The 131,589-nt window shown below is 45.2% G+C and overlaps 1 pseudogene; it reads right to left on the bottom strand.

Annotated features, from left to right (window-relative positions):
• Positions 1–53,443: 53,443 nt before the first annotated feature.
• LOC124044287 lies at positions 53,444–104,894 on the bottom strand (annotated as a pseudogene).
• Positions 104,895–131,589: the final 26,695 nt, after the last annotated feature.

The following is a 131,589-nucleotide window of genomic DNA, read 5'->3' as shown; positions in this document are numbered from 1 at the left end:
GGACAGAGTCACTGGGATCTGGACAGAGTCACTGAGTTCTGGACAGAGTCACTGGGTTCTGGACAGAGTCACTGGATTCTGGACAGGGCTACTGGGTTCTGGACAGAGTCACTGGGTTCTGGACAGAGTCACTGAGTTCTGGATAGAGTACCTGAGTTCTGGACAGAGTCACTGGGTTCTGGACAGAGTCACTGAGTTCTGGACAGAGCTACTGGGTTCTGGACAGAGTCACTGAGTTCTGGACAGAGTCACTGGGTTCTGGACAGAGTCACTGACTTCTGGACAGAGTCACTGGGTTCTGGACAGAGTCACTGGATTCTGGACAGGGCTGCTGGGTTCTGGACAGAGTCACTGGGATCTGGACAGAGTCACTGAGTTCTGGACAGAGTCACTGGGTTCTGGACAGAGTCACTGGATTCTGGACAGGGCTACTGGGTTCTGGACAGAGTCACTGGGTTCTGGACAGAGTCACTGAGTTCAGAGTCACTGAGTTCTGGACAGAGTCACTGGGTTCTGGACAGGGCTACTGGGTTCTGGACAGAGTCACTGGGTTCTGGACAGAGTCACTGAGTTCTGGACAGAGTCACTGGGTTCTGGACAGAGTCACTGAGTTCTGGACAGAGTCACTGAGTTCTGGACAGAGTCACTGACTTCTGGACAGAAACACTGGGTTCTGGACAGAGTCACTGGATTCTGGACAGGGCTACTGGGTTCTGGACAGAGTCACTGGGATCTGGACAGAGTCACTGAGTTCTGGACAGAGTCACTGGGTTCTGGACAGAGTCACTGGATTCTGGACAGGGCTACTGGGTTCTGGACAGAGTCACTGGGTTCTGGACAGAGTCACTGAGTTCTGGATAGAGTACCTGAGTTCTGGACAGAGTCACTGGGTTCTGGACAGAGTCACTGGGTTCTGGACAGAGTCACTGACTTCTGGACAGAGTCACTGGGTTCTGGACAGAGTCACTGAGTTCTGGACAGAGCTACTGGGTTCTGGACAGAGTCACTGGGTTCTGGACAGTCACTGAGTTCTGGACAGAGCTACTGGGTTCTGGACAGAGTCACTGGGTTCTGGACAGAGTCACTGGGTTCTGGACAGAGTCACTGGGTTCTGGACAGTCACTGAGTTCTGGACAGAGCTACTGGGTTCTGGACAGTGTCACTGGGTTCTGGACAGTCACTGAGTTCTGGACAGAGCTACTGGGTTCTGGACAGAGCTACTGGGTTCTGGACAGAGTCACTGGGTTCTGGACAGAGTCACTGAGTTCTGGATAGAGTACCTGAGTTCTGGACAGAGTCACTGGGTTCTGGACAGATTCACTGAGTTCTGGACAGAGATACTGGGTTCTGGACAGAGTCACTGAGTTCTGGACAGAGTCACTGGGTTCTGGACAGAGTCACTGGGTTCTGGACAGAGTCACTGACTTCTGGACAGAGTCACTGGGTTCTGGACAGAGTCACCGGATTATGGACAGGGCTACTGGGTTCTGGACATAGTCACTGGGATCTGGACAGAGTCACTGAGTTCTGGACAGAGTCACTGGGTTCTGGACAGAGTCACTGGATTCTGGACAGGGCTACTGGGTTCTGGACAGAGTCACTGGGTTCTGGACAGAGTCACTGAGTTCTGGATAGAGTACCTGAGTTCTGGACAGAGTCACTGGGTTCTGGACAGAGTCACTGAGTTCTGGACAGAGCTACTGGGTTCTGGACAGAGTCACTGAGTTCTGGACAGAGTCACTGGGTTCTGGACAGAGTCACTGACTTCTGGACAGAGTCACTGGGTTCTGGACAGGGCTGCTGGGTTCTGGACAGAGTCACTGGGATCTGGACAGAGTCACTGAGTTCTGGACAGAGTCACTGGGTTCTGGACAGAGTCACTGGATTCTGGACAGGGCTACTGGGTTCTGGACAGAGTCACTGGGTTCTGGACAGAGTCACTGAGTTCTGGACAGAGTCACTGGGTTCTGGACAGGGCTACTGGGTTCTGGACAGAGTCACTGGGTTCTGGACAGAGTCACTGAGTTCTGGACAGAGTCACTGGGTTCTGGACAGAGTCACTGAGTTCTGGACAGAGTCACTGAGTTCTGGACAGAAACATTGGGTTCTGGACAGAGTCACTGAGTTCTGGACAGAGTCACTGGGTTCTGGACAGAGTCACTGGGTTCTGGACAGAGTCACTGGATTCTGGACAGAGTCACTGAGTTCTGGACAGAGTCACTGGGTTCTGGACAGGGCTACTGGGTTCTGGACAGAGTCACTGGGTTATGGACAGAGTCACTGACTTCTGGACAGAAACACTGGGTTCTGGACAGAGTCACTGAGTTCTGGACAGAGTCACTGAGTTCTGGACAGAAACATTGGGTTCTGGACAGAGTCACTGAGGTCTGGACAGAGTCACTGGGTTCTGGACAGAGTCACTGGGTTCTGGACAGAGTCACTGAGTTCTGGACAGAGTCACTGGGTTCTGGACAGGGCTACTGGGTTCTGGACAGAGTCACTGGGTTATGGACAGAGTCACTGACTTCTGGACAGAAACACTGGGTTCTGGACAGAGTCACTGAGTTCTGGACAGAGTCACTGAGTTCTGGACAGAAACATTGGGTTCTGGACAGAGTCACTGAGTTCTGGACAGAGTCACTGGGTTCTGGACAGAGTCACTGGATTCTGGACAGGGCTACTGGGTTCTGGACAGAGTCACTGGGTTCTGGACAGAGTCACTGAGTTCTGGATAGAGTACCTGAGTTCTGGACAGAGTCACTGGGTTCTGGACAGAGTCACTGAGTTCTGGACAGAGCTACTGGGTTCTGGACAGAGTCACTGAGTTCTGGACAGAGTCACTGAGTTCTGGACAGAGTCACTGGGTTCTGGACAGAGTCACTGACTTCTGGACAGAGTCACTGGGTTCTGGACAGGGCTGCTGGGTTCTGGACAGAGTCACTGGGATCTGGACAGAGTCACTGAGTTCTGGACAGAGTCACTGGGTTCTGGACAGAGTCACTGTCACTGGATTCTGGACAGGGCTACTGGGTTCTGGACAGAGTCACTGGGTTCTGGACAGAGTCACTGAGTTCTGGACAGAGTCACTGGGTTCTGGACAGGGCTACTGGGTTCTGGACAGAGTCACTGGGTTCTGGACAGAGTCACTGAGTTCTGGACAGAGTCACTGGGTTCTGGACAGAGTCACTGAGTTCTGGACAGAGTCACTGAGTTCTGGACAGAAACATTGGGTTCTGGACAGAGTCACTGAGTTCTGGACAGAGTCACTGGGTTCTGGACAGAGTCACTGGGTTCTGGACAGAGTCACTGGATTCTGGACAGAGTCACTGAGTTCTGGACAGAGTCACTGGGTTCTGGACAGGGCTACTGGGTTCTGGACAGAGTCACTGGGTTCTGGACAGAGTCACTGACTTCTGGACAGAAACACTGGGTTCTGGACAGAGTCACTGAGTTCTGGACAGAGTCACTGAGTTCTGGACAGAAACATTGGGTTCTGGACAGAGTCACTGAGGTCTGGACAGAGTCACTGGGTTCTGGACAGAGTCACTGGGTTCTGGACAGAGTCACTGAGTTCTGGACAGAGTCACTGGGTTCTGGACAGGGCTACTGGGTTCTGGACAGAGTCACTGGGTTATGGACAGAGTCACTGACTTCTGGACAGAAACACTGGGTTCTGGACAGAGTCACTGAGTTCTGGACAGAGTCACTGAGTTCTGGACAGAAACATTGGGTTCTGGACAGAGTCACTGAGTTCTGGACAGAGTCACTGGGTTCTGGACAGAGTCACTGAGTTCTGGACAGAGTCACTGAGTTCTGGACAGAAACATTGGGTTCTGGACAGAGTCACTGAGTTCTGGACAGAGTCACTGGGTTCTGGACAGAGTCACTGGGTTCTGGACAGGGCTACTGGGTTCTGGACAGAGTCACTGAGTTCTGGACAGAGTCACTGGGTTCTGGACAGAGTCACTGAGTTCTGGACAGAGCCACTGGGTTCTGGACAGAGTCACTGAGTTCTGGACAGAGTCACTGAGTTCTGGACAGAGTCACTGGGTTCTGGACAGAGTCACTGGGTTCTGGACAGAGCCACTGAGTTCTGGACAGAGTCACTGGGTTCTGGACAGGGCTACTGGGTTCTGGACAGAGTCACTGGGATCTGGACAGAGTCACTGAGTTCTGGACAGGGCTACTGGGTTCTGGACAGAGTCACTGGGATCTGGACAGAGTCAATGAGTTCTGGACAGAGTCACTGGGTTCTGGACAGAGTCACTGGATTCTGGACAGGGCTACTGGGTTCTGGACAGAGTCACTGGGTTCTGGACAGAGTCACTGAGTTCTGGACAGAGTCACTGGGTTCTGGACAGAGTCACTGGGTTCTGGACAGAGTCACTGACTTCTGGACAGAAACACTGGGTTCTGGACAGAGTCACTGGATTCTGGACAGAGTCACTGGGTTCTGGACAGAGTCACTGAGTTCTGGACAGAGTCACTGGGTTCTGGACAGGGTTCTGACAGAGTCACTGGTTCTACTAGGTTCTGGACAGAGTCACTGGGTTCTGGACAGAGTCACTGAGTTCTGGACAGAGTCACTGGGTTCTGGACAGAGTCACTGAGTTCTGGACAGAGTCACTGACTTCTGGACAGAAACACTGGGTTCTGGACAGAGTCACTGAGTTCTGGACAGAGTCACTGGGTTCTGGACAGAGTCACTGGGTTCTGGACAGAGTCACTGGGTTCTGGACAGAGTCACTGAGTTCTGGACAGAGTCACTGAGTTCTGGACAGAGTCACTGGGTTCTGGACAGAGTCACTGGGTTCTGGACAGAGTCACTGAGTTCTAGACAGAGCCACTGAGTTCTGGACAGAGTCACTGGGTTTTGGACAGAGTCACTGAGTTCTGGACAGAGTCAATGAGTTCTGGACAGATTCACTGGGTTCTGGACAGAGTCACTGAGTTCTGGACAGAGTCACTGAGTTCTGGACAGAGTCACTGAGTTCTGGACAAAGTCACTGAGTTCTGGACAGAGTCACTGGGTTCTGGTCAGAGTCACTGAGTTCTGGACAGAGTCACTGGGTTCTGGACAGGGCTACTGGGTTCTGGACAGAGTCACTGGGTTCTGGACAGAGTCACTGATTTCTGGACAGAGTCACTGGGTTCTGGACAGGGCTACTGGGTTCTGGACAGAGTCACTGGGTTCTGGACAGAGTCACCGAGTTCTGGACAGAGTCACTGGGTTCTGGACAGAGTCACTGAGTTCTGGACAGAGTCAATGGGTTCTGGACAGGGCTACTGGGTTCTGGACAGAGTCACTGAGTTCTGGACAGAGTCACTGGGTTCTGGACAGGGCTACTGGGTTCTGGACAGAGTCAATGGGTTCTGGACAGAGTCTCTGAGTTCTGGACAGAGTCACTGAGTTCTGGACAGAGTCACTGAGTTCTGGACAGAGTCACTGGGTTCTGGACAGAGTCACTGGGTTCTGGACAGAGTCACTGGGTTCTGGACAGAGTCACTGAGTTCTGGACAGAGTCACTGGGTTCTGGACAGTGCTACTGGGTTCTGGACAGAGTAACTGAGTTCTGGACAGAGTCACTGGGTTCTGGACAGAGTCACTGGGTTCTGGACAGTGCTACTGGGTTCTGGACAGAGCCAAGTCCTGGCGCTGGTTTGGCATTTGGAACTTAGATATCCAACTGGAGTTGAATATTGCAAAATGGTATCATGGCATAGATGTCACAGGCGTCATTTTGCTCTGTTAGTCAATTATGTAGGTACTGTATCTTGTCACAATCACAATCCATCTAGATTATTCCAATTGACAGAGGTCAGGGGTCAAGCTAAAGCCTAGTACTGCTCAATCTGTTGTTCTGCCCCCTTGCAAGGCAGTTGACCCGCTGTTCCCCGCTGTTTATTACGGCAGCCCCCCCCCCTCCCCGAACCTCTCTGATTCAGAGGGGTTGGGTTAAATGCAGAAGACACATTTCAGTTGAATACATTCAATTGTCCAACTGACTCGGTATCCCTCTTTACCCTTTAAGAGGTATAATTATTAATACTGCATGCATTTTGGTATTTGGATAGCACTCTTTCCCACACATACACACCTCTTTAATTCTGGTGGGTTGGTCAATTTCACCCCGGAAGACAGCATTGTTAGGATACATAGTGAACTTATACTAAACATATAATGTTATATTTCATGCAATATGTCTGTCGACAGCATACATTTTGTCCACTGCACTGAATTGTACAGAATATAAACGTGTCTTTGATCTACAAAGTAGTGGAGTCTCTGCTTACTGATCCTCTCTGCGTGTTTAACGTATCGGAATTAAGAATGTATTTTGTCATTCTTTCCCGGGAAACATATTTCCAAACATTCTAAGAGAACACTGTATCAGTAATAGAATTCCTTTTGAAGGAACGACATAATGTTGACCCCCTATAAATGGCGTCTAAGTCCAGTCAAAAACAATACACCCGTTTTCTCTTTACATTGACATGTGCACATACCCCATGCATTAGCACTTGCTCTGGTGTGTTGGTAATTATGGAGATTTTTATCTGCTTCACCCTGTACAATTGAACACATCGTATAATGAAAACTTGGTGGAAGTAATGGGCTGTGTTGAGTTTCAAATAATGTAAACATTCCTCAAAATGTTGGACATTTAGCCTAGTGGTTAGAGCGTTGGACGAGTAACCTGAAAGGTTGCAAAATCAAATCCCTGAGCTGACAAGGTACAAATCTGTGATTCTGCCCCCGGAACAAGACAGTTAAACCCACTGTTCCTTAGGCCATCATTGCAAATAAGAATGTGTTCTTAAACTGAATTACAGAGTTAAATAAACGAAGGTGGTAAGCCCATATCACACTAAAGCTACGAGGCTTCTATTTGGAGTCAGTGTTTTCCATGTTGTGATGCGTTTCTTCATTTGGAGAGCGGAGTTCACGGTCACACAGGTAGAGTGGGAGGAGCAGTGTCTGCCAAAATACAATCAGTGGTGTTGTCATCGCTCATGGAAAAGTGGCGAAACTCTAATTTTACCCAAGAAGTCCCAATCGGCCTGCCTGGGGAATGAAAGGTGCCCTGTCGGCCTGCCTGGGGAATGAAAGGTGCCCTGTCGGCCTGCCTGGGGAATGAAAGGTGCCCTGTCGGCCTGCCTGGGGAATGAAAGGTGCCCTGGGGAATGAAAGGTGCCCTGGGGAATGAAAGGTGCCCTGTCGGCCTGCCTGGGGAATGAAAGGTGCCCTGTCGGCCTGCCTGGGGAATGAAAGGTGCCCTGGGGAATGAAAGGTGCCCTGGGGAATGAAAGGTGCCCTGTCGGCCTGCCTGGGGAATGAAAGGTGCCCTGGGGAATGAAAGGTGCCCTGGGGAATGAAAGGTGCCCTGTCGGCCTGCCTGGGGAATGAAAGGTGCCCTGGGGAATGAAAGGTGCCCTGGGGAATGAAAGGTGCCCTGGGGAATGAAAGGTGCCCTGTCGGCCTGCCTGGGGAATGAAAGGTGCCCTGGGGAATGAAAGGTGCCCTGTCGGCCTGCGCTCACACTTTTCAAACCCATACTGACAAATATGTATCGTGATTTGTGTTTGTGTAGGCTACCCTGTGCATGATTTCTCTAATGTACTGCCAAACTGATACGGAATATGATACATATCCCTCCACTACATCACTATGATACGTATCCCTCCACTACACTACTACACTACTATGATATGTATCCCTCCACTACACCACTATGATACATATCCCTCCACTACACTACTACACTACTATGATATGTATCCCTCCACTACACCACTATGATACGTATCCCTCCACTACACTACTACACTACTATGATACGTATCCCTCCACTACACTACTACACTACTATGATACATATCCCTCCACTACACTACTACACTACTATGATACGTATCCCTCCACTACACTACTACACTACTATGATACATATCCCTCCACTACACTACTACACTACTATGATACATATCCCTCCACTACACCACTGTGATACGTATCCCTCCACTACACTACTACACTACTATTATATGTATCCCTCCACTACACAACTATGATACGTATCCCTCCACTACACTACTACACTACTAGGGCTACTGGGTTCTGGACAGAGTCACTGGGTTCTGGACAGAGTCACTGAGTTCTGGACAGAGTCACTGGGTTCTGGACAGAGTCACTGGTTTCTGGACAGAGTCACTAGTGGACAGGGCTCTGGACAGAGTCACTGGGTTCTGGACAGAGTCACTGAGTTCTGGACAGAGTCACTGGGTTCTGGACAGAGTAACTGACTTCTGGACAGAAACACTGGGTTCTGGAGAAACTGGACAGAGTCACTGGGTTCTGGACAGAGTCACTGGATTCTGGACAGAGTCACTGACTTCTGGACAGAAACACTGGGTCTGGACAGAGTCACTGGATTCTGGACAGAGTCACTGGGTTCTGGACAGAGTCACTGGTTCTGGACAGAGTCACTTTCTGACAGGGCTACTAGGTTCTGGACAGAGTCACTGGGTTCTGGACAGAGTCACTGAGTTCTGGACAGAGTCACTGGGTTCTGGACAGAGTCACTGAGTTCTGGACAGAGTCACTGACTTCTGGACAGAAACACTCGGTTCTGGACAGAGTCACTGAGTTCTGGACAGAGTCGCTGAGTTCTGGACAGAAACATTGGGTTCTGGACAGAGTCACTGAGTTCTGGACAGAGTCACTGGGTTCTGGACAGAGTCACTGGGTTCTGGACAGAGTCACTGGATTCAGGACAGAGTCACTGGGTTCTGGACAGAGTCACTGAGTTCTGGACAGAGTCACTGGGTTCTGGACAGGGCTACTGGGTTCTGGACAGAGTCACTGGGTTATGGACAGAGTGACTGAGTTCTGGACAGAGTCACTGGGTTCTGGACAGAAACACTCGGTTCTGGACAGAGTCACTGAGTTCTGGACAGAGTCACTGAGTTCTGGACAGAAACATTGGGTTCTGGACAGAGTCACTGAGTTCTGGACAGAGTCACTGGGTTCTGGACAGAGTCACTGAGTTCTGGACAGAGTCACTGGGTTCTGGACAGAGTAACTGACTTCTGGACAGAAACACTGGGTTCTGAACAGAGTAACTGACTTCTGGACAGAAACACTGGGTTCTGGACAGAGTCACTGAGTTCTGGACAGAGTCACTGGGTTCTGGACAGAGTCACTGGGTTCTGGACAGAGTCACTGACTTCTGGACAGAAACACTGGGTTCTGGACAGAGTCACTGGATTCTGGACAGAGTCACTGGGTTATGGACAGAGTCACTGAGTTCTGGACAGAGTCACTGGGTTCTGGACAGAAACACTCGGTTCTGGACAGAGTCACTGAGTTCTGGACAGAGTCACTGAGTTCTGGACAGAAACATTGGGTTCTGGACAGAGTCACTGAGTTCTGGACAGAGTCACTGGGTTCTGGACAGAGTCACTGAGTTCTGGACAGAGTCACTGGGTTCTGGACAGAGTAACTGACTTCTGGACAGAAACACTGGGTTCTGGACAGAGTCACTGAGTTCTGGACAGAGTCACTGGGTTCTGGACAGAATCACTGGGTTCTGGACAGAGTCACTGACTTCTGGACAGAAACACTGGGTTCTGGACAGAGTCACTGGATTCTGGACAGAGTCACTGGGTTCTGGACAGAGTCACTGAGTTCTGGACAGAGTCACTGGGTTCTGGACAGGGCTACTAGGTTCTGGACAGAGTCACTGGGCTCTGGACAGAGTCACTGAGTTCTGGACAGAGTCACTGGGTTCTGGACAGAGTCACTGAGTTCTGGACAGAGTCACTGACTTCTGGACAGAAACACTCGGTTCTGGACAGAGTCACTGAGTTCTGGACAGAGTCACTGAGTTCTGGACAGAAACATTGGGTTCTGGACAGAGTCACTGAGTTCTGGACAGAGTCACTGGGTTCTGGACAGAGTCACTGGGTTCTGGACAGAGTCACTGGATTCAGGACAGAGTCACTGGGTTCTGGACAGAGTCACTGAGTTCTGGACAGAGTCACTGGGTTCTGGACAGGGCTACTGGGTTCTGGACAGAGTCACTGAGTTCTGGACAGAAACATTGGGTTCTGGACAGAGTCACTGAGTTCTGGACAGAGTCACTGGGTTCTGGACAGAGTCACTGGGTTCTGGACAGAGTCACTGGATTCAGGACAGAGTCACTGGGTTCTGGACAGAGTCACTGAGTTCTGGACAGAGTCACTGGGTTCTGGACAGGGCTACTGGGTTCTGGACAGAGTCACTGGGTTCTGGACAGAGTCACTGAGTTCTGGACAGAGTCACTGACTTCTGGACAGAAACACTCGGTTCTGGACAGAGTCACTGAGTTCTGGACAGAGTCACTGAGTTCTGGACAGAAACATTGGGTTCTGGACAGAGTCACTGAGTTCTGGACAGAGTCACTGGGTTCTGGACAGAGTCACTGGGTTCTGGACAGAGTCACTGGATTCAGGACAGAGTCACTGGGTTCTGGACAGAGTCACTGAGTTCTGGACAGAGTCACTGGGTTCTGGACAGGGCTACTGGGTTCTGGACAGAGTCACTGGGTTATGGACAGAGTCACTGAGTTCTGGACAGAGTCACTGGGTTCTGGACAGAGTCACTGAGTTCTGGACGAGTCACTGAGTTCTGGACAGAGCCACTGGGTTCTGGACAGAGTCACTGAGTTCTGGACAGAGTCACTGAGTTCTGGACAGAGTCACTGGGTTCTGGACAGAGTCACTGGGTTCTGGACAGAGTCACTGAGTTCTGGACAGAGCCACTGAGTTCTGGACAGAGTCACTGGGTTCTGGACAGGGCTACTGGGTTCTGGACAGAGTCACTGGGATCTGGACAGAGTCACTGAGTTCTGGACAGGGCTACTGGGTTCTGGACAGAGTCACTGGGATCTGGACAGAGTCAATGAGTTCTGGACAGAGTCACTGGGTTCTGGTCAGAGTCACTGGATTCTGGACAGGGCTACTGGGTTCTGGACAGAGTCACTGGGTTCTGGACAGAGTCACTGAGTTCTGGACAGAGTCACTGGGTTCTGGACAGAGTCACTGGTTTCTGGACAGAGTCACTAGGTTCTGGACAGGGCTACTGGGTTCTGGACAGAGTCACTGGGTTCTGGACAGAGTCACTGAGTTCTGGACAGAGTCACTGGGTTCTGGACAGAGTAACTGACTTCTGGACAGAAACACTGGGTTCTGGACAGAGTCACTGAGTTCTGGACAGAGTCACTGGGTTCTGGACAGAGTCACTGGGTTCTGGACAGAGTCACTGACTTCTGGACAGAAACACTGGGTTCTGGACAGAGTCACTGGATTCTGGACAGAGTCACTGGGTTCTGGACAGAGTCACTGAGTTCTGGACAGAGTCACTGGGTTCTGGACAGGGCTACTAGGTTCTGGACAGAGTCACTGGGTTCTGGACAGAGTCACTGAGTTCTGGACAGAGTCACTGGGTTCTGGACAGAGTCACTGAGTTCTGGACAGAGTCACTGACTTCTGGACAGAAACACTGGGTTCTGGACAGAGTCACTGAGTTCTGGACAGAGTCACTGGGTTCTGGACAGAGTCACTGAGTTCTGGACAGAGTCACTGAGTTCTGGACAGAGTCACTGGGTTCTGGACAGAGTCACTGGGTTCTGGACAGAGTCACTGAGTTCTGGACAGAGCCACTGAGTTCTGGACAGAGTCACTGGGTTCTGGACAGGGCTACTGGGTTCTGGACAGAGTCACTGGGATCTGGACAGAGTCACTGAGTTCTGGACAGGGCTACTGGGTTCTGGACAGAGTCACTGGGATCTGGACAGAGTCAATGAGTTCTGGACAGAGTCACTGGGTTCTGGACAGGGCTACTAGGTTCTGGACAGAGTCACTGGGTTCTGGACAGAGTCACTGAGTTCTGGACAGAGTCACTGGGTTCTGGACAGAGTCACTGAGTTCTGGACAGAGTCACTGACTTCTGGACAGAAACACTCGGTTCTGGACAGAGTCACTGAGTTCTGGACAGAGTCACTGAGTTCTGGACAGAAACATTGGGTTCTGGACAGAGTCACTGAGTTCTGGACAGAGTCACTGGGTTCTGGACAGAGTCACTGGGTTCTGGACAGAGTCACTGGATTCAGGACAGAGTCACTGGATTCAGAACAGAGTCACTGGGTTCTGGACAGAGTCACTGAGTTCTGGACAGAGTCACTGGGTTCTGGACAGGGCTACTGAGTTCTGGACAGAGTCACTGAGTTCTGGACAGGGCTACTGGGTTCTGGACAGAGTCACTGGGATCTGGACAGAGTCAATGAGTTCTGGACAGAGTCACTGGGTTCTGGTCAGAGTCACTGGATTCTGGACAGGGCTACTGGGTTCTGGACAGAGTCACTGGGTTCTGGACAGAGTCACTGAGTTCTGGACAGAGTCACTGGGTTCTGGACAGAGTCACTGGTTTCTGGACAGAGTCACTAGGTTCTGGACAGGGCTACTGGGTTCTGGACAGAGTCACTGGGTTCTGGACAGAGTCACTGAGTTCTGGACAGAGTCACTGTGTTCTGGACAGAGTAACTGACTTCTGGACAGAAACACTGGGTTCTGGACAGAGTCACTGAGTTCTGGACAGAGTCACTGGGTTCTGGACAGAGTCACTGGGTTCTGGACAGAGTCACTGACTTCTGGACAGAAACACTGGGTTCTGGACAGAGTCACTGGATTCTGGACAGAGTCACTGGGTTCTGGACAGAGTCACTGAGTTCTGGACAGAGTCACTGGGTTCTGGACAGGGCTACTAGGTTCTGGACAGAGTCACTGGGTTCTGGACAGAGTCACTGAGTTCTGGACAGAGTCACTGGGTTCTGGACAGAGTCACTGAGTTCTGGACAGAGTCACTGACTTCTGGACAGAAACACTGGGTTCTGGACAGAGTCACTGAGTTCTGGACAGAGTCACTGGGTTCTGGACAGAGTCACTGAGTTCTGGACAGAGTCACTGAGTTCTGGACAGAGTCACTGGGTTCTGGACAGAGTCACTGGGTTCTGGACAGAGTCACTGAGTTCTGGACAGAGCCACTCTGGACAGAGTCACTGGGTTCTGGACAGGGCTACTGGGTTCTGGACAGAGTCACTGGGATCTGGACAGAGTCACTGAGTTCTGGACAGGGCTACTGGGTTCTGGACAGAGTCACTGGGATCTGGACAGAGTCAATGAGTTCTGGACAGAGTCACTGGGTTCTGGACAGGGCTACTAGGTTCTGGACAGAGTCACTGGGTTCTGGACAGAGTCACTGAGTTCTGGACAGAGTCACTGGGTTCTGGACAGAGTCACTGAGTTCTGGACAGAGTCACTGACTTCTGGACAGAAACACTCGGTTCTGGACAGAGTCACTGAGTTCTGGACAGAGTCACTGAGTTCTGGACAGAAACATTGGGTTCTGGACAGAGTCACTGAGTTCTGGACAGAGTCACTGGGTTCTGGACAGAGTCACTGGGTTCTGGACAGAGTCACTGGATTCAGGACAGAGTCACTGGGTTCTGGACAGAGTCACTGAGTTCTGGACAGAGTCACTGGGTTCTGGACAGGGCTACTGAGTTCTGGACAGAGTCACTGAGTTCTGGACAGGGCTACTGGGTTCTGGACAGAGTCACTGGGATCTGGACAGAGTCAATGAGTTCTGGACAGAGTCACTGGGTTCTGGTCAGAGTCACTGGATTCTGGACAGAGTCACTGGGTTCTGGTCAGAGTCACTGGATTCTGGACAGGGCTACTGGGTTCTGGACAGAGTCACTGGGTTCTGGACAGAGTCACTGAGTTCTGGACAGAGTCACTGGGTTCTGGACAGAGTCACTGAGTTCTGGACAGAGTCACTGGGTTCTGGACAGAGTCACTGGGTTCTGGACAGTGCTACTGGGTTCTGGACAGAGCCAAGTCCTGGCGCTGGTTTGGCATTTGGAACTTAGATATCCAACTGGAGTTGAATATTGCAAAATGGTATCATGGCATAGATGTCACAGACGTCATTTTGCTCTGTTAGTCAATTATGTAGGTACTGTATCTTGTCACAATCACAATCCATCTAGATTATTCCAATTGACAGAGGTCAGGGGTCAAGCTAAAGCCTAGTACTGCTCAATCTGTTGTTCTGCCCCCTTGCAAGGCAGTTGACCCGCTGTTCCCCGCTGTTTATTACGGCAGCCCCCCCCCCTCCGCGCACCTCTCTGATTCAGAGGGGTTGGGTTAAATGCAGAAGACACATTTCAGTTGAATACATTCAATTGTCCAACTGACTCGGTATCCCTCTTTACCCTTTAAGAGGTATAATTATTAATACTGCATGCATTTTGGTATTTGGATAGCACTCTTTCCCACACATACACACCTCTTTAATTTTGGTGGGTTGGTCAATTTCACCCCGGAAGACAGCATTGTTAGGATACATAGTGAACTTATACTAAACATATAATGTTATATTTCATGCAATATGTCTGTCGACAGCATACATTTTGTCCACTGCACTGAATTGTACAGAATATAAACGTGTCTTTGATCTACAAAGTAGTGGAGTCTCTGCTTACTGATCCTCTCTGCGTGTTTAACGTATCGGAATTAAGAATGTATTTTGTCATTCTTTCCCGGGAAACATATTTCCAAACATTCTAAGAGAACACTGTATCAGTAATAGAATTCCTTTTGAAGGGAACGACATAATGTTGACCCCCTATAAATGGCGTCTAAGTCCAGTCAAAAACAATACACCCGTTTTCTCTTTACATTGACATGTGCACATACCCCATGCATTAGCACTATGCTCTGGTGTGTTGGTAATTATGGAGATTTTTATCTGCTTCACCCTGTACAATTGAACACATCGTATAATGAAAACTTGGTGGAAGTAATGGGCTGTGTTGAGTTTCAAATAATGTAAACATTCCTCAAAATGTTGGACATCTAGCCTAGTGGTTAGAGCGTTGGACGAGTAACCTGAAAGGTTGCAAAATCAAATCCCTGAGCTGACAAGGTACAAATCTGTGATTCTGCCCCCTGAACAAGACAGTTAAACCCACTGTTCCTTAGGCCATCATTGCAAAAAAGAATGTGTTCTTAAACTGAATTACAGAGTTAAATAAACGAAGGTGGTAAGCCCATATCACACTAAAGCTACGAGGCTTCTATTTGGAGTCAGTGTTTTCCATGTTGTGACGCGTTTCTTCATTTGGAGAGCGGAGTTCACGGTCACACAGGTACAGTGGGAGGAGCAGTGTCTGCCAAAATACAATCAGTGGTGTTGTCATCGCTCATGGAAAAGTGGCAAAACTCTAATTTTACCCAAGAAGTCCCAATCGGCCTGCCTGGGGAATGAAAGGTGCCCTGTCGGCCTGCCTGGGGAATGAAAGGTGCCCTGGGGAATGAAAGGTGCCCTGGGGAATGAAAGGTGCCCTGTCGGCCTGCGCTCACACTTTTCAAACCCATACTGACAAATATGTATCGTGATTTGTGTTTGTGTAGGCTACCCTGTGCATGATTTCTCTAATGTACTGCCAAACTGATATGGAATATCCCTCCACGACACTACTATGATACATATCCCTCCACTAAACCACTATGATACGTATCCCTCCACTACACCACTATGATACGTATCCCTCCACTACACCACTATGATACGTATCCCTCCACTACACTACTACACTACTATGATACATATCCCTCCACTACACTACTATGATACATATCCCTCCACTACACTACTATGATACGTATCCCTGCACTACACTACTACACTACTATGATACGTATCCCTCCACTACACTACTATGATACGTATCCCTCCCCTACACTACTACACTACTATGATACATATCCCTCCACTACACTACTACACTACTATGATATGTATCCCTCCACTACACAACTATGATACGTATCCCTCCACTACACTACTACACTACTATGATACATATCCCTCCACTACACTACTATGATACGTATCCCTCCACTACACTACTACACTACTATGATACATATCCCTCCACTACACTACTATGATACATATCCCTCCACTACACTACTATGATACGTATCCCTCCACTACACTACTACACTACTATGATACATATCCCTCCACTACACTACTACACTACTATGATACATATCCCTCCACTACACTACTACACTACTATGATACGTATCCCTCCACTACACTACTATGATACGTATCCCTCCACTACACTACTATGATACGTATCCCTCCACTACACTACTATGATACGTATCCCTCCACTACACCACTATGATATGTATCCCTCCACTACACTACTATGATACGTATCCCTCCACTACACTACTACACTACTATGATACATATCCCTCCACTACACTACTACACTACTATGATACGTATCCCTCCACTACACTACTACACTACTATGATACGTATCCCTCCACTACACCACTGTGATACGTATCCCTCCACTACACTACTACACTACTATGATACATATCCCTCCACTACACTACTATGATACATATCCCTCCACTACACTACTATGATACGTATCCCTCCACTACACTACTACACTACTATGATACGTATCCCTCCACTACACTACTACACTACTATGATACGTATCCCTCCACTACACTACTATGATACGTATCCCTCCACTACACTACTACACTACTATGATACATATCCCTCCACTACACTACTACACTACTATGATACATATCCCTCCACTACACTACTATGATACGTATCCCTCCACTACACTACTACACTACTATGATACGTATCCTTCCACTACACTACTATGATACATATCCCTCCACTACACTACTATGATACGTATCCCTCCAATACACTACTATGATACGTATCCCTGTACTACACTACTACACTACTATGATACGTATCCCTCCACTACACTACTATGATACATATCCCTCCACTACACTACTATGATACGTATCCCTCCACTACACTACTACACTACTATGATACATATCCCTCCACTACACTGCTATGATACATATCCCTCCACTACACTACTATGATACGTATCCCTCCACTACACTACTATGATACGTATCCCTCCACTACACTACGATGATACGTATCCCTGCACTACACTACTATGATACGTATCCCTCCACTACACTACTACACTACTATGATACGTATCCCTCCACTACACTACTATGATACGTATCCCTGCACTACACTACTATGATACGTATCCCTCCACTACACTACTATGATACGTATCCCTGCACTACACTACTATGATACGTATCCCTGCACTACACTACTACACTACTATGATACGTATCCCTCCACTACACTACTATGATATGTATCCCTCCACTACACTACTATGATACGTATCCCTCCACTACACTACTATGATACGTATCCCTCCACTACACTACTATGATACGTATCCCTCCACTACACTACTATGGTATGTATCCCTCCACTACACTACTATGATACGTATCCCTCCACTACACTACTATGATACGTATCCCTCCACTACACTAAGATGATACGTATCCCTGCACTACACTACTATGATACGTATCCTTCCACTACACTACTACACTACTATCATACGTATCCCTCCACTACACTACTATGATACGTATCCCTCCACTCCACTACACTACTATGATACGTATCCTCCACTACACTACTATGATACGTATCCCCACTACACTACTATGATACGTATCCCTCCACTACACTACTATGATATGTATCCCTCCACTACACTACTATGATACGTATCCTCCACTACACTACTATGATACGTATCCCTCCACTACACTACTACACTACTATGATACATATCCCTCCACTACACTACTACACTACTATGATACATATCCCTCCACTACACTACTATGATACGTATCCCTCCACTACACTACTACACTACTATGATACGTATCCCTCCACCACTACACTACTATGATACATATCCCTCCACTACACTACTATGATACGTATCCCTCCACTACACTACTATGATACGTATCCTGTACTACACTACTACACTACTATGATACGTATCCCTCCACTACACTACTATGATACATATCCCTCCACTACACTACTATGATACGTATCCCTCCACTACACTACTACACTATGATACGTATCCCTCCACTACTACACTACTATGATACATATCCCTCCACTACACTACTATGATACGTATCCCTCCACTCCACTACACTACTATGATACGTATCCCTCCACTACACTACTACTGCACTACACTACTATGATACGTATCCCTCCACTCACTACTACACTACTATGATACGTATCCTCCACTACACTACTATGATACGTATCCCTCCACTACACTACTATGATACGTATCCCTCCACTACACTACTATGATACGTATCCTCCACTACACTACTATGATACGTATCCCTCCACTACACTACTACACTACTATGATACGTATCCCTCCACTACACTACTATGATACGTATCCCTCCACTACACTACTATGATACATATCCGTATCCCTCCACTACACTACTATGATACGTATCCCTCCACTACACTACTATGGTACGTATCCCTCCACTACAATACTATGGTATGTATCCCTCCACTACACTACTATGATACGTATCCCTCCACTACACTACTACGATACGTATCCCTCCACTACACTAAGATGATACGTATCCCTGCACTACACTACTATGATACGTATCCTTCCACTACACTACTACACTACTATCATACGTATCCCTCCACTACACTACTATGATACGTATCCCTCCACTACACTACGATGATACGTATCCCTCCACTACACTACTATGATACGTATCCCCCACTACACTACTATGATACGTATCCCTCCACTACACTACTATGATATGTATCCCTCCACTACACTACTATGATACGTATCCCTCCACTACACTACTACACTACTATGATACGTATCCCTCCACTACACTACTATGATACGTATCCCTCCACTACACTACTATGATACGTATCCCTGCACTACACTACTATGATACGTATCCCTCCACTACACTACTACACTACTATGATACATATCCCTCCACCACACTACTATGATACGTATCCCTGCACTACACTACTATGATACGTATCCCTCCACTACACTACTACACTACTATGATACGTATCCCTCCACTACACTACTACACTACTATGATACGTATCCCTCCACTACACCACTATGATACGTATCCCTCCACTACACTACTATGATACGTATCCCTCCACTACACTACTATGATACGTATCCCTGCACTACACTACTATGATACGTATCCTCCACTACACTACTACACTACTATGATACGTATCCTTCCACTACACTACTACACTACTATGATACGTATCCCTCCACTACACTACTATGATATGTATCCCTCCACTACACTACTATCATACGTATCCTCCACTACACTACTATGATACGTATCCTCCACTACACTACTATGATACGTATCCCTCCACTACACCACTATGATATGTATCCCTCCACTACACTACTATGATACGTATCCCTCCACTACACTACTACACTACTATGATACATATCCCTCCACTACACTACTACACTACTATGATACGTATCCCTCCACTACACTACTACACTACTATGATACGTATCCCTCCACTACACCACTGTGATACGTATCCCTCCACTACACTACTACACTGATACATATCCCTCCACTACACTACTATGATACATATCCCTCCACTACACTACTATGATACGTATCCCTCCACTACACTACTACACTACTATGATACGTATCCCTCCACTACACTACTACACTACTATGATACGTATCCCTCCACTACACTACTATGATACGTATCCCTCCACTACACTACTACACTACTATGATACATATCCCTCCACTACACTACTATGATACATATCCCTCCACTACACTACTATGATACGTATCCCTCCACTACACTACTACACTACTATGATACGTATCCTTCCACTACACTACTATGATACATATCCCTCCACTACACTACTATGATACGTATCCCTCCACTACACTACTATGATATGTATCCCTCCACTACACTACTATGATACGTATCCCTCCACTACACTACTACACTACTATGATACGTATCCCTCCACTACACTACTATGGTACGTATCCCTCCACCACACTACTATGATACGTATCCCTGCACTACACTACTATGATACGTATCCCTCCACTACACTACTACACTACTATGATACGTATCCCTCCACTACACTACTACACTACTATGATACGTATCCCTCCACTACACCACTATGATACATATCCCTCCACTACACTACTATGATACGTATCCCTCCACTACACTACTACACTACTATGATACGTATCCCTCCACTACACTACTACACTACTATGATACGTATCCCTCCACTACACTACTATGATACGTATCCCTCCACTACACTACTACACTACTATGATACATATCCCTCCACTACACTACTATGATACATATCCCTCCACTACACTACTATGATACGTATCCCTCCACTACACTACTACACTACTATGATACGTATCCTTCCACTACACTACTATGATACATATCCCTCCACTACACTACTATGATACGTATCCCTCCACTACACTACTATGATATGTATCCTCCACTACACTACTATGATACGTATCCCTCCACTACACTACTACACTACTATGATACGTATCCCTCCACTCCACTACACTACTATGGTACGTATCCCTCCACTACACTACTATGATACGTATCCCTCCACTACACTACTATGATACGTATCCCTCCACTACACTACTACACTACTATGATACATATCCCTCCACCACACTACTATGATACGTATCCCTGCACTACACTACTATGATACGTATCCCTCCACTACACTACTACACTACTATGATACGTATCCCCACTCCACTACACTACTACACTACTATGATACGTATCCCTCCACTACACCACTATGATACGTATCCCTCCACTACACTACTATGATACATATCCCTCCACTACACTACTATGATACGTATCCCTCCACTACACTACTATGATACGTATCCCTCCACTACACTACTACACTACTATGATACGTATCCCTCCACGACACTACTATGGTACGTATCCCTCCACTACACTACTATGATACGTATCCCTGCACTACACTACTATGATACGTATCCCTCCACTACACTACTACACTACTATGATACATATCCCTCCACCACACTACTATGATACGTATCCCTGCACTACACTACTATGATACGTATCCCTCCACTACACTACTACACTACTATGATACGTATCCCTCCACTACACTACTACACTACTATGATACGTATCCCTCCACTACACCACTATGATACATATCCCTCCACTACACTACTATGATACATATCCCTCCACTACACTACTATGATACGTATCCCTGCACTACACTACTATGATACGTATCCCTCCACTACACTACTACACTACTATGATACGTATCCCTCCACTACACTACTACACTACTATGATACGTATCCCTCCACTACACCACTATGATACGTATCCCTCCACTACACTACTATGATACATATCCCTCCACTACACTACTATGATACGTATCCCTCCACTACACTACTACACTACTATGATACGTATCCTTCCACTACACTACTACACTACTATGATACGTATCCCTCCACTACACCACTGTGATACGTATCCCTCCACTACACTACTACACTACTATGATACATATCCCTCCACTACACTACTATGATACATATCCCTCCACTACACTACTATGATACGTATCCCTCCACTACACTACTACACTACTATGATACGTATCCCTCCACTACACTACTACACTACTATGATACGTATCCCTCCACTACACTACTATGATACGTATCCCTCCACTACACTACTACACTACTATGATACATATCCCTCCACTACACTACTATGATACATATCCCTCCACTACACTACTATGATACGTATCCCTCCACTACACTACTACACTACTATGATACGTATCCTTCCACTACACTACTATGATACATATCCCTCCACTACACTACTATGATACGTATCCCTCCACTACACTACTATGATATGTATCCCTCCACTACACTACTATGATACGTATCCCTCCACTACACTACTACACTACTATGATACGTATCCCTCCACTACACTACTATGGTACGTATCCCTCCACTACACTACTATGATACGTATCCCTGCACTACACTACTATGATACGTATCCCTCCACTACACTACTACACTACTATGATACATATCCCTCCACCACACTACTATGATACGTATCCCTGCACTACACTACTATGATACGTATCCCTCCACTACACTACTACACTACTATGATACGTATCCCTCCACTACACTACTACACTACTATGATACGTATCCCTCCACTACACCACTATGATACGTATCCCTCCACTACACTACTATGATACATATCCCTCCACTACACTACTATGATACGTATCCCTCCACTACACTACTACACTACTATGATACGTATCCTTCCACTACACTACTACACTACTATGATACGTATCCCTCCACTACACTACTATGATACGTATCCCTCCACTACACTACTATCATACGTATCCCTCCACTACACTACTATGATACGTATCCCTCCACTACACTACTATGATACGTATCCCTCCACTACACCACTATGATATGTATCCCTCCACTACACTACTATGATACGTATCCCTCCACTACACTACTACACTACTATGATACATATCCCTCCACTACACTACTACACTACTATGATACGTATCCCTCCACTACACTACTACACTACTATGATACGTATCCCTCCACTACACCACTGTGATACGTATCCCTCCACTACACTACTATCATACGTATCCCTCCACTACACTACTATGATACGTATCCCTCCACTACACTACTATGATACGTATCCCTCCACTACACCACTATGATATGTATCCCTCCACTACACTACTATGATACGTATCCCTCCTCACACTACACTACTACACTACTATGATACATATCCTCCACTACACTACTACACTACTATGATACGTATCCCTCCACTACACTACTACACTACTATGATACGTATCCCTCCACTACACCACTGTGATACGTATCCCTCCACTACACTACTACACTACTATGATACATATCCCTCCACTACACTACTATGATACATATCCCTCCACTACACTACTATGATACGTATCCCTCCACTACACTACTACACTACTATGATACGTATCCCTCCACTACACTACTACACTGATGATATATCCCTCCACTACACTACTATGATACGTATCCCTCCACTACACTACTACACTACTATGATACATATCCCTCCACTACACTACTATGATACATATCCCTCCACTACACTACTATGATACGTATCCCTCCACTACACTACTACACTACTATGATACGTATCCTTCCACTACACTACTATGATACATATCCCTCCACTACACTACTATGATACGTATCCCTCCAATACACTACTACACTACTATGATACGTATCCTTCCACTACACTACTATGATACGTATCCCTGCACTACACTACTATGATACGTATCCCTGCACTACACTACACTACTACACTACTATGATACGTATCCCTCCACTACACTACTATGATACATATCCCTCCACTACACTACTATGATACGTATCCCTGCACTACACTACTACACTACTATGATACGTATCCCTCCACTACACTACTATGATACATATCCCTCCACTACACTACTATGATACATATCCCTCCACTACACTACTATGATACGTATCCCTCCACTACACTACTACACTACTATGATACATATCCTCCACTACACTGCTATGATACATATCCCTCCACTACACTACTATGATACGTATCCCTCCATACACTATCCCTATCCACCCTCCACACTACTACTACACTACTATGATACGTATCCCTCCACTACACTACTATGATACGTATCCCTCCACTACACTACTACACTACTATGATACATATCCCTCCACTACACTACTATGATACATATCCCTCCACTACACTACTATGATACGTATCCCTCCACTACACTACTACACTACTATGATACATATCCCTCCACTACACTGCTATGATACATATCCCTCCACTACACTACTATGATACGTATCCCTCCACTACACTACTATGATACGTATCCCTCCACTACACTACGATGATACGTATCCCTGCACTACACTACTATGATACGTATCCCTCCACTACACTACTACACTACTATGATACGTATCCCTCCACTACACTACTATGATACGTATCCCTGCACTACACTACTATGATACGTATCCTTGCACTACACTACTACACTACTATGATACGTATCCCTCCACTACACTACTATGATATGTATCTCTCCACTACACTACTATGATACATATCCCTCCACTACACTACTATGATACGTATCCCTCCACTACACTACTATGGTACGTATCCCTCCACTACACTACTATGGTATGTATCCCTCCACTACACTACTATGATACGTATCCCTCCACTACACTACTATGATACGTATCCCTCCACTACACTACGATGATACGTATCCCTGCACTACACTACTATGATACGTATCCTTCCACTACACTACTACACTACTATCATACGTATCCCTCCACTACACTACTATGATACGTATCCCTCCACTACACTACGATGATACGTATCCCTCCACTACACTACTATGATACGTATCCCCCACTACACTACTATGATACGTATCCCTCCACTACACTACTATGATATGTATCCCTCCACTACACTACTATGATACGTATCCCTCCACTACACTACTATGATACGTATCCCTGCACTACACTACTATGATACGTATCCCTCCACTACACTACTACTACTATGATACATATCCCTCCACCACACTACTATGATACGTATCCCTGCACTACACTACTATGATACGTATCCTCCACTACACTACTACACTACTATGATACGTATCCTCCACTACACTACTACACTACTATGATACGTATCCCTCCACTACACCACTATGATACGTATCCCTCCACTACACTACTATGATACATATCCCTCCACTACACTACTATGATACGTATCCCTCCACTACACTACTATGATACACTACACTACTATGATACGTATCCTCCACTACACTACTACACTACTATGATACGTATCCTCCACTACACTACTATGATACGTATCCCTCCACTACACTACTATCATACGTATCCCTCCACTACATTACTATGGTACGTATCCCTCCACTACACTACTATCATACGTATCCCTCCACTACATTACTATGATACGTATCCCTCCACTACACTACTACACTACTATGGTACGTATCCCTCCACTACACTACTATGATACGTATCCCTCCACTACACTACTATGATACGTATCCCTCCACTACACTACTATCATACGTATCCCTCCACTACATTACTATGGTACGTATCCCTCCACTACACTACTATGGTATGTATCCCTCCACTACACCACTATGATACGTATCTCTCCACTACATTACTATGGTACGTATCCCTCCACTACACTACTATGATACGTATCCCTCCACTACACTACTACACTACTATGATATGTATCCCTCCACTACACTACTATGATACATATCCCTCCACTACACTACTATGATACGTATCCCTGCACTACACTACTATGATACGTATCCCTCCACTACACTACTACACTACTATGATACGTATCCTTCCACTACACTACTACACTACTATGATACGTATCCCTCCACTACACTACTATGATACGTATCCCTCCACTACACTACTATCATACGTATCCCTCCACTACATTACTATGGTACGTATCCCTCCACTACACTACTATGGTATGTATCCCTCCACTACACCACTATGATACGTATCTCTCCACTACATTACTATGATACGTATCCTCCACTACACTACTATGATACGTATCCCTCCACTACACTACTACACTACTATGATATGATGTATCCCTCCACTACACTACTATGATACATATCCCTCCACTACACTACTATGATACGTATCCCTGCACTACACTACTATGATACGTATCCCTCCACTACACTACTATGATACATATCCCTCCACTACACTACTATGATACGTATCTCTCCACTACATTACTATGGTACGTATCCCTCCACTACACTACTATGATACGTATCCCTCCACTACACTACTACACTACTATGATATGTATCCCTCCACTACACTACTATGATACATATCCCTCCACTACACTACTATGATACGTATCCCTGCACTACACTACTATGATACGTATCCCTCCACTACACTACTACACTACTATGATACGTATCCTTCCACTACACTACTACACTACTATGATACGTATCCCTCCACTACATTACTATGGTACGTATCCCTCCACTACACTACTATGGTATGTATCCCTCCACTACACCACTATGATACGTATCTCTCCACTACATTACTATGGTACGTATCCCTCCACTACACTACTATGATACGTATCCCTCCACTACACTACTATGATACGTATCCCTCCACTACACTACTACACTACTATGATATGTATCCCTCCACTACACTACTATGATACATATCCCTCCACTACACTACTATGATACGTATCCCTGCACTACACTACTATGATACGTATCCCTCCACTACACTACTACACTACTATGATACGTATCCTTCCACTACACTACTACACTACTATGATACGTATCCTTCCACTACACTACTACACTACTATGATACGTATCCCTCCACTACATTACTATGGTACGTATCCCTCCACTACACTACTATGGTATGTATCCCTCCACTACACCACTATGATACGTATCTCTCCACTACATTACTATGATACGTATCCCTCCACTACACTACTATCATACGTATCCCTCCACTACATTACTATGGTACGTATCCCTCCACTACACTACTATGGTATGTATCCCTCCACTACACCACTATGATACGTATCTCTCCACTACATTACTATGGTACGTATCCCTCCACTACACTACTATGATACGTATCCCTCCACTACACTACTACACTACTATGATATGTATCCCTCCACTACACTACTATGATACATATCCCTCCACTACACTACTATGATACGTATCCCTGCACTACACTACTATGATACGTATCCCTCCACTACACTACTATGATACATATCCCTCCACTACACTACTATGATACGTATCTCTCCACTACATTACTATGGTACGTATCCCTCCACTACACTACTATGATACGTATCCCTCCACTACACTACTACACTACTATGATATGTATCCCTCCACTACACTACTATGATACATATCCCTCCACTACACTACTATGATACGTATCCCTGCACTACACTACTATGATACGTATCCCTCCACTACACTACTACACTACTATGATACGTATCCTTCCACTAAACTACTACACTACTATGATACGTATCCCTCCACTACATTACTATGGTACGTATCCCTCCACTACACTACTATGGTATGTATCCCTCCACTACACCACTATGATACGTATCTCTCCACTACATTACTATGGTACGTATCCCTCCACTACACTACTATGATACGTATCCCTCCACTACACTACTATGATACGTATCCCTCCACTACACTACTACACTACTATGATATGTATCCCTCCACTACACTACTATGATACATATCCCTCCACTACACTACTATGATACGTATCCCTGCACTACACTACTATGATACGTATCCCTCCACTACACTACTACACTACTATGATACGTATCCTTCCACTACACTACTACACTACTATGATACGTATCCCTCCACTACACTACTATGATACGTATCCCTCCACTACACTACTATCATACGTATCCCTCCACTACATTACTATGGTACGTATCCCTCCACTACACTACTATCATACGTATCCCTCCACTACATTACTATGATACGTATCCCTCCACTACACTACTACACTACTATGATACGTATCCTTCCACTACACTACTACACTACTATGATACGTATCCCTCCACTACACTACTATGATACGTATCCCTCCACTACACTACTATGGTATGTATCCCTCCACTACACCACTATGATACGTATCTCTCCACTACATTACTATGGTACGTATCCCTCCACTACACTACTATGATACGTATCCCTCCACTACACTACTATGATACGTATCCCTCCACTACACTACTATGATACGTATCCCTCCACTACACTACTATGATACGTATCCCTCCACTACACTACTATGATATGTATCCCTCCACTACACTACTATGATACGTATCCCTCCACTACACTACTACACTACTATGATACGTATCCCTCCACTACACTACTATGATACGTATCCCTCCACTACACTACTATGATATGTATCCCTCCACTACACTACTATGATACGTATCCCTCCACTACACTACTACACTACTATGATACGTATCCCTCCACTACACTACTATGATACGTATCCCTCCACTACACTACTATGATACGTATCCCTGCACTACACTACTATGATACGTATCCCTCCACTACACTACTACACTACTATGATACATATCCCTCCACCACACTACTATGATACGTATCCCTGCACTACACTACTATGATATGTATCCCTCCACTACACTACTACACTACTATGATACGTATCCCTCCACTACACTACTACACTACTATGATACGTATCCCTCCACTACACCACTATGATACGTATCCCTCCACTACACTACTATGATACATATCCCTCCACTACACTACTATGATACGTATCCCTGCACTACACTACTATGATACGTATCCCTCCACTACACTACTACACTACTATGATACGTATCCTTCCACTACACTACTACACTACTATGATACGTATCCCTCCACTACACTACTATGATACGTATCCCTCCACTACACTACTATGATACGTATCCCTGCACTACACTACTATGATACGTATCCCTCCACTACACTACTACACTACTATGATACGTATCCTTCCACTACACTACTACACTACTATGATACGTATCCCTCCACTACACTACTATGATACGTATCCCTCCACTACACTACTATCATACGTATCCCTCCACTACATTACTATGGTACGTATCCCTCCACTACACTACTATCATACGTATCCCTCCACTACATTACTATGATACGTATCCCTCCACTACACTACTACACTACTATGATACGTATCCTTCCACTACACTACTACACTACTATGATACGTATCCTTCCACTACACTACTACACTACTATGATACGTATCCCTCCACTACACTACTATGATACGTATCCCTCCACTACACTACTATGATACGTATCCCTGCACTACACTACTATGATACGTATCCCTCCACTACACTACTACACTACTATGATACGTATCCTTCCACTACACTACTACACTACTATGATACGTATCCCTCCACTACACTACTATGATACGTATCCCTCCACTACACTACTATCATACGTATCCCTCCACTACATTACTATGGTACGTATCCCTCCACTACACTACTATCATACGTATCCCTCCACTACACTTCTATGATACGTATCCCTCCACTACACTACTATGATACGTATCCCTCCACTACACTACTATGATACGTATCCCTCCACTACACTACTATGATACGTATCCCTCCACTACACTACTATCATACGTATCCCTCCACTACATTACTATGGTACGTATCCCTCCACTACACTACTATGGTATGTATCCCTCCACTACACCACTATGATACGTATCTCTCCACTACATTACTATGGTACGTATCCCTCCACTACACTACTATGATACGTATCCCTCCACTACACTACTACACTACTATGATATGTATCCCTCCACTACACTTCTATGATACGTATCCCTCCACTACACTACTATGATACGTATCCCTCCACTACACTACTATGATACGTATCCCTCCACTACACTACTATGATACGTATCCCTCCACTACACTACTATGATACGTATCCCTCCACTACACTACTATGATATGTATCCCTCCACTACACTACTATGATACGTATCCCTCCACTACACTACTACACTACTATGATACGTATCCCTCCACTACACTACTATGATACGTATCCCTCCACTACACTACTATGATATGTATCCCTCCACTACACTACTATGATACGTATCCCTCCACTACACTACTACACTACTATGATACGTATCCCTCCACTACACTACTATGATACGTATCCCTCCACTACACTACTATGATACGTATCCCTGCACTACACTACTATGATACGTATCCCTCCACTACACTACTACACTACTATGATACATATCCCTCCACCACACTACTATGATACGTATCCCTGCACTACACTACTATGATACGTATCCCTCCACTACACTACTACACTACTATGATACATATCCCTCCACTACACTACTACACTACTATGATACGTATCCCTCCACTACACCACTATGATACGTATCCCTCCACTACACTACTATGATACATATCCCTCCACTACACTACTATGATACGTATCCCTGCACTACACTACTATGATACGTATCCCTCCACTACACTACTACACTACTATGATACGTATCCTTCCACTACACTACTACACTACTATGATACGTATCCCTCCACTACACTACTATGATACGTATCCCTCCACTACACTACTATCATACGTATCCCTCCACTACATTACTATGGTACGTATCCCTCCACTACACTACTATCATACGTATCCCTCCACTACATTACTATGATACGTATCCCTCCACTACACTACTACACTACTATGATACGTATCCTTCCACTACACTACTACACTACTATGATACGTATCCCTCCACTACACTACTATGATACGTATCCCTCCACTACACTACTATCATACGTATCCCTCCACTACATTACTATGGTACGTATCCCTCCACTACACTACTATGGTATGTATCCCTCCACTACACCACTATGATACGTATCTCTCCACTACATTACTATGGTACGTATCCCTCCACTACACTACTATGATACGTATCCCTCCACTACACTACTACACTACTATGATATGTATCCCTCCACTACACTTCTATGATACGTATCCCTCCACTACACTACTATGATACGTATCCCTCCACTACACTACTATGATACGTATCCCTCCACTACACTACTATGATACGTATCCCTCCACTACACTACTACACTACTATGATACGTATCCCTCCACTACACTACTATGATACGCATCACTGGGGATTCATTCATTTAAAATCATTTGGGATAGGGTCCTTCTTTCTGAATTTCCACTTGACTGACGTGCTCAAAGTAAACTGCCTGTTACTCAGGCCCAGAAACCAGGATATGCATATAATTGGTACCATTGGATAGAAAACACATTGACATTTATTGAAATGTTAAATAATGTATGAAACTCTAACATAATTTATCTGGTAGGAGAAAATCCAAAGAAAAACCAACCAGAAATGTTATTTTTGAGATCCCATGCTCTTACAATGGAAAGCTATGGGTCATATGCAATTCCAGCTCCCAGATTGCAATTCCTACGGCTTCCACTAGATGTCACTGGTCTTTTTTCAAGGTTTCAGGCTTGTTTCTTTCCAAATGAGGAACAATTTTGGGTTTTAGTACTGGGAGTCATAGTTGGCAACCAGTCTGTGCGTGCCTGACGAAGTGGATGCGCCACTGCTAATGTTGCTTTCATATTGAACATACTTTTTCCCATATGAAATATTATAGTTTAATTACATTTTAGGGTACCTGTGGATTAAATAGAAACATAGTTTGACATAGTTTGACTCGTTTTATCAAAGTTTAGTGGTAGATTTTTGGGATTCCTTTCTATCACGTTGAATGAGTCGATTGCACAAATCGATGGCGCCACCTAAACTGACTTTTTGGGATTCAAAGAAGGATTTTATCTCACAAAACGGCCATGCATGTTGTAGCTGGGACCCTTTGGATTGCAAATCAGAGGACGATTTTCAAAAAGTGATTTAATATTTAATCGCTATTTGTGATTTTACGAAGCCTGTGCCGGTTGAAAAATATTTTGATGTAGGGCGCCATCCTCAAAAAATAGCATGGCATGCTTTTGCTATACAGCCTATTGTAAATCTGAAAATGCAGTTAGATTAACAAGAATTGAAGCTTTTAACCAATATAATATACTAGATGTATTATATACATTATTTTAATGATTATTTATTGAATTGCGCGCCCTGCTGGCAGGACACCTAGCCCTAAGAAGTTTTAAGAAGAGAGTATACCAATGCCCAATTTTAAAAAGAGAGAGTAAGAAATAGAAAGAAACAGAGAGTGAGAAAGAAAGAGAGAGTGAAAGAGAGAGAGAGGGGGATGAGAGAGAGAGAGTGAAAGGGAGAGAAAGAGAGAGAGAAAGAGAGAGAGAAAGAGAGAGAGAGTGTGAGGGGGAAGAGAGAGAGAGGGGAATAGAGAGAGAGAGGGGAAGAGAGAGAGAGAGGGGAAGAGAGAGAGAGAGAGAGAGAGAGAGAGAGAGAGAGAGAGAGAGAGAGAGAGAGAGAGAGAGAGAGAGAGAGAGAGAGGGGGACAGAGAGAGAGAGAGAGAGAGAGAGAGAGAGAGAGAGAAGAGAGAGAGAGAGAGAGAGAGAGAGAGAGAGAGTGAGAGAGAGAGTGAAAGAGAGAGAGAGAGAGAGAGAGAAAAGAGAGAGAGAGAGAGAGAGAGAGAGAGAGAGAGAGAGAGAAGAGAGAGAGAGTGTGGGAAGAGAGAGAGAGAAATGTTAGAGAGAGAGAGAGAGAGAGAGAGAGAGAGAGAGAGAGAGAGAGAGAGAGAGAGAGAGAGAGAGAGAGAGAGAGAGAGAGAGAGAGAGAGAGAGAGTGCAGTAGCGGAAAAGTGCTGTGATATAATGGGAAGGATTCTACTGTCACAAAATATGGATAATGGATGTGTTCAGTGTTCAGTCTGACAGTCCAAACTCATGAAATAATCAACATCAAAGGAGCGAATTACAGTACAGACACGATAAGGTGGCTCCGATGGATGGCATCTCACCTCGAGCTCATACATGACATTGCCTGTTTCTACTGTTTTTTCTATTGTTTTTCCCAAATGTTCTTCTTCGGTTTGTTTCGTGAAAGTCTTCATACACCCGGACAGAACTATTGGAATATCAATTGCTGACTACTCACAGTCCACCCGGAACAATGGACCTCTTCAGTGAGACCTCGGGTTGCCTGGGAGTCGTACCGGAGAGAAGGAAGCAGAGACGCAGACATAGAGGCAGACATAGCAGGGTCTTAGTAAGATTAAGACACCGGTCCAAGCGTCCTCCATGACCGAGCATATTACTCGACAATGTTCAATCATTAATGAATACACCTGACAAAGTTCGAGTGAAGATTTCCTTACAGATTCTGCAATATTCCATTTTTTTTGTAGACTCTGCTCTCCTCCGATATCCAAATGAGCTGATAGGAACAGGGATCTCTCTGGCAAGGACAATGATGGTGGGCTTTACTTTATGACCCACAACATATGGTTTGATGGGGGAAACTTACAGGAAATTACAAACCTCTGCTGTCCAAACTGCTGTCCAAACTGTACAGCATTGGTCCAACCAATCAGAACCCATGCTTCAAGACTGTTTTGATCACGTAGACTGGAATATGTACATCGATGAATATGTTGACTCAGACACGGTATTCATAAACAAATAAATAGATGGTGTGATAACGATAAGTGTCGAAACCAACCCGTGGATTGATGGCAGGATTGTAGGGAAACTAAAAGAGAGAGATGCTGCTTATAAACAGGACCACGTGGACTGGGAACAAAAGTTAAACTAAGAGAGATGCTGCTTATAAACAGGGCCAAGTGGACTGGGAACAATAGTTAAACTAAGAGAGATGCTGCTTATAAACAGGGCCAAGTGGACTGGGAACAATAGTTAAACTAAGAGAGATGCTGCTTATAAACAGGGCCTTACATACGTCCTTACTGGAGACCTCAGGATGTTAAAGAAATGTGTCTCACTGTCAGGCTGCATCACAGCCTGGAACGGCATGTCCACCTCCGCCAGACCGTAAGGCGCTATAGAGGGTTGTACGCCCAGCCGAACGCACCGTTGGGTACACACTCCCTGCCCTCCAGGACACCTACAACACCAGGTGCCTCATGAAGGCCAAGATGATACCTGCTCCTCCCCCTATGGACCCCCCCCCCCCCCAACGGACATCTTACGCTGCCCCCACCCCAATCGACACATGATCATGCTGAATAGCCACCACTAATTAGCTACCGTTGTTACAGTGTGTTAATATGTATATATTTACCATTACTACAGTATTAATATGTAATATTTACCATTACTACAGTATTAATATGTATATATTTACCATTACTACAGTGTGTTAATATGTATATATTTACCATTACTACAGTGTTAATATGTATATATTTACCATTACTACAGTGTTAATATGTAATATTTACCATTACTACAGTATTAATATGTATATATTTACCATTACTACAGTGTGTTAATATGTATATATATATTTACCATTACTACAGTGTTAATATGTATATATTTACCATTACTACAGTGTTAATATGTAATATTTACCATTACTACAGTATTAATATGTATATATTTACCATTACTACAGTGTGTTAATATGTATATATATATTTACCATTACTACAGTGTTAATATGTATATATTTACCATTACTACAGTGTTAATATGTAATATTTACCATTACTACAGTATTAATATGTATATATTTACCATTACTACAGTGTTTATATGCATATATTTACCATTACTACAGTGTGTTAATATGTATATATTTACCATTACTACAGTGTGTTAATATGTATATATATATTTACCATTACTACAGTGTGTTAATATGTATGTATATATTTACCATTACTACAGTGTTAATATGTATATATATACCATTACTACAGTGTTAATATGTATATATTTACCATTACTACAGTGTTAATATGTATATATTTACCATTACTACAGTGTGTTAATATGTATATATTTACCATTACTACAGTGTTAATATGTATATATATACCATTACTACAGTGTGTTAATATGTATATATTTACCATTACTACAGTGTGTTAATATGTATATATATATTTACCATTACTACAGTGTGTTAATATGTATATATTTACCATTACTACAGTGTTAATATGTATATATATACCATTACTACAGTGTTAATATGTATATATTTACCATTACTACAGTGTTAATATGTATATATTTACCATTACTACAGTGTGTTAATATGTATATATTTACCATTACTACAGTGTTAATATGTATATATATACCATTACTACAGTGTGTTAATATGTATATATTTACCATTACTACAGTGTTAATATGTATATATTTACCATTACTACAGTGTTAATATGTATATATATACCATTACTACAGTGTGTTAATATGTATATATTTACCATTACTACAGTGTTAATATGTATATATTTACCATTACTACAGTGTGTTAATATGTATATATTTACCATTACTACAGTGTTAATATGTATATATATACCATTACTACAGTGTTAATATGTATATATATACCATTACTACAGTGTTAATATGTATATATTTACCATTACTACAGTGTTAATATGTATATATATACCATTACTACAGTGTTAATATGTATATATTTACCATTACTACAGTGTTAATATGTATATATATACCATTACTACAGTGTGTTAATATGTATATATTTACCATTACTACAGTGTGTTAATATGTATATATTTACCATTACTACAGTGTTAATATGTATATATTTACCATTACTACAGTGTGTTAATATGTATATATATACCATTACTACAGTGTTAATATGTATATATTTACCATTACTACAGTGTGTTAATATGTATATATTTACCATTACTACAGTGTTAATATGTATATATTTACCATTACTACAGTGTGTTAATATGTATATATTTACCATTACTACAGTGTGTTAATATGTATATATTTACCATTACTACAGTGTGTTAATATGTATATATTTACCATTACTACAGTGTGTTAATATGTATATATTTACCATTACTACAGTGTTAATATGTATATATTTACCATTACTACAGTGTGTTAATATGTATATATTTACCATTACTACAGTGTGTTAATATGTATATATATATTTACCATTACTACAGTGTGTTAATATGTATATATTTACCATTACTACAGTGTTAATATGTATATATTTACCATTACTACAGTATTAATATGTATATATTTACCATTACTACAGTGTGTTAATATGTATATATTTACCATTACTACAGTGTGTTAATATGTATATATTTACCATTACTACAGTGTGTTAATATGTATATATATACCATTACTACAGTGTTAATATGTATATATCTACCATTACTACAGTGTTAATATGTATATATTTACCATTACTACAGTATTAATATGTATATATTTACCATTACTACAGTGTGTTAATATGTATATATTTACCATTACTACAGTGTGTTAATATGTATATATTTACCATTACTACAGTGTGTTAATATGTATATATATACCATTACTACAGTGTTAATATGTATATATCTACCATTACTACAGTGTTAATATGTATATATTTACCATTACTACAGTGTGTTAATATGTATATATATACCATTACTACAGTGTTAATATGTATATATCTACCATTACTACAGTGTTAATATGTATATATATACCATTACTACAGTGTGTTAATATGTATATATTTACCATTACTACAGTGTTAATATGTATATATATACCATTACTACAGTGTTAATATGTATATATATACCATTACTACAGTGTTAATATGTATATATATACCATTACTACAGTGTTAATATGTATATATCTACCATTACTACAGTGTTAATATGTATATATATACCATTACTACAGTGTGTTAATATGTATATATTTACCATTACTACAGTGTTAATATGTATATATATACCATTACTACAGTGTTAATATGTATATATTTACCATTACTACAGTGTTAATATGCATATATTTACCATTACTACAGTGTTAATATGTATATATTTACCATTACTACAGTGTTTATATGTATATATATATTTACCATTACTACAGTGTTAATATGTATATATTTACCATTACTACAGTGTTAATATGTATATATATATACCATTACTACAGTGTTTATATGTATATATTTACCATTACTACAGTGTTAATATGTATATATTTACCATTACTACAGTATTAATATGTATATATTTACCATTACTACAGTGTTAATATGTATATATATACCATTACTACAGTGTTTATATGTATATATATATTTACCATTACTACAGTGATTATATGTATATATTTTATTTATTTTTAATTCTGTTCTTTTTAATTACTTGTACTGTTTTTATTTCTCTCTGCATTTGTTGGAATTTGGACTTTCAGATTTTTACTGTACCATGTAATTACATCACCAACTCTGTACATGTGACTGTTAAACTTGTAATCTAATCTAGAGACAATAGGTGGATTCAGGACCATGGTTAGCGCATCGGCCGGACACCAGCTCGGCACTGGACTGGAATATGCACAAACAAGTATTACCCTTATCTCAGCTCGCTGGTCACCATAGCATCTCCCACCTGTAGCACACGCTCTAGCAGGTATATCTCTCTAGTCACCCCCAAAACCAATTCTTTCTTTGGCCGCCTCTCCTTCCAGTTCTCTGCTGCCAATGACTGGAACGAACTACAAAAATCTCTGAAACTGGAAACACTTATCTCCCTCACTAGCTTTAAGCACCAACTGTCAGAGCATCTTACAGATTACTGCACCTGTACATAGCCCACCTATAATTTAGCCCAAACAACTACCTCTTTCCCAACTGTATTTAATTTATTTATTTATTTTGCTCCTTTGCACCCCATTATTTTTATTTCTACTTTGCACATTCTTCCATTGCAAAACTACCATTCCAGTGTTTTACTTGCTATATTGTATTTACTTTGCCACCATGGCCTTTTTGCCTTTACCTCCCTTCTCACCTGATTTGCTCACATTGTATATAGACTTGTTTATACTGTATTATTGACTGTATGTTTGTTTTACTCCATGTGTAACTCTGTGTTGTTGTATGTGTCGAACTGCTTTGCTTTATCTTGGCCAGGTCGCAATTGTAAATGAGAACTTGTTCTCAACTTGCCTACCTGGTTAAATAAAGGTGAAAACAAGTATTCAGGCTTACCTTTCTTGTGTGTTTCACGTTTTACAGTACAAGGCGTAGACGCCTAGGCTCGGTGTTGAAGAACGAGACTGTTTCTTCATCGTCCAAAGAGTCACTGAGGTCGCTTTCAAAGGACAACAGGGTGAAATCGTTGAGACGGTGTCGTCAACATGCAACACCTGATGGATGTTTTCCATATGGCCTGCAGTGGAGAAGAGTCTATCAACACAACGTGAAGACATAGGAAGGGTGATGATGGACGTTAGCAGTCTGTTGATGTTAGGAACAATGTCAGGGCTACAGCTGTCCCAAAACATCAATAAGGGACGGGAATTCCTGACCCCCCCCCCCCCCCCCCGCAAGGGTGCTTCCAATCTTAACCTCCCTCTATAACAAATTAGCATTCCATAGCGGCCTCTGGGAAATGTGTTTTTTTTTGTTTGTTGAGAAAACACAAAATACAAATGATTCTTATCCAGTGAAATTTAAGGTTTAAGTGCCTTGCCCAAGGGCACATCGGCAGATTTTCTGCCTAGTCAACTGGGGGATTCAAACCTGCAACCTTTTGATTAAGTGGGCCAGTGTTTAATGTGGCAGGGCCTCTGCCCAGTTTGGCCCTGCCATAGCTTCGGCTTTGCCAAAACCTCATTACACACAATCTACACTCAACCTCTCTCTGTTGTGAAAATGTATTGGTCGTGAGTTACGGGTTTTATGGGCTACTTCTAAAGTGCATCGTGTCCTTCATGGTGTTTAAAAAAAACCGGATTCATTACTTCACTGTGACCTGCTGCTGCTGACTACCAGGCGGTGAGGCCAGCGACAGGCTGTTGCTGTGTGACTGAGTGAGTGAGGAGTGAGCAGGAGGGAGCAGGTGGGCCTGGAGCGGTATGTGTGTGTTGAGAGAGAGCTGCAGGCGGGCCTGGAGCGGTATGTGTGTGTTGAGAGAGAGCTGCAGGAGGGCCGGAGGGGTATGTGTGTGTTGAGAGAGAGCTGCAGGCGGGCCTGGAGCGGTATGTGTGTGTTGAGAGAGAGCTGCAGGCGGGCCTGGAGCGGTATGTGTGTGTTGAGAGAGAGCTGCAGGAGGGCCGGAGGGGTATGTGTGTGTTGAGAGAGAGCTGCAGGAGGGCCGGAGCGGTATGTGTGTGTTGAGAGAGAACTGCAGGAGGGCCGGAGGGGTATGTGTGTGTTGAGAGAGCTGCAGGAGGGCCGGAGGGGTATGTGTGTGTTGAGAGAGCTGCAGGAGGGCCGGAGGGGTATGTGTGTGTTGAGAGAGCTGCAGGAGGGCAGGAGCGGTATGTGTGTGTTGAGAGAGCTGCAGGAGGGCAGGAGCGGTATGTGTGTGTTGAGAGAGCTGCAGGAGGGCCGGAGGGGTATGTGTGTGTTGAGAGAGCTGCAGGAGGGCCGGAGGGGTATGTGTGTGTTGAGAGAGAGCTGCAGGAGGGCCGGAGGGGTATGTGTGTGTTGAGAGAGAGCTGCAGGAGGGCCGGAGGGGTATGTGTGTGTTGAGAGAGCTGCAGGAGGGCCGGAGGGGTATGTGTGTGTTGAGAGAGCTGCAGGAGGGCCGGAGGGGTATGTGTGTGTTGAGAGAGCTGCAGGAGGGCCGGAGGGGTATGTGTGTGTTGAGAGAGCTGCAGGAGGGCCGGAGGGGTATGTGTGTGTTGAGAGAGCTGCAGGAGGGCCGGAGCGGTATGTGTGTGTTGAGAGAGCTGCAGGAGGGCCGGAGGGGTATGTGTGTGTTGAGAGAGCTGCAGGAGGGCCGGAGCGGTATGTGTGTGTTGAGAGAGCTGCAGGAGGGCCGGAGGGGTATGTGTGTGTTGAGAGAGCTGCAGGAGGGCCGGAGGGGTATGTGTGTGTTGAGAGAGCTGCAGGAGGGCCGGAGGGGTATGTGTGTGTTGAGAGAGCTGCAGGAGGGCCGGAGGGGTATGTGTGTGTTGAGAGAGCTGCAGGAGGGCCGGAGGGGTATGTGTGTGTTGAGAGAGCTGCAGGAGGGCCGGAGGGGTATGTGTGTGTTGAGAGAGCTGCAGGAGGGCCGGAGCAGTATGTGTGTGTTGAGAGAGCTGCAGGAGGGCCGGAGGGGTATGTGTGTGTTGAGAGAGCTGCAGGAGGGCCGGAGCGGTATGTGTGTGTTGAGAGAGCTGCAGGAGGGCCGGAGGGGTATGTGTGTGTTGAGAGAGAGCTGCAGGAGGGCCGGAGGGGTATGTGTGTGTTGAGAGAGCTGCAGGAGGGCCGGAGGGGTATGTGTGTGTTGAGAGAGAGCTGCAGGAGGGCCGGAGGGGTATGTGTGTGTTGAGAGAGCTGCAGGAGGGCCGGAGGGGTATGTGTGTGTTGAGAGAGCTGCAGGAGGGCCGGAGGGGTATGTGTGTGTTGAGAGAGCTGCAGGAGGGCCGGAGGGGTATGTGTGTGTTGAGAGAGCTGCAGGAGGGCCGGAGGGGTATGTGTGTGTTGAGAGAGCTGCAGGAGGGCCGGAGGGGTATGTGTGTGTTGAGAGAGAGCTGCAGGAGGGCCGGAGGGGTATGTGTGTGTTGAGAGAGAGCTGCAGGAGGGCCGGAGGGGTATGTGTGTGTTGAGAGAGAGCTGCAGGAGGGCCGGAGGGGTATGTGTGTGTTGAGAGAGAGCTGCAGGAGGGCCGGAGGGGTATGTGTGTGTTGAGAGAGAGCTGCAGGAGGGCCGGAGGGGTATGTGTGTGTTGAGAGAGAGCTGCAGGAGGGCCGGAGGGGTATGTGTGTGTTGAGAGAGCTGCAGGAGGGCCGGAGGGGTATGTGTGTGTTGAGAGAGCTGCAGGAGGGCCGGAGGGGTATGTGTGTGTTGAGAGAGCTGCAGGAGGGCCGGAGCGGTATGTGTGTGTTGAGAGAGCTGCAGGAGGGCCGGAGCGGTATGTGTGTGTTGAGAGAGAGCTGCAGGAGGGCCGGAGGGGTATGTGTGTGTTGAGAGAGCTGCAGGAGGGCCGGAGCGGTATGTGTGTGTTGAGAGAGCTGCAGGAGGGCCGGAGGGGTATGTGTGTGTTGAGAGAGAACTGCAGGAGGGCCGGAGCGGTATGTGTGTGTTGAGAGAGCTGCAGGAGGGCCGGAGGGGTATGTGTGTGTTGAGAGAGCTGCAGGAGGGCCGGAGGGGTATGTGTGTGTTGAGAGAGAGGTGTAGAATGCAGCTAACGGCTGAGTTTATAACAGCCAACACAGGAAGGGAGAGAAACTCATTCAACAGTTTCAGAGAGAGCGATAGAGGATCCAACAATATGCTTTCTTTCTGGGTGTACTATACAGCCAGGGCGTCCTGTAGTCCCAGGGATATGTCTGGGACCGTTGAAACAGATTCTGGGACATATCAGACTCTGGGACAGTTCTGGGATGACATATCACTCTGGGACAGTTCTGGGATGACATATCATACTCTGGGACAGTTCTGGGATGACATATCACTCTGGGACAGTTCTGGAATGACATCACTCTGGGACAGTTCTGGGATGACATATCAGACTGGGACAGTTCTGGGATGACATATGACTCTGGGACAGTTCTGGAATGACATCACTCTGGGACAGTTCTGGGATGACATATCAGACTGGGACAGTTCTGGGATGACATATCACTCTGGGACAGTTCTGGGATGACCGATCAGACTCTGGGACAGTTCTGGGATGACATATCAGACTCTGGGACAGTTCTGGGATGACATAACACTCTGGGACAGTTCTGGGATGACATATCAGACTCTGGGACAGTTATAGGATTATATAACACTCTGGGACAGTTCTGGGATGACATATCAGACTCTGGGACAGTTCTGGGATGATATAACACAGTGGGACAGTTCTGGGATGACCGATCAGACTCTGGGACAGTTCTGGGATGACCGATCAGACTCTGGGACAGTTCTGGGATGACATATCAGACACTGGGACAGTTCTGGGATGACATAGCAGTCTGGGACAGTTATGTGATGACCGATAAGAGTCTGGGACAGTTCTGGGATGTCATAACAGTCTGGGACAGCTCTGGGATGACATATCAGACTCTGGGACAGTTCTGGGATGACATAACACTCTGGGACAGTTCTGGGATGACCGATCAGACTCTGGGACAGTTATGGGATGACATATCAGACTCTGGGACAGTTCTAGGATGACATAACACTCAGGGACAATTCTGGGATGATATATAACACTCTGGGACAGTTATGGGATGACATATCTGACTCTGGGACAGTTCTGGGATGACATATCAGACTCTGGGACAGTTATGGGATGACATATCAGACTCTGGACAGTTCTGGGATGACATAACAGACTCTGGGACAATTATGGGATGACATAACAGACTCTGGGACAGTTCTGGGATGACATATCAGACTCTTGGACAGTTCTGGGATGAGATATCAGACTCTGGGACAGTTATGGGATGACATATCAGACTCTGGGACAGTTATGGGATGGCATATCAGGCTCTGGGACAGTTCTGGGATGACATATCAGAATCTGGGACAGTTCTGGGATGACATATCACTCTTGGACAGTTATGGGATGACATATCTGACTCTGGGACAGTTCTGGGATGACATAACACTCTGAGACAGTTCTGGGTTGACCGATCAGACTCTGGGACAGTTCTGGGATGAAATATCAGACTCTGGGACAGTTCTGGGATGACATAACACTCTGGGACAGTTCTGGGATGACATATCAGACACTGGGACAGTTCTGGGATGACGTATCAGACTCTGGGACGGTTCTGGGATGACATATCAGACTCCGGGACAGTTCTAGGCTGACATAACACTCAGGGACAGTTCTGGGATGACATATAACACTCTGGGACAGGTATGGAATTATATAACAGTCTGGGACAGTTCTGGGATGACCGATCAGACTCTGGGACAGTTCTGGGATGACATATCAGACTCTGGGCCGGTTCTGGGATGATATATCAGACTCTGGGACAGTTCTGGGATGACATAACAGACTCTGGGACAGTTCTAGGATGACATAACACTAAGGGACAGTTCTGGGATGACATATCTGACTCTGGGACAGTTCTGGGATGACATATCACTCTGGGACAGTTCTGGGATGACATAACACTCTGGGACAGTTCTGGGATGACATATCACTCTGGGACAGTTCTGCAATGACAAAATAGTCTGGGACAGTTCTGGGATGACATATAACACTCTGGGACAGTTATGGGATGACATAACACTCTGGGACAGTTCTAGGATGCCATATCAGACTCTGGGACAGTTATGGGATGACATATCAGACTTTGGGACAGTTCTGGGATGACATATCAGACTCTGGGACAGTTCTGGGATGACATAACACTCTGGGACAGTTCTGGGATGACATATCACTCTGGGACAGTTATAGGATTATATAACACTCTGGGATAGTTACATGACATATCAGAATCTGGGACAGTTCTGGGATGACATAACAGACTCTGGGACAGTTATGGGATGACATGACATAACACATAACACTGGGACAGTTCTGGGATGACATATCACTCTGGGACAGTTCTGGGATAGTTATGACATAACAGTCTGGGACAGTTATGGGATGACTGGGATGACATATAACACTCTGGGACAGTTCTGGGATGACATATCACTCTGGGACAGTTCTGGGATGACATATAATTCTGGGACAGTTCTGGGATGACATAACACTCTGGGACAGTTCTGGGATGACATATCACTCTGGGACAGTTCTGGGATGACATATAACACCCTGGGACAGTTATGGGATGACATAACACTCTGGGACAGTTCTGGGATGACAATACACTCTGGGACAGTTCTGGGATGACATATCAGACACTGGGACAGTTCTGGGATGACATATCAGACTCTGGGACGGTTCTGGGATGACATATCAGACTATGGGACAGTTCTAGGATGACTTAACACTCAGGGACAGTTCTGGGATGACATATAACAGTCTGGGACAGTTCTGGGATGACCGATCAGACTCTGGGACAGTTCTGGGATGACATGTCAGACTCTGGGACAGTTCTGGGATGACATAACACTCTGGGACAGTTCTGGGATGACATATCAGACACTGGGACAGTTCTGGGATGACATATCAGACTCTGAGACGGTTCTGGGATGATATATCAGACTCTGGGACAGTTCTAGGATGACCGATCAGACTCTGGGACAGTTCTGAGATGAAATATCAGACTCTGGGACAGTTCTGGGATGACAATACACTCTGGGACAGTTCTGGGATGACATATCAGACACTGGGACAGTTCTGGGATGACATATCAGACTCTTGGACCGTTCTGGGATGACATATCAGACTATGGGACAGTTCTAGGATGACATAACACTCAGAGACAGTTCTGGGATGACATATAACACTCTGGGACAGTTATGGGATGACCAATCAGACTCTGGGACAGTTCTAGGATGACATATAACACTCTGGGACAGTTATAGGATTATATAACACTCAGGGACAGTTCTGGGATGACATATAACACTCTGGGACAGTTATAGGATTATATAACACTCTGGGACAGTTATTGGATGACATATCAGAATCTGGGACAGTTCTGGCATGACATAACAGACTCTGTGACAGTTATGGGATGACATAACACTCTGGGACAGTTCTGGGATGACATATCACTCTGGGACAGTTCTGGGATGACATAACAGTCTGGGACAGTTCTGGGATGACATATCACTCTGGAACAGTTCTGGGATGATATGTCAGAATCTGGGACAGTTCTGGGATGACATATCACTCTGGGACAGTTCTGGGATGACATAACACTCTGGGACAGTTCTGGGATGACATATCACTCTGGGACAGTTCTGGGATGACATATATGACTCTGGGACAGTTCTGGGATGACATAACACTCTGGGACAGTTATGGGATGACCGATCAGACTCTGGGACAGTTCTGGGATGACATATCAGACTCTGGGACAGTTCTGGGATGACTTAACACTCTGGGACAGTTCTGGGACGACATATCAGACACTGGGACAGTTCTGGGATGACATATCAGACTCTGGGATGGTTCTGGGATGACATATCAGACGACTCTGGGACAGTTATAGGATGACATAACACTCAGGGACAGTTCTGGGATGACATATAACACTCTGGGACAGTTTGGGGTTATATAACACTCTGGGACAGTTATGGGATGACATATCAGACTCTGGGACAGTTCTGGGATGACATATCAGACTCTGGGACAGTTCTGGGATGACATATCACTCAGGGACAGTTCTGGGATGATATATCAGAATCTGGGACAGTTCTGGGATGACATATCACTCTGGGACAGTTCTGGGATGACATAACACTCTGGGACAGTTCTGGGATGACATATCACTCTGGGACAGTTATGGGATGACATATCTGACTCTGGGACAGTTCTGGGATGACATAACAGTTTGGGACAGTTATGGGATGATATATCACTCTGGGACAGTTCTGGGATGACATATCAGACTCTGGGACAGTTCTGGGATGACCGATCAGACTCTGGGACAGTTCTGGGATGACATATTCAAAATGAATACAACTAGGCCTACTGCAACAGATCATAACTTTTAGCTTAAAATGTTGACAAACTATTATTTCCTCAAATTATAAACTCAGCAATGTGCACATGGTAGGAAAGCCAATGTGCAAATGTTCCCAAATTAAATTAGCTGGAAAACACTTTTAAAAAGCGTAAGTCACATGAAAGAGGTTTCATGTGATGAACCAGAGGAGGATGTAGAGATGCAATCAGCAACACTTCTGGGCGGCAGGGTAGCCTAGTGGTTAGAGTGTAGAGGCGGCAGGGTAGCCTAGTGGTTAGAGTGTAGAGGCGGCAGGGTAGCCTAGTGGTTAGAGTGTAGAGGCGGCAGGGTAGCCTAGTGGTTAGAGTGTAGAGGCGGCAGGGTAGCCTAGTGGTTAGAGTGTTGGACTAGTAACCAGAAGGTTGCAAATTCAAACCCCCGAGCTGACAAGGTACAAATCTGTTGTTCTGCCCCTGAACAGGCAGTTAACCCACTGTTCCTTGTCATTGAAAATAAGAATTTGTTCTTGACTGACTTGCCTGGTTAAATAAAGGTAAAATAAATATCACGGGTTATTAATTTGACCTGGATGTGAATTGTGATTTGCTTAGATTGTGACGGTGTGTGGGACCTGGCCTTGATCTGAAACAACTGTGAATATCTACAGAATCAAAACTTTAGACCTTAATGTTAATTATCTTACATTATAACTGTCAAACATGACGGCCGTTTAGCTTACAAAAAAAAAAGAAAAGGGCATTAAAGTTTTGGCTACATTTTCTGGAGCGTCCTTCATGTCAGCATCGGTGTGGACTGAGAGGCTGTAGCCAATAAGCATTTCACTTAGGCTACACTTTTAGACTTAGGCTAATTAGGTATGTATATTTATGCAAAACATATTTAAATATTATTCCAATATTGACCTTTTTATTTGAATGTCTGACAGCCTCATTTATCTATTTCAGGCTACTCTAATTAGCCTTTTAAATCACTGTGAAAGACCTAGAATCCTAGAGTAGACACATGTTGGCAAGTATTTTAATTTCGGACAATTTATCTTCAGTTTGGGAGGATTTAAATTGCACTACTCGGGGTGATTCAGGTACTTTGGGGTGATTCAGGTACTTCAGACTGGGATTCAGGTACTTTGGGGTGATTCAGGTACTTCAGGGTGATTCAGGTACTTCTGGGATGACATGATTCAGGTACTTGGGTGATTCAGGTACTTCAGGGTGATTCAGGTACTTCAGGTAGGGTGATTCAGGTACTTCTGGGACATTCAGTTCTGGGTACTTTGAGGTGATTCAGGTACAGTTCTGGGATGATTCAGGTACTTTGGGGTGATTCAGGTACTTCAGGGTGATTCAGGTACTTCTGAGGTGATTCAGGTACTTCAGGGTGATTCAGGTACTTCAGGGTGATTCAGGTACTCTGGTGATTCAGGTACTTCGGGGTGATTCAGGTACTTCAGGGTGATTCAGGTACAGTTCAGGGTGATTCAGGTACTTCACTCTGGGATTCAGGTACTTCAGGGATGATTCAGGACAGGTTCGGGGTGATTCAGGTACTTCGGGGATTCAGGTACTTCGAGGTGATTCAGGTACTTCAGGGTGATTCAGGTAACACTCAGGGTGATTCAGGTACTTTGAGGTGATTCAGGTACAGATTCAGGGGTGATTCAGGTACTTCAGGGTGATTCAGGTACTTCAGGGTGATTCAGGTACTTCAGGGTGATTCAGGTACTTCATGACAGGGTGATTCAGGTACTTCTGGGTGATTCAGGTACTTCAGTGTGAATCAGGTACTTTGGGGTGATTCAGGTACTTCAGGGTGATTCAGGTACTTCAGGGTGATTCAGGTGCAGGTGATGATTTTGTTTTGGTCTGGAGCCTTATATGAGCAAGCTAGCATTCTGGGAAAGTTTGAAGGATTGATTGTGGTCCTTCTGTAGCTCAGTTGGTAGAGCATGGCGGTTGTAATGCCAGGGTATGGGTTCAGACTCCCGGGACCACCCATACGACATAGAATGTATGACACATGACTGGGATGATAAAAGCGTCTGGGACAGTTCTAAATGGCATATATTATTATTATTATATTTCTGGAGGATTCATGATGGACTCATGATAGACTGGGATGATTCATGATGGACTCATGGGACATTCTGGGATGACATGATGGACTCTGGGAGGATTCATGATGACTCTCTGGATTCATGATGGACTCATGGGATGACATGGATCAGACTCATGGGACAGTTCTGGGATGACATAACACTCATGGGACAGTTCTGGGATGACTCATAGGATTCATGATGGACTCATGGAGGATTCATGATGGACTCATGGTGGATTCATGATGAAGGATTCATGATGGACTCATGATGGACTCATGGAGGATTTATGATGGACTCATGGAGGATTCATGATGGACTCATGATGGATCTCCTCTCTCTCCAGCTTGCTCCAGAGGGATGGATGACTCAGGCTGTCTGCAGCCACACATGGACATTTTTTCATTAAATAAAAAAGAAGCCTAAAAGCAAAACGTTTTTTATTTTTTTATTTATATACTCCAGTTGAAAATATGATTATTTGTAAAGCAATATGACTTACATTAACACCCTGTCTGAAAAACCATACCTTTTAACAATCACTATCAATCACTTATATAAAACTCAGCAAAAAAGAAACGTCCTCTAACTGTCACCTGCGTTCATTTTCAGCAAACTTAACATGTGTAAATATTTGTAAGAACATAACAAGATTCAACAACTGAGACATAAACTGAACAAGTTCCACAGACATGCTGACTAACAGAAATTGAATAATGTGTCCCTGAACAAAGGAGGGGGGGGTCAAAATCAAAAGTAACAGTCAGTGCATCTCCTCCTCATGGACTGCACCAGATTTGCCAGTTCTAAACTGTTTTTCTGTTTTTCTGATCAATTTGAAATTATTTTAATGGACAACATTTTTTTGCTTTTATATTTGCTTTTAAATATTTCTAAGTGACCAAAAACGTTTTAACTGTAGTGTGTATACATATACAAAAGTATGTGGACACCCCATCAAATTGGTAGATTTGTCTACTTGTGTGCAGCCCTACACCACAGGGTACCAGTGGTTAGATTTGTCTACTAGCCACACCCGCTGCTGGCATATGTATACATTTAAGCACACAGCCATGCAATCTCTATAGACAAACAATGACAGTAGAATGGCCTTGAAGAGTTCAGTGACTTTCAACCTTTCCAACAAGTCAGTTTGTTAAATTTCTGTTAGAGCTGACCCGATCAAATGTAAGTGCTGTTATTGTGAAGTGGATACTTCTCGGAGCAACAACGGCTCAGCTGCTAAGTCATCTGTCATCGGTTGCAACACTCACTACTGAGTTCAAAACTGCCTCTGGAATCAACATCAGCACAATAACTGTTCGTCAGGAGATTCAAGAAATGGGTTTCCATGACCGTAGCAGCCGCACACAAGCCTGAGATCACCATGCGCAGGCCTCCCGAGTGGTGCAGCGATCTAAGACACTGTTTTGCAGTGCTAGAGAAATCACTACAGACCCGGGTTTGATTTCAGGCTGTGCCACGCCCGGGAGACCCATGAGGCGGCGCACAATTGTTCCAGCGTCGTCCGAGTTAGCAGGGTTTGGCCGACCGGGATGTCCTTGGTCTGTAGAGCATAAGTCACTCCTTGTTGCGGCCCGGGCACATGCACGATGACTTTGTTTGCTAGTTGTACGGTGTTTCTCAAACACATTTGTGCTGCACATTTGTGCTTCTGGGTTATGCAAGCATTGTGTCAAGAAGCAGTGAGGCTTGACACAGGGTCGTGTTTTCAGAGGACGCAAGGCTCTCGACCTTTGTCTCTCCTGAGTCTGTACGAAAGTTGTTTGTCTTCCAAATGGACGATGACCCCAAGCATACTTCCAAAGTTCTGGCAAAATGGTACTTGACAACAAGGTCAAAGTATTGGAGTGGCCATCACAAAGCCCTGACCTCTTGTGGGAAGAACTGAAAAAGGGTGAGCAAGGAGGCATACAAACCTGACTCAGTTACACCAGCTCTGTCAGGGAATGGTAAAATTCACCCAACTTCAGGAAGCTTGTGGAAGGCTACCAGGTAACGTTTGACCAAAGTTAAACAACTTAAAGGCAATGCTAACAAATACTAATTGAGTGTATGTAAACTTCTGATTCACTGGGAATGTGATGAAATAAATAAAAGCTGAAATAAATCATTCTCTCTACTATTATTCTGACATTTCACACTCTTAAAATAAAGTGGTGATCCTAACTGACCTAAGACAGGGACTTTTTTTACTTGGATGAAATGTCAGGATTTGTGAAAACTGAGTTTAAATGTATTTGGCTAAGGTGATTCAACTTCCGACTTCAACTGTATATACAGGGGATACCGGTACCGAGTCAGTGTGTGGGGGTCAGGTTAGAGGTCATTTGTATATGTAGGTAGGGGTGAAGTGACATGGACAGATAATACACAGCAAGTAGCAGCAGTGTACAGAACAAATGGGGAGGAGGTGGTTACTGTAATAGCCATTCGATTGGTCATTTGATGAATCTCTTGTCTTTTTATTTAGGTATTTCCTTAAAACTGCAATGTTTTAAGGGCTTGTATGTTAGCATTTCACTGTAAGGTCTACTACACCTGTTGTATTCAGCATTTCACTTGAGGTCTACTACACCTGTTGTATTCAGCATTTCACTGTAAGGTCTACTACACCTGTTGTATTCAGCATTTCACTGTAAGGTAATATAATAATATAATAATATAATATAATAATAATATAATAATAATAATATAAAAATATATGCCATTTAGCAGACGCTTTTATCCAAAGCGACTTACAGTCATGTGTGCATACATTCTACGTATGGGTGGTCCCAGGGATCGAACCCACTACCCTGGCGTTACAAGCGCCATGCTCTACCAACTGAGCTACAGAAGGACCAGGACCAAGGTCTACTACACCTGTTGTATTCAGCATTTCACTGTGAGGTCTACTACACCTGTTGTATTCAGCATTTCACTGTGAGGTCTACTACACCTGTTGTATTCAGCATTTCACTGTGAGGTCTACTACACCTGTTGTATTCAGCATTTCACTGTAAGGTCTACTACACCTGTTGTATTCAGCATTTCACTGTGAGGTCTACTACACCTGTTGTATTCAGCTTTTCACTGTAAGGTCTACTACACCTGTTGTATTCAGCATTTCACTGTAAGGTCTACCTACACCTGTTGTATTCAGCATTTCACTGTGAGGTCTACTACACCTGTTGTATTCAGCATTTCACTGTAAGGTCTACTACACCTGTGTATTCAGCATTTCACTGTAAGGTCTACTACACCTGTTGTATTCAGCATTTCACTGTAAGGTCTACTACACCTGTTGTATTCAGCATTTCACTGTAAGGTCTACAACACCTGTTGTATTCAGCATTTCACTGTGATTCAGGTCTACTACACCTGTTGTATTCAGCATTTCACTGTAAGGTCTACTACACCTGTTGTATTCAGCATTTCACTGTGAGGTCTACTACACCTGTTCTTTCAGCATTTCACTGTAAGGTATACTACACCTGTTGTATTCAGCATTTCACTGTGAGGTCTACTACACCTGTTCTTTCAGCATTTCACTGTAAGGTCTACTACACCTGTTGTATTCAGCATTTCACTGTGAGGTCTACTACACCTGTTCTTTCAGCATTTCACTGTAAGGTCTACTACACCTGTTCTTTCAGCATTTCACTGTAAGGTCTACTACACCTGTTGTATTCAGCATTTCACTGTAAGGTCTACTACACCTGTTCTTTCAGCATTTCACTGTAAGGTCTACTACACCTGTTGCATTCAGCATTTCACTGTGAGGTCTACTACACCTGTTGTATTCAGCATTTCACTGTAAGGTATACTACACCTGTTGTATTCAGCATTTCACTGTGAGGTATACTACACCTGTTGTATTCAGCATTTCACTGTGAGGTCTACTACACCTGTTGTATTCAGCATTTCACTGTGAGGTCTACTACACCTGTTGTATTCGGAGCATGTGACAAAAAAAATAAGATTTATATAGTTCTGATCCCAGAGCCATATAAGTCTTTGGGGTTCTCTTTTTAGTATAGTGAGAGGGGACACAGATATGTATAGTATGAAACACTAATGGTTATTGGAACTGTATAATATTGTATGTGTATTGGGAGAGTGACTGTAATATTCATTGGGAAGACATGGACACAATAAAAGCAGAAGTATTATCTGTGAAATACTATTCATTCATGTCAGACAGACAACAGCTGGACTTAACATTAGAAGAAGGAGGGATATGAGGTAGGATCATTCTTCCTGGTTGCAAATATAAATACTGACATTACATACTCAATGAAAACGCTGAACACACTTTGGGACATTTGTTCAGAAACGGTCTCGTCAGTCCTGACTGAACCTAATCGATGCCTCATTAAATCATCAGGATAAATCCAAACTTGAGATTCACATGAATGACTAGTTTAAATACCAAACTCTCAGTGACCTTAAACTGTTACTGCAGTGGGTTAAATCAGGGGTCACACAGAGGGATTCTGGGTAGTCTTAAACAAATCTACTTTGAAACAAAAGTATCCACCTCACGCACATGGTTATGGGCTTAAATACATTACATAAGACACCTGTTCCATGTCAGATAAAAGTTGAAATGTATTCCACCTTGAGTTTGCATCCCAATATTACACTTTATATACCCCACAGAAGACTGAATCAGAGCTAAACCGTTTGACTGTTAATGAAGTGTTCTGTTCTCTGGTTGGCTGTTCTCTGGTTGGCTGTTCTCTGGTTGGCTGTTCTCTGGTTGGCTGTTCTCTGGTTGGCTGTTGTCTGATCAATGTTCTCTGGTTGGCTGTTCTCTGGTTGGCTGTTCTCTTTATATACACCACAGAAGACTGAATCAGAAAAAAACCGTTTGACATAGAAACACCAGATTTTGCACATATTTTTTAAATTATTTTTATTATTTATATAATAATGGAGAAAACAAGATTAACGCTCCACCCATTAGGCCACTAGGTCATTTGACTGCTGGAAAGGGCTACTGAATGAATAACGCTCCACCCATGAGGCCACTAGGTAATTTGACTGCTGGAAAGGGCTACTGAATGAATAAGGCAAAAGTCAGAGTTAAAAGCATGGATCTGAAGTTAGAGAATTTGGGGCCCATGGTGTCCACAGCCAATCATCTCCAGCGATATCTTGTGTGACTGACTAATTTAAGCCCACGGTGTCCACAGCCAAACATCTCCAGCGATATCTTGTGTGACTGACTAATGTTCGTCCCACGGTGTCCACAGCCAAACATCTCCAGCGATATCTTGTGTGACTGACTAATGTTCGTCCCACGGTGTCCACAGCCAAACATCTCCAGCGATATCTTGTGTGACTGACTTAACGTTCATTAGTTTAGATTCGTGCTTCAACGCTCTTAGTTGTTGAAGAGATCTACTGCTATGTATTTTCTTGCTGAGTCTTTAATAACAACCGTACATAATGTCTGGTCAACTTTAAGATGTCAGCTGTGTTTAAAATCTCTGTTCAGCTGCCCCCCCCCCCCTGGACTCACTGAAGTTGGGGCACTTCATGAAGAAGTCTTTTGGGGTACTTCCCCATCACACTTCCGGACCAAGGGTGGAACTTGGTGAACTGGTGTCCATGGAAACAGTAGTAGTGATCCGACCAGCGAAGGGCCGAGGTGAAGTTGGGGAGGTGGGTCCACTGGCTAGCCTTTACCTTCTTAGTGTAGGTGTCAAAGTCGAACACGTCATGCCCTGGGGAGGAAGCAGGGTTGGTGTCAATTCAGATATCAATAATATATAATTAGCATTATATATATATACAGTTTTATCCAAAGTCGTTTACAGTCATGTGTGCATAAATGTTTTACTTATGAGTGGTCCCAGAAATCAAAATTCCCTTTGCTGACATTACAAGAGCCTTACCGACTGAGCTACAGAGGACAGGTATTTAAATGGTTTTAATTGAAAATGCTACATTTGCGCATTGTTGATTTATAAGAGATTGATTGCTGATTTGATAGAGATATGGGACATTTATTAGCTTACCCTTGAAGAATATGACAGAGTCTCAGCGACAATCTCCCTTGGAACACACCACAGCAGCGTCCAGGTGGTCAGGGAAACCAGGGAACACCTCAGAGATGTCCTTGGGGAAGCCCTCCACCAGGACATGGCTACGCTGGTGGTAGCTGAATACCTTGTTGTCCTAGAGTGGAGAGAGGAGAGGAATCTTTATGACCTATCAGAGGGCAAGGTTGCGCTACTACCATATTGTTTAGAACCTTGTTGTCCTAGAGTGGAGAGAGGAGGAGATGCAGGAGAGGAGGGTGGAGCTACTACCATTTTGTTTAGACCAATCCAGTCTTTTTAATATCTGGGTATAGAGGGTGTTTCTGGACAGGACCAATGTCCAGATTTGGGGAGGAACTGATGTAATCTGTTACATGTCAAATGAAATCAAATTGTATTTGTCACATACACGTGTTCAGCAGATGTTATAAATCAAATCCAAATCAAATCTAATTGTATTTGTCACATACACGTGTTCAGCAGATGTTATAGCGGATGTAGCAAAATGTTTGTGAATGTATTTTAGGTCGGGTGAACAAAAGGACTTGAATTCCTGTATGTTATCACAATCACACCATGAGTCGTTAATTATGACACATACACCCCATGTCACGGTCGTGTGTAGAGACGGACCAAGGCGCAGCGTGATTGGAGTTCTTTATTTTAGAAAAACAACGACCGTGCAATACTGAGGTGCTACATGCACTCACTCAAAACAGTAACAGGGAACCCTTAAGTATGATCCCCACTGAGAGACAACGATAATCAGCTGCCTCCAATTGGGAACCATACTCAATCCCAAAACATAGAAACAAAATGACTAGAACACCCCCCTAGTCACGCTCTGACCTAAACATCATGGAGAACCAAAAGCTCTCCATGGTCAGGGCGTGACAACCCCACCCTTCTTCTTCTTTCCGGAGAGATGTTATCTGATTACAAACAAAAAATAAAGTGTAAATGTAATCGGTTACGTTACCAGCAAATATTACAGATACTTTTGAAAAAACTAGATGTTTACTTCTTGGATTACTTTTAAATTCAGAAAGGACGTTTGACAAAACAAATTACATTATTACATGTTTCTGTTTTTAATTCAGGTGCAAAAGGTGCAATCTGACCACCAATCAGAGACCACTACGATGACGCACCAAACGATGACCACCAATCAGAGACCACTACGATGACACACCAATCAGAGACCACTACGATGACGCACCAAACGATGACCGCCAATCAGAGACCACTACGATGACACACCAAACGATGACCACCAATCAGAGACCACTACGATGACACACCAATCAGAGACCACTACGATGACACACCAAACGATGACCACCAATCAGAGACCACTACGATGACACACCAAACGATGACCACCAATCAGAGACCACTACGATGACACACCAATCAGAGACCACTACGATGACACACCAAACGATGACCGCCAATCAGAGACCACTACGATGACACACCAAACGATGACCACCAATCAGAGACCACTACGATGACACACCAATCAGAGACCACTACGATGACACACCAAACGATGACCACCAATCAGAGACCACTACGATGACACACCAAACGATGACCACCAATCAGAGACCACTACGATGACACACCAATCAGAGACCACTACGATGACACACCAAAAGATGATCGCCAATCAGAGACCACTACGATGACACACCAAATGATGATCACCAATCAGAGACCACTACGATGACACACCAATCAGAGACCACTACGATGACACACCAAATGATGACCACCAATCAGAGACCATTACGATGACACACCAAATGATGACCACCAATCAGAGACCACTACGATGACACACCAAATGATGACCACCAATCAGAGACCACTACGATAACACACCAATCAGAGACCACTACAATGACACACAAACGATGACCACCAATCAGAGACCACTACGATGACACACCAATCAGAGACCACTATGATGACACACCAAACGATGACCACCAATCAGAGACCACTACGATGACACACCAATCAGAGACCACTACGATGACACACCAAACGATGACCACCAATCAGAGACCACTACGATGACACACCAAATGATGACCAGCAATCAGAGACCACTACGATGACACACCAAACGATGACCACCAATCAGAGACCACTACACCTGTGACACACCAAACGATGACCACGAATCAGAGACCACTACGATGACACCCAAATGATGACCACCAATCAGAGACCATTACGATGACACACCAAATGATGACCACCAATCAGAGACCACTATGATGACACACCAAATGATGACCACCAATCAGAGACCACTACGATAACACACCAATCAGAGACCACTACAATGACACACCAAACGATGACCACCAATCAGAGACCACTACGATGACACACCAATCAGAGACCACTATGATGACTACACCAAACGATGACCACCAATCAGAGACCACTACGATGACACACCAAACGATGACCACCAATCAGAGACCACTCTGACACACCAAATGATGACCACCAATCAGAGACCACTACGATGACACACCAAACGATGACCACCAATCAGAGACCACTACGATGACGCACCAAACGATGACCACCAATCAGAGACCACTACGATGACACACCAAACGATGACCACCAATCAGAGACCACTGATGACACACCAAATGATGACCACCAATCAGAGACCACTACGATGACACACCAATCAGAGACCACTACGATGACACACCAAACGATGACCACCAATCAGAGACCACTACGATGACACACCAAACGATGACCACCAATCAGAGACCACTACGATGACACACCAATCAGAGACCACTACGATGACACACCAAACGATGATCGCCAATCAGAGACCACTACGATGACACACCAAATGATGATCACCAATCAGAGACCACTACGATGACACACCAAATGATGACCACCAATCAGAGACCATTACGATGACACACCAAATGATGACCACCAATCAGAGACCACTACGATGACACACCAAATGATGACCACCAATCAGAGACCACTACGATAACACACCAATCAGAGACCACTACAATGACACACCAAACGATGACCACCAATCAGAGACCACGACGATGACACACCAATCAGAGACCACTATGATGACACACCAAACGATGACCACCAATCAGAGACCACTACGATGACACACCAATCAGAGACCACTACGATGACACACCAAACGATGACCACCAATCAGAGACCACTACGATGACACACCAAATGATGACCACCAATCAGAGACCACTACGATGACACACCAAACGATGACCACCAATCAGAGACCACTACGATGACACACCAAACGATGACCACCAATCAGAGACCACTACGATGACACACCAAATGATGACCACCAATCAGAGACCATTACGATGACACACCAAATGATGACCACCAATCAGAGACCACTACGATGACACACCAATGATGACCACCAATCAGAGACCACTACGATAACACACCAATCAGAGACCACTACAATGACACACCAAACGATGACCACCAATCAGAGACCACTACGATGACACACCAATCAGAGACCACTATGATGACACACCAAACGATGACCACCAATCAGAGACCACTACGATGACACACCAAACGATGACCACCAATCAGAGACCACTACGATGACACACCAAATGATGACCACCAATCAGAGACCACTACGATGACACACCAAACGATGACCACCAATCAGAGACCACTACGATGACACACCAAACGATGACCACCAATCAGAGACCACTACAATGACACACCAAATGATGACCACCAATCAGAGACCACTACGATAACACACCAATCAGAGACCACTACAATGACACACCAAACGATGACCACCAATCAGAGACCACTACGATGACACACCAATCAGAGACCACTATGATGACACACCAAACGATGACCACCAATCAGAGACCACTACGATGACACACCAATCAGAGACCACTACGATGACACACCAAACGATGACCACCAATCAGAGACCACTACAATGACACACCAAATGATGACCACCAATCAGAGACCACTACGATAACACACCAATCAGAGACCACTACAATGACACACCAAACGATGACCACCAATCAGAGACCACTACGATGACACACCAAACGATGACCGCCAATCAGAGACCACTACGATGACACACCAAACGATGACCACCAATCAGAGACCACTACGATGACACACCAAACGATGACCACCAATCAGAGACCACTACGATGACACACCAATCAGAGACCACTACGATGACACACCAAACGATGATCGCCAATCAGAGACCACTACGATGACACACCAAATGATGATCACCAATCAGAGACCACTACGATGACACACCAAATGATGACCACCAATCAGAGACCATTACGATGACACACCAAATGATGACCACCAATCAGAGACCACTACGATGACACACCAAATGATGACCACCAATCAGAGACCACTACGATAACACACCAATCAGAGACCACTACAATGACACACCAAACGATGACCACCAATCAGAGACCACGGCGATGACACACCAATCAGAGACCACTATGATGACACACCAAACGATGACCACCAATCAGAGACCACTACGATGACACACCAATCAGAGACCACTACGATGACACACCAAACGATGACCACCAATCAGAGACCACTACGATGACACACCAAATGATGACCACCAATCAGAGACCACTACGATGACACACCAAACGATGACCACCAATCAGAGACCACTACGATGACACACCAAACGATGACCACCAATCAGAGACCACTACGATGACACACCAAATGATGACCACCAATCAGAGACCATTACGATGACACACCAAATGATGACCACCAATCAGAGACCACTACGATGACACACCAAATGATGACCACCAATCAGAGACCACTACGATAACACACCAATCAGAGACCACTACAATGACACACCAAACGATGACCACCAATCAGAGACCACTACGATGACACACCAATCAGAGACCACTATGATGACACACCAAACGATGACCACCAATCAGAGACCACTACGATGACACACCAAACGATGACCACCAATCAGAGACCACTACGATGACACACCAAATGATGACCACCAATCAGAGACCACTACGATGACACACCAAACGATGACCACCAATCAGAGACCACTACGATGACACACCAAACGATGACCACCAATCAGAGACCACTACAATGACACACCAAATGATGACCACCAATCAGAGACCACTACGATAACACACCAATCAGAGACCACTACAATGACACACCAAACGATGACCACCAATCAGAGACCACTACGATGACACACCAATCAGAGACCACTATGATGACACACCAAACGATGACCACCAATCAGAGACCACTACGATGACACACCAATCAGAGACCACTACGATGACACACCAAACGATGACCACCAATCAGAGACCACTACGATGACACACCAAATGATGACCACCAATCAGAGACCACTACGATGACACACCAAACGATGACCACCAATCAGAGACCACTACGATGACGCACCAAACGATGACCACCAATCAGAGACCACTACGATGACACACCAAACGATGACCACCAATCAGAGACCACTACGATGACACACCAAATGATGACCACCAATCAGAGACCACTACGATGACACACCAATCAGAGACCACTACGATGACACACCAAACGATGACCACCAATCAGAGACCACTACGATGACACACCAAACGATGACCACCAATCAGAGACCACTACGATGACACACCAATCAGAGACCACTACGATGACACACCAAACGATGATCGCCAATCAGAGACCACTACGATGACACACCAAATGATGATCACCAATCAGAGACCACTACGATGACACACCAAATGATGACCACCAATCAGAGACCATTACGATGACACACCAAATGATGACCACCAATCAGAGACCACTACGATGACACACCAAATGATGACCACCAATCAGAGACCACTACGATAACACACCAATCAGAGACCACTACAATGACACACCAAACGATGACCACCAATCAGAGACCACGACGATGACACACCAATCAGAGACCACTATGATGACACACCAAACGATGACCACCAATCAGAGACCACTACGATGACACACCAATCAGAGACCACTACGATGACACACCAAACGATGACCACCAATCAGAGACCACTACGATGACACACCAAATGATGACCACCAATCAGAGACCACTACGATGACACACCAAACGATGACCACCAATCAGAGACCACTACGATGACACACCAAACGATGACCACCAATCAGAGACCACTACGATGACACACCAAATGATGACCACCAATCAGAGACCATTACGATGACACACCAAATGATGACCACCAATCAGAGACCACTACGATGACACACCAAATGATGACCACCAATCAGAGACCACTACGATAACACACCAATCAGAGACCACTACAATGACACACCAAACGATGACCACCAATCAGAGACCACTACGATGACACACCAATCAGAGACCACTATGATGACACACCAAACGATGACCACCAATCAGAGACCACTACGATGACACACCAAACGATGACCACCAATCAGAGACCACTACGATGACACACCAAATGATGACCACCAATCAGAGACCACTACGATGACACACCAAACGATGACCACCAATCAGAGACCACTACGATGACACACCAAACGATGACCACCAATCAGAGACCACTACAATGACACACCAAATGATGACCACCAATCAGAGACCACTACGATAACACACCAATCAGAGACCACTACAATGACACACCAAACGATGACCACCAATCAGAGACCACTACGATGACACACCAATCAGAGACCACTATGATGACACACCAAACGATGACCACCAATCAGAGACCACTACGATGACACACCAATCAGAGACCACTACGATGACACACCAAACGATGACCACCAATCAGAGACCACTACAATGACACACCAAATGATGACCACCAATCAGAGACCACTACGATAACACACCAATCAGAGACCACTACAATGACACACCAAACGATGACCACCAATCAGAGACCACTACGATGACACACCAAACGATGACCGCCAATCAGAGACCACTACGATGACACACCAAACGATGACCACCAATCAGAGACCACTACGATGACACACCAAACGATGACCACCAATCAGAGACCACTACGATGACACACCAATCAGAGACCACTACGATGACACACCAAACGATGATCGCCAATCAGAGACCACTACGATGACACACCAAATGATGATCACCAATCAGAGACCACTACGATGACACACCAAATGATGACCACCAATCAGAGACCATTACGATGACACACCAAATGATGACCACCAATCAGAGACCACTACGATGACACACCAAATGATGACCACCAATCAGAGACCACTACGATAACACACCAATCAGAGACCACTACAATGACACACCAAACGATGACCACCAATCAGAGACCACGATATGACACACCAATCAGAGACCACTATGATGACACACCAAACGATGACCACCAATCAGAGACCACTGATGACACACCAATCAGAGACCACTACGATGACACACCAAACGATGACCACCAATCAGAGACCACTACGATGACACACCAAATGATGACCACCAATCAGAGACCACTACGATGACACACCAAACGATGACCACCAATCAGAGACCACTACGATGACACACCAAACGATGACCACCAATCAGAGACCACTACGATGACACACCAAATGATGACCACCAATCAGAGACCATTACGATGACACACCAAATGATGACCACCAATCAGAGACCACTACGATGACACACCAAATGATGACCACCAATCAGAGACCACTACGATAACACACCAATCAGACCACACAATGACAAAAACGATGACCACCAATCAGAGACCACTACGATGACACACCAATCAGAGACCACTATGATGACACACCAAAAGATGACCACCAATCAGAGACCACTACGATGACACACCAAATGATGACCACCAATCAGAGACCACTACGATGACACACCAAATGATGACCACCAATCAGAGACCACTACGATGACACACCAAATGATGACCACCAATCAGAGACCACTACGATGACACACCAAATGATGACCACCAATCAGAGACCACTACAATGACACACCAAATGATGACCACCAATCAGAGACCACTACGATAACACACCAATCAGAGACCACTACAATGACACACCAAACGATGACCACCAATCAGAGACCACTACGATGACACACCAATCAGAGACCACTATGATGACACACCAAACGATGACCACCAATCAGAGACCACTACGATGACACACCAATCAGAGACCACTACGATGACACACCAAACGATGACCACCAATCAGAGACCACTACAATGACACACCAAATGATGACCACCAATCAGAGACCACTACGATAACACACCAATCAGATGACCACTAATCAAGACCACCAAACGATGACCACCAATCAGAGACCACTACGATGACACACCAAACGATGACCACCAATCAGAGACCACTACGATGACACACCAAACGATGACCACCAATCAGAGACCACTACGATGACACACCAAACGATGACCACCAATCAGAGACCACTACAATGACACACCAAATGATGACCACCAATCAGAGACCACTACGATGACACATCGAATGCGTTTGATGGATCGTTTTTTGTCTCCTTCTAAATGCCTATCACTGAAAGTAATCCAAAAGTAACTGAAAGTAATCCAAAAGTTACGTTACTGATTACAATGTTGTACAGGTAACTAGTAACTGTAATGGATTACATTTAAAAAGGAACCTACACAACCCTGCCAATGTTTCAGTAGATATCCCTAGGAGTTGAAAATCAATTTGGGGATTTAAAGGACGTCGTTCGGCACATTTTGCTCACTGGAATGGTAAAAACAGGAAGTGAAATGTTAATACCAGGAAGACGTAGGTATGCACATGGTCTTCACCGTTAGGCTGGTGGAGACAAAAAAGCGGCGTCGTTGTGACCCAGGTGAGGATGCTCGTCCAGCTCCTTGTAGGAACCGTTGATCAGCTCAGAGGGACCGTGGAAGCCGGCCCACATGCGGCAGAACCAAATCCACACAGTCGGTCAACTCAGATTAATAAAGATTGTCCACTAGGCAACAACTTTCTATCACTGTTTTCTAGAGAGGCCTGGGATGCATCTAAACATACTGATCAATAACAGTTGTCACGTTGGCACAAATGATTCGGGAGACAGATGCAGTAAAAAGGGTCTTTAATTAAGTCCAAATTACGGGGACAAAGACCAAACAAACACGTAACAAAACACAGGGCAGAAACCCAAAACCAAAGAGGAGAGTACCTCAGATAAATAACACACGCGCACGATGATTAACACACGGGACGAGACCAGTAATCATCTGCGCAATTCACAAGGGCACGAAAGTCCAAAACAACACAGCACAGGTAGTCAACACGCACCAACGGACAGGTAGTCAACACGCACCAACGGACATTGTAACAATAATGGAACAGCCCAATGGAAACCAAAGGGCATACTTATACAAATACTAATCAGTGGATTATAGGCGACAGGTGAGTGTAATGAAAGTTTGTGAGGGATCCGTGACAATAGTAGCAATAATACTGATCAATAATAATAATACTGATCAATAATAATACTGATCAATAATAATACTGATCAATAATAATCCTGATCGATAATAATACTGAACAATAATGATAATACTGATCAATAATAATAATACTGATCAATAATAATCCTGATCGATAATAATACTGATCAATAATGATAATACTGATCAATAATAATAATACTGATCAATAATAATCCTGATCGATAATAATACTGAACAATAATGATAATACTGATCAATAATAATAATACTGATCAATAATAATCCTGATCGATAATAATACTGATCAATAATAACAAAACTGATCAATAATAATAATACTGATCAATAATAATACTGATCAATAATAGACAATAGTCGAATTATGACGCATCAATCCTGTGGCTGATGATTGTCTGATTTTTATTTGAAAGCTTTTAAAAATTCAGTACATAGACACACAATACATACATGTCAGGGATATTACAATAAAGTCACCAACCTCGTTTCCATCCACAGTTTTTATGCCAGTAAAGTCATAACGTATATAAAAAAGTAAAGTTGAAAAAAGTTTCAGCACAGATCGTTTGTTCATTTGACACGGTGGGATCATTTTTGTGTCTGTAAAATTAATTATGCGAGAAATGGCGGCGGAAACGCCTTTATGCACAAATATTGATACAACTAAATGTCAATAATTTTTGTGACATGTTTTGTGCTGCTACCATGTTGTTCTGTTGCCATGTTGTGTTGCTACCATGTTGTTCTGTTGCCATGTTGTGTTGCTACCATGTTGTTGTCATGTTGTGTTGCTACTATGTTGTTGTCATGTTGTGTTGCTACCATGTTGTTGTCATGTTGTGTTGCTACCATGCTGTGTTGTCATGTTGTGATGCTACCATGTTGTTCTGTTGCCATGTTGTGTTGCTACCATGTTGTTCTGTTGCCATGTTGTGTTGCTACCATGTTGTTGCCATGTTGTGTTGCTACCATGTTGTTGTCATGTTGTGTTGCTACCATGTAGTTATCATGTTGTGTTGCTACCATGTTGTTGTCATGTTGTGTTGCTACCATGTTGTTGTCATGTTGTGATGCTACCATGTTGTTGTCATGTTGTGTTGCTACTATGTTGTTGTCATGTTGTGTTGCTACCATGCTGTTGTCATGTTGTGCTGCTACCATGTCGTTGTCATGTTGTGTTGCTACCATGTTGTTGTCATGTTGTGTTGCTACTATGTTGTTGTCATGTTGTGTTGCTACCATGTTGTTGTCATGTTGTGATGCTACCATGTTGTTGTCATGTTGTGATGCTACCATGCTGTTGTCATGTTGTGTTGCTACCATGTTGTTGTCATGTTGTGATGCTACCATGATGTTGTCATGTTGTGTTGCTACCATGTTGTTGTCATGTTGTGATGCTACCATGTTGTTGTCATGTTGTGTTGCTACCATGTTGTTGTCATGTTGTGTTGCTACCATGTTGTTGTCATGTTGTGTTGCTACTATGTTGTTGTCATGTTGTGTTGCTACCATGTTGTTGTCATGTTGTGATGCTACCATGTTGTTGTCATGTTGTGTTGCTACCATGCTGTTGTCATGTTGTGTTGCTACCATGCTGTGTTGTCATGTTGTGATGCTACCATGTTGTTCTGTTGCCATGTTGTGTTGCTACCATGTTGTTCTGTTGCCATGTTGTGTTGCTACCATGTTGTTGTCATGTTGTGTTGCTACCATGTTGTTGTCATGTTGTGATGCTACCATGTTGTTGTCATGTTGTGTTGCTACCATGCTGTTGTCATGTTGTGATGCTACCATGTTGTTGCCATGTTGTGATGCTACCATGTTGTTGTCATGTTGTGCTGCTACCATGTTGTTCTGTTGCCATGTTGTGTTGCTACCATGGTGCTCTGTTGCCATGTTGTGATGCTACCATGTTGTTGTCATGTTGTGTTGCTACCATGTTGCTCTGTTGCCATGTTGTGTTGCTACCATGTTGTGTTGCTACCATGTTGTTGTCATGTTGTGTTGCTACCATGTTGCTCTGTTGCCATGTTGTGTTGCTACCATGTTGTGTTGCTACCATGTTGTTGTCATGTTGTGTTGCTACCATGTTGCTCTGTTGCCATGTTGTGCTGCTACCATGTTGTTGTTATGTTGTGTTGCTACCATGTTGTTGTCATGTTGTGTTGCTACCATGTTGTGTTGCTACCATGTTGTTGTCATGTTGTGTTGCTACCATGTTGTTGTCATGTTGTGTTGCTACCATGTCAAATAAAATAAAATAAAATGTATTTGTCACATACACATGGTTAGCAGATGTTAATGCGAGAGTAGCGAAATGCTTGTGCTTCTAGTTCCGACAATTCAGTAATAACCAACAAGTAATCTAACTAACAATTCCAAAACTACTACCTTATACACACAAGTGTAAAGGGATAAAGAATATGTACATAAAGATATATGAATGAGTGATGGTACAGAGCGGAATGGGCAAGATGCAGTAGATGGTATCGAGTACAGTATATACATATGAGATGAGTAATGTAGGGTATGTAAACAAAGTGGCATAGTTTAAAGTGGCTAGTGATACATGTATTACATAAAGATGTAGTAGATGATATAGAGTACAGTATATACGTATACATATGAGATGAATAATGTAGGGTATGTAAACATTATATTAAGTAGCATTGTTTAAAGTGGCTAGTGATATATTTTACATCAATTCCCATCAATTCCCATTATTAAAGTGGCTGGAGTTGAGTCAGTGTGTTGGCAGCAGCCACTCAATGTTAGTGGTGGCTGTTTAACAGTCTGATGGCCTTGAGATAGAAGCTGTTTTTCAGTCTCTCGGTCCCAGCTTTGATGCACCTGTACTGACCTTGCCTTCTGGATGATAACGGGGTGAACAGGCAGTGGCTCGGGTGGTTGTTGTCCTTGATGATCTTTATGGCCTTCCTGTGACATCGGGTGGTGTAGGTGTCCTGGAGGGCAGGTAGTTTGCCCCCGGTGATGCGTTGTGCAGACCTCACTACCCTCTGGAGAGCCTTACGGTTGTGGGCGGAGCAGTTGCTGTACCAGGCGGTGATACAGCCCAACAGGATGCTCTCGATTGTGCATCTGTAGAAGTTTGTGAGTGCTTTTGGTAACAAGCCGAATTTCTTCAGCCTCCTGAGGTAGAAGAGGCGCTGCTGCGCCATATTCGCCTTCTTCACGATGCTGTCTGTGTGGGTGGACCAATTCAGTTTGTCTGTGATGTGTACGCCGAGGAACTTAAAACTTACTACCCTTTCCACTACTGTTGTTCTGTTGTCATGTGGTGCTGCTATTGTAAAGTGGCTGTTCCACTGGATGTCATAAGGTGAATGCACCAATTTGTAAGTCGCTCTGGATAAGAGCGTCTGCTAAATGACTTAAATGTAAATGTAAGGTTTCCTGAGCTACAGCATTGTTTGTCAGACTATGAGACATCCTAAATTGTTCTTCTCACAAAAACGTCTGTAGCGTCCGGAAGTGTTTGTCCTAGAAATGATTCTGACCACTCTATGGAAAGGAGACTCTCATGAACAAGACTCTCTACAAGTCTCTCTACAAGACTCTACAAGACTCTACAAGACTCTACAAGTCTCTCTCTACAAGACTCTACAAGACTCTCTACAAGACTCTACAAGACTCTCTACAAGACTCTACAAGACTCTCTACAAGACTCTCTACAAGACTCTCTACAATACTCTCTAGAAGACTCTCTACCAGACTCTACAAGACTCTCTACAAGACTCTCTACAAGACTCTCTAGAAGACTCTCTACAAGACTCTCTACAAGACTCTCTACAAGACTCTACAAGACTACCAGACTCTCTACAAGACTCTCTACCAGACTCTCTAGAAGACTCTCTACCAGACTCTACAAGACTCTCTACCAGACTCTCTACCAGACTCTCTACCAGACTCTCTACAAGACTCTCTACAAGACTCTCTACCAGACTCTCTACCAGACTCTCTACAATACTCTACCAGACTCTCTACCAGACTCTCTACAAGACTCTCTACCAGACTCTCTACCAGACTCTCTACCAGACTCTCTACCAGACTCTCTAGAAGACTCTCTACTCTCTACAGACTCTCTACCAGACTCTCTACCAGACTCTCTACCAGACTCTCTACCAGACTCTACCAGACTCTCTACCAGACTCTCTAGACTCTCTACTCTCTACCAGACTCTCTACCAGACTCTCTACCAGACTCTCTACCAGACTCTCTACCAGACTCTCTAGACAGACTCTCTACCAGACTCTCTACCAAGACTCTCTACCAGACTCTCTACCAGACTCTACCAGACTCTCTACCAGACTCTCTACCAGACTCTCTACCAGACTCTCTACCAGACTCTCTACCAGACTCTCTACCAGACTCTCTACCAGACTCTCTACCAGACTCTCTACCAGACTCTCTACCAGACTCTCTACCAGACTCTCTAGAAGACTCTCTACCAGACTCTACCAGACTCTACCAGACTCTCTACTCTACCAGACTCTCTACCAGTCTCTAGAAGACTCTCTACCAGACTCTCTACCAGACTCTCTACCAGACTCTCTACCAGACTCTCTACCAGTCTCTCTAGAGACTCTACTCTCTACCTCTAGACTCTCTACCAGACTCTCTACCAGACTCTACCAGACTCTCTACCAGACTCTCTAGAAGACTCTCTACCAGACTCTCTACCAGACTCTCTAGAGACTCTCTACCAGACTCTCTACCAGACTCTCTAGAAGACTCTCTACCAGACTCTCTACCAGACTCTCTAGACTCTCTACCAGACTCTCTACCAGACTCTCTACCAGACTCTCTACCAGACTCTCTACCAGACTCTCTACCTCTCTAGACTCTCTACCAGACTCTCTACCAGACTCTACCAGACTCTCTACCAGACTCTCTACCAGACTCTCTACCAGACTCTCTAGACTCTCTACCAGACTCTCTACCAGACTCTCTACCAGACTCTCTACCAGACTCTCTACCAGACTCTCTACCAGACTCTCTACCAGACTCTCTACCAGACTCTAGACTCTCTACCAGACTCTCCAGACTCTCTACCAGTCTCTCTAGAAGACTCTCTACCAGACTCTCTACCAGACTCTCTACCAGACTCTCTACCAGACTCTCTACCAGACTCTCTACCAGACTCTCTCTAGAAGACTCTCTACCAGACTCTCTACCAGACTCTCTACCAGACTCTCTACCAGACTCTCTACCAGACTCTCTAGAAGACTCAGACTCTCCTCTACCAGACTCTCTACCAGACTCTCTACCAGAAGACTCTCTACCAGACTCTCTACCAGACTCTCCAGACTCTACCAGACTCTCTACCAGACTCTCTAGAAGACTCTCTACCAGACTCTCTAGACTCTCTACCAGACTCTCTACCAGACTCTCTAGACTCTCTACCAGACTCTCTACCAGACTCTCTACCAGACTCTCTAGAAGACTCTACCAGACTCTCTACCAGACTCTCTACCAGACTCTCTACCTTACAGACTCTCTAGAAGACTCTCCACCAGACTCTCTACCAGACTCTCTACCAGACTCTCTACCAGACTCTAGAAGACTCTCTACCAGACTCTCTACCAGACTCTCTACCAGACTCTCTACTCTACCAGACTCTCTAGAAGACTCTCTACCAGACTCTCTACCAGACTACCAGACTCTCTACCAGACTCTCTACCAGACTCTCTCTAGAAGACTCTCTACCAGACTCTCTACCAGACTCTCTACCAGACTCTCTACCAGACTCTCTACCAGACTCTCTACCAGACTCTCTACCAGACTCTCTAGAAGACTCTCTACCAGACTCTCTACCAGACTCTCTACCAGACTCTCTACCAGACTCTCTACCAGACTCTCTACCAGACTCTCTACCAGACTCTCTACCAGACTCTCTACCTCTAGACTCTCTACCAGACTCTCTACCAGACTCTCTACCAGACTCTCTACCAGACAGACTCACCAGACTACCAGACTCTCTACCAGACTCTCTACCAGACTCTCTACCAGACTCTCTACCAGACTCTCTACCAGACTCTCTACCAGACTCTCTACCAGACTCTCTACCAGACTCTCTACCAGACTCTCTACCAGACTCTCTACCAGACTCTCTACCAGACTCTCTACCAGACTCTCTAGAAGACTCTCTACCAGACTCTCTACCAGACTCTCTACCAGACTCTCTACCAGACTCTCTAGAAGACTCTCTACCAGACTCTCTACCAGACTCTCTACCAGACTCTCTACCAGACTCTCTACCAGACTCTCTACCAGACTCTCTACCAGACTCTCTACCAGACTCTTACCAGACTCTCTACCAGACTCTCTAGACTCTCTACCAGACTCTACCAGACTCTCTACCAGACTCTCTACCAGACTCTCTACCAGACTCTCTACCAGACTCTCTACCAGACTCTCTCTACCAGACTCTCTACCAGACTCTCTAGACTCTCTAGACTCTCTACCAGACTCTCTACCAGACTCTCTACCAGACTCTCTACCAGACTCTCTACCAGACTCTCTACCAGACTCTACCAGACTCTCTACCAGACTCTCTACCAGACTCTCTACCAGACTCTACCAGACTCTCTACCAGACTCTCTACCAGACTCTCTACCAGACTCTCTACCAGACTCTCTACCAGACTCTCTAGACCAGACTCTCTCTACCAGACTCTCTACCAGACTCTCTACCAGACTCTCTACCAGACTCTCTACCAGACTCTCTACCAGACTCTCTACCAGACTCTCTACCAGACTCTCTACCAGACTCTCTACCAGACTCTCTACCAGACTCTCTAGAGACTCTCTACCAGACTCTCTACCAGACTCTCTACCAGACTCTCTAGAAGACTCTCTACCAGACTCTCTACCAGACTCTACCAGACTCTCTACAGACTCTCTAGAAGACTCTCTACCAGACTCTCTACCAGACTCTCTACCAGACTCTCTAGACTCTCTACCAGACTCTCTACCAGACTCTCTACCAGACTCTCTACCAGACTCTCTACCAGACTCTCTACCAGACTCTCTACCAGACTCTCTACCAGACTCTCTAGAAGACTCTCTACCAGACTCTCTACCAGACTCTCTACCAGACTCTCTACCAGACTCTCTACCAGACTCTCTAGAAGACTCTCTACCAGACTCTCTACCAGACTCTCTAGACTCTCTACCAGACTCTCTACCAGACTCTCTACCAGACTCTCTACCAGACTCTCTACCAGACTCTCTACCAGACTCTCTACCAGACTCTCTACCAGACTCTCTACCAGACTCTCTACCAGACTCTCTACCAGACTCTCTACCAGACTCTCTACCAGACTCTCTACCAGACTCTCTCCAGACTCTCTACCAGACTCTCTACCAGACTCTCTACCAGACTCTCTAGAAGACTCTCTACCAGACTCTCTACCAGACTCTCTACCAGACTCTCTACCAGACTCTCTACCAGACTCTACCAGACTCTCTACCAGACTCTCTACCAGACTCTCTACCAGACTCTCTACCAGACTCTACCAGACTCTCTACCAGACTCTCTACCAGACTCTCTACCAGACTCTACTCTCTACCAGACTCTCTACCAGACTCTCTACCAGACTCTCTACCAGACTCTCTACCAGACTCTCTAGACTCTACCAGACTCTCTACCAGACTCTCTAGAAGACTCTCCACCAGACTCTCTACCAGACTCTCTACCAGACTCTCTACCAGACTCTCTAGACTCTCTAGACTCTCTACCAGACTCTCTACCAGACTCTACCAGACTCTCTACCAGACTCTCTACCAGACTCTCTACCAGACTCTCTACCAGACTCTCTACCAGACTCTCTACCAGACTCTCTACCAGACTCTCTACCAGACTCTCTAGAAGACTCTCTACCAGACTCTCTACCAGACTCTCTACCAGACTCTCTACCAGACTCTCTACTCTCTACCAGACTCTCTAGACTCTCTACCAGACTCTCTACCAGACTCTCTAGACTCTCTACCAGACTCTCTACCAGACTCTCTACCAGTCTCTCTAGACTCTCTACCAGACTCTCTACCAGACTCTCTACCAGACTCTCTACCAGACTCTCTACCAGACTCTCTACCAGACTCTCTACCAGACTCTCTACCAGACTCTACTCTACCAGACTCTCCACCAGACTCTCTAGAAGACTCTCTACCAGACTCTCTACCAGACTCTCTACCAGACTCTCTACCAGACTCTCTAGAAGACTCTCTACCAGACTCTCTACCAGACTCTCTACCAGACTCTCTACTCTCTAGACTCTCTACCAGACTCTCTACCAGACTCTCTACCAGACTCTCTACCAGACTCTCTACCAGACTCTCTACCAGACTCTCTACCTCTAGACTCTCTACCAGTCTCTCTAGAAGACTCTCTACCAGACTCTACCAGACTCTCTACCAGACTCTACCAGACTCTCCACCAGTCTCTCTAGAAGACTCTCTACCAGACTCTACCAGACTCTCTACCAGACTCTCTACCAGACTCTCTACCAGTCTCTCTAGAAGACTCTCTACCAGACTCTCTACCAGACTCTACCAGACTCTCTACCAGAGACTCTCTACCAGACTCTACCAGACTCTCTACCAGTCTCTCTAGAAGACTCTCTACCAGACTCTCTACCAGACTCTCTACCAGACTCTCTACCAGACTCTACCAGACTCTCTACCAGACTCTCTACCAGACTCTCTACCAGACTCTCTACCAGACTCTCTACCAGACTCTCTACTCTCAGACTCTCTACCAGACTCTCTACCAGACTCTAAGACTACCAGACTCTCTACCAGACTCTCTAGAAGACTCTCTACCAGACTCTCTACCAGACTCTCTAGACTCTCTACCAGACTCTCTACCAGACTCTCTACCAGACTCTCTCTCTAGAAGACTCTCTACCAGACTCTCTACCAGACTCTCTACCAGACTCTCCAGACTCTACCAGACTCTCTAGAAGACTCTCTACCAGACTCTCTACCAGACTCTCTACCAGACTCTCTACCAGACTCTCCAGAAGACTCTCTACCAGACTCTCTACCAGACTCTCTACCAGACTCTCTACCAGACTCTCTACTCTCTACCAGACTCTCTACCAGACTCTCTACCAGTCTCTCTACCAGACTCTCTACCAGACTCTACCAGACTCTCTACCAGACTCTCTACCAGACTCTCTTCAGACTCTACCAGACTCTCTACCAGACTCTCTAGAAGACTCTCTACCAGTCTCTCTACCAGACTCTCTACCAGACTACCAGACTCTCTACCAGACTCTCTATCAGACTCTCTACCAGACTCTCTACCAGACTCTCTACCAGACTCTCTAGACTCTCTACCAGACTCTCTAGAAGACTCTCTACCAGTCTCTCCAGAAGACTCTCTACCAGACTCTCTACCAGACTCTCTACCAGACTCTACCAGACTCTCTACCAGACTCTCTAGACTCTCTACCAGACTCTCTACCAGACTCTCTACCAGACTCTCTACTCTCTAGACTCTCTACCAGACTCTCTACCAGACTCTCTACCAGACTCTCTACCAGACTCTCTACCAGACTCTCTACCAGACTCTCTACCAGACTCTAGACTCTCTACCAGACTCTCTACCAGACTCTACCAGACTCTCTAGAAGACTCTCTACCAGACTCTCTACCAGACTCTCTACCAGACTCTCTACCAGACTCTCTACCAGACTCTCTACCAGACTCTAGACTCTCTACCAGACTCTCTACCAGACTCTCTACCAGACTCTCTACCAGACTCTACTACAGACTCTCTAGAAGACTCTCTACCAGACTCTCTACCAGACTCTCTACAGTCTCTCTAGAAGACTCTCTACCAGTCTCTCTACTCTCTAGACTCTCTACCAGACTCTCTACCAGACTCTCTACCAGACTCTACCAAGACTCTCTACCAGACTCTCTACCAGACTCTCTACCAGACTCTCTCTCTACCAGACTCTCTAGAAGACTCTCTACCAGACTCTCTACCAGACTCTCTACCAGAGAAGACTCTCTAGTCTCTCTAGAGACTCTCTATCAGACTCTCTACCAGACTCTCTACCAGACTCTCTACCAGACTCTCTACCAGACTCTAGAAGACTCTCTACCAGACTCTCTACCAGACTCTCTACCAGACTCTACCAGACTCTCTACCAGACTCTCTAGAAGACTCTCTACCAGACTCGCTACCAGACTCTCTACCAGACTCTCTACCAGACTCTCTAGAAGACTCTCTACCAGACTCTCTACAAGACTCTCTACCAGACTCTCTACCAGACTCTCTACCAGACTCTCTACCAGACTCTCTACCAGACTCTAGAAGACTCTCTACCAGACTCTCTAGACTCTCTACCAGACTCTCTACCAGACTCTCTACCAGACTCTCCAGACTCTCTACCAGACTCTCTACCAGACTCTCTACCAGACTCTCTACCAGACTCTCTACCAGACTCTCTACCAGACTCTCTACCAGACTCTCTACCAGACTCTCTAGACTCTCTAGACTCTCTACCAGACTCTCTACCAGACTCTCTACCAGACTCTCTACCAGACTCTCTACCAGACTCTCTACTCTCTACCAGACTCTCTAGACTCTCTACCAGACTCTCTACCAGACTCTCTACCAGACTCTCTACCAGACTCTACTACCAGACTCTCTACCAGACTCTCTACCAGACTCTCTAGAAGACTCTCTACCAGACTCTCTACCAGACTCTCTACCAGACTCTCTACCAGACTCTCTACCAGACTCTCTACCAGACTCTCTACCAGACTCTCTACCAGACTCTCTACCAGACTCTCTACCAGACTCTCTACCAGACTCTCTACCAGACTCTCTAGAAGACTCAGACTCTCTACCAGACTCTCTACCAGACTCTCTACCAGACTCTCTACCAGACTCTCTAGAAGACTCTCTACCAGACTCTCTACCAGACTCTCTACCAGACTCTCTACCAGACTCTCTCTCTACCAGACTCTCTACCTCTCTACCAGACTCTCTACCAGACTCTCTACCAGACTCTCTACCAGACTCTCTACCAGACTCTAGAAGACTCTACCAGACTCTCTACCAGACTCTCTACCAGACTCTCTACCAGACTCTCTAAGACTCTCTAGACTCTCTACCAGACTCTCTACCAGACTCTCTACCAGACTCTCTACCAGACTCTCTACCAGACTCTCTACCAGACTCTCTACCAGACTCTCTACCAGACTCTCTACCAGACTCTCTACCAGACTCTCTACTCTCTACCAGACTCTCTACCAGACTCTCTACCAGACTCTCTACCAGACTCTCTACCAGACTCTCTACCAGACTCTCTACCAGAAGACTCTCTACCAGACTCTCTACCAGACTCTCTACCAGACTCTACCAGACTCTCTACCAGACTCTCTACCAGACTCTCTAGACTCCAGACTCTCTACCAGACTCTCTACCAGACTCTCTACCAGACTCTCTACCAGACTCTCTACCAGACTCTCTACCTCTCTAGACTCTCTACCAGACTCTCTAGAAGACTCTCTAGAAGACTACCAGACTCTCTACCAGACTCTCTACTCTCTACAGACTCTCTACCAGACTCTCTACCAGACTCTCTAGAAGACTCTCTACCAGACTCTCTACCAGACTCTCTACCAGACTCTACCAGACTCTCTACCAGACTCTCTACCAGACTCTCTACCAGACTCTCTACTCTCTACCAGACTCTCTACCAGACTCTCTACCAGACTCTCTAGACTCTAGACTCTCTACCAGACTCTCTACCAGACTCTCTACCAGACTCTCTACCAGACTCTCTACAAGACTCTCTACCAGACTCTCTACCAGACTCTCTACCAGACTCTCTACCAGACTCTCTACCAGACTCTCTACCAGACTCTCTAGACTCTACCAGACTCTCTACCAGACTCTCTACCAGACTCTCTACCAGACTCTACCAGACTCTCTACCAGACTCTCTAGACTCTCTACCAGACTCTCTACCAGACTCTCTACCAGACTCTCTACCAGACTCTACCAGACTCTCTACCAGACTCTCTACCAGACTCTCTACCAGACTCTCTACCAGACTCTCTACCAGACTCTCTACCAGACTCTCTACCAGACTCTCTACCAGACTCTCTACCAGACTCTCTACCAGACTCTCTACCAGACTCTCTAGAAGACTCTCTACCAGACTCTCTACCAGACTCTCTACCAGACTCTCTACCAGACTCTCTACCAGACTCTCTACCAGACTCTCTACCAGACTCTCTAGAAGACTCTCTACCAGACTCTCTACCAGACTCTCTACCAGACTCTCTACCAGACTCTCTACCAGACTCTCTACCAGACTCTCTAGAAGACTCTCTACCAGACTCTCTACCAGACTCTCTACCAGACTCTCTACCAGACTCTCTAGAAGACTCTCTACCAGACTCTCTACCAGACTCTCTACCAGACTCTCTACCAGACTCTCTAGACTCTCTACCAGACTCTCTACCAGACTCTCTAGACTCTCTACCAGACTCTCTACCAGACTCTCTAGAAGACTCTCTACCAGACTCTCTACCAGACTCTCTACCAGACTCTCTACCAGACTCTCTACCAGACTCTCTACCAGACTCTCTACCAGACTCTACCAGACTCTCTACCAGACTCTCTACCAGACTCTCTAGAAGACTCTCTACCAGACTCTCTACCAGACTCTCTACAGACTCTCTACCAGACTCTCTAGACTCTCTACCAGACTCTCTACCAGACTCTCTACCAGACTCTCTAGACTCTCTACCAGTCTCTCTAGAAGACTCTCTACCAGACTCTCTACCAGACTCTCTACCAGACTCTCTAGAAGACTCTCTACCAGACTCTCTACCAGACTCTCTACCAGACTCTCTCTCTCTACCAGACTCTCTACCAGACTCTCTACCAGACTCTCTACCAGACTCTCTACCAGACTCTCTACCAGACTCTCTAGACTCTCTACCAGACTCTCTACCAGACTCTCTACCAGACTCTCTACCAGACTCTCTACCAGACTCTCTACCAGACTCTCTACCAGACTCTCTACCAGACTCTCTACCAGACTCTCTACCAGACTCTCTACCAGACTCTCTACCAGACTCTACCAGACTCTCTACCAGACTCTAGAAGACTCTCTAGACTCTACCAGACTCTCTACCAGACTCTCTAGAAGACTCTCTACCAGAGAAGACTCTCTACCAGACTCTCTACCAGACTCTCTACCAGACTCTCTACCAGACTCTCTACCAGACTCTCTACCAGACTCTCTACCAGACTCTCTACCAGACTCTCTACCAGACTCTCTACCAGACTCTCTACCAGACTCTCTACAAGACTCTCTACCAGACTCTCTACCAGACTCTCTACCAGACTCTCTACCAGACTCTCTACCAGACTCTCTAGAAGACTCTCCACCAGACTCTCTACCAGACTCTACCAGACTCTCTACCAGAGAAGACTCTCTACCAGACTCTCTCTCTACCAGTCTCTCTAGAAGACTCTCTACCAGACTCTCTACCAGACTCTCTAGAGACTCTCTACCAGACTCTACCAGACTCTCTACCAGACTCTACCAGACTCTCTACCAGACTCTCTACCAGACTCTCTACCAGACTCTACCAGAAGACTCTCTACCAGACTCTCTACCAGACTCTCTACCAGACTCTCTACCAGACTCTAGAAGACTCTCCAGACTCTCTACCAGACTCTCTACCAGACTCTACCAGACTCTCTACCAGACTCTCTACCAGACTCTCTACCAGACTCTCTACCAGACTCTCTAGAAGACTCTCTACCAGACTCTCTACCAGACTCTCTACCAGACTCTCTACCAGACTCTCTACCAGACTCTCTACCAGACTCTCTACCAGACTCTCTACCAGACTCTCTACCAGACTCTCTACCAGACTCTCTACCAGACTCTCTCTCTACCAGACTCTCTACCAGACTCTCTACCAGACTCTCTACCAGACTCTAGACTCTCTACCAGACTCTCTAGAAGACTCAGACTCTCTACCAGACTCTCTAGAAGACTCTCTACCAGACTCTCTACCAGACTCTCTCCAGACTCTACCAGACTCTCTAGACCAGACTCTCTACCAGACTCTCTACCAGACTCTCTACCAGACTCTCTACCAGACTCTCTACCAGACTCTCTACCAGACTCTCTACCAGACTCTACCAGACTCTCTACCAGACTCTCTACCAGACTCTCTACCAGACTCTCTACCAGACTCTCTACCAGACTCTCTACCAGACTCTCTACCAGACTCTCTACCAGACTCTCTACCAGACTCTCTACCAGACTCTACTCTACCAGACTCTCTACCAGACTCTCTACCCAGACTCTCTACCAGACTAGACTCTCTAGACTCTCTACCAGACTCTCTACCAGACTCTCTAGAAGACTCTCTACCAGACTCTCTACCAGACTCTCTACCAGACTCTACCAGACTCTCTACCAGACTCTCTAGAAGACTCTCTACCAGACTCTACCAGACTCTCTACCAGACTCTCTAGAAGACTCTCTACCAGACTCTCTAGAAGACTCTCTACCAGACTCTCTACCAGACTCTCTACCAGACTCTCTACCAGACTCTACCAGACTCTCTACCAGACTCTACCAGACTCTCTACCAGTCTCTCTAGAAGACTCTCTACCAGACTCTCTACCAGACTCTAGAAGACTCTCTACCAGACTCTCTACCAGACTCTACCAGACTCTCTACCAGACTCTCTAGAAGACTCTCTACCAGACTCTCTACCAGACTCTCTACCAGACTCTCTACCAGACTCTCTAGAAGACTCTCTACCAGACTCTCTACCAGACTCTCTACCAGTCTCTCTACCAGTCTCTCTACCAGACTCTCTACCAGACTCTCTACCAGACTCTCTACCAGACTCTACCAGACTCTCTACCAGACTCTCTACTAGAAGACTCTCTACTCTCTACCAGACTCTCTACCAGACTCAGACTCTCTACCAGACTCTCCAGACTCTACCAGACTCTCCAGACTCTACCAGACTCTCTACCAGACTCTCTACCAGACTCTCTACCAGACTCTCTACCAGACTCTCTAGACTCTCTACCAGACTCTCTACCAGACTCTCTACCAGACTCTCTACCAGACTCTCTACCAGACTCTCTACCAGACTCTCTACCAGACTCTCTACCAGACTCTCTACCAGTCTCTCTAGACTCTCTACCAGTCTCTACCAGACTCTCTACCAGACTCTCTACCAGACTCTCTACCAGACTCTCTACCAGACTCTCTACCAGACTCTCTACCAGACTCTCTACCAGACTCTCTACCAGACTCTCTACCAGACTCTCTACTCTCTACCAGACTCTCCAGACTCTCTACCAGACTCTCTACCAGACTCTCTACCAGACTCTCTACCAGACTCTACCAGACTCTCTACCAGACTCTCTACTCTCTAGACTCTCTACCAGACTCTCTACCAGACTCTCTACCAGACTCTCTAGAAGACCAGACTCTACCAGACTCTCTACCAGACTCTACCAGACTCTCTACCAGACTCTCTAGAAGACTCTCTACCAGACTCTCTACCAGACTCTCTAGACCAGACTCTCTAGAGACTCTCTACCAGACTCTCTACCAGACTCTCTACCAGACTCTCTACCAGACTCTAGAAGACTCTAGACTCTCTACCAGACTCTCTACCAGACTCTCTACCAGACTCTCTACCAGACTCTACCAGACTCTCTACCAGACTCTCTAGAAGACTCTCTACCAGACTCTCTACCAGACTCTCTACCAGACTCTCTACCAGACTCTCTACCAGACTCTCTAGAAGAACCAGACTCTCTACCAGACTCTCTACCAGACTCTCTACCAGACTCTCTACCAGACTCTCTACCAGAACCAGACTCTCTCTACCAGACTCTCTACCAGACTCTCTACCAGACTCTCTACCAGACTCTACCAGACTCTCTACCAGACTCTCTACCAGACTCTCTACCAGACTCTACCAGACTCTCTACCAGACTCTCTACTCAGTCTCTCTAGAAGACTCTCTACCAGACTCTCCAGACCAGACTCTCTACCAGACTCTACCAGACTCTCTACCAGACTCTCTCTACCAGACTCTCTACCAGACTCTCTAGAAGACTCTCTACCAGACTCTCTAGAAGACTCTCTACCAGACTCTCTAGACTCTCTACCAGACTCTCTACCAGACTCTCTACCAGACTCTCTAGAGACTCTCTACCAGACTCTCTACCAGAAGACTCTCTAGAAGACTCTCTACCAGACTCTCTACCAGACTCTCTACCAGACTCTCTACCAGACTCTCTACCAGACTCTCTAGACTCTCTACCAGACTCTCTACCAGACTCTCTACCAGACTCTCTACCAGACTCTCTACCAGACTCTCTACCAGACTCTCTACCAGACTCTCTACCAGACTCTCTACCAGACTCTCTAGAAGACTCTCTACCAGACTCTCTACCAGACTCTCTACCAGACTCTCTACCAGACTCTCTACCAGACTCTCTACCAGACTCTCTAGAAGACTCTCTACCAGACTCTACCAGACTCTCTACCAGACTCTCTACCAGACTCTCTACCAGACTCTCTACCAGACTCTCTACCAGACTCTCTACCAGACTCTAGAAGACTCTCTACCAGACTCTCTAGAGACTCTCTACCAGACTCTCTACCAGACTCTACTCTACCAGACTCTACCAGACTCTCTACCAGACTCTCTACCAGACTCTCTACCAGACTCTCTACCAGACTCTCTACCAGACTCTCTCTCTACCAGACTCTCTACCAGACTCTCTACCAGACTCTCTACCAGACTCTCTCTCTACCAGACTCTCTAGAGACTCTCTACCAGACTCTCTACCAGACTCTCTACCAGACTCTCTACCAGACTCTCTACCAGACTCTCTACCAGACTCTCTACCAGACTCTCTACCAGACTCTCTAGAAGACTCTCTACCAGACTCTCTACCAGACTCTCTACCAGACTCTCTACCAGACTCTCTACCAGACTCTCTACCAGACTCTCTACAGACTCTACCAGACTCTCTAGAAGACTCTCTACCAGACTCTCTACCAGACTCTCTACCAGACTCTCTACCAGACTCTCTACCAGACTCTCTACCAGACTCTACCAGACTCTCTACCAGACTCTACCAGACTCTACCAGACTCTCTACCAGACTCTCTACCAGACTCTCTAGCAGACTCTCTACCAGACTCTCTACCAGACTCTCTACCAGACTCTCTACCAGACTCTCTACCAGACTCTCTACCAGAAGACTCTCTACCAGACTCTACCAGACTCTCTACCAGAAGACTCTCTACCAGACTCTACCAGACTCTCTACCAGACTCTCTACCAGACTCTCTACCAGACTCTCTACCAGACTCTCTACCAGACTCTCTACCAGACTCTCTACCAGACTCTACCAGACTCTCTACCAGACTCTCTACCAGACTCTCTAGAAGACTCTCTACCAGACTCTACCAGACTCTCTACCAGACTCTCTACCAGACTCTCTACCAGACTCTCTAGAAGACTCTCTACCAGACTCTCTACCAGACTCTCTACTCTCTACCAGACTCTCTACCAGACTCTCTACCAGACTCTCTACCAGACTCTCTACCAGACTCTCTACCAGACTCTCTCTACCAGACTCTCTACCAGACTCTCTACCAGACTCTCTACCAGACTCTCTACCAGACTCTCTACCAGACTCTCTACCAGACTCTCTACCAGACTCTCTACCAGACTCTCTAGAAGACTCTCTACCAGACTCTACCAGACTCTCTACCAGACTCTCTACCAGACTCTCTACCAGACTCTCTACCAGAAGACTCTCTACCAGACTCTCTACCAGACTCTCTACCAGACTCTCTACCAGACTCTACCAGACTCTCTACCAGACTCTCTACCAGACTCTCTACCAGACTCTCTACCAGACTCTCTACCAGACTCTCTACCAGACTCTACCAGACTCTCTACCAGTCTCTCTAGAAGACTCTCTACCAGACTCTCTACCAGACTCTACCAGACTCTCTACCAGACTCTCTACCAGACTCTACCAGACTCTCTACCAGACTCTCTAGAAGACTCTCTACCAGACTCTCTACCAGACTCTCTACCAGACTCTCTACCAGACTCTCTACCAGACTCTCTACCAGACTCTCTACCAGACTCTCTACCAGACTCTCTACCAGACTCTACCAGACTCTAGACTCTCTACCAGACTCTCTAGAAGACTCTCTACCAGACTCTCTACCAGACTCTCTAGACTCTCTACCAGACTCTCTACCAGACTCTCTACCAGACTCTACCAGACTCTCTACCACCAGACTCTCTACCAGACTCTCTACTCAGACTCTCTACCAGACTCTCTACCAGACTCTCTACCAGACTCTCTACCAGACTCTACCAGACTCTCTACCAGACTCTCTACCAGACTCTCTACCAGACTCTACCAGACTCTCTACCAGACTCTCTACCAGACTCTCTACCAGACTCTCTACCAGACTCTCTACCAGACTCTACCAGACTCTCTACCAGACTCTCTACCAGACTCTCTAGAAGACTCTCTACCAGACTCTCTACCAGACTCTCTACCAGACTCTCTACCAGACTCTCTCTAGACTCTAGACTCTCTCTCTACCAGACTCTCTACCAGACTCTACCAGAAGACTCTCTACCAGACTCTCTACCAGACTCTACCAGACTCTCTACCAGACTCTCTAGAAGACTCAGACTCTCTACCAGACTCTCTACCAGACTCTCTAGACTCTCTACCAGACTCTAGAAGACTCTACCAGACTCTCTACCAGACTCTCTACCAGTCTCTCTAGAAGACTCTCTACCAGACTCTCTACCAGACTCTCTACCAGACTCTCTACCAGACTCTAGACTCTCTACCAGACTCTCTAGAAGACTCTCTACCAGACTCTCTACCAGACTCTCTACCAGACTCTCTAGAAGACTCTCTACCAGACTCTCTACCAGACTCTCTACCAGACTCTCTACCAGACTCTCTAGAAGACTCTCTACCAGACTCTCTACCAGACTCTCTACCAGACTCTACCAGACTCTACCAGACTCTCTAGAAGACTCTCTACCAGACTCTCTACTCTAGACTCTCTACCAGACTCTCTACCAGACCAGACTCTCTACCAGACTCTACCAGACTCTCTACCAGACTCTCTACCAGACTCTCTACCAGACTCTCTAGACCAGACTCTCTACCAGACTCTCTACCAGACTCTCTACCAGACTCTCTCTCTACCAGACTCTCTCTCTAGACTCTCTACCAGACTCTCTACCAGACTCTACCAGACTCTCTACCAGACTCTCTACCAGACTCTCTAGAAGACTCTCTACCAGACTCTACCAGACTCTAGACTCTCTACCAGACTCTCTACCAGACTCTCTACCAGACTCTCTACCAGACTCTCTAGACTCTCTACCAGACTCTCTACTCTCTACCAGACTCTCTACCAGACTCTCTAGAACCAGACTCTCTAGAAGACTCTCTACCAGACTCTCTACCAGACTCTCTACCAGACTCTCTACCAGACTCTCTAGACTCTCTACCAGACTCTCTACCAGACTCTCTACCAGACTCTCTACCAGACTCTCTCTCTACCAGACTCTCTACCAGACTCTCTACCAGACTCTACCAGACTCTCTACCAGACTCTCTACCAGACTCTCTAGAGACTCTCTAGACTCTCTACCAGACTCTCTACCAGACTCTCTACCAGACTCTCTACCAGACTCTCTACCAGACTCTCTACCAGACTCTCTAGACTCTCTACCAGACTCTCTACCAGACTCTACCAGACTCTCTACCAGACTCTCTACCAGACTCTCTACCAGACTCTCTAGAAGACTCTCTACCAGACTCTCTACCAGACTCTCTACCAGACTCTCTACCAGACTCTCTAGACTCTCTACCAGACTCTCTACCAGACTCTCTAGACTCTCTACCAGACTCTCTACCAGACTCTCTCTCTACCAGACTCTCTACCAGACTCTCTAGAAGACTCTCTACCAGACTCTCTACCAGACTCTCTACCAGACTCTCTACCAGACTCTAGAAGACTCTCTACCAGACTCTCTACCAGACTCTCTAGACCAGACTCTCTACTCTAGAAGACTCTCTACCAGACTCTCTACCAGACTCTCTACCAGACTCTACCAGTCTCTCTAGACTCTCTACCAGACTCTCTACCAGACTCTCTAGAAGACTCTCTACCAGACTCTCTACCAGACTCTCTACCAGACTCTCTACCAGACTCTCTACCAGACTCTCTACCAGACTCTCTACCAGACTCTCTACCAGACTCTCTACCAGACTCTCTACCAGACTCTCTACCAGACTCTCTCTAGACTCTCTACCAGACTCTCTAGAAGACTCTCCACCAGACTCTCTACCAGACTCTCTACCAGACTCTACCAGACTCTCTACCAGACTCTCTACCAGACTCTCTACCAGACTCTCTCTACCAGACTCTCTACCAGACTCTAGAAGACTCTCTACTCTCTAGACTCTCTACCAGACTCTCTACCAGACTCTAGACTCTCTACCAGACTCTACCAGACTCTCTACCAGACTCTCTAGAGACTCTCTCTACCAGACTCTCTAGACTCTCTACCAGACTCTCTACCAGACTCTCTACCAGACTCTCTACCAGACTCTACCAGACTCTCTACCAGACTCTCTAGAAGACTCTCTACCAGACTCTCTACCAGACTCTCTACTCTCTACCAGACTCTCTAGAAGACTCTCTACCAGACTCTCTACCAGACTCTCTAGAAGACTCTCTACCAGACTCTCTACTAGACTCAGACTCTCTACCAGACTCTCTACCAGACTCTCTACCAGACTCTCTACCAGACTCTCTACCAGACTCTCTACCAGACTCTCTAGAAGACTCTCCCAGACTCTCTACCAGACTCTACCAGACTCTCTACCACCAGACTCTCTACCAGACTCTCTACCAGACTCTACCAGACTCTCTACCAGACTCTCTACCAGACTCTCTACCAGACTCTCTACCAGACTCTCTACCAGACTCTCTACCAGACTCTCTACCAGAGTCTCTCTAGACTCTCTACCAGACTCTCTACCAGACTCTCTACCAGACTCTCTACCAGACTCTCTACCAGACTCTCTACCAGACTCTCTACCAGACTCTCTACCAGACTCTCTAGAAGACTCTCTACCAGACTCTACAAGACTCTCTACAAGACTCTCTAGAAGACTCTCTACCAGACTCTCTACCAGACTCTCTACAAGACTCTCTACAAGACTCTCTACCAGACTCTCTACCAGACTCTACCAGACTCTCTCTCTACCAGACTCTCTAGACTCTCTAGATGACTCTCTACCAGACTCTCTACCAGACTCTCTACCAGACTCTCTACCAGACTCTCTAGAAGACTCTCTACCAGACTCTCTAGAAGACTCTCTACCAGACTCTCTAGAAGACTCTCTACCAGACTCTCTACCAGACTCTCTACCAGACTCTCTACCAGACTCTCTACCAGACTCTCTACCAGACTGTCTACCAGACTCTCTACCAGACTCTCTACCAGACTCTCTAGAAGACTCTCTACCAGACTCTCTACCAGACTCTCTACCAGACTCTCTACCAGACTCTCTACCAGACTCTCTACCAGACTCTCTACCTCTCTAGACTCTCTACAAGACTCTCTACCAGACTCTCTTACCAGACTCTCTAGAAGACTCTCTACCAGACTCTTTACCAGACTCTCTACCAGACTCTCTACCAGACTCTCTACCAGACTCTCTACCAGACTCTCTACCAGTCTCTCTAGACGACTCTCTACCAGACACTCTACCAGACTCTCTACCAGTCTCTCTACCAGACTCTCTACCAGACTCTCTACCAGACTCTCTACCAGACTCTCTACCAGACTCTCTAGAAGACTCTCTACCAGACTCTCTACCAGACTCTACCAGACTCTCTACCAGACTCTACCAGACTCTCCACCAGTCTCTCTAGAAGAATCTCTACCAGACTCTACCAGACTCTCTACCAGACTCTCTACCAGACTCTCTACCAGTCTCTCTACCAGACTCTCTACCAGACTCTCTACCAGACTCTACCAGACTCTCTACCAGACTCTACCAGACTCTCTACCAGTCTCTCTACTCTCTACCAGACTCTCTACCAGACTCTCTACCAGACTCTCTACCAGACTCTACCAGACTCTCTACCAGACTCTACCAGACTCTCTACCAGTCTCTCTAGACTCTCTACCAGACTCTACCAGACTCTCTACCAGACTCTCTACCAGACTCTCTAGAAGACTCTCTACCAGTCTCTCTAGAAGACTCTCTACCAGACTCTCTACCAGACTCTCTACCAGACTCTCTACCAGACTCTCTACCAGACTCTAGAAGACTCTCTACCAGACTCTCTACCAGACTCTCTACCAGACTCTACCAGACTCTCTACCAGACTCTCTACCAGACTCTCTACCAGACTCTCTACCAGACACTCTACAAGACTCTCTACCAGACTCTATACCAGACTCTCTACCAGACTCTACCAGACTCTCTACCAGACTCTCTAGAAGACTCTCTACCAGACTCTCTACCAGACTCTCTACCAGACTCTCTACCAGACTCTCTAGAAGACTCTCTACCAGACTCTACCAGACTCTCCACCAGTCTCTCTAGAAGACTCTCTACCAGACTCTACCAGACTCTCTACCAGACTCTCTACCAGACTCTCTACCAGTCTCTCTAGAAGACTCTCTACCAGACTCTCTACCAGACTCTACCAGACTCTCTACCAGACTCTACCAGACTCTCTACCAGACTCTACCAGACTCTCTACCAGTCTCTCTAGAAGACTCTCTACCAGACTCTCTACCAGACTCTCTACCAGACTCTCTACCAGACTCTCTACCAGACTCTAGAAGACTCTCTACCAGACTCTCTACCAGACTCTCTACCAGACTCTACCAGACTCTCTACCAGACTCTCTACCAGACTCTCTACCAGACTCTCTACCAGACACTCTACAAGACTCTCTACCAGACTCTATACCAGACTCTCTACCAGACTCTACCAGACTCTCTACCAGACTCTCTAGAAGACTCTCTACCAGACTCTCTACCAGACTCTCTACCAGACTCTCTACCAGACTCTCTAGAAGACTCTCTACCAGACTCTCTACCAGACTCTCTACCAGACTCTCTACCAGACTCTCTACCAGTCTCTCTAGACGACTCTACCAGACTCTCTACCAGACTCTCTACCAGACTCTCTACCAGACTCTCTACCAGTCTCTCTAGAAGACTCTCTACCAGACTCTACCAGACTCTCTACCAGACTCTACCAGACTCTCCACCAGTCTCTCTAGAAGACTCTCTACCAGACTCTACCAGACTCTCTACCAGACTCTCTACCAGACTCTCTACCAGTCTCTCTAGAAGACTCTCTACCAGACTCTCTACCAGACTCTACCAGACTCTCTACCAGACTCTACCAGACTCTCTACCAGACTCTACCAGACTCTCTACCAGTCTCTCTAGAAGACTCTCTACCAGACTCTCTACCAGACTCTCTACCAGACTCTCTACCAGACTCTACCAGACTCTCTACCAGACTCTACCAGACTCTCTACCAGTCTCTCTAGAAGACTCTCTACCAGACTCTACCAGACTCTCTACCAGACTCTCTACCAGACTCTCTACCAGTCTCTCTAGAAGACTCTCTACCAGACTCTCTACCAGACTCTCTACCAGTCTCTCTAGAAGACTCTCTACCAGTCTCTCTAGAAGACTCTCTACCAGACTCTCTACCAGACTCTCTACCAGACTCTCTACCAGACTCTAGAAGACTCTCTACCAGACTCTCTACCAGACTCTCTACCAGACTCTACCAGACTCTCTACCAGACTCTCTAGAAGACTCTCTACCAGACTCTCTACCAGACTCTCTACCAGACTCTCTACCAGACTATCTAGAAGACTCTCTACCAGACTCTCTACCAGACTCTCTACCAGACTCTCTACCAGACTCTACCAGACTCTCTACCAGACTCTCTACCAGACTCTACCAGACTCTCTAGAAGACTCTCTACCAGACTCTCTACCAGACTCTCTACCAGTCTCTCTACCAGTCTCTCTACCAGACTCTCTACCAGACTCTCTACCAGACTCTACCAGACTATCTACCTGTCTCTCTAGAAGACTCTCTACCAGACTCTCTTCCAGACTCTACCAGACTCTCTACCAGACTCTACCAGACTCTCTACCAGTCTCTCTAGAAGACTCTCTACCAAACTCTACCAGACTCTCTACCAGACTCTCTATCAGACTCTCTACCAGTCTCTCTAGAAGACTCTCTACCAGACTCTCTACCAGACTCTCTACCAGTCTCTCTAGAAGACTCTCTACCAGTCTCTCCAGAAGTCTCTCTACCAGACTCTCTACCAGACTCTCTACCAGACTCTACCAGACTCTCTACCAGACTCTCTAGAAGACTCTCTACCAGACTCTCTACCAGACTCTCTACCAGACTCTCTAGAAGACTCTCTACCAGACTCTCTACCAGACTCTCTACCAGACTCTCTACCAGACTATCTACCAGACTCTCTACCAGACTCTCTACCAGACTCTCTACCAGACTCTACCAGACTCTCTACCAGACTCTCTACCAGACTCTACCAGACTCTCTAGAAGACTCTCTACCAGACTATCTACCAGACTCTCTACCAGTCTCTCTACCAGTCTCTCTACCAGACTCTCTACCAGACTCTACCAGACTCTCTACCAGACTCTCTACCAGACTCTCTACCAGACTCTCTACCAGACTCTACCAGACTCTCTACCAGTCTCTCTAGAAGACTCTCTACCAGACTCTCTACCAGACTCTCTACCAGTCTCTCTAGAAGAATCTCTACCAGTCTCTCTAGAATACTCTCTACCAGACTCTCTACCAGACTCTCTACCAGACTCTAGAAGACTCTCTACCAGACTCTCTACCAGACTCTCTACCAGACTCTACCAGACTCTCTACCAGACTCTCTAGAAGACTCTCTACCAGACTCGCTACCAGACTCTCTACCAGTCTCTCTAGAAGACTCTCTACCAGTCTCTCTAGACGACTCTCTATCAGACTCTACCAGAATCTCTACCAGACTCTCTACCAGACTCTCTACCAGACTCTCTACCAGACTCTAGAAGACTCTCTACCAGACTCTCTACCAGACTCTCTACCAGACTCTACCAGACTCTCTACCAGACTCTCTAGAAGACTCTCTACCAGACTCGCTACCAGACTCTCTACCAGACTCTCTACCAGACTCTCTACTAGACTCTCTACCAGACTCTCTACCAGACTCTCTACCAGACTCTCTACAAGACTCTCTACCAGACTCTCTATCAGACTATCTACCAGACTCTCTACCAGACTCTAGAAGACTCTCTAGAAGACTCTCTACCAGTCTCTCTAGACGACTCTCTACCAGACTCTCTACCAGACTCTCTAGAAGACTCTCTACCAGACTCTCTACCAGACTCTCTACCAGACTCTCTACCAGTCTCTCTAGAAGACTCTCTACCAGACTCTCTACCAGACTCTCTACCAGACTCTCTACCAGACTCTCTACCAGACTCTACCAGACTCTCCACCAGTCTCTCTAGAAGACTCTCTACCAGACTCTACCAGACTCTCTACCAGACTCTCTACCAGACTCTCTACCAGTCTCTCTAGAAGACTCTCTACCAGACTCTACCAGACTCTCTACCAGACTCTACCAGACTCTCTACCAGTCTCTCTAGAAGACTCTCTACCAGACTCTCTACCAGACTCTCTACCAGACTCTCTACCAGACTCTACCAGACTCTCTACCAGACTCTACCAGACTCTCTACCAGTCTCTCTAGAAGACTCTCTACCAGACTCTACCAGACTCTCTACCAGACTCTCTAGAAGACTCTTTACCAGTCTCTCTAGAAGACTCTCCACCAGACTCTCTACCAGACTCTCTACCAGACTCTCTACCAGACTCTAGAAGACTCTCTACCAGACTCTCTACAAGACTCTCTACCAGACTCTCTACCAGACTCTCTACCAGACTCTCTACCAGACTCTCTAGAAGACTCTCTACCAGACTCTCTACCAGACTGTCTACCAGACTCTCTACCAGACTCTCTACCAGACTCTCTAGAAGACTCTCTACCAGACTCTCTACCAGACTCTCTACCAGACTCTCTACCAGACTCTCTACCAGACTCTCTACCAGTCTCTCTAGAAGACTCTCCACCAGACTCTCTACCAGACTCTACCAGACTCTCTACCAGTCTCTCTAGAAGACTCTCTACCAGACTCTACCAGACTCTCTACCAGACTCTCTACCAGTCTCTCTAGAAGACTCTCTACCAGACTCTCTACCAGACTCTCTACCAGACTCTCTACCAGACTCTATACCAGACTCTACAAGTCTCTCTACAAGTCTCTCTACCAGACTCTCTACCAGACTCTCTACCAGACTCTCTACAAGACTCTCTACCAGACTCTCTACCAGACTCTCTACCAGACTCTCTACCAGACTCTCTAGAAGACTCTCTACCAGACTCTACAAGACTCTCTACAAGACTCTCTAGAAGACTCTCTACCAGACTCTCTACCAGACTCTCTACAAGACTCTCTACAAGACTCTCTACCAGACTCTCTACCAGACTCTCTACCAGACTCTCTACCAGACTCTACCAGACTCTACCAGACTCTCTACCAGACTCTCTACCAGACTCTCTAGATGACTCTCTACCAGACTCTCTACCAGACTCTCTACCAGACTCTCTACCAGACTCTCTAGAAGACTCTCTACCAGACTCTCTAGAAGACTCTCTACCAGACTCTCTAGAAGACTCTCTACCAGACTCTCTACCAGACTCTCTACCAGACTCTCTAGAAGACTCTCTACCAGACTCTCTACCAGACTGTCTACCAGACTCTCTACCAGACTCTCTACCAGACTCTCTAGAAGACTCTCCACCAGACTCTCTACCAGACTCTCTACCAGACTCTCTACCAGACTCTCTACCAGACTCTCTAGAAGACTCTCTACCAGACTCTCTACCAGACTCTCTACCAGACTCTCTACAAGACTCTCTACCAGACTCTCTTACCAGACTCTCTAGAAGACTCTCTACCAGACTCTCTACCAGACTCTTTACCAGACTCTCTACCAGACTCTCTACCAGACTCTCTACCAGACTCTCTACCAGACTCTCTACCAGTCTCTCTAGACGACTCTCTACCAGACACTCTACCAGACTCTCTACCAGTCTCTCTACCAGACTCTCTACCAGACTCTCTACCAGACTCTCTACCAGACTCTCTAGAAGACTCTCTACCAGACTCTCTACCAGACTCTACCAGACTCTCTACCAGACTCTACCAGACTCTCCACCAGTCTCTCTAGAAGAATCTCTACCAGACTCTACCAGACTCTCTACCAGACTCTCTACCAGACTCTCTACCAGTCTCTCTACCAGACTCTCTACCAGACTCTCTACCAGACTCTACCAGACTCTCTACCAGACTCTACCAGACTCTCTACCAGTCTCTCTAGAGGACTCTCTACCAGACTCTCTACCAGACTCTCTACCAGACTCTCTACCAGACTCTACCAGACTCTCTACCAGACTCTACCAGACTCTCTACCAGTCTCTCTACCAGACTCTCTACCAGACTCTACCAGACTCTCTACCAGACTCTCTACCAGACTCTCTAGAAGACTCTCTACCAGTCTCTCTAGAAGACTCTCTACCAGACTCTCTACCAGACTCTCTACCAGACTCTCTACCAGACTCTCTACCAGACTCTAGAAGACTCTCTACCAGACTCTCTACCAGACTCTCTACCAGACTCTACCAGACTCTCTACCAGACTCTCTACCAGACTCTCTACCAGACTCTCTACCAGACACTCTACAAGACTCTCTACCAGACTCTATACCAGACTCTCTACCAGACTCTACCAGACTCTCTACCAGACTCTCTAGAAGACTCTCTACCAGACTCTCTACCAGACTCTCTACCAGACTCTCTACCAGACTCTCTAGAAGACTCTCTACCAGACTCTACCAGACTCTCCACCAGTCTCTCTAGAAGACTCTCTACCAGACTCTACCAGACTCTCTACCAGACTCTACCAGACTCTCTACCAGTCTCTCTAGAAGACTCTCTACCAGACTCTCTACCAGACTCTACCAGACTCTCTACCAGACTCTACCAGACTCTCTACCAGACTCTACCAGACTCTCTACCAGTCTCTCTAGAAGACTCTCTACCAGACTCTCTACCAGACTCTCTACCAGACTCTCTACCAGACTCTCTACCAGACTCTAGAAGACTCTCTACCAGACTCTCTACCAGACTCTCTACCAGACTCTACCAGACTCTCTACCAGACTCTCTACCAGACTCTCTACCAGACTCTCTACCAGACACTCTACAAGACTCTCTACCAGACTCTATACCAGACTCTCTACCAGACTCTACCAGACTCTCTACCAGACTCTCTAGAAGACTCTCTACCAGACTCTCTACCAGACTCTCTACCAGACTCTCTAGAAGACTCTCTACCAGACTCTCTACCAGACTCTCTACCAGACTCTCTACCAGACTCTCTACCAGTCTCTCTAGACGACTCTCTACCAGACTCTCTACCAGACTCTCTACCAGACTCTCTACCAGACTCTCTACCAGTCTCTCTAGAAGACTCTCTACCAGACTCTACCAGACTCTCTACCAGACTCTACCAGACTCTCCACCAGTCTCTCTAGAAGACTCTCTACCAGACTCTACCAGACTCTCTACCAGACTCTCTACCAGACTCTCTACCAGTCTCTCTAGAAGACTCTCTACCAGACTCTCTACCAGACTCTACCAGACTCTCTACCAGACTCTACCAGACTCTCTACCAGACTCTACCAGACTCTCTACCAGTCTCTCTAGAAGACTCTCTACCAGACTCTCTACCAGACTCTCTACCAGACTCTCTACCAGACTCTACCAGACTCTCTACCAGACTCTACCAGACTCTCTACCAGTCTCTCTAGAAGACTCTCTACCAGACTCTACCAGACTCTCTACCAGACTCTCTACCAGACTCTCTACCAGTCTCTCTAGAAGACTCTCTACCAGACTCTCTACCAGACTCTCTACCAGTCTCTCTAGAAGACTCTCTACCAGTCTCTCTAGAAGACTCTCTACCAGACTCTCTACCAGACTCTCTACCAGACTCTCTACCAGACTCTCTACCAGACTCTAGAAGACTCTCTACCAGACTCTCTACCAGACTCTCTACCAGACTCTACCAGACTCTCTACCAGACTCTCTAGAAGACTCTCTACCAGACTCTCTACCAGACTCTCTACCAGACTATCTAGAAGACTCTCTACCAGACTCTCTACCAGACTCTCTACCAGACTCTCTACCAGACTCTACCAGACTCTCTACCAGACTCTCTACCAGACTCTACCAGACTCTCTAGAAGACTCTCTACCAGACTCTCTACCAGACTCTCTACCAGTCTCTCTACCAGTCTCTCTACCAGACTCTCTACCAGACTCTCTACCAGACTCTACCAGACTATCTACCTGTCTCTCTAGAAGACTCTCTACCAGACTCTCTTCCAAACTCTACCAGACTCTCTACCAGACTCTACCAGACTCTCTACCAGTCTCTCTAGAAGACTCTCTACCAAACTCTACCAGACTCTCTACCAGACTCTCTATCAGACTCTCTACCAGTCTCTCTAGAAGACTCTCTACCAGACTCTCTACCAGACTCTCTACCAGTCTCTCTAGAAGACTCTCTACCAGTCTCTCCAGAAGTCTCTCTACCAGACTCTCTACCAGACTCTACCAGACTCTACCAGACTCTCTACCAGACTCTCTAGAAGACTCTCTACCAGACTCTCTACCAGACTCTCTACCAGACTCTCTAGAAGACTCTCTACCAGACTCTCTACCAGACTCTCTACCAGACTCTCTACCAGACTATCTACCAGACTCTCTACCAGACTCTCTACCAGACTCTCTACCAGACTCTACCAGACTCTCTACCAGACTCTCTACCAGACTCTACCAGACTCTCTAGAAGACTCTCTACCAGACTATCTACCAGACTCTCTACCAGTCTCTCTACCAGTCTCTCTACCAGACTCTCTACCAGACTCTACCAGACTCTCTACCAGACTCTCTACCAGACTCTCTACCAGACTCTCTACCAGACTCTAACAGACTCTCTACCAGTCTCTCTAGAAGACTCTCTACCAGACTCTCTACCAGACTCTCTACCAGTCTCTCTAGAAGAATCTCTACCAGTCTCTCTAGAATACTCTCTACCAGACTCTCTACCAGACTCTCTACCAGACTCTCTACCAGACTCTAGAAGACTCTCTACCAGACTCTCTACCAGACTCTCTACCAGACTCTACCAGACTCTCTACCAGACTCTCTAGAAGACTCTCTACCAGACTCGCTACCAGACTCTCTACCAGTCTCTCTAGAAGACTCTCTACCAGTCTCTCTAGACGACTCTCTATCAGACTCTACCAGAATCTCTACCAGACTCTCTACCAGACTCTCTACCAGACTCTCTACCAGACTCTAGAAGACTCTCTACCAGACTCTCTACCAGACTCTCTACCAGACTCTACCAGACTCTCTACCAGACTCTCTAGAAGACTCTCTACCAGACTCGCTACCAGACTCTCTACCAGACTCTCTACCAGACTCTCTAGAAGACTCTCTACCAGACTCTCTACAAGACTCTCTACCAGACTCTCTACCAGACTCTAGAAGACTCTCTACCAGACTCTCTACCAGACTCTCTACCAGACTCTCTACCAGACTCTCTAGAAGACTCTCTAGAAGACTCTCTACCAGACTCTCTACCAGACTCTCTACCAGACTCTCTACAAGACTCTACCAGACTCTCTACCAGACTCTCTACCAGACTCTCTACCAGACTCTCTACTAGACTCTCTACCAGACTCTCTACCAGACTCTCTACCAGACTCTCTAGAAGACTCTAGAAGACTCTCTACCAGACTCTCTAGAAGACTCTAGAAGACTCTCTACCAGACTCTCTACCAGACTCTCTACCAGACTCTCTACTAGACTCTCTACCAGACTCTCTACCAGACTCTCTACCAGACTCTCTACAAGACTCTCTACCAGACTCTCTATCAGACTATCTACCAGACTCTCTACCAGACTCTAGAAGACTCTCTAGAAGACTCTCTACCAGACTCTCTACCAGACTCTCTACCAGACTCTCTACCAGACTCTCTACCAGACTCTCTACCAGTCTCTCTACCAGACTCTCTACCAGACTCTCTACCAGACTCTACCAGACTCTCTAGAAGACTCTCTACCAGACTCTCTAGAAGACTCTAGAAGACTCTCTACCAGACTCTCTAGAAGACTCTCTACCAGACTCTCTACAACCCCCACAGGTGTGACGGAACTGGTCTGGAAGTAGGGAGGTCGTTTTGTGCCAACAAAAATAAGGGGTTAAATATGTGTCCAAAAAAAACTACAATATAAGGACAGACACTTCAAAACCGTATTACTTCTGATTTATTTTTTGACTGTCTTTTTCTTTTGCCATTTATGAATGTGTTACTCAATGCGTTTCTATGGGCTATAGAAGTAAAGACCAAATTCAATGTGTTAATCAATGTGTTTCTATGGGCTATAGAAGTAAAGACCAAATTCAATGTTTTATCAAATAATAGTTCATTTAAATGTTTCTGTAATTCACCTCTGTCCCTAAGCAGTTTGTTTAACCAGGTTGTTATGCAGGTGAATGAGGACCCAAAAGCAACTTGGCGAAAACAGAGTCTTTAATCCAGTAAAGTAAATCTACAATCATAAAGCATAATTCCACTCGTAATGACGAGAACAGACTGGAGACTCGATCATGAACTGCAGGTTGCCTCGGGAAGGCACTTGAACGTAGCAGACTCAGACACCTGCTCACCACGCAGCATCTGAGGGAAACACGACACGACAGGGCGATACACAGACACAGCACGGTGAACAATAGACAAGGATCCGACAGGGCAGAAACGGAAAACAAGGGGAGAAATAGGGACTCTAATCAGGGGGAAAGATAGGGAACAGGTGTGGGAAGACTAAATGATTGATTTAGGGGAATAGGAACAGCTGGGAGCAGGAACGGAGCGATAGAGAGAAGAGAGAGAGGGAGGAAGAGAGAAAGAGGGGAACGAACCTAAAAAGACCAGCAGGGGGAAAACGAACAGAGGGAAAAGCAAAATGACAAGACAAAATAAGACAAAACATGACAGTACCCCCCCCACTCACCGAGCGCCTCCTGGCGCTCTCGAGGAGGAACACTGGCGGCAACGGAGGAAATCATAGATCACAAACGGTCCAGCACGTCCCGAGAAAGAACCCAACTCCTCTCCTCAGGACCGTAACGAAAAACGATAAAAAGGGAAACTAGGGTACTACTCTAAAAAAAAAATGAGACACGGGTAGAGAACTGAAAGCTTTAGAGCAAACAGGACCAAACAGGCCAGGAGAGTAACAACTAGGGACAGATTGAGACACAGCAAGGGCAGGAACAAGAACAGGAGAGATGCGATGGCAGGGAACAGACTGAGACCCAGCAAGACCAGGAGCAGAAGCAGAAAAAAAATTACCAGACTTCTTCTGCGCGCAGTCTGAACACGCAGCCACGAAACGGCGCGTGTCACGCTCCTGAGTAGGCCACCAAAACCGCTGGCGAATAGAAGCAAGCGTACCCCGAACGCCGGGATGGCCAGCTAACTTGGCAGAGTGAGCCCACTGAAGAACAGCCAGACGAGTAGAAACAGGAACGAAAAGAAGGTTACTAGGACAAGCGCGCGGCGACGCAGTGTGCGTGAGTGCTTGCTTAACCTGTCTCTCAATTCCCCAGACAGTCAACCCGACAACACGCCCAACAGGAAGGATCCCTCGGGATCGGTAGAAGCCACAGAAGAACTAAAGAGACGGGATAAAGCATGAGGCTTGGTGTTCTTAGTACCCGGGCAATAAGAAATAACGAACTCGAAACGAGCGAAAAACAACGCCCAACGAGCATGACGCGCATTCAGTCGTTTGGCATAACGGATGTACTCAAGGTTCTTTTGGTCAGTCCAAACGACAAAAGGAACGGTCGCCCCCTCCAACCACTGTCGCCATTTGCCTAGGGCTAAACGGATGGCGAGCAGTTCGCGGTTAGCCACATCATAGTTACGTTCCGACGGTGACAGGCGATGAGAAAAATACGCACAAGGGTGGACCCCATCGTCAGTATCGGAGCGCTGGGACAGAATGGCTCCCACGCCCACCCCCGACGCGTCAACCTCAACAATAAACTGTTTAGTGACGTCAGGTGCAACAAGGATAGGAGCGGATGCAAAACGCTTCTTGAAGAGATCAGAACAACAATCATACGACCGGTGAGGAGGAAGGGAGTTGGTTCTGGACCGACTGAAGACCGTGCGCAGACCATGATATTCCTCCGGCACTCCTGTCAAATCACCAGGTTCCTCCTGAGAAGAGGGGACAGAACAAACAGGAGAAATAGCAGACATTAAACACGTCACATGACAAGAAACGTTCCAGGAAAGGATAGAATTACTAGACCAATCAAAAGAAGGATTATGACACACTAGCCAGGGATGACCCAAAACAACAGGTGTAAAAGGTGAACAAAAAATCAAAAAGAAATGGTCTCACTATGGTTACCAGATACAGTGAGGGTTAAAGGTAGTGTTTCATATAATATACTGGGGAGAGGACTACCATCCAAGGCAAACATGACCGTGGGCTCCCCTAACTGTCTGAGAGGAATGTCATGTTCCCGCGCCCAGGCTTCGTCCATAAAACAGCCCTCTGCCCCAGAGTCTATTAATGCACTGCAGGAAGCTGCCGATCCCGTCCAGCGTAGATGGACTGGTAAGGTAGTACATGTACTTGACGGAGAGGACCGTCTAGTAGCGCTTATCAGTCGCCCTCCGCTTACTGATGAGCTCTGGCCTTTAACTGGACATGAAATGACAAAATGACCAGCGGAACCGCAATAGAGACAGAGGCGGTTGGTGATTCTCCGTTCCCTCTCCTTAGTCGAGATGCGAATACCCCCCAGCTGCATGGGCTCAACACCTGAGTCAGTGGGGAAAGACGGTAGTGTCGGAGAGAGGGAGACACAGTTAACGCGAGCTCTCTTCTATGAGCTCGGTGACGAAGATCTACCCGTCGTTCAATGCGAATAGCGAGTTCAATCAAAGAATCCACGCTGGATGGAACCTCCCGAGAGAGAATCTCATCCTTAACCTTAGCGTGGAGTCCCTCCAGAAAACGAGCGAGCAACGCCTGCTCGTTCCAGTTACTGGAGGCAGCAAGAGTGCGAAACTCTATAGAGTAATCCGTTATGGATCGATTACCTTGACATAGGGAAGACAGGGACCAGGAAGCTTCTTTCCCAAAAACTGAGCGATCAAAACCCTTATCATCTCCTCTTTAAAGTTCAGATAATTGTTAGTACACTCAGCGCTTGCCTCCCAGATAGCTGTGCCCCACTGCCGAGCCCGACCAGTAAGGAGTGATATGACGTAGGCAATCCGAGCTCTCTCTCTTGAGTATGTGTTGGGTTGGAGAGAGAACACAATATCACACTGGGTGAGAAAGGAGCGGCACTCAGTGGGCTGCCCAGAATAACATGGTGGGTTATTAACCCTAGGTTCCAGAGGCTCGGAAGAACCGGAAGTAGCTGGTGACACGAGACGAAGACTCTGATACTGTCCTGAGAGGTCGGAGACCTGAGCGGCCAGGGTCTCAACGGCATGCCGAGCAGCAGACAATTCCTGCTCGTGTCTGCCGAGCATCGCTCCCTGGAACTCGAGAGTAGAGTAGAGAGAATCCATAGTCGCTGGGTCCATTCTTGGTCGGATCCTTCTGTTATGCAGGTGAATGAGGACCCAAAAGCAACTTGGCGAAAACAGAGTCTTTAATCCAGTAAAGTAAATCTACAATCATAAAGCATAATTCCACTCGTAATGACGAGAACAGACTGGAGACTCGATCATGAACTGCAGGTTGCCTCGGGAAGGCACTTGAACGTAGCAGACTCAGACACCTGCTCACCACGCAGCATCTGAGGGAAACACGACACGACAGGGCGATACACAGACACAGCACGGTGAACAATAGACAAGGATCCGACAGGGCAGAAACGGAAAACAAGGGGAGAAATAGGGACTCTAATCAGGGGGAAAGATAGGGAACAGGTGTGGGAAGACTAAATGATTGATTTAGGGGAATAGGAACAGCTGGGAGCAGGAACGGAGCGATAGAGAGAAGAGAGAGAGGGAGGAAGAGAGAAAGAGGGGAACGAACCTAAAAAGACCAGCAGGGGGAAAACGAACAGAGGGAAAAGCAAAATGACAAGACAAAATAAGACAAAACATGACACAGGTAGACTAGTTGAGAACAAGTTCTCATTTACAACTGCGACCTGGCCAAGATAAAGCAAAGCAGTGTGAACAGACAACAAACACAGAGTTACACATGGAATAAACAATAAACAAGTCAATAACACAGTAGAAAAAAAATAGGAAGAAAAAGTCTATATACATTATGTGCAATAGTCATGAGGAGGTAGGCGAATAATTACAATTTAGCAGATTAACACTGGAGTGATAAATGATCAGATGGTCATGTACAGGTAGAGATATTGGTGTGCAAAAGAGCAGAACATTAAATAAATAAAAGCAGTATGGGGATGAGGTAGGTAGATTGGGTGGGCTATTTACAGATGGGCTATGTACAGCTGCAACGATCGGTTAGCTGCTCAGATAGCAGATGTTTAAAGTTGATGAGGGAGATAAAAGTCTCCAACTTCAACGATTTTTTCAATTCGTTCCAGTCACAGGCAGCAGAGAACTGGAAGGAAAGGCGGCCAAATGAGGTGTTGGCTTTAGGGATGATCAGTGAGATACACCTGCTGGAGCGCGTGCTACGGATGGGTGCTGAACTGAGATAAGGCGGAGCTTTACCTAGCATGGAATTGTAGATGACCTGGAGCCAGTTTGAAAATCTATGTTGGCTTTGGTATTAACATCCAGCTAACGTTAGTGGGAATTTAAATCACCCTGCTCCCTCGGCTTTCCCCCATGTTCTCCTGACAAACTGTTTAACTTTTTAATCTAAGAATGATAACTTTGAACTATTAATAACAAAGGACTATCTTAGTCTGAATTGTATTGAAAGATATTTTGTGCTGAGCTCAATTTCACCCAGCTGATAACCAAGCCTACACGGCCAAATCCACAAGACGCAGTGAAATCTATCCCGATCTTACTCTGACAAAATACACCAGTGAAATATGCTGCCAGTGGTGTTTTCTCTCTGGATATTTAGTGACCATTGCTCAGTTGTCTGTGTTGATTGTTCTTACATTGCACTTGTTGCGGCATAGGCTTTAAACCATGTCATAACATAGATAGAAACTAATTGAAAATGACAGGTAGTTAATGGCAGGGTTGCCTTCGAAATCAAATCAATCTGCTATTCTGCACATGAGCAAGGCGGTTAAACCCCCCCCCCCCCCCAACAACTGCTCCCTGGCACCGAAGACGTGGATGTCGATTAAGAGAGAGAGAGAGAGAGAGAGAGAGAGAGAGAGAGAGAGAGAGAGAGAGAGAGAGAGAGAGAGAGAGAGAGAGAGAGAGAGAGAGAGAGAGAGAGAGAGAGAGAGGAGAGAGAGAGAGGGAGAGGGAGCTAGAGAGAGAGAGAGAGAGTGTGAGAGAGAGAGAAGGAGAGAGAGAGCTAGAGAGAGAGAGAGAGGGAGCTAGAGAGAGAGAGTGTGTGAGAGAGAGAGAGAGAGAGAGAGAGAGAGAGAGAGAGAGAGAGAGAGAGAGAGAGAGAGAGAGAGAGAGAGAGAGAGAGAGAGAGAGAGAGAGAGCTAGAGCTAGAGAGAGAGAGAGAGAGAGAGAGAGAGAGAGAGAGAGAGAGAGAGAGAGAGAGAGAGGAGAGAGAGAGAGAGAGAGAGAGAGAGGGCGAGGGAGCTAGAGAGAGAGAGAGAGAGTGTGTGAGAGAGAGAGAGGGCGAGGGAGCTAGAGAGAGAGAGAGAGAGTGTGTGAGAGAGAGGGAAGGCGAGAGAGAGCTAGAGAGAGAGAGAGGGAGCTAGAGAGAGAGACAGAGAGAGAGAGAGAGAGAGAGAGAGAGAGAGAGACAGAGACAGAGAGAGAGAGACCGAGAGAGAGAGAGACAGAGACAGAGAGAGAGAGAGAGAGAGAGAGAGAGAGAGAGAGAGAGAGAGAGAGAGAGAGAGAGAGAGAGAGAGAGAGAGAGAGAGAGAGAGAGAGAGAGAGAGAGAGAGAGAGAGAGAGAGAGAGAGAGAGAGAGAGAGAGAGAGAGAGAGAGAGAGAGAGAGAGAGAGAGAGAGAGAGAGAGAGAGAGACAGAGAGAGAGAGACAGAGAGAGAGAGACCGAGAGAGAGAGAGAGAGACAGAGACAGAGAGAGAGAGAGAGAGAGAGAGAGAGAGAGAGAGAGAGAGAGAGAGAGAGAGAGAGAGAGAGAGAGAGAGAGAGAGACCGAGAGAGAGAGAGAGAGAGAGAGAGAGAGAGAGAGAGAGAGAGAGAGAGAGAGAGAGAGAGAGAGAGAGAGAGAGATCTGTTTTCTGAGCAATTGAGAAATGCAGTGTTAAGGGATAAAGTCATATCATCATTAAAAAGGAACAAAGTGCAGCATAAACCTAAAGCTAAAATCATGCATAATTTTGTCAGAAGTTCAATATTTACGAAGTCTGTCCTCGAGACATTGTTAAAGGGCTAACCCTAACCCTTTTTATGTTGACGTGCTTGATCGTTCCTGATACCAAACTCAAAGTCCTCCTGACTTCAGAGTCTGGAAAGGTTGTTTTGATGTTGTCGGCACGATGCGTTGATGTTGAACGGGGCTAACTCGTCAACAACAAAACAGTTCCTCCGCCGAGAAGAAGAGAGAATTATCAATCGTCAAATTTCAAATTCATAAGAGTCTGGACTGATTACCTGAACGGTATTATATACACTACCTGTCAAACGTTTTACAACACCGACTCATTCAATGGTTTTTCTTTATTTTTTACAATTTTCTACATTTTAGAATAATAGTGAAGACATCAAAAATGACAACGTAACACATGTAGTAAACAAACAAAAAAATATATATATATTTTAGATTTGAGATTCTTCAAATAGCAAATAGTTTGTTTCCACCTAAGTTCATGCCTTAAACTCTGCTCTTGCATGGGCCCAACTGTACAGTGTGGCGATGACCATTCAAAACTTTAATAATTAATGACATGCAGTACATGGTCCTTATCTCCTTCATATTTACATGACCTGGAGCTTAGGTTCAAACCAGAGCAACTTTCATAAGGTCAGTCGTGGTCTTTTCAGAACCTCTGTTACACTCTCGCATTCTCAATGCCCAGAATTATTTTATTTCACAGAATCTTTTCACGTGTTCGTTTTCAAAAGGAAAAAAAAGCGAACAAAATCAACAACTTCATAGTTTAGAACAAAAAATGGAAGAAAAATTAAATGTTTTCTACAATAACCAATATCACTCCCTAGAGACACAACCCTATCTAACTATCCTTGGATGGATTTTCTAGAATTAGAATAGGCCTACGTGGAAAACTCAAGGCAGAGAAACCGTTAATGGCGCTGTAATGGGAAATACTATTATTTCCATGACAGAATTTTTTTAATCTTTTTTTTTTTAGACTGAAGAGTGTAGATGTTTTCAAACACAGTGCCTTCAGAAGGTATTCACACCCCCCTTTGACATTTTCCTCAGTGAGTTGTTGTTACAGCCAGAATTTAAAATGGGTGACATTGAGATTCTGTGTCATTGGCCTATACACTATATCACATAATGTCAAAGTGGAATTATGTTTTTTCAAATTTTTCTAATTGGTTAAAAATAAAAAAAAGATGAAAAGATGAAATGTCTCTAAGTATTCAACCCCTTTGTTATGACAAGCCTAAATATGTTCAGGAGTCAAATGTGCTTAACATGTCCCATAATAACTTGCCTGGACTCACTCTGTGTGCAATAATAGTGTTTAACATACAATTATCTGTAAAGTCCCTCAGTCGAGCAGTGTATTTATAAACACAGAGTCAACCAGAAAGATCAGGGAGGTTTTCCAATGCCTTGCAACCAATGGCACCTATTGGTAGATGGGTAAAACATAAATAAAGCTGACACAGAATATCCCTTTAAAAATGGTGAAGTTATTAATTACACCTTGGATGTTGTATCAATACACCCAGTCACTACAAAGATACAGGCGTCTTTCCTAACTCAGTTTCCGGAGAGAAAGGAAACTGCTCAAGGATTTTCACCATGAGGCCAATGGTGACTTTAAAACAGTTACAGATGGCTGTGATAGGAGAACACCGAGGATGAATCAACAGTAGTTACTCCACAATACTAACCTTATTGACAGAGTGAAAAGAAGTTAAAATATTCCAAAACATGCATTCCGTTTAGCAACAATACACTAAAACAACTGAAAAGAAATTAACCTTGTCCTGAATACAAAGCCTTATGTTTGGGGCAAATCCAACACATCACTGAGTACCGCTCTTCATGTTTTCAAGCATGGTCGTCGCTGCATCATGTTATGGGTATGCTTGTCATCGGCAAGGACGTTTGTTTGGGGATAAAATGAAATGGAATAGAGCTAAGCACAGATATAATCCTAGCGGAAAACCTGGTTCAGTCTGCTTTCCCACAGACACTGGGAGACAAATTCACCTTTCAGCAGGACAACAACCTAAAACACAAGGCCAAATATACACTGGAGTTGCTTTCCAAGAAAACATAGAATTTTCCCGAGTGACCGTTTCGACTTCAATCTGCTTGAGCATCTATGGAAAGACTTGAAAAAGGCTGTCTAGCAATGATGAACAACCAACGTGACAGAGCCTGAAACATTTTTGAAAAGATTAATGTGAAAATATTGTACAATCCAGGTGTGCAAAGCTCTTAAGAGACTTACCCAGAAAGCCCCACAGCTGTCAGAGCTGCTTCTACAAACTTATGTAAATTAGATAATTCTGTATTTCATTTTCAAAAACATTTGTAAACATTTCTAAAATCATGTTTACACATTGTCACAATGGGTGAGAAAACATATAATCCATTTTGAAATTTAGGCAACAACAAAATGTGCAATAAATCAAGGGGTATGAAAACTTCCTGCAACCTAAAAGTTGTATATCACGAAAATCCAACCTGAAAGCTTTTGGACAGCGGAGAAATATTGAGGGAATCTGGGTCAGAAAAATACACTCATATGACAGGTAAGATATAGAAAACCTTTTCCAACTGACAACCTCTAAGAAAAATATATCAACTATTGGAGCCAAGATTTAAAAAATAACTGACATCAGCACAAGATGGAGGGAATTTTGGAACATAACCAACTAAATTACAGTTAACAAAAAATCTACACTTTATCCAAGTATAAACTCACCGTCAACCTAGATGTATTATACAAGACACAAAATTCACAAATTCTACAGCACAACGGCAGAGTCATGTTGACAATGAGTTAATGACCCATGCCTTCTGAAAGTGGTATAAAGTTGGCTGTCAGAAGTTTTACAATGTAGGTTTACTTGTAATCCGTCGATCTGCATATTTCAAGGCATATGGGGGTGAAAGGCACTGGAGCGACAAACCGTCCTTGTTCTCTCTGCCTGGCCGGTTCTCCTCTTTCTCCACTGGGATTCTCTGCCTCTGACCCTGTTACGGGGGGGCTGAGTCACTGGTGCTCTTCCATGCCGTCCCTAGGAGGGGTGCGTCACTTGAGTGGGTTGAGTCACTGACGTGATCTTCCTGTCCGGGTTCGTGCCGTGGGGGAGATCCTCGTGGGCTATACTCGGCCTTGTCTCAGGGTAATAGGTTGGTGGTTGAAGATATCCCTCTAGTGGTGTGGGGGCTGTGCTTCGGAAAAGTGGGTGGGGTTATATCCTGCCCATGTGGACCTGTTTTTCTTATCCATTTCAGAATAATGTTGCAACGTAACAAAAAGTGAAAAGAGTAAAGCGGCCTGAATATTTTCCGAATGCACTGTAAATATGGAACTGAAATGCACTGTAAATATGGAACTGAAATGCACTGTAAATATGGAACTGAAATGCACTGTAAATATGGAACTGAAATGCACTGTAAATATGGAACTGAAATGCACTGTAAATATGAAACTGAAATGCACTGTAAATATGAAACTGAAATGCACTGTAAATATGAAACTGAAATGCACTGTAAATAGGAAACTGAAATGCACTGTAAATATGAAACTGAAATGCACTGTAAATATGAAACTGAAATGCACTGTAAATATGAGACTGAAATGCGTCACAATGTAACCTTTATTTAACTACGGAAAGTAGTTAACGATGGCCTACCCCGGGGCCAAACCCGGACGACGCTGTGCCAACTGTGCACCACCCTATGGGATGCAACTCGATCAAACATTTCCTCAACACATAATTAGCCTCGTGTACAGTAAATACTTGTGATACTGGCAAAAGTGGAAAAAAACAGTATATACATGTAGGATAAATGAATTACTAGATATATGGGGAAATATGAACGTGATAAAAAATATACAAGGGGAATTAAATAACGCACGTTCGTGCTGAAAGCTACTAAGTTCTTCAGACTGATTGAGTGTGTGGACAGGTGTCTTTTACACAGGTAACGAGTTCAAACGGGTGCAGTTAATACAGGTAATGAGTGGAGAACAGGAGGACTTCTTAAAGAAAAACTAACAGGTCTGTCAGAGCCGAATTCCTACTGGTTGGTAGGGGGTCAAATACTTATGTCATGCAATAAAATGCAAATGAATTACTTAAGAATCAATCAATGTGATTTTCTGGATTTTTGTTTTAGATTCCGTCTCTCACAGTTGAAGTGTACCTATGATAAAAATTACAGACCTCTACATGCTTTGTAAGTAGGAAAACCTGCAGAATCGGCAGTGTATCAAATACTTGTTCTCCCCACTGTACATACATACATAAAATGGCATTTGGTCATATGATAATGGCATTTGGTTGAGAGAGAGAGAGAGAGACAGAATGAACCCATGTTGAGGTGGGGAGAGGACGAACGTCATCAGGTGAGAAATTGAGTTAAAAAGCGGTTCAACTCTTCATTTCTGCTGACTGTAACCCAAGTGCTATACCGAAACAGATACAAGCTATGGACGTTAGCACCAGCACAAAGCCAAATCAATCACTTCCCAAGTTTATTGTTATCCAGACACGAGCTGACTTTGTAATTTCAAGAGATGTGGTTTCAAGATTTCCCCTGGCTGCATTACAGCGGATCTTTTTATAGGGAGTTTTATGCACCAATTTATTTCTGAAGATTTCACCCTTTGGCACAATATCAGACCCTGTATTTGTCAACACAGGCTTTAATAGTTGGAATAAGACTATTGAGAAGTTCTCAGCTCATGCGAAAAGTCACTCCCACTGCAACTCAGTTACAGTGGGCGCACTAAAATCAACCCATGTGGACTCACAGTTATCGACTGGATGCTACAAAAGCGGACTGAGACTATGGTGGAGTGGGGTCCACGTCCCGCGCCAGAGCCGCCACCGTGGACAGACGCCCACCCAGACCCTCCCCTATGGGTTTAGGTGTGCGGTCGGGAGGCTGCACCTTTAGGGGGGGGGGGGTGGTACTGTCACACCCTGGCCTTAGTTACCTTTGTTTTCTTTATTATTTTGGTTAGGGCAGGGTGTGACATGGGTGATTTATGTGTTTTGTCTTGTCTAGGGTTTTTTGTAGATTTAAGGGGTTGTGTTCTTTTAGGTGTCTAGGTAAGTCTATGGTTGCCTGGATTGGTTCTCAATCAGAGGCAGGTGTTTATCGTTGTCTCTGATTGGGAGCCATATTTAGGCAGCCATATTCTTTGGGTATTTTGTGGGTGATTGTTTCCTGTCTTTGTGTTTTCTGCACCAGTTAGGACTGTTTCGTTTTCCATGTTTATTGTTTTGTAGTTCGTTCATGTTAAGTGTCTCTTATTATAGAACCATGAACTATAACCACGCTGCGTTTTGGTCCACCTCTCCTTCCCAGGAAGAAAGCAGTGGCAACCGCTCAGGAAGGAGAAGCGTTCTGTCTCCTGGAGATGAACGTCATTTGGTGCAAAAAGTGCAAAGCAATCCCAGAAAAACAGCAAACCTTCACAAACCTTGTGAAGATGCTGGAGGAAACATTTAGAAAAGTATCTACATCCACAGTAAAACAAGTCCTATATCGACACGACATAAACGGCCGCTCAGCAAAGGAAGAAGCCACTACTCCAAAACTACCATATAAAAGCCAGACTACGGTTTGCAACTGCACATGGGGCCAAAGATCATACTTTTTGGAGAAATGTCCTCTGGTCTGATGAAATTAAAATTGAACTGTTTGGCCATAATGAACATCGTTATGTTTGGAGGAAAAAGGGGGAGGCTTGCAAGCCGAAGAACACCATCCCAACCGGGGGTGGCAGCATCATGTTGTGGGGGTGCTTTGCTGCAGGAGGGACTGGTGCACTTCACAAAATAGATGGCATCATGAAGGAGGAAAATTATGTGGATATATTGAAACAACATCTCAAGACATCAGTCAGGAAGTTTAAGCTTGGTCGCAAATGGGTCTTCCAAATAGACAATGATCCCAAGCATACTTCCAAAGTTGTGGCAAAATGGCTTTAAGGACAACAAAGTCAAGGTACTGGAGTGGCCATCACAAAGCTTTGACCTCAATTTTATAGAAAATGTGTGGGCAGAACTGAAAAAGCGTGTGCGAGCAAGGAGGCCTACAAACCTGACAAAGTTACACCAGCTCTGTCAGGAGGAATGGGCCGAAATTCACACAACTTATTGTGGGAATCTTGTGGAAGGCTACCCGAAACATTTGACCCAAGTTAAACAATTTAAAGGCAATGCTAAATACCAATTGAGTGTATGTAAAAGAAATTACATCTAAAATAAATCATACTTTCTTCTATTACTCTGACATTTCACATCCTTAAAATAAAGTGGTGATCCTAACTGACCTAAAACAGGGCATTTTTACTGGGATTAAATGTCAGGAATTGTGAAAAACTGAGTTTAAACGTATTTGGCTAAGCTGTATGTAAACTTCCGACTTCAACTGTAGCTGTGCAGCAACGCTCCTCATCCAACCTGACAGAGCTTGAGAGGAATGGAAGACTCCCCAATACAGGTGTGTCAAGTGTAACGTAGCGTAGCGTCATACCCATGTAGTGTAGCGTCATACCCACGTAGCGTAGCGTCATACCCACGTAGCGTAGCGTCATACCCACGTAGCATAGCATCATACCCACGAAGCGTAGCGTCATACCCATGTAACGTAGCGTCATACCCACAAAGCGTAGCGTCATACCCACGTAGCGTAGCGTCATACCCACGAAGTGTAGCGTCATACCCACGTAGCGTAGCGTCATACCCACGTAGCGTAGCGTCATACCCAAGTAGCGTAGCGTCATACCCACGTAGCGTAGCGTCATACCCACCAAGCGTGGCGTCATACCCACGAAGCGTAGCGTCATACCCACGAAGCGTAGCGTCATACCCACGAAGCGTAGCGTCATACCCACGAAGCGTAGCGTCATACCCACGTAGCGTAGCGTCATACCCACGTAGCGTAGCGTCATACCCACGTAGCGTAGCGTCATACCCACGAAGCGTAGCGTCATACCCACGTATCGTAGCGTCATACCCACGTAGCGTAGCGTCATACCCCAGGTAGCGTAGCGTCATACCCACGTAGCGTAGCGTCATACCCACGAAGCGTGGCGTCATACCCACGAAGCGTAGCGTCATACCCACGAAGCGTAGCATCATACCCACGAAGCGTAGCGTCATACCCACGAAGCGTAGCGTCATACCCACGTAGCGTAGCGTCATACCCACGTAGCGTAGCGTCATACCCACGTAGCGTAGCGTCATACCCCAGGTAGCGTAGCGTCATACCCACGTAGCGTAGCGTCATACCCACGAAGCGTGTCGTCATACCCACGAAGCGTAGCGTCATACCCACGAAGCGTAGCGTCATACCCACGTAGCGTAGCGTCATACCCACGTAGCGTAGCGTCATACCCACGAAGCGTAGCGTCATACCCACGAAGCGTAGCGTCATATCCACGTAGCGTAGCGTCATACCCACGTAGCGTAGCGTCATACCCACGTAGCGTAGCGTCATACCCCATGTAGCGTAGCGTCATACCCACGTAGCGTAGCGTCATACCCACGTAGCGTAGCGTCATACCCACATAGCGTAGCGTCATACCCACGGAGTGTAGCGTCATACCCACGAAGTGTAGCGTCATACCCACGTAGCATAGCATCATACCCACGAAGCGTCATACCCACGAAGACTCAAGTCTGTAATCAGTCCCAAATGTTCTTCAACAAAGTACTGAGTAAAAGGTCTGAATGCTTGCTGTATGTAAATATGATATTTCATATTTTATAAATGTGAAAAATTGTAATAAAACCTATTTTTGCTTTGTTATTATGGGGTATTGTGTGTAGATTGGTGAATGTTTTATTTAGAAAAAAATTAGACTAAGGCTTTAGTGACAGTGACTAAGTTCATGGCAGGATACTGGGTGGAGGCCAGCTAGTGATGGCTATTTAACAGTCTGATGGCCTTAAGATAGAAAGTCTCTCGGTCCCAGCTTTGATGCACCTGTACTGACCTCGCCTTCTAGATGATAGCGGGGTGAACAGACAATAGCTCGGGTGGTTTTTGTCCTTGATGATCTTTTTGGCCTTCTTGTGACATCGGGTGCTGTAGGTGTCCTGGAGGGCAGGCAGTGTGCCCCTGGTGATGCGTTGTGCAGACCGCACCACCCTCTGGAAAGTCTTGCAGTTGCGGGCAGTGCAGTTGCCGTGCCAGGCGATGATACAGCCCGATAGGATGCTCTCAATGGTGCATCTGTAAAAGTTTGTGAGGATTTTAGGTGACAAGCTAAATTTCTTCAGCCTCCTGGAGGTTGAAAAGACATTGTAACACCTTCTTCACCACAATCTCTGTGTGGGTTTCAGATTGTCAGTGACGGGGTGGGGTGTTGACACCAGAACCTATTTACCCTATTAATTTTGGAAAACTGAAAGCATGAACCACTGCATTTAACCAGGTCAAGGTGACCGGAAACATGACCAAATACAAACAGTGTAGCTATTCCCTCCGCAAGGCAGTCAAACAAGCTAAACATCAGTATAGAGACAAAATAGAGTGGCAATTCAACGGCTCAGACACGAGAGGTATGTGGCAGGGTCTACAGTCAATCAAGGACTATAAAAGGAAAACCAGCCCCGTCGCGGACCAGGATGTCTTGCTCCCAGACAGACTAAACAACTTCTTTGCTCGCTTTGAGGACAATGTGCCACTGACACGGCCCGCTACCAAAACCTGCGGGCTCTCTTTCACTGCAGCCAACGTGAGTAAAACATTTAAACGTGTTAACCCTCGCAAGGTTGCAGGCCCAGACAGCATCCCCAGGAGCGTCCTCAGAACATGCGCAGACCAACTGTCTGGTGTGTTTACGGACATATTCAATAAATCCTTATGCTGTTCCCACATGTTTCAAGAGGGCCACCATTGTTCCTGTTCCCAAGAAAGCTAAGGTAACTGAGCTAAATGACTACCGCCCCGTAGCACTCACTTCCATCATCATGAAGTGCTTTGAGAGACTAGTCAAGGACCATATCACCTCCACCCTACCCTACACCCTAGACCCACTCCAATTTGCTTACCGCCCCAATAGGTCCACAGGCAACGCAATCGCAATCATACTGCACACTGCCCTAACCTATCTAGACAAGAGGAATACCTATGTGAGAATGCTGTTCATTGACTACAGCTCAGCATTCAACACCATAGTACCCTCTAAAGACCCTGGGTCTCGACCCCGCCCTGTGCAACTGGGTCCTGGAATTCCTGACGGACCGCCCCCAGATGGTGAGGGTAGGTAACAACATCTCCACCCCGCTGATCCTCAACACTGGGGCCCCACGAGGGTGAGTTCTCAGTCCTCTCCTGTACTCCCTGTTCACCAACGACTGCGTGGCCATGCAGGCCTCCAACTTAATCATCAAGTTTGCAGACAACACTACAGTGGTAGGCTTGATTACCAACAACAACGAGACGGCCTACAGGGAGGAGGTGAGGGCTCTCGGAGTGTGGTGTCAGGAATAAAACCTCACACTCAACGTCAACAAAACTAAGGAGATGACCGTGGACTTCAGGAAACAGCAGAGGGAGTAGCCCCCTATCCACATCGATGGAACAGTAGTGGAGAGGGTAGCAAGTTTTAAGTTCCTCGGCGTACACATCACGGACAAACTGAATTGGTCCACCCACACAGACAGCGTGGTTAAGAAGGCGCAGCAGCGCCTCTTCAACCTCAGGAGGCTGAAGAAATTTGGCTGGTCACCAAAAACACTCACAAACTTTTACAGATACATAATCGAGAGCATGCTGTCGGGCTGTATCACCACCTGGTACGGCAACTGCTCCGCCCATAACCGCAAGGCTCTCCAAAGGGTAGTGAGGTCTGCACAACGCATCACCGGGGGCAAACTACCTGCCCTCCAAGACACCTACACCATCCGATGTCACAGGAAGGCCAAAAATATCATCAAGGACAACAACCACCCGAGCCACTGCCTGTTCACCCCGCTATCATCCAGAAGGCGAGGTCTGTACAGGTGCATCAAAGCAGGGACCGAGAGACTGAAAAACAGCTTCTATCTCAAGGCCATCAGACTGTTAAACAACCATCACTAACATTGAGTGGCTGCTGCCAACACACTGACTCAACTCTAGCCACTTTAATAATGGAAAAATGTATGTAATAAAGGTATCACTAGCCACTTTAAACAATGCCACTTTATATAATGTTCACATATCCTACATTACTCATCTCATATGTATATACTGTATTCTATATCATCCACTGCATCTTGCCTATGCCACTCTATACCATCAGTCATTCATATATATATTTTTAAGTACATATTCTTATTCATTTCTTTACACTTGTGTGTATAAGGTAGTTGTTGTGAAATTGTTAGGTTAGATTACTCGTTGGATATTACTGCATTGTCGGAACTAGAAGCACAAGCGTGTTTGATGTGACAAATAAAATTTGATTTGATTTGACCCCCTCAAATATGCAACACAAAGTTACAGCCTTGTAGAGGAGAATCCATGTGCCATTTCATGAGGATACCTGGACCACCTATTGATGTGTACCTTTTGTTAAGTAAATCCAGGTTAAAACAAGGTGAATAGGAGACTGGAGTAGGACTACTGAGATAGAATATACACAGTAGCCTCAGCCTGAGTCACTGCAGAGAAATGACGATGGATTCACAGCACAACAACGTGGCTTCCAACAGGGGGCAGATGGAAACCAAGCCTTGAGGCAGAGAGAGAGAGAGAGAGAGAGAGAGAGAGAGAGAGAGAGAGAGAGAGAGAGAGAGAGAGAGAGAGAGAGAGAGAGAGAGAGAGAGAGAGAGAGAGAGAGAGAGAGAGAGAGAGAGAGAGAGAGAGAGAGAGAGAGAGAGAGAGAGAGAGAGAGAGAGAGACAGAGAGAGAGAGAGAGAGAGAGAGAGAGAGAGAGAGAGAGAGAGAGAGAGAGAGAGAGAGAGAGAGAGAGAGGCAGAGAGAGAGAGAGGCAGAGAGAGAGAGAGAGAGAGAGAGAGAGAGAGAGAGAGAGAGAGAGAGAGAGAGAGAGAGAGAGAGAGAGAGAGAGAGATAAGACATCAAACCTTTGAGGTGCAGATACAGTAAACACAACTATGCAAATGAGAAGAAATGTGGTGTGACCTGCTCCCACTTCTCCGGATCACAATTCTGCTGTTTTTTGAGGCCTTGACTCATTCTTTAAACCTCACACATCTACAGTAGCTTAGTTTCTGATATGATTCAGCTTCAGCAAAGCCTAGTGGAAAGAGATAAACGGCAGGGAGAGGTGGTGGTGACTGTTGCAATGATCACTTACCTGGATTCTAGATTATAACACGGATATGTGGGCTGCAAATACTGTAACAGACTTGAGGCAACTTATGACCAAAATACGATCAAATTACGTATGGCAATATTGACATCCTGAGTGAGCATGAGCAACACTGGCTATAGGCTGTTTTCTAGACTAAACTTCCAAAGAAGTACTGTAAATTATTGAATAAATGCCTCTGCTGAGGAAGCCAGAGTCTCTTCCCTCCATTCTTGGCTGAGTTCCTTCCTGTCCCAGTCAGACAGTAACACACGCGGCTGTGACACATTCCAGCTTTTCCTGCTATGACACATTCCATCTATTTATACTTCCTTTTGGCACAGGGAGTCAGGAAATGAGATGTGTCCCTTTAAAGCAACCAGTACCCCCCCCCCCTCCCCGCAATATATATTTCCCATATAAAGCCTATATTAAAGTAGCCGCACTTGAATATTCAAATGAGCTACCAACTCCACGTGGGGCAGGGCGACACGTACTGGCTAATAGGCTTGTTTTGTTTTACACCTGCGACAGTTTAACCAAGTCCAAGAGTGGATGGATTCAGGAATTGGAACAAGCATTATGGAACTACTTGGGTGCTTTACTATAAGAGCGAACGTGAATTGTTTCTGTCCATTGCTTTGTCACTAATTTCCCAATATTGTTTTGTTGTTAGCTATCAGCTAACTAGCTAGGTACACTGTATAGGAGTTACCGTGAATTTGACAGAAGCTTAGAGGCAGCTCGGTGACAAGTAAAATTCTGTATTTCATATTACAGTACACCTACTGTAATATAAATACGGTATCAACTTTATAATACAGTAAATACATTTTTTTTAAACGTACTGTATTACACTGTAAAATATTAAAACATACGGTAAATGCTACTGTAATCAGAATGAATGAATGAATGGTTGAATGAAATTCATTGAGGGGGGGTTGTATTTCACAGTATGTTGTACTGTAATTACAAGGGATTGGTTGTAGCAGGTTGGCAGCAAGGTAAAGTGTTTACACATTACATCATATTCATCCATATTTGGTGTCACTTCTCGAGAGCTTAACAAAGGCCTTCAAACTTGTAGTGACGACAGGGCAAAACAGACCAAACAATGTTCACCAATTAAGGTTTAAGACTTGCTGCCACTCCAAACACTCCCCTATACATTTTTAAATGACGGTGCACAGTAACCACATAGGAGTTAAATTGGTGCAGCATTCTCACACGCACGGGTGCAATAAATATAGCCTCTTACAAGACACACCTCAAAATATGTTAATGAGCCTCTTACAAGACACACCTCAAAATATGTTAATGAGCCTCTTACAAGACACACCTCAAAATATGTTAATGAGCCAGAAATAACTAGCGACACCCACTAGTTGTCAAAAGGTTGTTTTGTGCTCCAACGATACAGTACAGGTACTGTATTCTGTAGGGTTCAATTACAGAACCACTCAAAATACAGCAATTTCCCCGCCCATAACATTTTCCCACAATGCACCATAATTTACAGTATGCTGCAGTAAAACAGTTTCAGAGTATTTTACTGTTAATAATACCCTCAAATTACTGTAGAAATTACAGTTCTGTTACAATGTAGCTATAGTTGTGATTGCTTGTAGCTAAGCTAACTTGCGCTGCTACCTATATATATATATATTTTTTTTTTAACCTTTATTTAACCAGGCAAGTCAGTTAAGAACACATTCTTATTTTCAATGACGGCCTGGGAACAGTGGGTTAACTGCCTGTTCAGGGGCAGAACGACAGATTTGTACCTTGTCAGCTCGGGGGTTTGAACTCGCAACCTTCCGGTTACTAGTCCAACACTCTAACCACTAGGCTACGCTGCAGCAAACTAGGGTTCCTCTTGACATCCAACTTTTAGCTACAAACCACAGGATGGAACATCACCTGTGGATTGCTTGGCTTGCTAGCTAGCTTGTGTGGGCTGTGCCACCCGTGAGACCCGTGTCTCTCCTGTCTCCTGCTCGCTACCAGATCATTTGGAGAAAAGTGTAATGCAACATTTATAGGGTTCGAAGGTCAACTAAAGGAACGTTAAGACTAGATAGATGTAAAAGATGTCCATTCGAGACCAGACTGGACCTGGCAACAGTGTAACAGATGTGATGGTACTTCGTTGTTGTTTTTAAAGAAAGGACTGTCCAGCCAGCGGCCCCAGTTGACTGGTGTGTATTCTGACGATAGACAGAAGCTAGCACAGCTAAAATGTTGATTCGTGATTCGTCTGTTTAGCACAGAAATAACTGCGAATTAGCAGAGGGTGCTAATACGACCATTACAAATACAGCCTGCAAGCTAACATCACTCTTACAGCGATAACATACAAAAGCACATCCCAGGATGCACCACAATATCTACCAGGTACCGTACCATTATATATATACACATCAGGACATGTACATAGTGAACTGGTTAATCTGTTAAATGTGGTGAACTGATAAAATGTGAAAGTAGAATAGAGTTTTTCAGAACATGACCTACCTACCGTTTGTATGTCAACATCAGACTGGGTAGAATCTCCCCCTATCTGCAAGTAACCAATGTGGCATAACACCTTATTCATAAATTCAACCAACCCATAGAAAAAGACATATTTCTGCAGCGTCAAGTGGAAACATAACCAAGCCTGTTACAGAGATGGCACACGGGAGCTATGCAAAAACATGTCTTTATTCTCTAGACATAGAGGCAACAACCCCATCTCAATCAGTTCACTTGACAGACAGGAATTTATAGACACAGGTCAGGCATTACCAATCAATTATGAACATCCAATTCTCATCCTTACATATGTCCCCCTCTCCTCGTTTCTCATACATAAAATCCACTATGTCTAAGCCTATTTATTTTAGAAGCAAAAGATATGTTGAATATTATATGCATATTGCTGAGATACATTTTATAAAAATGAGTGTTGACATGGCTAACTGAGACTGTCGTTTCTTTTGTCTTTCTACTTATTAACATAACATGTCATTGACAGAACACTTGAATTGAACAAAATTATAAAAGCCACATTCAGATGTTAAAAGTATTTAATTTGAATGTTTGTTTTTTTGGTAACCACACAAGGACATGTTCAGTCAACGTGCACACAGCAGTCCCACTATCCCCAACACCTCCTTTCTGTTCAACTTTCATACAGTCAATGCCACTCACACAGACAGTAGCTGGGCATATTCTCTCACACAGACAGTAGCTGGGCGGGTTCTCTCACACAGACAGTAGCTGGGCATGTTCTCTCACACAGACAGTAGCTGGGCGGGTTCTCTCACACAGACAGTAGCTGGGCATGTTCTCTCACACAGACAGTAGCTGGGCTGGTTCTCTCACACAGACAGTAGCTGGGCATGTTCTCTCACACAGACAGTAACTGGGCTGGTTCTCTCACACAGACAGTAGCTGGGCTGGTTCTCTCACACAGACAGTAGCTGGGCATGTTCTCTCACACAGACAGTAGCTGGGCATGTTCTCTCACACAGACAGTAACTGGGCTGGTTCTCTCACACAGACAGTAGCTGGGCTGGTTCTCTCACACAGACAGTAGCTGGGCATGTTCTCTCACACAGACAGTAGCTGGGCATGTTCTCTCACACAGACAGTAGCTGGGCGGGTTCTCTCACACAGACAGTAGCTGGGCATGTTCTCTCACACAGACAGTAGCTGGGCGGGTTCTCTCACACAGACAGTAGCTGGGCATGTTCTCTCACACAGACAGTAGCTGGGCTGGTTCTCTCACACAGACAGTAGCTGGGCATGTTCTCTCACACAGACAGTAACTGGGCTGGTTCTCTCACACAGACAGTAGCTGGGCTGGTTCTCTCACACAGACAGTAGCTGGGCATGTTCTCTCACACAGACAGTAGCTGGGCATGTTCTCTCACACAGACAGTAACTGGGCTGGTTCTCTCACACAGACAGTAGCTGGGCTGGTTCTCTCACACAGACAGTAGCTGGGCATGTTCTCTCACACAGACAGTAGCTGGGCATGTTCTCTCACACAGACAGTAGCTGGGCTGGTTCTCTCACACAGACAGTAGCTGGGCTGGTTCTCTCACACAGACAGTAGCTGGGCTGGTTCTCTCACACAGACAGTAGCTGGGCTGGTTCTCTCACACAGATAGTAGCTGGGCTGGTTCTCTCACACAGACAGTAGCTGGGCGGGTTCTCTCACACAGACAGTAGCTGGGCTGGTTCTCTCACACAGACAGTAGCTGGGCATGTTCTCTCACACAGACAGTAGCTGGGCTGGTTCTCTCACACAGACAGTAGCTGGACTGGTTCTCTCACACAGACAGTAGCTGGGCTGGTTCTCTCACACAGACAGTAGCTGGGCATGTTCTCTCACACAGACAGTAGCTGGGCTGGTTCTCTCACACAGACAATAGCTGGGCTGGTTCTCTCACACAGACAGTAGCTGGGCATGTTCTCTCACACAGGCAGTAGCTGGGCTGGTTCTCTCACACAGACAGTAGCTGGGCTGGTTCTCTCACACAGACAGTAGCTGGGCTGGTTCTCTCACACAGACAGTAGCTGGGCTGGTTCTCTCACACAGACAGTAGCTGGGCATGTTCTCTCACACAGACAGTAGCTGGGCATGTTCTCTCACACAGACAGTAGCTGGGCATGTTCTCTCACACAGACAGTAGCTGGGCATGTTCTCTCACACAGACAGTAGCTGGGCTGGTTCTCCCACACAGACAGTAGCTGGGCATGTTCTCTCACACAGACAGTAGCTGGGCATGTTCTCTCACACAGACAGTAGCTGGGCATGTTCTCTCACACAGACAGTAGCTGGGCATGTTCTCTCACACAGACAGTAGCGGGGCATGTTCTCTCACACAGACAGTAGCTGGACGGGTTCTCTCACACAGACAGTAGCTGGGCATGTTCTCTCACACAGACAGTAGCTGGGCTGGTTCTCTCACACAGACAGTAGCTGGGCTGGTTCTCTCACACAGACAGTAGCTGGGCATGTTCTCTCACACAGACAGTAGCTGGGCATGTTCTCTCACACAGACAGTAGCTGGGCTGGTTCTCTCACACAGACAGTAGCTGGGCATGTTCTCTCACACAGACAGTAGCTGGGCATGTTCTCTCACACAGACAGTAGCTGGGCATGTTCTCTCACACAGACAGTAGCTGGGCATGTTCTCTCACACAGACAGTAGCTGGGCATGTTCTCTCACACAGACAGTAGCTGGGCATGTTCTCTCACACAGACAGTAGCTGGGCATGTTCTCTCACACAGACAGTAGCTGGGCATGTTCTCTCACACAGACAGTAGCTGGGCTGGTTCTCTCACACAGACAGTAGCTGGGCATGTTCTCTCACACAGACAGTAGCTGGGCTGGTTCTCCCACACAGAGAGGGCAGCCCCATCTCCATCCCGACCTGGTAAACCAAGGAGAGCGCAGTCCTTCTTTGTGAAAGAAAAGCACCTAGCCATTTTGAATCATCCTCAGTTATGTCCAACATGTTGAAACAGGTTCCCATCAAAGAGAACGGCGGGAGATGCACAATTCCCAGATGTGGATTCCCAGATTCTACTGGCTAAGACTCTTAGAAACCATCTAATAATAAAAAGTCTGCTCACTGTTAGTTAAAAAAAAAAAAAAAAAAAGATTTTATTTAAGCAGACTAACAACTCTACACTACCAGGGGTCGGCCAGAACCCTGGAGGAGGCAGTTAAATCAGGCAGGTTACCTGCACTGTCTAACGCCTCCTGCGGCCTTCTCTCCTGCGATGTCGGGACACCCTGAGGTGGCGGACAGTAGACAGATGCTCTGCGTCTTCTGGGCAAAATGATTGATATGAATGACTTTTAGACTGGCCAGGGGGTTATGATTGATAAATCAGACTATGAATGACTTTTAGACAGTCTGGAGGGGGGTTGGATTGACGTCATGATAGTGTAAATTATGATGCAATAATTAGAATTTAGAATATTCCTGTCTTCGGTGAAGTCATAATAGCCTAAAATACAACAGGTGGGTCTAATCCTGAATGGTGGTTGGTTAAAAACGCATTCCAGCCGGTGTCTATTCCACAAGTTACCACCGGCTAAAACTATGACTTAAAAATGTCTATTTACTCTGTTCCACTGTCTAATCAGCCCAGCCACACAATTTATAAACTTGATATCCAATATAAAAGGCATCTAGACATGATCTCACCTTTCTTTTAGACTAACATTTAGTTTAGTTAGAAAACGACCTGTGGTTACTTAGGTTACCCATTTGGCTCACAGCAAAAAACTTGACCTTTTTCAAAGGAACATTTCTTGTTGTTTACTTGCTTTAGTCGATTACAAAACTACATTTAGGAAAAGTATAACATGTGTAAAGAATACTTTTCAACATTGCCTGCTCCAGGCGTTCTCACCACTTAGAAAAAAATTAATATTGTAAGGCTTCTCTCATGACAGTGCTAGCAGCCACGTAAGTGAGTCGCTAGCTAGCTAGGGACCAGGACATTGAGCTAGCCAAGACCAACAACACAAACAAACAGACTATACAGCTACAAGTAGGGAGTGGAGTTACAAACAGGACTTACTAAACCAGCTAAATGTCTTACCTGTGATGACATTTTTCCACATACATAGAGTTCTAGCTACATGTAGCTTACTTGGACTAAGGCCCGACACAATTTCCCACGTCGAATAGCATGAAGCTAAAGGGCTCTTCTCACAGGCTCTATTTCCCAACCATAAAATCTGGATTTTTGGCCTGGTTACACGTACATTGAACAACACAGCAGCTTTTTGCTATGTATTGTTAATTCTTTATATTTTTTAATATATTTTTTTTAAATCAGCAACCTTTTGGCTTTTTTTGCACTAGGGGTCAATGGGAACGAATGTTTGTTTTCCCCAATTTGTGGGCGTGGTCAAGGGGAATTCCTTATTGTTATGTGAATATACTCTGGAGTATAGATGCGGTAAAGAGATCGATGGAACTCGAAAATAAACAATGGAAATGCCATTGAAACACGTGGGGGAAAGATCCCAAATCTCCTCACTGCCGCCCCCAGCAAAATCAGCCTGAATTTAGGCTGCCATTTACTGTTCCTTGAGAAAGTATTCACACCCTTGACTTTTTCCACATTTTGTTGTGTTACAGACAGAATTTACAATGGATTACATTTCAGATTTGTTGGTACCTGGCCTACACACAATACCACATAAAGTCAAAGTGGAAATATGTTTTTCAACATTTTTATATTATTTTTTATTTTTTACGAAAAGCTAAAATCTCTTGAGTGAAGAAATATTCAACCCCTTGGTCATGACAATCCTTAAATACGTCCAGGAGTTAAAATGAGCCACATGAAAGAAAGTCACATAATAAACTGCATGGACTCATTCTGTGTGCAATAATAGTGTTTTAAATGATTTTTTAAATGACAACCTAATCTCTGTATCGCACACACATACAATTACAGTGTATGTTACAGTACCCCTTCACTTCTTCCACATTGTGTTACGTTACAGCCTTATTCTAAAATGGATGAACTAAAGACTTTACCTCTGTTAATCTACACACACACAACCATTAATGACAAAGCAAAAACAGTAACAAATAGATACTTTGATAAAGAAATTGAGCTCAGGTGCATCCTGTTTCCATTGATTGTTATTGGATTGGAGTCCACTTGTGATAAATTCAACTGATTGAACATGATTTGGAAAGGTACACACCTGTCTAAATACAGTGGCTTGCCAAAGTATTCACCCCCCCTTGGCATTTTTCTGATTTTGTTGCCTTACAACCTGGAATTAAAATGTATTTTTTTGGGGGGGGGGGGGTTGTATCATTTGATTTACACAACATGGCTACCACTTTGAAGATGCAAAGTATTTTTGGTGAAACAATAAATAAGACAAAACAATATAAAACTTGAACGTGCATAACTATTCACCCCACCCAAAGTAAATACTTTGTTAGAGCCACCTTTTGCAGCAATTACAGCTGCAAGTATCTTGGGGTATGTCTCTATAAGCTTGGCACATCAAGCCACTGAGATTTCTGCCCATTCTTCAAGGCAAAACTGCTTCAGTTCCTTCAAGTTGGATGGGTTCCGCTGGTGTACAGCAATCTTCAAGTCAATGACATATTCTCAATTGGATTGAGGTCTAGGCTTTAACTAGGCCATTCCAAGACATTTAAATGTTTCCCCCTTAAACCACTCAAGTGTTGCTTTAGCAGTGTGATTAGGATCATTGCCCTGCTGGAAAGTGAAATCTCAAAGCTCAAATCTCTGGAAGCCTGAAACCCTCAAGGACTTCCTGTATTTAACGACATCCATCAATTCTGACCAGTTTCCCTGCCGATGAAAAACATCCCCACAGCATGATGATGCCACCACCATGCTTCAATGTAGGGATGATATTCTCGGGGTGATGAGAGGTGTTGGCTTTGCACCAGACATAGCATTTTCCTTGATGGACAAAAAGCTAAATTTTGGTCTCATCTAAGTACCTTCTTCCATATGTTTGGGGAGTCTCCCAACTTTGTGGAGTGTACAGCTTAAAATGGTCCTACGGACAGATGCTCCAATCTCCGCTGTGGAGCTTTGCAGCTCCTTCAGGGTTATCTTTGGTCTCTTTGTTGCCTCTGATTAATGCCCTCCTTGCCTGGTCTGTGAGTTTTGGTGGACAGCCCTCTCTTGGCAGGTTTGTTGTGGTGCCATATTCTTTCCATTTATTAATAATGAATTTAATGGTGCTCTGTGGGATGTTCAAAGTTTCTGATTTTTTTTTATAACCCAACCCTGATCTGAACTTCTCCACAACTTTGTCCCTGACCTATTTGGAGAGCTCATTGGTCTTCATGGTGCCGCTTGCTTAATGGTGTTGCAGACTCTGAAGCCTTTCAGAACAGGCGTATATATACTGAGATCATGTGACAGATCATGTGACACTTACATTGCACACAGGTGGACTTTATTTAACTAATTATGTGACTTCTGATGGTAATTAGTTGCACCAGATCTTATTTAGGGGCTTCATAGCAAAGGGGAGGGGCTTCATAGCAAAGGGGCTTCATAGCAAAGGGGAGGGGCTTCATAGCAATGGGGAGGGGCTTCATAGCAAAGGGGTGAGTACATATGGGGAGGGGCTTCATAGCAAAGGGGAGGGGCTTAATAGCAAAGGGGAGGGGCTTCATAGCAAAGGGGTGAGTACATATGGGGAGGGTCTTCATAGCAAAGGGGTGAGTACATATGGGGAGGGGCTTCATAGCAAAGGGGAGGGGCTTCATAGCAAAGGGGTGTGTACATATGGGGTGGGGCTTCATAGCAAAGGGGGTGTGTACATATGGGGAGGGGCTTCATAGCAAAGGGGTGAGTACATATGGGGAGGGGCTTCATAGCAAAGGGGTGAGTACATATGGGGAGGGGCTTCATAGCAAAGGGGAGGGGCTTCATAGCAACGGGGGTGTGTACATATGGGGAGGGGCTTCATAGCAAAGGGGGTGAGTACATATGGGGAGGGGCTTCATACAAAGGAGAGGGGCTTCATAGCAAAGGGGGTGTGTACATATGGGGAGGGGCTTCATAGCAAAGGGGGTGAGTACATATGGGGAGGGGCTTCATAGCAAAGGGGAGGGGCTTCATAGCAAAGGGAGTGAGTACATATGGGGAGGGGCTTCATAGCAAAGGGGAGGGGCTTCATAGCAAAGGGGGTGTGTACATATGCACGCACCACTTTTTTTTAAAATTCTTTAGAATTGTCTTTTTCTTTTCATTTCACTTCACAAATTTGGACTATTTTGAGTATGTCCATCACATGAAATAAAAAATAAAACATCTATTTAAATTACAGGTTGTAATGCAACAAAATAGGAAAAACGTCAAGGGTAATGAATACTTTTGCAAGGCGCTGTAAATGCACAACATTACCAAAAGTATGTGGACACCGGCTCTTCGAACATCTCATTCCAAGATCATGGAGTTGGTCCTCTGCTATACCAGCCTCCACTCTTCTGAGACTCAGAGCCCACTTCGTGGCTGAGCTGTAGTTGCTCCTAGACGTTTCCATTTCACAATAACAGCACTTACTGTTGAACGGTGGCAGCTCTAGCAGGGTAGAAATTTGACGAACTGACTTGAAAGTCACTGAGCTCTTCAGTAAGGCCCTTCTACTGCCAATGTTTGTCTATGGAAGGGGGGTGTCCACATACTTTTGTATTTATAGTGCATAATAGCATATAGTGACCGACTCACCCTATGAGGAAGATGAAGCCTAGGCTACTTACTGGTGCTGGTTGATGCGCTTGTTACAATGCTGAGAATTTTTGAGGGTCTATTGATCCTCTATGGAGTAGTATCAACATAGCACCCCATATTATCGGCTTTTTCAATAGCGTCTAATAAGAAATATATGACTGATAGAGGAAAATATGTTTGAAATGACTAATTATGTATACATTCCAATCAGAAACTGACTAGTCCAAATGCTATAATGTACTGTCCCTCTTGCTCCCTTTCACAATTGTATATAATGTAGTCAGGAAGTTAAGTAACAATGAAGGTCTGTTCTTTAAGTTCATTCAGTTGTACAAATCTCCAGGCGGTGGGAACGGGCCATCTCCAAAATGGTCGGGAATGTTGATTTATGCTGACTGGCCTTGACTTCGTGCTGTTAACGCGGAGGCTTGAGAATTAGAGGGGCCCTCTGTTTGTGAAACGAAACGTTTGGAAAACGCTGACGTCATTTTCAGTTTATAACCTGTGGTAATGTGTGTGAGCATTCAGTACTCATCAAGAATAAATGCTGAACTTGTTTTTTAAGACTGGTCTCTTGCTAATTCATGCAAATGAATTAGAAATGAGTGCGAATTTAATTGGTTTTGGCAATAAAACATAAGGGAATTTAAAATTCCTCTATCAATGACCTTCAACAGTGTTACCTTGGGATCAAGGCATCAATGTTTTGTGATTATTGGTGTCGTACAAATGTTAGCTAGCGGGGTTAGCAATTAGCATGTTTGACATTTTGTAGAGGAAATACTACTACTCTAACCGATAGAGAGTGTCCGATGTTGGGGTAAAATTAGCTAGAAAGATAGTTCATAATTTTGCCAAAAATATATATTTTTTTATAATTTTGGCAAAATTATTCCAATTTATCTGCACCCCTACTTATATGTATGTGTGCATTGTCATGAAACAGCAGGGAGCAGGTCTCGAACCCTCGACCTTCTAAGCCCGAGATCCGGTGCGCTATCAACTGTGCCGCAAAAGAATGCTCGTGCGGCAGGGTCGATTTCCGCAGTTATAAAGCCAGGGTCGATAACGATAACTACTCCTTCATTTCAAAGAGCGCGTCCTCGCGCAAGCTTGCGACTCTACGTCTTACAGTATATATAGTCTGACAATTTGTAGCAGCAACACACGTTTCTATTTGGAGGGCGGCACTGTGTGAGGTGTGCGTAATGACGACACGTGATAACCTACTGAGCTCTATGAATGGAAATATCGACAGAATATAGTATACTTTTTTTAAAGTGCAGATGTAAATCAACCATGCACGGATAACTAATTCTGATGATCAAATCCTGTCAGGATTAAATGATTGTACATGTGGTGTAACATTAGAATAAAAACTCCACTGACGGAATGACTCGGAATCATTGAATTGTAATCAACGACGGAGCAGCACGGACTATCGATAGGCTATGTACTGCCTGTAGCCTGTTCGAATCCTCTCGTACGACAGCCTACTGAGATCGGTCTGTGAAAGTGTTTCGTTGTCTTTGTCATTGCATGAGGTTAGGCATACCAGAATAATGATTGAATTATGTGTGTGAGTTGACAGGTGTGTAGAGAATCGGTGTGGTAGTTTAACAACAGCGATGTCGGCCTGGCAGTTGATGCGGCACGCACCTGTAGACTGCTGCCAAATGTATTTTACAACTGACAGTCCGTCTGTGCTGCTGCCTTGCACGACCGGTGAGAGCAGTCAAATTGGGTGATTGATTACCTTTGAGAGTCGGGAACGTGCCCAAGGTCATCACTAGTTCCCACAGACACAAAGTTATTAACCCCGCTCAATTGTACAATTTCCCTTCTTAAAATCTGATTTTAAACCTAAACATAACCACACTGCTAACCTTATGCCTAACATTAAATTAAGACCAAAAAAACATTTTTTTCCCCGCTCTTTTTCCCCCAGAAATGTTTATGATTCAGCCAATGTAGACTTTGTGGCTGTAGTAACTAGTGAAAACCCGTGCCCTGGGCGCAACGGTACGGATGGTTCCATGTGATACTGCCAGAATACTAGTCTATTGTTGGAAAGCGGCATTAACAAAATAATTCATGGTAGTAACATATTTACAAGCCAAAAAAATTGACATATGCAGCCTAACGGTCATAAAAGAAAGGTATTTTAACATTTAAATTATTTCTTAATTTCCTAGCATATTGTTAAGTGTAACACACAGGAGTTTGGTGGCACCTTTGGTCTCGTGGTAATGGCTGTAGCGGGAATTCGTGTAATGGTATGAAATACATCAAAACACACGGTGGCCGTGTGTTTGATTCCATTTACTCCGTTCAAGCTGTTATGAGCCGTCCTCCCCTCAGCAGCCTCCACTGGTGTATCAAAAAAATGTACATTTACATTTTAAGTCATTTAGCAGACGCTCTTATCCAGAGCGACTTACAAATTTGTATGTGTTTGTTTCCAGAAAGGTCATGCACAAGGGCACATGTCCCCTCAGATTGCTCCTGTTTTATTCTTTTATGGAAGAAAAAAAAAAGTTCTGTAATAGCGCACTGCTAAGCCACTTAAGCCATTTAAGAACTGTATGAAGTTGGCTTTAGCTAGCCCAGATAGGTTCAGAATTTGCCAACCTCATAACTAGCTACCAAGAAGCCATTTCAGGCTAACAAACAAGTTAGAATAGCTAGCTTGTTTAACTATCTTAGCTGGCATGCCTACTGTCTGACCCTGCTGGCCATCTATGAACATTTGAACATCTTGGCCATGTTCTGTTATAATCTCCACCCGGCACAGCCAGAAGAGGACTGGCCACCCCTCATAGCCTGGTTCCTCTCTAGGTTTCTTCCTAGGTTCTGGCCTTTCTAGGGAGCCACCGTGCTTCTACACCTGCATTGCTTGCTGTTTGGGGGTTTAGGCTGTGTTTCTGTACAGCACTTTGAGATATCAGCTGATGTACAAAGGGCTATATAAATACATTTGATACTGGCAAGGTTGGTAGACTTTAGAAAAGCAAGCGATAACTAAATATACTAAGACTGACATTCCTTTCAATCTTTTATCCAGACTTTAGTCTGAGATTCAGAAAAGCATATTTCATTTCTTAAAAAAAGAACCACCCAGCTTGAGGTATGCTGAGACATGCAGAATAAAAAGAAATGTGCATTTAATTTAATTTAATTTTGATTATGGCTCTAGATTGGAGGAAAAAGCTGTTTCAGATGTTTGAAAAATGCAACATTCTTCCAAATTCAAGGATCGGGGGGGGGGTGGGGGCCCTCTGGAAAACCCCAGGCATTGTGCACCCTCAGATTTTGGGGGGGGTTCACAACACATCTGGATCTAAGGGTTTATCATTCATAGGCCAAGCTAGTAAATACTCAAAGCAGAAACCGAGTGCTCCCTTTTTCCCCATGATTTTCCCATATAGTCACCCGTTGAAGTGTCCTGGGGTAAGGAATGTTTTTTTTTTTTTTTGGGGGGGGGGTTGCTTACAGTATCCATCAGTTACCTTGGTTGAACAAGGGAGGGTGTGTCATTGACAAGCAGGAGAGAAACAGTCACTAGGAATAGCGGGGTTGTGTAAAGGCCAAGCGAAACGACAGGAATGTCTCCATGGCAGTGGAATGGCTGCTCTGGACAAGAGCGTCTGCTAAATGACTGTCTCCATGGCAGTGGAATGGCTGTAAAGGCCCAAATGTAAATGTGTCTCCAAATGTGTAAAGGCCCAAGGCAGTGGAATGGCTGTAAAGAGGCAGTGGAATGGCTGAAAGGCAGGAATGTGTCTCCATGGCAGTGGAATGGCTGTAAAGGCCCAGTGAATGGCTGTACGACAGGAATGTCTCCATGGCAGTGGAATGGCTGTAAAGGCCAAGAGAAACGACAGGAATGTCTCCATGGCAGTGGAATGGCTGTAAAGGCAGGAATGTCTCCATGGCAGTGGAATGGCTGTAAAGGCCCAGCGAAACGACAGGAATGTCTCCATGGCAGTGGAATGGCTGTAAAGGCCCAGCGAGGAAATGTCTCCATGGCAGTGGAATGGCAGGAATGTCTCCATGGCAGTGGAATGGCTGTAAAGGCCCAGCGAAACGAAGGAATGTCTCCATGGCAGTGGAATGGCTGTAGGAATGTGTCTCCATGGCAATGTGGAATGGCTCCATGTGGAATGGCTGTAAAGGCCAAGCGAAACGACAGGAATGTCTCCATGGCAGTGGAATGGCTGTAAAGGCCCAGCGAAACGACAGGAATGTCTCCATGGCAGTGGAATGGCTGTAAAGGCCCAGCGAAACGACAGGAATGTCTCCATGGCAGTGGAATGGCTGTAAAGGCCCAGCGAAACGACAGGAATGTCTCCATGGCAGTGGAATGGCTGTAAAGGCCAAGCGAAACGACAGGAATGTCTCCATGGCAGTGGAATGGCTGTAAAGGCCCAGCGAATGGCTGTAAAGGCGACAGGAATGTCTCCATGGCAGTGGAATGGCTGTAAAGGCCAAGCGAAACGACAGGAATGTCTCCATGGCAGTGGAATGACAGTCAGTTGGCTCTTTAGACCAACATGACCATATCAGATACCCAACGGTTCCTTCCACCACAGGACCACATTTCACTTTAAACAGATCCTACAAGACTGATATATTGGTTAATAAAGTACTGACTCGATGCATTGTTTTTGAATGTTATGAATAATTACTAATATATTTAACATAGGGTAGAATTCTGTTAGTTATAGTTCTGTCTCTGTATAGTGATGAAGAATGTTTGTCTGTAAGAGAAGAGAAGAAGAGAAGAAGAGAAGAGGAACAGTGGCAGACAACTTGTGACCTCTGTGAAACTGATAACAAGGAAGGAAGTCTCCCCCACACAAAGAGGGGAGAAACCGTTGGGCTTGCAGTAGATAGTGCCACAGGTTGTAGGATGTGATAAGCAATGTATGCGTAGGAGAAAACTTGTCGACTATATTGTCATTGTTTGAGAAGAGGAGGGACATTTATGACGAAATGGGAGATATATAAACCAATGTACATGATATGATTGGGGAGAGCTCTCGTAAATAAACGTGGCTGACTATTGTAGACGGGCCTCTTGTCTGTTTCATTTCAACAAGAATCTTACAAATTCTTGGTAACAGACCGAGTAGTTTAATTGAAGTTCAGTTTATGAACATTGAGGACATAATTCTCACGGCATGCATGGATTGATTAACCTGAAGTGATACGTGGACTCATGGATATTCTGCCATAGACAGGACAAGTTACTTTCTAAATGTAATCTGTTAGTTACTAGTTACCTGTCCAAATTGTGATCAGTAACATCACTTTTTGAATTAGCCAAACTCAGTAAAGTAATCTGATTACTTTCCCCCTTAAGATGCATTAGAAGACAAACATGTAAACTCAGCAACAACAAAAAAGATACGTCCTCCCACTGTCAACTGCGTTTATTTTCAGAAAACTTAACATGTGTAAATATTTGTATGAACATAACAAGATTCAACAGCTGAGATGTAAACTGAACAAGTTCCACAGACGTGTGACTGACAGAAATGGAATAATGTGTCCCTGAACAAAGGTGGGGGGGGTCAATATCAAAAGTAAGTCAGTATCTGGTGTGGCCACCAGCTGCATTAAGTTCTGCAGTGCATCTCCTCCTTATGGACTGCACCAGATTTGCCTGTTCTTTCTTCCACCAAGGCACCTGCAAGTTCCCAGACATTTCTGGAAGGAATGGCCCTAGCCCTCACCCTGCAATACAACAGGTCCCAGGCGTGATCAATGTGATAGAGATCCGGGCTCTTTGCTGGCCATGGCAGAACACTGACATTCCTGTCTTGCAGGAAATCACACACAGAACGAGCAGTATGGCTGGTGGCATTGTCATGCTGGAGGGTCATGTCAGGATGAGCCTGCAGGAAGGGTACCACATGAGGGAGTAGGATGTCTTCCCTGTAACGCACAACGTTGAGATTGCATGCAATGACAACAAGCTCAGTCCGATAACGCTGTGACACACCACCCCAGACCATGACGGACCCTCCACCTCCAAATCGATCCCGCTCCAGAGTACAGGCCTCGGTGTAACGCTCATACCATCGATGATAAACGCGAATACGACCATCACCCCTGGTGAGACAAAACCGTGACTCGTCAGTGAAGAGCACTTTTTGCCAGTCCTGTCTGGTCCATTGACGGTGGGTTTGTGCCCATAGGTAACGTTGTTGCCGGTGATGTGTTTTGAGGACCTGCCTTTACAACAAGCCTACAAGCCCTCAGTCCAGCCTCTCTCAGCCTATTGTTGAGTCTGAGCACTGATGGAGGGATTGTGCGTTCCTGCTGTAACTCAGGCAGTTGTTGTTGCCATCCTGTACCTGTCCTGCAGGTGTGATGTTCGGATGTACCGATCCTGTGCAGGTGTTACACGTGGTCTGCCACTGAGAGGATGATCAGCTGTCTGTCCTGTCCCTGTAGCGTTGTCTTAGGCGTCTCACAGTATGAACATTGCAACAGCTGCAGTCCTCAAGCCTCATTGCAGCATGCCCAAGGCACGTTCACACAGATGAGCAGGGACCCTGGGCATCTTTCTTTTGGTGTTTTTCAGAGTCAGTAGAAAGGCCTTTTTAGTGTCCTAAGTTTTCATAACTGTGACCTTAATTGCCTACCGTCTGTAAGCTGTTAGTGTTTTAACGACCGTTCCACAGGTGAATGTTCATTAACTGTTTATGGTTCATTGAACAAGCATGGGAAACAGTGTTTAAACCCTTTCCAATGAAGATCTGTGAATATATATAAATAAATATCTATATATTATATATAATATCTATATATATATATAAATAAATAAATATCTTTGAAAGACAGGATCCTAAAAAGGGGACATTGTATTTTTTTGCTGAGTTGATATTACCAACGGAATGACCATCTATTGCAGGATTAATCCATGTAAGTGTTTACATAGCTGACCATAAATGGATGTTGTATTTTACTTAATGACTTTGTTATGTAGGCTTCTTCTAACCCATTGCTTTCTACTACAGCTAATAATACAATTAGATCTTAAATTAAAAGCCAAAGTCTTATCAGATTTGCGGTCATTCCAATTAATTTAATACCACTTGAGCTTCCATTTATAGCATTTGTAAATATATATTAGCCAAGTTGTTTTACTTAAAAAACGAAGCACTTATTATCCTACTCTGTTTATGATTTTGTTGTCATGGAGAACTGATTGGGCTCATTGCTTCGAGTTGAAAAATAAATGCTTTGAACATCTGTTACTCCCCAGCCCTGGTCATAGACTAGTTACTTCTTCACAGAGGGCTATGATTAGACTAGTTACTTCTTCACAGAGGGCTTTGAATAGACTAGTTACCTCTTCACAGAGGGCTATGATTAGACTAGTTACTTCTTCACAGAGGGCTTTGAATAGATTTACCTCTTCACAGAGGGCTAGATTAGACTAGTTACTTCTTCACAGAGGGCTATGAATAGACTAGTTACTTCTTCACAGAGGGCTATGATTAGACTAGTTACTTCTTCACAGAGGGCTTTGAATAGACTAGTTACCTCTTCACAGAGGGCTATGATTAGACTAGTTACTTCTTCACAGAGGGCTTTGAATAGACTAGTTACCTCTTCACAGAGGGCTATGATTAGACTAGTTACTTCTTCACAGAGGGCTTTGAATAGACTAGTTACCTCTTCACAGAGGGCTATGATTAGACTAGTTACTTCTTCACAGAGGGCTTTGAATAGACTAGTTACCTCTTCACAGAGGGCTATGATTAGACTAGTTACTTCTTCACAGAGGGCTTTGAATAGACTGTATTCTCTGGATGTCACAGAAAAACACCAAATCTATGCATATCAACATTACCTCAGTTCATATAGTGATACAATAATACGTGTGTAGCCTATCTGAAACACCCTCTGAGCTTTGCACATTTTCTCAATTTACTTTAAGCACAGTCAGCATCAGTGCCCCCATTTTTTTCTCTTTTTTTTTTTTTTTTTTGTTGCTATAAAGTCAACAAAGTGGCTTTGTCAGCAACTGAAGAGGGTTGTATTTACTCTCCAGTTGTGTTACATCCTGGTTCCTGCAGTAACGGATTCTGTTTTTATCACATCTGTTTAATAATAACCATGTGAGGAGTATTTAGACAGGAGTGCTGGAGCTCGTC

The sequence above is a fragment of the Oncorhynchus gorbuscha genome, linkage group LG09 (genome assembly GCF_021184085.1).
Source record: "Oncorhynchus gorbuscha isolate QuinsamMale2020 ecotype Even-year linkage group LG09, OgorEven_v1.0, whole genome shotgun sequence".
NCBI classification, from domain to species: domain Eukaryota; kingdom Metazoa; phylum Chordata; class Actinopteri; order Salmoniformes; family Salmonidae; genus Oncorhynchus; species Oncorhynchus gorbuscha.
Note: the sequence above shows the minus strand (reverse complement) of the source record. Positions and strands in the feature narration are given on the sequence as shown.